Source organism: Ranitomeya imitator, chromosome 6 (assembly GCF_032444005.1).
Source record: "Ranitomeya imitator isolate aRanImi1 chromosome 6, aRanImi1.pri, whole genome shotgun sequence".
Taxonomy (NCBI): Eukaryota; Metazoa; Chordata; class Amphibia; order Anura; family Dendrobatidae; genus Ranitomeya; species Ranitomeya imitator.
This window is the reverse complement of record NC_091287.1, coordinates 400,497,803-400,641,981: the sequence shown is the minus strand read 5'-3', so window position 1 is coordinate 400,641,981 and position 144,179 is coordinate 400,497,803. Positions and strand designations below refer to the sequence as shown.

General features: G+C 46.7%; 1 protein-coding gene across 1 annotated transcript; it reads left to right on the top strand.

Moving 5' to 3' along the window:
* The first annotated feature begins 35,399 nt into the window (after nucleotides 1-35,399).
* Nucleotides 35,400-94,098, top strand: IMPACT (impact RWD domain protein). The gene is made up of 11 exons (XM_069731207.1): nucleotides 35,400-35,480; nucleotides 43,112-43,240; nucleotides 43,389-43,441; nucleotides 51,518-51,580; nucleotides 56,047-56,132; nucleotides 59,277-59,402; nucleotides 59,719-59,816; nucleotides 60,825-60,898; nucleotides 77,686-77,776; nucleotides 90,084-90,218; nucleotides 93,699-94,098. Exons 1-11 carry the CDS (start codon nucleotides 35,445-35,447, stop codon nucleotides 93,768-93,770), a joined length of 963 nt encoding a protein of 320 aa, XP_069587308.1. The 5' UTR covers nucleotides 35,400-35,444; the 3' UTR covers nucleotides 93,771-94,098.
* Nucleotides 94,099-144,179: the final 50,081 nt, after the last annotated feature.

Genomic DNA, 144,179 nt, shown 5'->3' with positions numbered 1-144,179 from the left:
GAGCCACTGATTCCTGATTTTGTGGCAGAATCAGGAATCAAGTTTGACACCGCCGGCCTCACAGAAACAGACCTTTTCAAAGTCTTTTTCTCTGAGGATTTTATTAACCTCATGGTGGAGCAAACTAATTTGTATGCTCGTCAATTTTTGGAGCAAAACCCCGGTACATCATTTTCCAACTGGTCTCCTGTAGATGCAGTTGAAATGATGCAGTTTTGGGGCCTGGTCCTCCACATGGGGATCATGAAGAAGCCAGAAATTCGGCAATATTGGAGTGTAGATATTTTATATAACACTCCAGTGTTCCGAATGGTCATGGTTCTGAAGCGTTTTGAGGCCATCCATAAGTTCCTGCATTATTCCGATAATGCACAGTGTCCCGCACGAGATGACCCCAACTTTGACCGTCTGTTCAAAGTTCGGCCGGTCATCGAACACTTCAACAAAAAGTTTTCTGAAGTCTACGTGCCCAAAAGGGACATCTGCGTGGATGAGTCCTTGGTCCATTTTAAGGGGCGGCTCGGATTCCGTCAATGCCTGCCTAACAAAAGGGCCAGGTACGGAATCCTTCTCTTGACCACCATACACGGTGATGGCAGAGCCCTCAGCACTGTACGGGGTACCTCTACACAGGTCAGCAAACTGAACTGTGTACTGGGCTACAACAAAAGCATGGGGGGGGGGGGTTAATCTCTCTGATCAACTCCTCCAACCGTACAGTGCTTTGAGAAAGGCCAAGGTGTGGTACAAAAAGCTGGCCGTGCACATTGTACAAATGGCAATGCTCAACGCTTTCCTGCTGTTACGATGTGCACGCCACACCGATACGTCGTACCTTCAGTTCCAGGAGGTAGTGGTTAAGGCCCTGATATTTGGCACTCCGGAAGGAGAGGGCCCCAGTACTTCCGGAACTGAAGGTGCTCGTATCGTACCAGGCCAGCATTATAGTTTCCAAAATGGGGTCACTTGTGTTTTTTTTTTTACTTTTTAGGCACATCAGGGGATCTGCAAACGGAACATGACGACCGCAGACCATTTAATCTGCATTCCAAAACGTCACTACTTCCCTTTCGAGCCCCAACGTGTGCCTAAACAGTTTTTTCCCACATATGGCGTACCAGCGTAATCAAGACAATTTGGACAACAACTTTTGATGTCCAATTTCTCCTGTTACCTTTGGGAAAATTAAAAATTGGGGACTAAAAGATCTTTTTTGTGGGAAAAAATAGGATTTTTTATTTTCACGCCTGGGCATTACAAACTTTAGTGAAGCACATGGGGGTTCAAAATTCTCACCACACACCTAGATAAGTTCCTTAGGGGGTACAGTTTCCAAAATGGGGTCACTTGTGGGGGGGTTTCTACTGTTTAGGCACATCAGGGGCTCTGCAAACGGAACATGATGCCCACAGAACATTCCATCAAAGTCTGCATTCCAAAACGTCACTACTTCCCTTTTGAGCCCCAACGTGTGCCCAGACAGTAGTTCCTCCCCACATATGGGGTATCAGCGTACTCAGGACAAATTGGACAACAACTTTTGGGGTCCAATTTCTCCTGGTACCCTTGGGAAAATTAAAAATTGGGGACTAAAATATCATTTTTGTGGGAAAAAATAGGATTTTTTATTTTCACGCCTGGGCATTATAAACTTTAGTGAAGCACGTGGGGGTTCAAAATTCTCACCACACACCTAGAGAAGTTCCTTAGAGGGTCTAGTTTCGAAAATGGGGTCACTTGTGGGGGGTTTCCACTGTTTAGGCACATCATGGGCTCGTCAAACGCGACATGGCGTCCAATCTCAATTCCAGCCAAATTTAGCTTGAAAAAGTCAAACGGCGCTCCTTTCCTTCTGAGCCCTGCCATGCGCCCAAAAAGTGGTTCCCCCTCACATGTGGGGTATCATCGTACTCATGATAAATTGGACAACAACTTTTGAGGTCCATTTTCTCTTTTTACCCTTGGGAAATTAAAAAGATTATTGCTGAAAGATCATTTTTGGGACTAAAAAGTAAAATGTTAATTTTTTCCTTCCATGTTGCTTCTGCTGCTGTGAATCACCTGAAGGGTTAATAAACTTCTTGAATGTGGTTTTGAGCACCTTGAGGGGTGCAGTTTTTAGAATGGTGTCACTTTTGGGTATTTTCTGCCATATAGACCCCTCAAAATGACTTCAAATGTGAGGTGGTCCCTAAAAAAAAAATGGTTTTGTAAATTTCGTTGTAAAAATGAGAAATTGCTGGTCAAATTTTAACCCTTATAACTTCCTTGAAAAAAAAAGTTTATTTCCAAAATTGTGCTGATGTAAAGTATACATGTTGGAAATGTTATTTATTAACTATATTGTGTCACATAACTCTCTGGTTTAACAGAATAAAAATTAAAAGTTGGATAATTGTGAAATTTTCAAAATTTTCACCAAATTTCCTTTTTTTTCACAAATAAACGCAAGTTATATTGAAGAAAACAGTCTCAGAATCGCTTAGATCCGTTGAAGCGTTTCGGAGTTATAACCTCATAAAGAGACAGTGGTCAGAAATGTAAAAATTGGCCTGGTCATTAACGTGCAAACCACCCTTGGGGTAAAGGGGTTAATGAGCAGTACCACGTGACTGCTGAACACAGGAAGAGCTGCCAGCGCCTGGAGACCATCGCATAGGAGAAGCTGCCAGGGACTGCGCTGGGAGGGCGAGTATGATGTGACATCTGCCGCTCTCCCTCCCCGCCGACCCCCTCGGACAACGTCTCAAGTATAAGCCAAGAGGGCACTTTCAGGCTGAAAAAAATGGGCTGAAAATCTCGGCTTCTACTCGAGTATATACTGTATGTGTATTCTTTTTTTTTGAGGGGGGGGGTTATTTTGAATGGGGTGATTTGAACATTTATATATTTAAAAAAAAAAACATTTTTACTTTTTGCATTTTTCAATAGTCTCCATGGGAGACTAGAAGCTGCAGTTGCCCAATTGCCTCTGCTACACACAGGTGATGATCAGATCGCCTGCGTGTAGCAGAAATGCTCACTTGCTATGAGCACCGACTGCTTTGTGGCACTCAGCAGTCATGCCACCGATTGGCGACCTGCGGTCATGTGACATGGCCGCTGATGGGCAGTATTAGTGTGGTGCTTCCGGCGTGATCACATTAAATGCCACTGTCAGAGAAGATTGACAGCAGTATTTAGCTGATTAAAAGCCGCGGGTGGATCGCGATTCCACCCTCAGCTGTTAGGGGCACATGTCAGCTGTTCAAAACAGCTGCCAGGTGCTGGGAATGATGTGGGCTCACCGCCGGAGCCCACATCAAAGGAGGGACACGACATGTTCAGTACATGTGCAGCACCACGCCAGGGGCCATGGGGTACTCGGCTCCAGGCCCTTCTTCTGAACTCAGTGGGGATGTCACGGTGGCTGACCCGGTCCGTGGCCATCGGGGGACGTCCGCTGTAAATTGTGGGGGAAAGGTCTTTAAAGGATAATGTTTGTGACGCCACCTGTTGTGAATTCAGCTTTTGGGCTCCCTCCGGTGGTTGTAGAGGGTAATGCAGTTGTGTCTGGATTGCAGGAGTGGACGTGTATCTACTAATTGCAGGACGGACTGGGGTATATAGCTTTGCTGGATCCTTTAGTCAGTGCCAGTTGTCCATTGTTCTTGAAGGATTCACTTCCCTGCTGGTCTCTCCAGTTTGCTGTGTTTTTCTACAAAGATAAGTCCTGGCTTTGTTTGTGCTGTCCACCTGCAGTGGACCTTATAGTTCTCTGCATTTTCATGTTTTTGTCTTGTCCAGCTTGGTCTGTGAAGGATTTTTTGCAGCCTAGCTATTTCTCTGGAGATGCAGATATACCCCCCATGTCTTTAGTCAGATGTGGTGATCCGTATTTTCTGCGGTGGATATTTTCTAGTGTTTTAATACTGACCGCATAGTACTCTGTTCTATTCTTTCTTTTTAGCTAGTATAGCCTCCTATGCTAAATTCTGATTTCATTTCTACGCATGTAATTTCCCTCTCCTCTCACAGTCAATATTTGTGGGGGGCTATCTATCCTTTGGGGATTTTCTCTGAGGCAAGATAGGTTTCATGTTTCTGTCTTTAGGGGTAGTTAGATCTTAGGCTGTGCCGAGGGGTCTAGGGAGAGTTAGGTACCCCCACGGCTGCTTTTAGTTGCGCTGCTAGGTTCAGGGTTTGCGGTCAGTACAGGGACCACCTTCTCCAGAGTACGTCTTATGCTGCTCCAAGGCCACCAAATCATAACAGCCACCTGTGGTATTCGGTCAGGGTGACCGACGCTGCTTAGGGGTCCGCTGGGGTGATGTTATGGCAGCTAGATGGTATACCTTCCCACAGGTGAAGTATGTCCCCAGGGCTTCCAAGAGTGTAGATGGTGGATGGTGTAAGACGTATTGAATAACGAGGACACAAGGTTGCAGTCTTTTTACCTTTACTGAAGGCTTCAGCATCCACAGTCCATGGTAGGGACCACGGGGTAGGCATAGTCCGGCCGGTCTGAAAGCAAATCCAGAGTCCCCTTATCCAGGTGGAATTCAATAGCCTTCATCTAGCGCCTGGGCATTGTGGTACCTCCCTGCTGAGCCACTCGGTAAGGTCCTCACAACTATTATAGATGTTAAGTCTCTTCTCTCTGTCCCCCTGATGGATAGGACAAACCCGTATGAATGGTGACCTGAGGCTTTTTATAGGGACCCTAGAGACGCCCTGGCCCCCACAAGTTGCCAACCTGCCTCCTGGGTATATGGTCGGGCAGCCGATGTGGAATCAACTGTCCTGCCAATCTCTGAAGTAATGGCATAGAGATCCTTACTCCCTCGGTGTTCTGGCTACCGGTAGTGCGCTTCAGAAGGAGGCAGCCTGCTTCTAGCTGGTCTCCCTCTGATGTTCATCTCCTGTTCCTATGACTTTGTTGCTCACTCACTGCAACACAATTCCTTTCGTGTCCTTTCTTAGGCCGGTTTCACACGTCCAGATAATTCCGGTACCGGAATTGTCCGTGTGCCCCTACGTTTCTGTGGCACATCAGTGTGGCACACGTGTGCCGCCCGTGTGCCCACTGGGTACCACACGCACCGTGCTGGGTACCACACGTACCAGCATCTGGTGATGAAGCCGCGATTCATATCTTCCCTGCAGCAGCGTTTGCTGCAGAGAAGATATGAATAATAGTGTTTAAAATAAAGATCTATGTGCCCCCCACCCTCCCACCCCCTGTGTGCCCCCCCCCCCCGCTGTTCTGAAAATGCTCACCAAGCTCCCTCGTTGGCTGTCGCTGCTTCCTGTTCTGGCCGCATCTTCTCCTGTATGCGGTTACATGGGGCCGCCGATTACTAATGAATACGTGGCTCCACCCCTATGGGAGGTGGAGCCGCATATTCATTACTGTAAATGAGCGACCCCACGTGACTGCATACAGGAGAAGATGCGGCCAGAACAGGAAGCAGCGACAGCCAATGAGGGAGCTTGGTGAGTATTTTCAGAACAGCAGGGGGGCACACAGGGAGGGCGGGGGGCACATAGATCTTTATTTTAAACACTTATTCATATCTTCTCTACAGCAAACGCTGCTGCAGGGAAGATATGAATCGCGGCTTCAGCACCAGTGCGGGGGACAGCGCTTAATGTAGCGCTGTCTCCTGCACGGCACACGGACTGCACACGGACAACATCCATGTGCGGTACGTGTTTTACACGGACCCATTGAGTTTAATGGGTCCGTGTAATACGTGCGCTCCCACGAACACTGACATGTCTCCGTGTTTGGCACACGGAGACACGGTCCGCAAAAAATCAATGACATCTGCACAGATGCATTGATTTTTATGTGTCTACATGTGTCAGTGTCTCCGGTACGTGAGGAAACTGTCACCTCACGTACCGGAGACACTGACGTGTGAAACCGGCCTTAGGATACTGCCGCATGGGATGCAGGTGCAGCTCCGTGTACCCTTGTATTCCACAGGCCTCAGTCTGGAGCTGGCTGGAACCCACTCTATCCAGCCTCTGCTGGACTCGGTCGGGACTCACTGATTATCTCCTTCTCCCTCCAGTCAGCTTCTGTCTGACTTCCTAACCAACCCACCAGTTTTACCTAAGTGTGAGGAGTGCCCTAATAGATAGAAGCATGGCTCCCCCTGGCGGACTGGAGTGTGAAGTGTGTTTTGTGGTTGTGATACCTGGACAGAAGATCTCCTTCATTGCCTTCAGACGTAACATCACTCCCCCTGGTGGAAGAATAACATTACTGCAACGAACAGGGACTCTGGGGCGCTGCACATGTTGTGAAGGGGTTAAAACACTTTATATCATTAGAGGATCCCTTCACATGACTCTTCTTTCAGTCATAGAGATGGTGATTTTATCTTTTCAGTCACGGTCAGTCAGTGTGGTTTTGAAATTATGCACACTCACAGGTTTGCGATTGATTGCCGTGACTGGCCTTACGCCACAGCAAAGACACAGCAAATCGCATTTGTGCGCCCTGCCTATCCACTCCCCGAATGCGCACTGACTCTGGATGTACAAACCCACTTAAAGGGACACTGTCACCTGAATTTGGAGGGAACAATCTTCAGCCATGGAGGCGGGGTTTTTGGGTGTTTGATTCACCCTTTCCTTACCCGCTGGCTGCATGCTGGCTGCAATATTGGATTGAAGTTCATTCTCTGTCCTCCATAATACACGCCTGCGCAAGGCAAGATTGCCTTGTGCAGGCATGTACTACAAACGTATGTGCTAAAAACGCATGCGTTTACATAGACAGCAATACGTTTTTTTGCGGCAAAAAAAGCCTCTAGAAATTACTACATGTTGCATTTCTGCATCAAAACGCAAGCAGAGAAACGACGCATGCGTCGTCAACGCGGCAAAACGCATACAAAAAAAGCATGCGTTTTTAATGTTAAATATAGGGGAAAAAACGCATGCTTTTTTTGCGCTAAAACGCAGTGCCAAAAAACGCAAATGTGAAACCAGCCTTAGTGATGCACATTTCTTCACTAACAGCACACTGGCCCAGTTTAATAGCTTAAGACGAGGCGACGGGTTCTCTTTAAATTAGATAACTGCATTACTGAGTTTCAGAGAAATCATAGGCCCTGCTTCATCAAACTTCATGAAGATTAGAATTCCATTTTATTCAAAACTTTCTTTATAAAAACATGAATAAAACATTCAAAATTCAGATGAGAAATGAAAGAGCATACATGATAACCTGACGCGTTGTGGACTGCAGCGAGTCCTTAGCTATAGGTATACTTGGCATTTCCCAACTTGTACCCTTTTTCTCTCCCAGAAATAATTTCTCATCATCTGAGCACATATATTGAGGAGTGTTTCCCAAAATCTTAGAGTATGTACACGCAACGTCGTTTTCAGGCAGGTCCTCTCCGTATCCACTGTAATAAAAAAAAAACAACAGGCTTTTCAGAAGGTCAGTCTTTTGAGCTTCTTTAACCCCTTCATGACCCAGCCTATTTTGACCTTAACCCCTTCATGACCGGGGGATTTTTCGTTTTTCCGTGTTCGTTTTTCGCTCCCCTCCTTCCCAGAGCCATAACTTTTTTATTTTTCCGTCAATTTGGCCATGTGAGGGCTTATTTTTTGCGGGACGAGTTGTACTTTTGAACGACATCATTGGTTTTAGCATGTCGTGTACTAGAAAACGGGAAAAAAATTCCAAGTGCGGTGAAATTGCAAAAAAAGTGCAATCCCACATTGGTTTTTTGTTTGGCTTTTTTGCTAGGTTCACTAAATGCTAAAAATGACCTGCCATTATGATTCTCCAGGTCATTACGAGTTCATAGACACCAAACATGACTAGGTTATTTTTGATCTAAGTGGTGAAAAAAAATTCCAAACTTTGCTAAAAAAAAAAAAAAAAATTGCGCCATTTTCCGATACTCGTAGCGTCTCCATTTTTCATCATCTGGGGTCGGTTGAGGGCTTATTTTTTGCGTGCCGAGATGACGTTTTTAATGATAACATTTTGGTGCAGATACGTTCTTTTGATCGCCCGTTATTGCATTTTAATGCAATGTCGCGGCAACCAAAAAACGTAATTCTGGCGTTTCGAATTTATTTCCCGCTACGCTGTTTAGCGATCAGGTTAATACTTTTTTTTAATTGATAGATCGGGCGATTCTGAGCGCGGCGATACCAAATATGCGTAGATTTGATATTTTTTTTTATTGATTTATTTTGATTGGGGCGAAAGGGGGGCGATTTAAACTTTTATGTTTTTTTATTTTTTTCACATTTTTTTAAACTTTTTTTTTTAACTTTTGCCATGCTTCAATAGCCTCCATGAGAGGCTAGAAGCAGGCATAGCACGATCGGCTCTGCTACATAGCAGCGATCTGCTGATCGCTGCTATGTAGCAGAATTGCACGTGTGCTGTGAGAGCCGACCACAGGGTGGCGCTCACAGCGACGGGCAATCAGTAACCATAGAGGTCTCAAGGACCTCTATGGTTACCATTCACAAGCATCGCCGACCCCCGATCATGTGACGGGGGTCGGCGATGACGTCATTTCCGGCCGCCCGGCCGGAAGCGGTAGTTAAATGCCGCTGTCTGCGTTTGACAGCGGCATTTAACTAGTTAATAGGTGCGGGCAGATCGCGATTCTGCCCGCACCTATTACGAGCACATGTCAGCTGTTCAAAACAGCTGACATGTCCCGGCTTTGGTGCGGGCTCACCGCGGAGCCCTGCATCAAAGCAGGGGAGCCGGCATCGGACGGTATAGTACGTCCGATGCCGGTAAGGGGTTAAAGACCTTGCCGTTTTTTGCAATTCTGACCAGTGTCCCTTTATGAGGTAATAACTCAGGAACGCTTCAATGGATCCTAGCGGTTCTGAGATTGTTTTTTCGTGACATATTGGGCTTCATGTTAGTGGTAAATTTAGGTCAATAAATTCTGTGTTTATTTGTGATAAAAACGGAAATTTGGCGAAAATTTTGAAAATTTCGCAATTTTCACATTTTGAATTTTTATTCTGTTAAACCAGAGAGTTATGTGACACAAAATAGTTAATAAATAACATTTCCCACACGTCTACTTTACATCAGCACCATTTTGGAAACAAAATTTTTTTTTTGCTAGGAAGTTATAAGGGTTAAAATTTGACCAGCGATTTCTCATTTTTACAACGAAATTTACAAAACCATTTTTTTAGGAACCACCTCACATTTGAAGTCAGTTTGAGGGGTCTATATGGCTGAAAATACCCAAAAGTGACACCATTCTAAAAACTGCACCCCTCAAGGTGCACAAAACCACATTCAAGAAGTTTATTAACCCTTCAGGTGCTTCACAGCAGCAGAAGCAACATGGAAGGAAAACACGGGTATTACATACCTGGTAATGTGTTTTTTCATGAGACATGACGGCACCACGAGAGAGGGGATCCGCCCATCAAGGACATGAAACCTTCAAGATAAAAGGGCGGCTCCTCTCTCCACATCAGTTGTTTTACAGAGTACGAGAGGAACTCCGCTGGTTAGTGTACACATAAATAATACATCCTATACGGTTCTATTCACCGATACCCCAGGGAGTGTATAATACAAATAATGCTAATAATGCACCCAACTAATGACGTGATCAAAAGGGTGGGAATATTAGGGTGCCGTCATGTCTCATGAAAAAACACATTACCAGGTATGTAATACCCGTGTTTTTCCATCATACATGACGGCACCACGAGAGAGTTACAGAGGTTTGTATTCTCTTCTAGGGAGGGATCACTGCTTGTAACACTCTTCTCCCAAAAGTGAGATCAGAGGTAGCAGATAGGTCTAGTCTATAATGTTTAAAAAAATGTAGACGGAGAGGACCAAGTGGCCGCCTTACAGATTTGGTCGATGGTAGCATCTGCTCTCTCTGTCCACGACGTCGCCATGGCCCTCGTGGAGTGGGCTTTCAGACCCTGTGGAACAACCCTGCCTGCACTACTATATGCAAGAATAATGGCCTCTCTCACCCATCTAGCTATAGTCTGTTTTGAGGCTTTAAGGCCCTTCCTTGACCCCTGGTATGAAACAAACAAAGCCCTCTGTTTCCTCCAGGATTTAGTCACCTCTAGATACTGTAGGATACATCTCCTAACGTCTAGGCAATGGAGTCTCTCCTCTTTTTTGTTACTGGGATTGGGACAGAAAGAGGGTAGGGTCATATCCTGAGCTCTATGGAATCTCGATACCACTTTGGGGAGATATGCCGGATCTAATTTTAATACAACCCTATCGTCCATGACTTGTGTGTAAGGGGGGTCAGCTGACAACGCGTGTAAATCCCCCACCCTACGGGCCGACGTAAGTGCCACTGACAAAGCTGTTTTTAATGTTAGTATTTTATCAGAAGTTGTATTTAATGGCTCAAAGGGGCTTTCCGTCAGGGCAGTTAACACTAGATTTAGATCCCATGGTGGAGGAGTAGGAGATGGGACAGAGTCAGCTCTACTACAGGCTCGGATAAACCTCACCACCCACCTATTACTTGCCAGGTCACGGTTGAATAGGGCTGCTAAAGCTGAAATGTGTACTTTGAGGGTACAGCTAACCCCAGATCTAAGCCCTTCTGCAGGAACTCCAGTATTGCCACTATCGGGACCTCCCCTTCCCGTATTGGCCCTGAGCTGGACAGGAATTTCTTCCATATCCTCCCATAGATCTTGGTCGTTACTGGTTTTCTGCTGCTGAGCAAGGTGGATATTAACCCAGCTGAGAACCCTTCTTTCTCTAGTAACGACCGCTCAAATGCCAGGCTGTCAAATGAAGCCCGGAGTTCTGCGGGTGGTTGAAGGGACCCTGAGTTAGAAGGTCCTGGTCTTCCGGGAGAACCCACGGGTCCGTCACTGACATCACTCTCAGCCAGTAAAACCACGGTCTTTTCGGCCAGAAGGGTGCTATCACGATCACTCTGGCCTTGTCTTCCCTGATCTTCCTCAGAACCACTGGGATTAGACATATCGGTGGGAAGGCATACAGGAGTCCAGACGTCCATTCTATGCTGAAGGCGTCTACTGCCAACGGCCTGTCTGTAGGGTCCAGGGAGCAGAACTTTTGGACTTTCTTGTTGACTTTTGAGGCAAAGAGGTCCACCCTGGGTTTTCCCCACATGTGCACTATCCGTTGAAAAACTGACTTTTTTAAGGACCATTCCCCTTGCCTCAAGTGGTTCCTGCTTAGAAAGTCTGCCTTTGTTGTCCACACCTCGGATATGCAGGGCCGATAATGACAGGAAGTGCCTTTCGGCAAGAGACATGAGTCTTGTGGTTATGTGCATCAGTGCCCGAGAGCGGGTGCCTCCCTGGTGGTTCACGTATGCGACCGCTGTTCGGTTGTCCGATAGGACTCTCACATGATGCCCTGCCAAGTGTGGAAGTAATCTCTCTAGCGCCCTTTCTATTGCTAGGAGCTCCCACTCGTTTGAGGATAGATCTTTCTCCTCTTGAGCCCAGGGGTCTTGGACCCATAGTGTGTCTGAGTGAGCTCCCCATCCCCATGGACTGGCGTCCGTTGTGATTACCATGGAGGCTGTGAATGTCCAGGGAACTCCTCTGGGGGATGACTCTATCTGTAACCACCATCTGAGAGATTGGAGCACAGAGAGTGGGAGAGTGAGCTTCTGCTCTAACTGTCCCTGAAGTTCTCGGTCGTTCTGCAGTACACACCATTGCAGTTCTCTTGCATGGAACTGGGCCTATTTTACTGCCGGTATGCAGGAGGTTAGGGAGCCCAACACCGACATGGCCCTTCTTAAAGTCATTTCCGTTTTTTTTAATGTGGCCATAATCATCTGTTTGATTTTTTCTTCTTTTTCTACTGGGAGGCGACACTCCTGTGCCACGGAGTCTACCGTTATCCCCAGGAAATTCTGGATCATTGCCGGCTCTAGCTTGGACTTCTTGAGATTTAGTTGCCATCCCAGTGTCTGAAGAGTGTCCATCACTATCCTGACCTGCTCCTGACAGTGAGAAAAGTTCTTTCCCACTATCAGGAAGTCGTCCAAATAGGGAATTATTAGTGTGTCTTTTTCCCTGAGATGTGCTGTGACCTCTGCAATCAGCTTCGTAAATACGCGTGGGGCGGTTGCTATCCCAAAGGGCAGAGCCCTGTACTGGAAGTGACGCAGCTGGGACCCCATCTGAACTGCCACTCTGAGGAACTGACGATCTTGTTGTCTGATTGGGACGTGATAATAAGCGTCCTTGAGGTCGAGGACGGACATGTAGCATTGGGGATAGAGAAGTTTCACAGCCGATTTTATGGTTTCCATCTTGAATGATGGTACTACAAGAAATTTGTTGAGGCCTTTTAGATTTATAATTGTCCTCCAAGAGTTGTCCGGTTTTTTTATGAGAAAAAGAGGGGAATAAAATCCTTCCCTCCTTTCGTCTATAGGAACTTCTTCCAAGACGTGCTTGTCTAGGAGTGATGTTACTTCCCCCTCCAGACTGTCTTGCTTCTCTTGGGAGGACTGTACCGGGGTCTGTATATACCTTCTTGGAGGCCAGTGGTGAAACTTTAGTCTTAGGCCTGATCCTACGATCTGCCGGATCCATATGCTGGAGGAGATCCTCTCCCAGGCTGGAAGGAAGTGAGAGAGCCTCCCTCCCACCTGAGAAGGACCGTCACTGGGAGGGTTTTTTGGTGTCTCTGGGGGACTTGCCGAAATAGAAGCCCTTTCCTCCCCTGGGTCGCTTGTCCAGGTTGCTTCTGTCTCGGTCCCTGTACTGCTGTCTTCGGAATCTTTGGCCTCTCCGAAAGGAGCGACGAAAGGGCTGAAACGGCTGTCTTGGAAAGTTCTTCTTTTTATCACCGGCCTTCTCCAGTACCTCATCTAATGCCGGTCCGAACAGGAAGTTTCCCTCACAAGGCAAAGAACAAAGCTTCATTTTGGCCTGAGTGTCCCCTGGCCAGCATTTAAGCCATACGGCACGGCGTCCAGTGTTAGCTAACGCTGCTGATTTTGCTGCCAGCCTAGCAGAGTCTGCTGATGCTTCAGCCAGAAACATAGCCGCTGCCCTCATAGTTGGAAGTGACTCTAGAATAGCTTCCCTGGGAGCTTTTTGCTCCACCTGTTCCTCCAGGTTGTCTATCCAGATCTTAAGGGATCTGGCGACACAAGTGGCCGCGATAGCTGGCCTTAGTGCTCCCGCTGAGGCTTCCCAAGCTGTCTTCAGGGAACTGTCCACCTTCCTGTCCAGAGGTTCTTTTAGAGAACCTAGGTCCTCGAACGGCAGGGAGGACTTCCTGGCCACTTTTGAGACCGCCACATCGATTTTTGGGGCTCTGTCCCAAGATGAGGATGCTTCCTCTTCAAAGGGATACCTTCTTTTTAGGGAGGTAGTTATTTGGGACCTCTTTTCCGGCCTTTGCCATTCCCTTTTGATTAGTTCTTGAATTTGATCGTTAACAGGGAATGATCTCAGTTTCTTCTTTTGTAGGCCACTGAACATGAGTTCTTGGGCTGTCTTTTTGGCCTTCTCTACCAACCCCATGGTAGAGCGAACAGCTTTAATAAGTTTATCTGTAGCCTCTGCTGGAAAGGTGTCTTCCTCCTCAGAGCTACTATCAGAACAGCAGGCCATATCAGAATCCTGCTCTGACCCCGAGGAATCCCTTTGGGATGCTATAGAGGGGCTGGATCTGTCCCTAGATCTGGCATCTGTGTCAGGTGTCTGTAATGCTCTTACGGACTTAGAGACTTCGGACTGGATCAGAGATCTTAGGCTGTCCGTAAAGGAGGGTGTTTCCTCCGCCACAGTCTGGTTAATACAGTCCTGACACAGTCTTTTACCCCAAGATGATATTAAGGGCTTTTTACATAAGGGACATTCTCTATTTTTAGTCTTCGTCTTATACTATTTGGTGACCTTCTATACTCCACCCCGCAATGTATGTAAGAAAAGAGGGGAGAGACGGAGATAAGAGAAGAGAAAAGAACAGACATTAGCGTACTGGACTTTCTCGTAGTTCACTCACCACTCGGACGTTTTCAAAGTACGGGTACCGGATCTGGAGGTTGGCTGGTTTTCTCTGTGTCTCCCAATGAGACTAGGGACCCCTCCTTGGTATGCCGATCCGTCCATATACTGTCCGAGCGGCTTCTGCTGCTGCCATGGCGGGTCTGGCTCTTTTCGCTTGAGCGAGACCGCCTCTCCTGCACCTCTTGCTGTGGTATCAAATGCGCTGGCGAGAAACTCTCCATTATACACACCAGCACACAAGAGTAGTCACCTTCAACCTGCCTGGCTTTAGTGACACATGGCAGCACTTCTAGCTCGTTTAAATAGAGTCCCTTTTTTTTTTTTTTTTTTTTTTAAAGGAACCACCTGGTTGATCCTGCCTTACTGGTCGCTTCAGTGATCAGGTGTACCATCGCACCTGTCATGAATGATTACCTGGCTGATCGTGCCTACACCACTTCCGGTACTCCTATATGCAATCAATCACCTGGTTGATCCTGCCATCGCTAGCGCAACGCCTGCGCTGTAAAACCATGCCCAAGCGCGCACCTGGTAACCACATCCGGTGTGCGCTTTAATATCCACCATTTACCTGGTTGATCCTGCCTCTGTCTGAGCAGTGCGCGCGCACCCGGACCTTACTTCCGGTGCGCGCTTTCATATCCCCCATTTACCTGGTTGATCCTGCCTATCAGAGCAGCGTGCGCGCACCCGGACCTCACTACCGGTGCGCGCCGCTGTACCGTGCTCCAGGCGCGCATCCGGTCACCACTTCCGGTGCGCGCCGCCTTTTTGGGTCCCCCCGGCGCCATGCTCCTGCACGAGGGTTCCCGCTGCCGCCGGCTTTACCTCCAGGCGCGCACCCGGCTCTGCTTGCGGTGCGCGCCGAAGAATCTGTCTCCCCCTGCTGCGCCATACCTCCCCGGATACCTGGTGTCAGCTGGAGGGAGGCTTCCGGGAGTATCCACGCCACAACGTCAGGCAGCGCCTCTTCACTCACCAGACTCTACTTCAAACCTCTGCCTCAGGTACCGTCAAGGAGGAGGGGGAAGGGGGGAGACCTGCACTCGACAGGGAGGGCCACCAAACCTCCGAGGAGCTTACCTCGCCCGGGCACCGATGTGCCTCACGGGCTGCATGGCCACCTTTGGTCAACAGGGGGGGCACCATAAAGTGACCCCCGTGGACAGGCAGGATTTCCGCTCGACAGGGGGGAACGCGCCTGCGGCCCCCGTGGAGTATCTTCACCCGGGCGTTCGCCTCGCGGGCTGTGGCCATGCTTCGTTCAGGGGGGGCATGATATACATTGACCCCTGAGGCGACTACGGGTACCTGGTGACGGGTGCAGCAGACAGCGTCCGCCCAAATCCACCCGACCCAGGCCCCAGCATCCTCTTCTGTCTTCAGATGACTTCCATCTTGAGGGTTCCCCGTCAAGGACAGGAAACCAACTGATGTGGAGAGAGGAGCCGCCCCTTTTATCTTGAAGGTTTCCTGTCCTTGATGGGCGGATCCCCTCTCTCGTGGTGCCGTCATGTATGATGGAAAAAAATGAATTTATCTTTTTAGTCACAAAAATGATTTTTCAGCAACAATTTTTTTATTTTTCCAATGGTTAAAGGAGAAACTGAACAACGAAAGTTGTTGTCCAATTTGTCCTGAGTACGCTGATACCTCTTATGTGGGGGTAAACCACTGTTTGGGCGCACGGCAGAGCTTGGAAGGGAAGGAGCGCCATTTGACTTTTTGAATGAAAAATTGGCTGCACTCTTTAGCGGACACCATGTCACGTTTGGAGAGCCCCCGTGTGCCTAAAAATTGGAGCTCCCCCACAAGTGACCCCATTTTGGAAACTAGACGCCCCAAGGAACTTATCTAGATGCATAGTGAGCCCTTTAAACCCCCAGGAGCTTCACAAATTGATCCATAAAAATGAAAAAGTACTTTTTTTTCACAAAAAAATTCTTTTAGCCTCAATTTTTTCATTTTCACATGGGCAATAGGATAAAATGGATCCTAAAATTTGTTGGGCAATTTCTCCTGAGTACACCGATACCTCACATGTCGGGGTAAACCATTGTTTGGGCACATGGTAAGGCTCGGAAGGGAAGGAGCGCCATTTGACTTTTTGAATGAAAAATTATCTCCATCGTTAGCGGACACCATGTCGCGTTTGGAGAGACCCTGTGTGCCTAAACATTGGAGCTCCCCCACAAGTGACCCCATTTTGGAAACTAGACCCCCCAAGGAACTTATCTAGATGCATACTGAGCACTTTAAACCCCCAGGTGCTTCACAGAAGTTTATAATGCAGAGCCATGAAAATAAAAAATAATTTTTCTTTTCTCAAAAATGATTTTTTAGCCTGGAGTTTCCTATTTTGCCAATGGTAATAGGAGAAATTGGACCACAAATGTTGTTGTCCAGTTTGTCCTGAGTACGCAGATACCCCATATGTGGGGGTAAACCACTGTTTGGGCGCACGGCAGGGCTCAGAAGGGAAGGCACGCCATTTGGCTTTTTAAATGGAAAATTAGCTCCAATCATTTGCGGACACCATGTCGCGTTTGGAGAGCCCCTGTGTGCTTAAACATTGGAGATCCCCCACAAATGACCCCATTTTGGAAACTAGACCCCCAAAGGAACTAATCTAGATGTGTGGTGAGCACTTTGAACCCTCAAGTGCTTCACAGAAGTTTATAACGCAGAGCCATGAAAATAAAAATAAAAAAATTTCTTTTCTCAAAAATGATTTGTTAGCCCGCAATTTATTATTTTCCCAAGGGTAACAGGAGAAATTTGACCCCAAAAGTTGTTGTCCAGTTTCTCCTGAGTACGCTGATACTCCATATGTGGGGGTAAACCACTGTTTAGGCACATGCTGGGGATCGGAAGTGAAGTAGTGACGTTTTGAAATGCAGACTTTGATGGAATGCTCTGCGGGCGTCACGTTGCATTTGCAGAGCCCCTGGTGTGCCCAAACAGTAGAAACCCCCCACAAGTGACCCCATTTTGGAAACTAGACCCCCAAAGGCACTTATCTAGATATGTGGTGAGCACTTTCAACCCCCCAAGTGCTTTACAGAAGTTTATAATGCAGAGCCGTGAAAATAATAAATACGTTTTCTTTCCTCAAAAATAATTTTTTAGCCCAGAATTTTTTATTTTCCCAAGGGTTACAGGAGAAATTGGACCCCAAAAGTTGTTGTCCAGTTTCTCCTGAGTACGCTGATACCCCATGTGTGGGGGTAAACCACTGTTTGGGCACACGTCGGGGCTCAGAAGGGAAGGGACTTTTGAAATGCAGACTTTGATGGAATGGTCTGCGGACGTCACTTTGCGTTTGCAGAGCCCCTGGTGTGCCTAAACAGTAGAAACCCCCCACAAGTGACCCCATTTTGGAAACTAGACCCCAAAAGGAACTTATCTAGATATGTGGTGAGCACTTTGAACCCCCAAGTGCTTCACAGACGTTTACAACGCAGAGCCATGAAAATAAAAAATCATTTTTCTTTCCTCAAAAATGATGTTTTAGCAAGCAATTTTTTATTTTCTCAAGGGTAACAGGAGAAACTGGACCCCAGTAATTGTTGTGCAGTTTGTCCTGATTATGCTGGTGCCCCATATGTGGGGGTAAACCACTGTTTGGGCACACGTCGGGGCTCGGAAGTGAGGGAGCACCATTTGACTTTTTGAATACAAGATTGGCTGGAATCAATGGTGGCGCCATGTTGCGTTTGGAGACCCCCTGATGTGCCTAAACAGTGGAAACCCCTCAATTCTGACGCCAACACACCCCTAACCCTTATCCCAACTGTAGCCGTAACCCTAATCACAAGCCTAACCCCAACACACCCCTAACCACAACCCTAACCCCAACACACCCCTAACCACAACCCTAATTCCAACCCAACCCTAACCCTAACGCTATGTGCCAACGTTGCGGATTCGTGTGAGATATTTCCGCACCATTTTTGAAAAATCCGCGGGTAAAAGGCACTGCGTTTTACCTGCGGATTTACCGCAGATTGCCAGTGTTTTTTGTGCGGATTTCACCTGTGGATTCCTATTGAGGAAAAAAAAAAAAAAAAAAGAAAGAAAAAAAAAAGAGCATGAACCGCACATCCCAAAATCATACGTTGATCTAAAGCCGCTAGGCAAAAATTAATATAACTGAATATGAGGTTTTCAGTTTAACATTCTGATCAGACTGTATGAAGCCCACTGCCCCTTCACGGCAAACCTCGTAGTGGGTCCTAACGCCCTAACGGAGCGGAGCCGTGCGGCGCCCACCGCCACAGCGGCCATGCACCAGCAGGGCGGACGGCCTGTTGCCCCACAGCACCCATGCTGCAAGACTGAGTCCCCAAGACTCCAGACCGCGCCGCCCCACCAGCACAAAGCCACAGCAACAATGGCCGCCACACAGCACCAACACCAAAATGAAAGGAGCACTTAAACTCACCTTCCTCCAGCTCTTCAGTGAGAGCCAAAATTGGCTAGACCCCTTACTTTGCAGACTCCTGCTAATTAAAATCACCTGAGCCAAATGGGAGGAGTGCTGGTCCAAGAAGAAGATTAGAACATGCTTTGCAAAAAAGAAAAAAAAAAAGAGCATGAACCGCACATCCCAAAATCATACGTTGATCTAAAGCCTTCATACAGTCTGATCAGAATGTTAAACTGAAAACCTCATATTCAGTTATATTAATTTTTGCCTAGCGGCTTTAGATCAACGTATGATTTTGGGATGTGCGGTTCATGCTCTTTTTTTTTTTTTTTTTCTTTTTTGTAAAGCATGTTCTAGTCTACTTCTTGGACCAGCACTCCTCCCATTTGGCTCAGGTGATTTTAATTAGCAGGAGACTGCAAAGTAAGCCCATTTTGGCTCTCACTGAAGAGCTGGAGGAAGGTGAGTTTAAGTGCTCCTTTCATTTTGGTGTTGGTGCTGTGTGGCGGCCATTGTTGCTGTGGCTTTGTGCTGGTGGGGCGGCGCGGTCTGGAGTCTTGGGGACTCAGTCTTGCAGCATGGGTGCTGTGGGGCAACAGGCCGTCCGCCCTGCTGGTGCATGGCCGCAGTGGCGGTGGGCGCCGCACGGCTCCGCTCCGTTAGGGCGATAGGACCCACTACGAGGTTTGCCGTGAAGGGGTAGTGGGCTTCATACAGTCTGATCAGAATGTTAAACTGAAAACCTCATATTCAGTTATATTAATTTTTGCCTAGCGGCTTTAGATCAACGTATGATTTTGGGATGTGCGGTTCATGCTCTTTTTTTTTTTTTTTCTTTTTTGTAAAGCAGATTCCTATTGAGGAACAGGTGTAAAACGCTGCGGAATCCGCACAAAGAATTGACATGTTGCGGAAAATACAACGCAGCGTTTCCGCGTGGTAGTTTCCGCACCATGGGCACAGCGGATTTGGTTTTCCATATGTTTACATGGTACTGTAAACCTGATGGAACACTGCTGCGGATCCGCAGCCAAATCCGCACCGTGTGCACATAGCCTAATTCTAAAGGTATGTGCACACGCTGCGGAAAACGCTGCGGATCCGCAGCAGTTTCCCATGAGTTTACAGTTCAATGTAAACCTATGGGAAACAAAAATCGCTGTACACATGCTGCAGAAAAACTGCACGGAAACACAGCGGTTTACATTCCGCAGCATGTCACTTCTTTCTGCGGATTCCGCAGCGGTTTTACAACTGCTCCAATAGAAAATCGCAGTTGTAAAACCGCAGTGAAATGCGCAGAAAAACCGCGGTAAATCCACAGCGGTTTAGCACTGCGGATTTATCAAATCCTCTGCGGAAATATCCGCAGAGGACCAGAATACGTGTGCACATCCTGAACCCCAACCCTACCCCTAACCCTAGTTCTTACCCCAACCTTAGTGGGGAAAAAAAAATTCTTTATTTTTTTTATTGTCCCTACCTATGGGGGTGACAAAGGGGGGGTCATTTACTATTTTTTTTATTTTGATCACTGAGATAGGTTATATCTCAGTGATCAAAATTCACTCTGGAACGAATCTGCCGGCCGGCAGATTCGGCGGGCGCACTGCACATGCGCCCGCCATTTTGGAAGATGGCGGTGTCCAGGAAAGAAGACGGATGGACCCCGGGAGGCTCAGTAAGTATAAGGGGGGGGGAGATCAGGGTACGGGGGGCGTCGGAGTACGGGGGGGGGTGGATCGGAGCATGGGGGGGTGGATCGAAACACGGGGGGGTGGATTGGAGCATGGGGTGGGGGATCGCTGTGCGGGGGGGTGGATCGGAGCACGGGGGGATCGCTGTGCGGGGGGGGATCAGAGTGCGGGGGGGTTTGATTGGAGCACGGGGGGTGTGATTGGAGCACGGGGGGAGCGGACAGGAGGACGGGGGAGCGGAGCACAGGACGGAGGGGAGCGGAGCACAGATCGGAGGGCTAGGGGGGCGATTGGTGGGGTGGGTGCACATAAGTGTTTCCAGCCATGGCCGATGATATTGCAGCATCGGCCATGGCTGGATTGTAATATTTCACCAGTTTTTCTCCAGTCACCTTCCACGACAGCGGTACTGGAGGATGTCTCCCCGCCCTAATGGGGGACAGGAAACACAAAGAGGTTAAATACCCTCCCCTTCCTGCCATCTCCAGTGTTTTTCCTGTCCCCTATTGGGGCATGAAGAGGTCCTGTGGTAGTGCTGCCGTGGCCGGCGATCGGAGCACTCAGGTCTTACCTAGCCGGGCAGCCTGGGTCGGGATGTGTCTCCTCCCTGCGGCGCTGCTCCCGTCTCCCCACATGGTGCGGACTCGGGACCCTTTCTCCGCTCCTCCCGCGCTCCTTCGGGAGTAAAGCGGAGCGGTGTGGTGCGGCCGGGGTCCCCGCGCGGCTCCCCGGCATTTCCTCCTCTCCTCATGGCCGGAAACAGTGGACGCGCGAACCGGAAGTACCCGAACTTCCGGTTCTCGGCATGTGCGTTCCAGCGGTCCTGTCTGACTGACTGGACTACAGTGCTGACTGACCATGGAGGGTGACAGATCTATCTCTGCTTCTGCCGAGCCCTGCGTCCTCCCTCCTACTGTGAGTAGTGGGTTAAGGTCCCTTTATCCCTGTATTCCTTAGGGTGCCATATACTTAGTCCCCTTCTCTCTCTTTTTTAGGGAGACAAGGCCTCTGCCCCTAGGAAGGACAGATCTTCCAAGACAAAATCGGAAGATCGTAAATGTGGTGTTTGTGCATCAAAACTACCTTCTTCTTACAAGAAGAGACTATGCCAGCCCTGCACCGATGAAATAATTCGCTCAGAACAGCCATCCTTGTTTGAGAGCATTAAATCCCTCATTAAACAGGAAGTGCAATCCTCGGTATCGGCCCTTTCCCAGTCTCTGTTACCTCCGCCACCTCCTCCTAAAAAAAGGAAGATGGCGGCGGTTACTTCTGACTCAGATTCTGGTGAAGTTCATTCCTCTGGCTCGGAGGATTTGTGGGAGAATGAGGGCTCCACTTCCACCCCCAGAGAGGAGAGTAAAAAATATTATTTTTCCTCAGAGGACATACAGGAGTTAATCAGTATGGTCAGGGGGACAATGGGTGTTGAGGAGGAGGAGAAGCCATCGGTGCAGGATGAGATGTTCGGTGGGTTGAAACCTAAAAAATTACAAGGGTTCCCTATACATGAGAATGTACAGAGTCTCATCCTTCATGAATGGGAATCACCTGAAAAAGGTCTTTCTGTTCCCTCTGAACTTAAAAATCGTTTTTCTCTCGATGGAGATGTCTCTCTGTGGGATACCCCTAAGGTAGACGTGCAGGTCTCTAGAGTGTCAAAAAAGACAACCCTCCCTTTCGAGGATTCTTCCCAACTCAGAGACCCTATGGACCGCAAAATGGAGAGTTTACTAAGAAGATCATGGGAGACTTCTACCAATCTCCTTAAAACAAACATTGCGTCCACCTGCGTGGCTAGATCCCTATTTCGTTGGCTCCGCACGCTGGAAGACCACCTTACCCAGGGAACATCTAGGGAAATAATCTTAGATTCTCTCCCGCTTCTCCAGAAAGCTACGGGCTTCCTGGCCGATGCTTCGGCAGAGTCCGTAAGAGTGGCTGCCAAATCAGAAGTTCTCTCTAACTCAGCCAGAAGAGCTCCATGGCTCAAGTCTTGGAGTGGGGATATAACGTCCAAAACAAAACTATGTGCCATTCCCTTTCAGGGCCGCTATCTGTTCGGGCAGGCCCTGGATGATATTCTGGATAAAGCAACGGACAAAAAGAAAGCGCTTCCGGAACAGAGAAATCCGAAGAAACTTTTTTTCGTCCCTCAAAAGAGCAACCCTTCCAACGGGAATTCAAAGGGAAAGGCAAATCGGGACGCTGGAGCTATCCTAAAGGGGGGAAAGGTAGGAACATCCTGGTTGCCCAGTCCCAGCAGACCCCAGAAAAGCAGTGACTACGCCCAGGGCGTTGGGGGGCGTCTCTCGAACTTTATCAACCAGTGGAGGTCCATTTCGTCGAACCAGTGGGTACTCGACACTATTCAGAATGGACTAAAATTAGAGTTCGAGAGCCCTCCCCCTCATCACATGAGGATAACCTCATTACAGAGTCTCAGCCCTCAGGGCGCATTCCTTTCCGGCTTACAGAACTTACTCCAGGAAGGAGTAATTTCCCCAGTACCTCAGCAAGAAATTGGCAGAGGACACTATTCCCATCTGTTTCTGATCAAGAAGCCTTCGGGGAAGCACCGAATAATAATCAACTTGAAGCCCCTGAATCAGGTAATAACCTACAGGAGGTTCAAGATGGAGTCGGTCAAGGCAGCGATCCCTCTGATAGGACAGGACTGGGCGATGGCTACAGTAGATCTGAGGGACGCTTATTACCACGTCCCAATCCATCCAGAATTCCGGAAGTTCCTAAGATTTGCAATATCTCAGGATCGGGAGATAGTACACTATCAGTTCAACTCCCTTCCCTTCGGAATCGCCTCAGCACCCAGAGTCTTTACAAAAATCATGACAGAAGCCATTATATTCATCCGTCTTCAGGGGATCTGCATAGTACCCTATCTAGACGATCTTCTCATTGTCGCTCCCTCAGTCTCCCGCCTCAGTGCCGACTTAACAAGGTCTCTAGAAATCCTAAAATCATTGGGTTGGATCCCAAATCTAGAAAAATCGGACCTTCATCCCTCCAGGAGGAAGAAGTTCCTAGGAGTCCTTCTGGACTCGGAGGCGAGGAGATCCTTTCTGCCCAGAGAACGTCAACTCGATCTGGTACAGAAGATAACGGCATTCAGAACCCTGAAGGCTCCTACTCTATGACATTCCATGTCTGTGCTGGGATCTCTAACATCTTGTATCCAGATGGTACCTTGGCCACAAGCCCACACGAGAATCCTCCAAACCCATGTCCTATCATCCTGGGACGGTCAGCAGAGTTCTCTCTCCAAGAGAGTTTGCCTTCCCAATCATGTCAAGGCATCCCTGGCATGGTGGCTACGGGTTCGAAACCTCCAAAAGGGGGTCAGTTGGGATCAGATCCCACTAAAGACACTAACATCGGATGCCAGTCAAAGGGGATGGGGAGCTATAGTCGAGGGAACCCATTTCCAGGGCACCTGGGGCCCAGACATCAGAGCAAGCTCTTCAAACTTCAGAGAACTGAAAGCAGTAGAAGAAGCATTAAGAGCTGCATCCTCCCTTGTTCAAGGACACCATGTCAGAATATATTCCGACAACATGACCACGGTAGCATACCTTCGTCATCAAGGAGGCACAAGATTCAGGAAACTAAAGACCTTAGCCTCAAACATTTTTTTCTGGGCAGAGAGACACGTTCTCTCTATCTCAGCAATTCACCTGAAGGGGTCAGCCAATACCCAGGCAGATTTCTTGAGCAGAAGGGATGTGCATCCAGGAGAATGGTGTCTGGACCAGGAGGTCTTTCTCTCCCTGATTTCCAGATGGGGGATCCCAGAGGTGGACCTTTTTGCCAACAGTCAGAATGCCAAGCTGCGAACTTATTTCTCCTTAAATATGACAGACAGAGCACTGGGCATGGATGCGTTCTCTCACCCATGGAGGTTCGACCTTGTTTATGCATTTCCTCCGATCCCATTAATATCGAAAACTCTACAGAAGATCCGATCGGAACGAGTTACGGCGATTTTGATAGCGCCAACATGGCCAGGGAGGAGTTGGTACAGCGCCCTGTTAGACATGGCTCAGGAAGGTCCAGTGTGTCTACCTCAGAAGGAAAATCTTCTTCGTCAGGGTCCATTGCTGCATCCAAACCTTCACAGATTGAATCTTTCAGCATGGCTTCTGAGGCCGAGATACTAAAGGCAAGAGGTCTCTCAGATGGAGTAATTCATACTCTCCAGAACAGTAGAAAACCCATAACAAATGCCATTTATGCCAAAATCTGGAAGAGGTTTTCATCGTGGTATCTTCCAGACATTCCTGATCCATTTCATCCAAATATTGCCAAAATTCTGGACTTCTTGCAAAAGGGTCTAGAGTTGGGTCTTAAGCCTAACACCTTAAAGGTACAAATTTCAGCACTTAGCTCCTATTTCGATCAGGATCTAGCCAAACATCGGTGGATCAGGCGCTTTGTTACTTCAGCAACTAGAATCCGTCCCAGAGTTCTCAACAATTCTCCTCCTTGGGATCTTAATCTGGTCCTTAAGAGTCTAACTCGAGATCCTTTTGAGCCTTTATCTCAGATTTCATTAAAGGTTCTTACCCTAAAAACGGTCTTTTTAGTGGCTATTACCTCGGCCAGACGGATAGGAGAACTGCATGCCCTATCCATACAAGAGCCTTACTTAAGGGTAACATCTGATAGTATAATCCTGCGTCTAGATCCTACCTTCCTACCTAAAGTAACATCAGACTTTCATAGAGGTCAGGACATAGTGTTGCCCTCGTTCTACCCAGATCCTTCTAATGTAAAGGAAGAGTCCTTCCACACTCTGGATGTCCGCAGAGTGGTGTTACATTATCTTTCACAAACAGAGAGTTGGAGGATTGACCAAAATCTCTTCATTCAACTCTCCGGGAAGAACAAAGGCAGAAAGGCTACGAAAAATACTATCGCCAACTGGATTAAACAAGCCATATCTCTGGCATACTCATCCCAGAATCTACCACCTCCTCCATCACTGAAGGCCCATTCTACACGGTCGGTGTCAACATCATGGGCAGAGAGGGGTGACGCTTCTACGGAGCTGATTTGCAGAGCTGCCACCTGGTCATCAGTACATACGTTCACCAGGCACTACAGGCTTGATTTCAACCGGGATTTAACTTTCGGCAGAACAGTTCTGCAGGCGGTTGTCCCCCCCTAGAAATTATTTGTTGGTACTACTCCAGTACCGCTGTCGTGGAAGGTGACTGGAGAAAATAGAATTATTCTTACCGTTAATTCGGTTTCTAGGAACCTTCCACGACAGCACTAATTTCCCTCCCTATCTGATGATTTTATTGGATGATTCCTGCACTTAAGTGGTAACTATACATACTACTGTGTCCAGAAAAAACACTGGAGATGGCAGGAAGGGGAGGGTATTTAACCTCTTTGTGTTTCCTGTCCCCCATTAGGGCGGGGAGACATCCTCCAGTACCGCTGTCGTGGAAGGTTCCTAGAAACCGAATTAACGGTAAGAATAATTCTATTTTTAGGTGAAATATTACAAATCGCTCTGATTGGCAGTTTCACTTTCAACAGCCAATCAGAGCGATCGTAGCCACGGGGGGGTGAAGCCACCCCCCCTGGGCTAAACTACCACTCCCCCTGTCCCTGCAGATCGGGTGAAATGGGAGTTAACCCTTTCACCCGATCTGCAGGGACGCGATCATTCTGTGACACAGCATATGCGTCACAGGTCGGATTGGCACCGACTTTCATGACGCATACGCTGTGTCACAGGTCGGGAAGGGGTTAAACGACTTCAGGTTTTCAAAGCTGCCAAGTGGTTAAAGAAAGTGAGCTCATCATATGTGAGGCGGCTTCTGTTTGGAAACCAGTCACTGCTTTAAAGGGAATTTGTCAGCAGGTTTTTGCTGCCTCATCTGAGTGCTGCATGATGTAGGAAAAGCTGAATCCAGCAATGTATCTCTGAGATTACTGGATTCAGCTGTTCTCACACAATCAGAGCTTTTAGATTTAGCAATTAAGCAGAGCTGAGAAAGCTGCCCCCGCCCACACCAGACTCGGTATATATAATGTCCATAGACAGTGAGCTGCCTGTCAATGGAGGGGGCGGAGTCACACCAGGAGGCACGGTGCTGCTGGGTCACAGCAAATGTAAGCTCTTGCTGCTAATACAATCATTGCATGCAAACAAAACCTCAGAGCTTGATAAGAGATGATTCCACAGCAAAAAACACAAGTAAAGAAAGAAAAGAAAAACGCAGGCAAAGACGTCACAAAAAAAAATGCTAACATACCTTTAGTAAAGTGATTACTCTGGGGCAGATTTCAGAATGATTTGTTATAGCATTGGCAAACTGGGGTTGGTCAGCCAGTATAGTAACATCAGCGTAGTAATATCACATGCTGGCTATTTGAGTGGCCTGCCTGATTCGTTAGGCTATGTGCACATGTTCAGGATTTCTTGCAGAAATTTCCTGAGAAAATCCTGAAATTCTCTGCAAGAAATCTGCATGCGTTTTTTGCACGTTTTTGGTGCGCTTTTTTCTGACATTTCCCAATGCATTATATAGTGGGAAATCCACAAAATTAATGAACATGCTGCACTTACCACAATAAGTTTTTTTCGCGGAAAAAAACGCATCGTGCACAAAAAATGCGTAATTCATTAAAAATGATGGGATGCATAATGTATGCTTATTTTTCGCGGTTTTATAGCGTTTTTATCGCAAAAAATCATCAACGTGTGATCATAGCCTAAGGCTGCCGTCACACTAGCAGTATTTGGTCAGTATTTTACATCAGTATCTGTAAGCCAAAACCAGGAGTGGAACAATTAGAGGAAAAGTATAATAGATACATATGCACCACTTCTGCATTTATCACCCACTCCTGGTTTTGGCTTAGGCTACGTTCACATTAGCGTTGCGTCGGGCGCAGCCGCGGCGACGCATGCGTCATGCGCCTCTATATTTAACATGGGGGTGCATGGACATGCGTTGTCTTGCGTTTTGTGACGCATGCGTCATTTTTGGCGCAAGCGTCAGGGCGCAGAGGACGCAGCAAGTTGCATTTTTTTTGCATCCAAAAGCAAGCCAAAAATGAACGCATGCATCACAAAACCATGCGTTTTTGCATGCATTGTGCATTGCGTCGCCGACGCAACACACAACAACGCAAATGTGAACGTACCCTTACAAATACTGATGTAAAATGCTGACCAAATACTGCTAGTGTGATGGCAGCCTAAGAGTAAGGACCACTCAGACTGTACAGCGGGGTAGCCAACCAGAAAATTCGGACAACCTGTAAACATTTTTTTTTTTTTTTTTTACAGTGTTCTTGGCATTTGAAAAGTTCCACATGTAACCCCTTACACCACAAAATAGAAGATAAAAAATATCCCTTAAATAAATACAGACCAAGATATGACCCTTTTACAAATACATATAACTGTTAAGGCTCCCGGGTATTACTGCTGCAGGGAGAGCTGCACACAGCAGAAAGGGAGCCAAGCAAAAGGCCAGGTTACTAACCAGGTAAGAAACGACCTGAACCATGTAAGAGTGGGAGGCAGTTGGGGCCGGAGCCAGACACCATACACAGGAGAATAGTCAAGCAAGCTAAGATCAGAACCAGGGGATCACGAAGTACCAAAGGGGTGAGACGGGATTGACAGTAGAGACGCCAGAGGCCAGAAATCCAAAGAACAAATTAGCAGAGTAACGCACGTAGAGCATGGAACACAAATGCAAACCGAGCACACACTCCAGAGATCAGGCACATAAATACCCCTCCCAGATCCAAAAGGAGGCCAGCAAAATGAACCCTGAGAGAACAGGACATTAACCATGACCATAACAAGCTGGACCCCTAAATAAATACTGACTCCAAAATTCATACTCGTTTCTACTCAATCCTGTATTCTTCTTCAGTTTCGATGCTGCTACAGAAAAGGTGGAGCCGCATATTCATTACTGTAAATGAGCGGCCCAACGTGACCGCTCATACAGTAGAAGGTGTGGCCAGGACAGGAAGCAGCGCCAGCCAGCGAGGGGTGGAAGGGGGGTGGGCACATGGATCTTTATTTTAAACACGAGAAACGAAAAACAAAAAAAAAGAATATTCATATCTTCTCTACAGCAAACGCTGCTGCAAAGAAGATATGAATGGCAGCTTCAGCACCAGATGCAGGGGACAGCGCTAAACTTTAGCGCTGTCTCCTGCACGGTGCGTGTGGTACCCAGTGGGCACACGGGCGGCACACGTGTGCCACACTGATGTGCCACACTGATGTGTCACAGAAATGCACGGGCACACGGACACGGATAATTCCGGTACCGATTTTTCCGGTACCGGAATTATCTGGACGTGTGGGACTGCCCTAAGGCTGTGTGCACACGTTCCAGATTTTTCACGTTTTTTGCACGTTTTTTTCTCAACCAAAACGCTTAAAAAAACACATACATATGCATCCCATCATTTTTAATGGTTTCCCCAATTTTTGTGCACATGTTGCGTATTTTTCCGCAAAACAAAACCCATGTGGAAAAATACACAGCATGTTCATTAATTTTGCGGATTTTAAGCGGATTTCCCACTATATTATTGCATTGGGAACCTCCGGAGAAAAACGCGAAAAATCTGCACAAAATACACAATAAAACGTGGAAAACCTCAGGATTTACTCAGGAAATTTCTGCATACTTTCCGGACGTATGCACATACCCTAATAGAAAAGTGGAAAAAAAATACATTCTTTAAATTTTATTATTTTTACCTAAGGGGGTGATAAAGAGGGGGGGGGGGGGTTGATTTACTATTTTTTTTTACATTTTGATCACTGTGATAGTCTATCACAGTGATCAAAATGAACCAATAGGAAAAATCTATTGTTGCCAAGTACCGTCTGGCAGATCTCGGCAGGCGTACTCCGCTTGCGCCCGGCCATTTTCTTCTGGCAAGATGACGTGGAGTGCCAGGGGAGTCGGAGCATCCGGGGATGGCAGAGGTACCGGGAGGCATGGGGGACCCCATTTCTCTCTCCTCTGGTATGCTAGATCGTATCAGAAGAGAGAGAAATGAATGGAAAATCTGACTTTTTTTGGCAATCCCATTATTCGCTGAATAAAGGCGATCACAAGCCTGAGGATGGTAAAAACCGACCTGAATCATCTCTGCTACCCCCGGTAGCCAAGACTCAGGAGATTTTCCGACGCTGGGGTCGCTATACCCTTATTTCTTAGCGCCGTTAAAAAGCATACAGGCGGTCATTAAGAGGTTAAACATGCTGCCGCTGGAAGACCAGACTTAGAAAGGGAGTAAGTAGTATTTTTTTATTTGTTTTGTTAAACAATATTAGCATCTTTTTGTTTCCAGAAATAGACCCACCCTTTTAATGTACTCTGTTAGGCCCCCTTCACATGTCCGTGTGTGCAGTACTTGTGACATCCGTTTTTACTGATGTCACTGCTCACAGTGTGTTCCGGTGGCCGCGCTGAGCGGTCACATCACTGATGTCACCGCTCCCCACAGTCTCCCGATGTCTGAGATTGTCGTGGGGCTCTCCTTGTTATGGATTTATGGCGGTCCCCTTTGGATTATTATTATTATTTTTTTTTAATGGTATTAAATGGGTAAAAGAGGGTCAGAGAGTGCTTTTTACAATTAAATGACTTTGCTGTGTGGATGTGTTTATTTCTTTTGACTATGGGGTTAGTAATGGGGGTGTCTGACAGACACAAATCTTTATCACCACTCTGCAGGATACTGCGTGCACCATAATGTGCAGGGGAACATCATACTGTGTGGAGGAGCTGCAGGAACATCATACTGTATGGGATCATCGTACTGCATATTTGGGGTTGTGGAGGAGTCTATTATGTGGGGGCTGTGAGGCCATCATACTATGTGGAGGAGCTGTGGAACATCATACTGTGTGGGACATCACACTATTTTGGGGTTGGAAGGCGTCATATCACGTGGGGGCTGTGAGGCCATCATACTGTGTGGGTGAGCTGTGGGGGGGTCTCATACTGTATACAGGGGCTGCAAAAGGGCCAGAACGACTGATCGGTGTACATGAAAGAATGAATGGGGCCATGTATCATGAGATTTTGAGTACAAACCCCCTTCCATCAGCAAGGTCATTGAAGATGAAACGTGGATGGGTCTTTCAGCATGATAATGATCCCAAGCACACCACCAGGGCAACGAAGGAGTGGCTTCGTTAGAAGCATATGAAGGTCCTGGAGTGGCCTAGCCAGTCTCCAGATCTCAACCCCATAGAAAACCTTCGGAGGGAGTTAAAAGTCAGTGTTGCCCAGTGACAGGCCCAAAACATCACTGCTCTAGAGGAGATCTGCATGGAGGATGGGACAACATACCACCAACAGTGTGTGCCAACCTTATGAAGACTTACAGAAAACGGTACTCATGCTACTCGCCAGCTCATGGTACTTTGTCTAGGATTGATCTGGCACTGGGTAACCGTTTACTGGATACGATGGTAAGGGATGTGAGATATTTGCCTAGGGCTCTCTCAGATCATAGTCCAGTTGAAGTGGAATTTCGGCCAGTGGGGACACGGACCGGGAGCAGGAGGGAGTGGAAAATTCACCCTAATTGGCTACACAGTATAGACTTGGAGAAGATTAAGAAGGAGTTGGTGGAATTTTTTGAGATAAATGAGGGAAATGTAGACGTGCTTACTGTGTGGGAAGCCATGAAAGTGTACTTGAGGGCTGTTGTTCAGGGATATTAGTAGGTGTAAGCGGAAATCGAGAGAGGTTGGCGATTGATGGGCTGAGGGTGGCGGAGGATGAGATGGTAATAACGGGTACTCTGGAGGCTGGGAGGAAGTTAAAGGCAGCTCAAAGTCAGTTAGAGGCGGTTTTGCTGAGTAAGGCTGAAAGGAAGAGGGAATTCATGAATCTGGCCTATTACCAGGAGGGTGAATCGGTGGGTCACTTGCTATCGCTGGTGGCGTCTGCCCAGAGAAATACTTCCTTTGTTCATTCTCTGGTGTCTGGGAGCGGTATTGCTGTCTCTGAGACTTCAGAGATTTTGGAGATTTTTGCTGATTTTTATGCAGACTTATACTCCTCTCGGGTAGATGGGTCAATGGAGGACATAGTGGCGTTCCTTGAGGAGTTGGAGCTCTCAAGGCTGAGTGACATGGATAGGGAGGATTTGGAGGCTCCCATTACAGAGGAGGAATTGGGACGGGCATTGCAGTCGATGGCTAATGGGAAGGCGCCTGGCGTGGATGGATTTCCTGCCAAAATTTATAAAAACTTGGGGGAAGTGTTGATCCCTAAATTGAAGGCGGTCCTGGAGGAGGCTAGGAATGGTGGAAGGCTACCGGCATCTATGCGGGAGGCCACAATAGTGGTGATTCCTAAGGAGGGGAAAGACCCGACACAGCCGGACTCATATCGGCCAATTTCTTTGCTTACTATAGACGTTAAACTCCTGGCTAAGGTGTTGGCGATGAGGTTGACAAGTGTTATTTCCGGCCTGGTACACTCAGATCAATCTGGCTTTATGCCTGATAGACCAACTGCGATCAACTTACGAAGGCTGTATATGAACTTGCAACTCAGATCCGATAACTGTGGCCAGAGAGTTATTGCATCTTTAGACGCTCACAAGGCGTTCGATAGTGTGGAGTGGGGGTATCTCTGGCAGGTGTTGCGAAGAATGGGGTTTGGACCGCAGTTCATATCCTGGATTCAACTAATGTACTCGATGCCGATGGCCAGGGTTAGGGTGAACGGGGAGTTGTCACGGACCATACAATTGGCTAGAGGGACGAGACAGTGGTGTCCGCTCTCCCCCCTTTTGTTTGCTCTGGCTGTGGAACCACTGGCTGCTACGCTTCGACGGTCTGATGAGATGACAGGGTTTAAATATGGGATGATTGAAGAAAGGGTGGTGCTGTATGCGGATGACATTTTGTTATTTTTGGCTGATCCAGTTGCATCCTTGGAGGGAGCCATTGGGATTATTGAACGATTTGGATCAGTGTCGGGGCTTAGGATAAATTGGAGTAAGTCTATCTTGTTTAAGGTGGACGACATGGGTGGGGAACCACTGGAGGATGGGCGACTGGAGGTGACGAGTAAATTTAAGTACCTTGGAATATGGGTATCTATGCCGGTCACTGACTATATACATAAGAATCTGATTCCAATCTTAGGTGTCCTTAAGGCAAAAGCGGATGCTTGGCTTAAGCTGCATCTATCTGTGTTAGGTAGGGTGAATCTTATCAAAATGATTCTGATGCCGAAATACTGTATATTCTCCACAATGCGCCAGTTTGGATACCACGCGGGAAATTTAGACAGATCAACTCTCTGTTTAGGAATTTGATATGGGGGAGACAGCATCTGCGTATCAGACTGGAAACACTTCAGCGACCCAAGGATGATGGGGGCATGGCATTGCCTAACCCTGAATTGTATTTTCTTGCAGCCCAGAGTCAACATTTAAAGGGCTGGGTGCATGAAGGGTCATCTGGAGCGGTAAAGCGGTTGATGGAAGTGGTGACAAAAAGAAGGCCAGTGGTACAATGTTTGGAGGATGGATCCCTGGAGATTTTGGGGAAGTTACATCCGACTGTGCTGTTGATACGCAAGCTGTGGAGTAGATTGAGGCATATACGTGGGATCACGGACTTGACTAGATACTCGCCGCTATGGCATAACAACAATCTGAAGGAATTTGAGGCACTGGGGGTACTGATAGAGTGGCTGGGCAAAGGGATTCAGTATGTGTATCAAATAATTGAGCAAGGTGAACTGAAATCATTTTCCCATTTTCGGAATTTGGTCTTGGGACTGCATTGGAGTATCAGTATTTGCGGATGAGGCATGCCTTTGGAGCTCAGAGTAGGGACGGAGGTATTAGGATTCAAAGGGATATAGTACTGGAGTATGTGTGTAATGACGGGACGACTGGAGGGGTCATATCCACTCTGTATAAAGATTTGTTGCACACTTTCCTATTGGGGTTTCCAATAATGGCGAAAGCTAAATGGGAAAGGGATCTGGGTCCAATGGATAATGAGACTTGGGAGTCGGTGTTAGAATAGGTCCCAAGACTGTCGCCGAGTGAACCGTATAGACTGTCACAGCCTTATGTGATACACAAAGTTTATAAGTCTCCGATGGTGCTATATAAGGCAGGATTGCGTAATGACTCTGAATGTCCGAGGTGTAAATCTACGGATGCTGATATTTTTCATATGATGTGGACATGTCCGAGGTTGGCTGCCTTCTGGGTGGTAGTTTTGAGTCGTATGGAAGGTGCGTATGGATGTAAGGTGCCAAGGGATCCATTTGTCTGTTTGTTGGGATGTGTGGATGAGATTGGAGTAGATAAATACCTAAAGATAGCTATTGCCAGATTGTTATACATGGCTAGGAAGGTAATAGCTCGAAACTGGATTAGGGAAGAGCCGCTGTCAAGAGGAGAGTTCCTCCAGTATGTGAAACAGGACCTGACACTGGAAAAGGGGATTTATAAGAAGAGAGGGAAAATTGAAACGTTCAATAAATTATGGTCTTCATGGATTGCTATGGGATAGTAATGTAAAGTGTGGCTTATACGATCGGTTGAGGGATTGGATATTCTATTGTCTTAATGATGGAAGTAATTAGCAAGGTGCTTTGTGGGGTGGGGGTGGGGGGTCTTGGGATTGAAGGGGGTTGTTTGAAGGGGGAGGGGGGGTAAACTTTGTATTGAAAATGTGAATGTAACATGTTAATTGCCTTGTTATTCTTAATAAAAATCTATTTGAACAAAAAAAAGACTTACAGAAAACGTTTGACCTCTGTCATTGCCAACAAAGGATATATAACAAAATATTGAAATGAACGTTTGTTAATTACCAAATACTTATTTTCCACCATGATTTCCAAAATAAATCTTGCCAAATCAGAAGATCAAGGTGATTTTCTGGATTTTTTTTCTCATTCTGACTCTAAGGCTATGTGCACACGTTCAGGATTTCTTGCAGAAATTTCCTGTGCAAAACCTGACATTTTCTGCAAGAAATACGCATGTGTTTTTACCGCGATTTTACCGCGTTTTTTGTGTGCGGATTTTTCCGGAGGTTCCCAATGCAATAATATAGTGGGAAATCCGCAAAAAATCAGCAAAATTAATGAACATGCTGCGTTTTTTACCGCGATGCGTTTTTTTTTCGCGGAAAAAAACGCATCGTGTGCACAAAAATTGCGGAATGCATTCTAAATGATGGGATGCATAATGTATGCGGGGTTTTTTTTGCGTTTTTATAGCGAAAAAATGCAAAAAATCTGCAGCGTGTGCACACAGCCTCATAGTTGTGGTCTGTCTATGATGTCAATTACAGGCCTCTCTCATCTTTTTAGGTGGGAGAACTTGCACAATTGGTGGCTGACTAAATACTTTTTCCCCACTGTATGTGTTAAGGACTTGAGGTGCCTCATGTTGTTTCTGGAGGAACTGTGGGGACCTTATACTCTGTAGGCATCACTGTAGAGGCATCATAGAATGTTATGCTGCTGTTATACTGCAGAGCTATGGAAACATCATGTTGTGTGTGGTGGGTACTGTGGGGGAATTCACTGTTTGGTTTTACATAGGTAAGAGGCTTCAATTGAGACTGTATAAGTGTCTCAATTCATATCCCACTCCCTAAGGTAGGCCCTATGCGCACTGGCGGACAGTCAGAAAAGGGCCCCTGTGCAAGAACAATATATGGACCCTTTGCAGCCCGAAAACTCCTAAAAATGCAAAATTGCACCTGCTTTGGAGCGAGAAATGGGCCCCCTTACCTCTTGGGTCCCTGTGCAGCCGCACAGGTTGCACCAATGGTATGTCCGCCCCTGCCTATGCGTCTACCCCACAGGCCCATTTAGGACTTTTGCCAGGGGGCCCATGATTTCTAGGCCCTGTGGGCTCTGGCACTCGCCTGTGCTGGCACTGGGTTTAGGTAGACTTCTGAAATGTAAACTAGGGGGCAACGGTCGTAATAGCAATATCTAGGCACAGGAGACTGGGGGGTATTTTTTAATTGTTCCAGTAAGTACTGTACATGGACAGTTGAATGACTTATTAGCTATGTACAGGACCACCTGGGACATTTCCACCAGGATGCCGAGGCTGCCATTAGGCCACCATCAATCACATACAGTCAGTGACACAAGCAGCACATCGTACAGGAGCATGGTAATTACTGAGCGCACACTGAAAACCTTCATAGGCGACGAGCGCCATCTAGTGGTGAAGTCTTACACTGCCGCTGCACTTTCACAGGAAACACATCAGGCTCCATGGCTGACACGGAAGAGGAAAACTTACAAAGCCAAGTGAGTGACAGCGTGGCGGACGGTCAGTGCGGGACCAGACGTGTTATGATATAATGTGGGAGCTTGTTGTAAAAATCCACGGAGACCCTGAGCTTGTTTGGGCTGTGAGGACGTGCAGGTTATGAGGTTGTGGTCACACTGTGCATTGTTTACCTAACTAAAATCAGCGTGTTAACTATGGGGAAAAGGGAAAGAGCAGACCCAATGTCTGCAGATTAGTATAGAAGTGCTGATCCAGGACACACAGATGTCAGATCCCAGCAATATGTGCTGTCCTGCTGCCGTCACACCGGCCTTAGGGTATAATGGCACCTGTGTGATTCTCCATTGCTGCCCCCAGCCCTGGCACGCAAACCCCACCAGCCCCAATACTAGAACGCCCCCCACTCAGTGAATTTGGCTTTACTTTGTCGTGCCCCTCAAAACTCTCTTAACCCCTTCCCGATATATGCAGTATATATACATCATGGCGATTGCCTGCGCACTTCTAACTGCGGGCAATGGTCAGCGGGTGTTCAGCGAACATCACCGTTGACACCCGGCTCTTACGGCCAGGATCCCTGTTTACCCTCCTAAATGCTGCCATCATTATCCATCACATTTATATGGCAGGGAGAGCGAGGGGGTCCCTCTCCCCTCCGATCGGCGCCCACGCTACGTCATCGTGAGGGACCGAACATTGCCAGGGTGAATCCAGGTCACCAGGCGAGCAGCAGCTTCTTGGACCATGCTCAGAGCATATTTTAACAAGCTTGTGTGAGAGAAAAAATTGACAGTTTTAAGGTGTTCCATAGAGTGACTAAGTAAAAGAAAAATTGTAAAAAAAAAAAAATTTAAATCACAAAATAATAATATATTTACCCATAAATAATTATTTTTATGTAAAAAAAAAAAAAGTACACATTTGGTATTGCCATGTTCAAAACGACCCAACCTATACAGTTTTTACACTAGTGAACCCTTTCAGTGAACACCGTAAAAAAAAAAGGAAATAGACTGTAATATCGCTGAAAACTCCATCTTGTTCCGCAAAAATCAAGCCCCCACACAGCTCCATTAGTGGAAAAATAAAAAAGTTATAGCTCTCGGAATAAAGGGATGCAAAAAGAATTATTTTTTATATAAAATAGTTTTTACTGTGTAAAATCGCCAAAACATAAGAAAAGATATAAATGAGGTATCGCTGTAATCATACTGACACTATGAATAAAGCTGCCTTATCAATTTTACCACACGCAGAAAGGTATAAAAAAAAATCCTTAATTGTTGGTTTTTGTTCATTCTGCCTTCCAAAAATCGGAATAGAAAGCGATCAAAAATATCATGTGCCCGAAAATGGTATGAATAAAAACGTCAACTCGTCCCACAAAAAAAAAAATATGGAAAAATTATAGCTCTCAAAATATGGCAATGCAAAATCTTGTTTTTGCACAAAAAGCGTCTTTTAGTGTGTGACAGCAGCCAAACATAAAAACCCGATATAAATCTGGTATCACTGTAACTGCACTGACCTGAAGAATGAAGTCACCTCATCACTTATACCACACGAGAAACGTAAAAAATAAAACCAATCCTTTACCTGCTGTTGATTTTTTTCATTCTGCCTCCCAAAGATCGCAGTAAGGCTCAGCGCACATTTACCCTGCGCTGAACGCTTGGGCTAAGTGCACACGTTGCAGAATTGCAGCGGAAATTTACGCGGAAATTCTGCGCCTCCTGCCGCGGGTATATCGCATGCGGAATTGGCATGCATATTCCCGCAGAAAACTATCGTTTTGCAAGCATAATTAGCTTGCAGAATGCTAGCGTTTTCCAAGCGATCTGTAGCATCACTTGGAAAACTGACAGGTTGGTCACACTTGTCAAACAGTGTTTGACAAGTGTGACCAACTTTTTACTATTGATGTTGCCTATGCCGCATCAATAGTAAAAGATAGAATGTTAAAAATAATTTTAAAAAAATGGTTATACTCACCTACCGCAAACAGCCAATCTCCTCAGCGGCTTCCGTTCCTATAGATGGTGTGTGTGCAGGACCTTCGATGACGTCGCGGTCACGTGATCGCGACATCATCGCGGTCATGTGACAGCGACGTCATCGCAGGTCCTTCACACACCATCTACAGGAACGGAAGCGGCCGCGTGCAGCGCTGAGGGGCAGGAAGACTCCGGGTGCCATCGAAGGTGAGTATATCACGATTTTTTTATTTTAATTCTTTTTTTTAACAATTATATGGTGTCCAGTCCGTGGAGGAGAGTCTCCTCTCCTCCACCCTGGGTAACAACCGCACATGATCTGCTTACATCCCGCATGGTCGGCATAGCCCCATGCGAAAAGTAAGCAGATCAATGCATTCCTAGGTGTGTGGAATCCCTGCGATTCTGCAAATTTAATGAACATGCTGCGTTTTTTTCTGGAATGCGAATCCGCTCAGGAAAAAAATGCAGTATGTGCACAAAAAATGAAGACACAAAAGAGAATGGTAAAACCAAAAACACTCAGTTTGAAAAAATGTTTGCAGTAATCCGCAAGTGCTAGTAAAAGATGTAAATAACAGGGTATTTGGTTGATACGTTTTTTGCAAAAAATGTATACTAAGCTGCTCTACCAATCTTCACGGTATACCCATATCAGAGCAGTCCTAACTAATGTATGCAATCCCTATCTGATGTATTTAAAAACCTGATCATCTGTATATAACCTGTGTGAACAGGGTTCAGAGAGGAAAAATCCATGTGTGCATACAGGGCAGAACAGCTTTTGTGCAGCTAGCCCAAGAGGAGTGGTGGAACTCCCCAGTCTTGTAGACACAAGAGAACAATCATGGAAACAGGAACACATGGGCTACTTGCACAGTGAACAAGTCTGTAAGAACATGTTCACACACCACCAAGAAACCTGAAGACACAAAAGAGAATGGTAAAACCAAAAACACTCAGTTTGAAAAAATGTTTGCAGTAATCCGCAAGTGCTAGTAAAAGATGTAAATAACAGGGTATTTGGTTGATATGTATACTAAGCTGCTCTACCAATCTTCACGGTATACCCATATCAGAGCAGTCCTAACTAATGTATGCAATCCCTATCTGATGTATTTAAAAACCTGATCATCTGTATATAACCTGTGTGAACAGGGTTCAGAGAGGAAAAATCCATGTGTGCATACAGGGCAGAACAGCTTTTGTGCAGCTAGCCCAAGAGGAGTGGTGGAACTCCCCAGTCTTGTAGACACAAGAGAACAATCATGGAAACAGGAACACATGGGCTACTTGCACAGTGAACAAGTCTGTAAGAACATGTTCACACACCACCAAGAAACCTGAAGACACAAAAGAGAATGGTAAAACCAAAAACACTCAGTTTGAAAAAATGTTTGCAGTAATCCGCAAGTGCTAGTAAAAGATGTAAATAACAGGGTATTTGGTTGATATGTATACTAAGCTGCTCTACCAATCTTCACGGTATACCCATATCAGAGCAGTCCTAACTAATGTATGCAATCCCTATCTGATGTATTTAAAAACCTGATCATCTGTATATAACCTGTGTGAACAGGGTTCAGAGAGGAAAAATCCATGTGTGCATACAGGGCAGAACAGCTTTTGTGCAGCTAGCCCAAGAGGAGTGGTGGAACTCCCCAGTCTTGTAGACACAAGAGAACAATCATGGAAACAGGAACACATGGGCTACTTGCACAGTGAACAAGTCTGTAAGAACATGTTCACACACCACCAAGAAACCTGAAGACACAAAAGAGAATGGTAAAACCAAAAACACTCAGTTTGAAAAAATGTTTGCAGTAATCCGCAAGTGCTAGTAAAAGCTGTTATTTACATCTTTTACATTGCATCACCTGTGCAATGCAAAGGAAATCCTGAAAACATGACCTGTTGGTGGGCCTTGAGGACTGGAGTTGGGGACCCCTGGTTTAAATTGTCTGATGTAAGACTGTGTTTTTTTTCTTCTGCTACCAGTGTGAATAAAACACTGAGCTTAAAATGAAAACATGCGTGTGCCTCTTTACTGCGTCCGTGCCATTTGCCTAACAGTGCGAATCCCCACATTTGGTGGCTTGAAGTTTAGTGGGCACACACAATGAGGCTGGCACGAAGATCTGACTTTTTTTCTTCTTCCCAAATGGGGATTTCTGCAGAGATGGAGGCAGTGGTAAAAGCGCATCTGGAAGCCACGCAGCAACAGATATTTAACCAACAAAAATAGACAATCGCGCTCCTAGTACAGCACGTGAAGGCGCTACAGACAGCAGGAGCTCGATGTCAATGTCTGGAAAGGGGTCCGTGCGCAAATCCCAAGATGACGTCGAGACCTACCTGCATGTTTGAGAGAGTGGTCTAGAGGGAAGGTCTACCCCGGGATCAAGTGGTTAAAATCATCGCTTGGTTTCTGGAGTCAGGACCCCTGAAGGCCTATTATGACTTACCGGCTGACCAAGTGGTGAACTACGCAATTGTCAAGGGTGAGATCCTTGCACAACTTGGTGTAAATGGGTTGGTACGAGCCCAGAAGGTGCAACAGTTGGAATTTAACCATTTCAAACTGGTGAGGTCCCAGTGTTATGACTTACTGCACCTGATACAAAAGTGGTTTCAGCCCGTTAGTACTGTCTCCCGTTGTCATTGTGGATTGCATAGTGGCTGATACATTCTGGAGTGCCTTACCACACCCACTGCAGTGTTGGGTTGGATAGGAGTCCCCTAGTAATGTTCTCCAGATGGTGGACATTGTAGAGCGGTATGGGGGCTACCAAAAAACTCAGGGTAGGAATGCAGGAAAGTCCTGAAAATCTCCACCCCACAGGGCAGAACCAAGGGCCACCGATCAGGAGGTGTCCAGCAATAGTCTGCTGGCATTGCCACAAGCGAGACCACGTAAGGGCCGATAGCATACACCTTGCTGAGCCCATGGACACAAACATTTGGTACCGACATTCCCTGTATGCTAAAAGGGTCTGCAAATGGCAAAATGGAAGCCCCCAGTGATAAACATTCATGGCAAGTTGAAATAGAGGGCACCACGGTTGTGGCCTTCCTGGACTCAGTGAGCTGGCTGTGATCCCGGTACAGGCTGACCAAGTGAGTTCACCCGCCAGAAAATCGGAGTGTTATTTATACACAGGGACTTAAAATACTATCCCACCCCACTGGGGTTAATTAACACACCATGAGGTGTTAGTGGTTGTTAGTCTGCACTACAAACTGATAGTAGGGAGGGATTTTCCTTTATTCTGTGCCCTGTGGCCAACAGTTGTCCTATCCAGTGAACGTGAGACCACGCCAGTAGCTGATTCGTCGCATTATTCAAAAGTAGTGGAAAAACCTTGTGGCCCTGAGGAAAAGATGCCGACTGTAAGGATGATCTCCATTCCGGTGGAAAAGGGGGAGAAAACCCTCCTTGAATTTATGGCCAGTGAAATAGATGACTTGCCATCGGGGCCCTAATTGTCAGACTTAAATGTCTTTAGTGGCAATTTTGGTACCACGCATCTCCAAGATTATACTGTCACGATACCCGGGTATTACTGCTGCAGGGAAAACTGCACCAAGCAGCAACGGAGCTGGACCAGACATCGGGTAACTAACATGAACACCAACGGGACCTTCCACATGTGACAGTGATCAGGTAAAGCAAAAGGACCTATGATCATGTGACAGAGTGGAAGGTGGTCAGGGGGCCGGAGCCAGAAGCCATGGAAACAGAGAAGGGACAAGCATAAAAGAATAGTGAAACAAACACGGGTCTTAGCCAGGAGATTACAAGTTACTAACGGGGAGAGTCAAAGAATAGTCAGAAGCCAAGCCAGAAATCAGTAGTCCAGGAAAACGAATAAAGCAGGTCCCCTACCCATGAGTATATATAGTATGGCTGCGGCAGGAAATAGAGCAACATCCAGTAATAAGGACAGGACCAGTAATAACAAGTGCGCCGGTACAGTACGTCACCACCCGATCAGCTGATGTCGGAACACGTGGGGCCCCACGTGACCAGAAAGCAGATGTACTGCGAGAACAGAGACCGGCAGAATAAGAAAGAGGTGAGGGGTCCAGTTTCCAAGATAGGGTCTCTTGGGGGTTTCCTTTATTAAGGCACATCAGGGGCTCTCCAAACTCGACATGACGTCCGCTCTCGGTTCCAGCCATTTTTGCTTTCAAAAAGTCAAACCGTGCTCCTTCCCTTCATCCCATAGGCGTGGAGTGCATATTCATTACCTTAATGAGCGGGGCCATGTGATCGCTTGGCCGGAAGAGCTGCTGGCGCCAAACCGAATGAGATGCAGTGCCAACGAGGGCGCGCTGGCAGGTAAGTAGGATTTTTTTTTTACAGGAATCATGCATACAAGGATAGGGGATGATTGTCCATACACACAAGGCTAGGGGATTAGGAGCCATGCATACCAGGACAGCGACGGGGAAGCCATGCATACAGGGACGGGGAAGCCATGCATACAGGGACGGGGGAGCCATGCATACAATGACAGGGATGGGGGAACCAAGCATATGGGGATGAGGGGACAATGCATACCCGGCTTATACTTAAGTCAATAAGCTTACCCAGTATTTCGTGGCAAAATTAGATGCCCCGGCTTATACTCGGGTCGACTTATACTCGAGTATATATGGTATCTTATTTGTACACTTTTGATAGTCTTCGTGGCTGACCTGACAGTTTTGAATAGTGCAAAATAAAAGGAGGCGGTGAAGGCTAGGCCCACACTTATACAGTGGTGTCTGCCGAGCACCAAGTCAGGGTTTCTGTCAGAATCTTCCAGAAACTGTGAACCCTTACAGAGACCCAATGAAGCCATCAACTTCAATGGAGCAGACAAGGTTACTATGGACGCAGTATGGCATCCATTCTAGCAGTCTTTGTCTTTTTCTGAGTAGCACAAAAACACGGTTAACCATGTCGGAAAAAGATAAATACCACCAGGACTGTGATTGTCAGGAGTCCTCACGGGATACAGTTTTTCAGGGATTCTGATGGAAAGCCTGACGTGGTGCTCAGCGTATAGCGTTGTGTAAGTGTGAACCCAGCCTTAAAGAGTAACCGTGTTTTTTTTTATTTCATAAATCAATAGTACATGTGAAAATAAGCAACTCTGTAATATATCTTGTAAGAGAAATCTGCTTCTTACTCTGCCAGAATTGATCTTTCATTATCAAAATTTTAAATTCTCGGATAAAATATGTACTCAGTGAGAATTGAGAAATTTGGTAATGACTGTTTTGGCAGAGAAAGAAACAGATTTGCCCACTACAAAGTTGCTCATTTTAACATTTACTATTGATTTATACAATAAAAATTGCATCAACGATTATGCTTTAAAAAAATCAATCACAAATCAATGGGGGGTTTTTTCACACAAATGTTTGGGGTGTATGGATGCCTGTATGTGTCTAAGGTGAGGTGTTCTGACCATATATATTATGCCATTTGCCCAATTCTCAACCATTTTGACACAATTTGCACAATAACGACATCTTGTGCATTTTATGACTCTGCTGATCACTTTCCCCCTGTATGTACTATCTTCAAATTCGATTTAAGAATCGACTATTTTACAAGGTCGCTTTCATGTTATTAATTCTATATTATTATTTTTTTTTTTTAGATTGATGAAGTTGAAGCCCTCTCATCCATCTATGGGGATGACTGGTGCGTAATAGATGAAGCTGCAAGAATATTTTGTATCAAAATCTCTGACTCTTTGGATCATCCTGAGTGGACACTTTGTTTACAGGTAGTCGGATGAGGATTTGTTGCTATCCTACTTCCTTGGCCGAATCTGTCAGCAGAAACCGTATTGGGTGTATCGGTTCTGTGTACAGAGGTGGAATATTGTTAACCTCAGTTATATGTCCCCTGAATGTAATTTTTTTTTTGTGTAGGTGATACTACCTCCAGATTACCCATCTGCATCACCTCCCCTCTACCAACTAAAGTAAGGTTTGTTAGTTACCCTACTCTTCGCCCTTCTTGAAATTTTTAAAATGCTTAACGAGAACCTGACAGCTGATATATGCTGCCCGATCCACAGGCAATATGTATTAGGCACTGGCTATATGATTTCAGCCATATAATGCTGCGATGTTTCGGTGAAAAACATATTTTGATAACCACAGATCGAACTGCAGGAGAGACTGTTTTGACAGGCGGGTCCCCTACGGCTTTTCCCCATTCGCTGCCCTGGAGTAACAGGCCTCTCTCTATCCATCCATGCAGAGAGAGACCTTCAGTCACTCGCAGAAGGCGGGGAGAAGCCGCCTGGGACCCACCTGTCTGACTAGTTTCTCGTGCAGCCTGGTCTTTGGCAGTTATGATACTATGTTTTTCTCTAAAACTCTACAGCGTTTCAGAGTTAAGCACATATGGCTTGAATCATGGCAGAGCCTTCCACATGCTGTCCGTGGATCGGGCAGCTTCTATCAGCTGTCAGGTTCCCATTAATACCTGTATTTTTATATAGAATATGTACAATTATGATTAACAAATGTAAAAAATTACCCCCTCAACCATTCTATTTTAATTCAGTAAAAACAAGTCTTAGGGTGCCTCACACAGTGCTTTGTCCCACGTTCAGTAGTCCCATCAGGGCTTACTACTGACTGCCTCCCCGCAAACAGGATTCTTGTGTATCGTGTGTAGAGCATAATTTTTGCCATGTACGCCTACTGAAAGCGCACACCCAGATGCAGTCTATTACTGGTCAGAACTGAGCGCTCTCCCATGCTATTAACAAAGTCAGCTTTGATGCTATAGAATTGGAACAGCACAGAGTATTGAAGGTGGTCAGATCCAGCTATCTCGGCAACTTTCGAAGAGGCACTTTCAGCCTCTAAAGCATAGACTGCAAGCGGCGTGTGCTCCTTGTCTAGGTAACTGCAAGTGGCACACACTCCTTGCCTAGGTAACTGCAACTGGTGCCCCCCCTTGTCTAGGTAACTGCAAGTGGCGCACACTCCTTGACTGCAGAGGTGACCAGTAACCTACACAATGAGTAGTACACAGTGGAATTAAAGAAATCTCAGTTGAAAGAATGGTGGAAAAATATTTAGAATTGAGTCCTCAGTGGTTGATACCTTTTAACCCCTTCCCGACCTTTGACGCATCGTATGCGTCATGAAAACCTGTGCCAATCCGACCTGTGACGCAGCATATGCATCATGGCCGGATTGGGCTCCTGCAGGCCGGGTGAAAGGGTTAACTGTAATTTCACCCGGCCTGCAGGGACAGGAGGAGTTGTACTTTAGCCCAGGGGGGGTGGCTTCACCCCCACCCCCAACCCCCCCGTGGCTACGATCGCTCTGATTGGCTGTTGAAAGTGACGTTTCACTTTCAATCAGAGCGATAGTAATATTTCACCAATGAAAATTGGTGAAATATTACAATCCAGCCATGGCCGATGCTGCAATAGCTGTGCCCATAGTGCGGAAAATACCACGCGGAAACGCTGTGTTGTATTTTCCGCAGCATGTCAATTCTTTGTGCGGATTCCGCAGCGTTTTACACCTGTTCCTCAATAGGAATCCACAGGTGAAATCCGCACAAAAAACACTGGAAATCCGCGGTAAATCCACAGGTAAAATGCAGTGCCTTTTACGTGCGGATTTTTCAAAAATGGTGCGGAAAAATCTCACACGAATCCGCAACGTGGGCACATAGCCTTAGGGTTAGAGTTGGAATTAGGGCTAGGGTTGGAAATAGGGTTAAGATTAGGCTGTGGTTAGGGTTAGGGGTGTGTTGGGGTTAGGGTTGGGATTAGGGTTAGGATTAGGTTTGGGATTAGGGTTAGGGGTGTGTTGGAGTTAGGGTTGTGGTTAGGGGTGTGTCAGGGTTAGGGTTGTGATTAGGGTTATGGCTAGAGTTGGGATTAGGGTTAGGGGTGTGTTGGAGTTAGAATTGAGGGGTTTCCACTGTTACAGCACATCAGGGGTCTCCAAACGCAACATGGCGCCACCATTGATTCCAGTAAATATTGCATTCAAAAAGTCAAATGGTGCTCCCTCCCTTCCGAGCCCCGACGTGTGACCAAACAGTGGTTTACCCCCACATGTTGGGTATCAGTGTACTCAGGACAAACTCGGCAACAACTATTGGGGTCCAATTTTTCCTGTTACCCTTGTGAAAATAAAAAATTGCTTGCTAAAACATTTTTGAGGAAAGAAACATGATTTTTTATTTTCACAGCTCTGCGTTGTAAACTTCTGTGAAGCACTTGGGGGTTCAAAGTGCTCACCACATAACTAGATAAGTTCCCTGGGGGGTTTAGTTTCCAAAATGTGGTCACTTGTGGGGAATTTCTACTATTTAGGCACATCAGGGGCTCTGCAAATGCAACATGACGCCCGCAGACCATTACATCAAGTCTGCATTTCAAAAGTCACTACTTCCCTTCCGAGCCCCGACGTGTGACCAAACAGTGGTTTACCCCCACATATTGGGTATCAGTGTACTCAGGACAAACTCGGCAACAACTAATGGGCTCTGCGTTGTAAACTTCTGTGAAGCACTTGGGGGTTCAAAGTGCTCACCACATAACTAGATAAGTTCCCTGGGGGGTTTAGTTTCCAAAATGTGGTCACTTGTGGGGAATTTCTACTATTTAGGCACATCAGGGGCTCTGCAAATGCAACATGACGCCCGCAGACCATTACATCAAGTCTGCATTTCAAAAGTCACTACTTCCCTTCCGAGCCCCGACGTGTGCCCAAACAGTGGTTCCCCCCCACATATGGGGCATCAGCATACTCAGGACAAACTGGACAACAACTTTTCAGGTCCAATTTCTCCTGTTACTCTTGTGAAAATAAAAAATTGTGGGCTAAAAAATAATTTTTGAGGAAAGAAAAATGATTTTTTATTTTCACGGCTCTGCGTTATAAACTTCTGTGAAGCACCTGAGGGCTTAAAGTGGTCACCACACATCTAGATAAGTTCCTTGGGGGGTCTAGTTTCCAAAATGGGGTCACATGTGGGGAAGCGCCAATGTTTAGGCACACAGGGGCTCTACAAACGCGACATGGTGTCCGCTGATGATTGGAGCTAATTTTTCATTCAAAAGTCAAATTGCGCTCCTTCCCTTCCGAGCCTTGCCGTGTGCACAAACAGTGGTTTGTGACCACATATGAGGTATCGATGTACTCAGGAGAAATTGCCCAACACAATTTAGGATCCATTTTATCCTGTTACCCATGTAAAAATGAAAAAATAGAGGCTAAAAGAAATTTTTTGTGAAAAAAAGTACTTTTTCATTTTTACGGATCAATTTGTGAAGCACCTGGGGGTTCAACGTGCTCACTATGCATCTAGATAAGCTCCTTGGGAGGTCTAGTTTCCAAAATGGGGTCACTTGTCAGGGAGCTCCAATGTTTAGGCTCACAAGGGCTCTCCAAACGTGGCATGGTGTCCGCTAAAGATTGGAGCCAATTTTTCATTGAAAAAGTCAAATGGCGCTCCTTCCTTTCCGAGCCCTGTTGTGCGCCCAGACAGTGGTTCCCCCCCACATATGGGGTATCGGTGTACTCAGGACAAATTGTACAATAACTTTTGGTGTCCAATTTCTCTTTTTACCCTTGGGAAAATAAAAAAATTGTTGCTAAAACATCATTTTTGTGACTAAAAAGTTAAATGTTCATTTTTTCCTTCCGTGTTGCTTCTGCTGCTGTGAAGCACCTGAAGGGTTAATAAACTTCTTGAATGTGGTTTTGAGTACCTTGAGGGGTGCAGTTTTTAGAATGGTGTCACTTTTGGGTATTTTCAGCCATATAGACCCCTCAAACTGACTTCAAATGTGAGGTGGTCCCTAAAAAAATGGTTTTGTAAATTTTGCTGTAAAAATGAGAAATCGCTGGTCAAATTTTAACCCTTATAACTTCCTAGCAAAAAAGAATTTTGGTTCCAAAATTGTGCTGATGTAAAGTAGACATGTGGGTAATGTTATTTATTAACTATTTTGTGTCGCATAACTCTCTCGTTTAACAGAATAAAAATTCAAAATTTGAAAATTGCAAAATTTTCCAAATTTTAGCCAAATTTCCATTTTTTTCACAAATAAACGCAAAAATTATCGACCTAAATTTACCACTAACATGAAGCCCAATATGTCACGAAAAAACAGTCTCAGAACCGCTAGGATTCGTTGAAGCGTTCCTGAGTTATTACCTCATAAAGAGACACTGGTCAGAATTACAAAAAACGGCCAGGTCTTTAAGGTCAAAATAGGCTGGGTCATGAAGGGGTTAATGGCTATCTGAAAAGATGGTAACAAATTGAAAGCTTTCAAGACTACTCCGGTCTCTTCATCAGGCATAGACTAATAGAAATTCTGAAGACTCACATATTTATGCACAGCACAGATAAATGTCATAGATAAGACAGGTGACGTGAAGCAAAATTACCATTATGTGAGTGATAAACAGTTATGTCTATAAATATTGGAACAGTTCGTAGATAAGGAGTGTGAATGTTTTATTGTCCTCTGATTGGGGTCTGGTTCTATGTGATGATGATCCCCCATGGTCTGAGGAGCAAATTCCTTAGTTGAAGTAAAAAGATATAAATCCATGTGACACATTCATTCCTGCACTGAGAGTGTCAAAGGTCATCATCAGCTTATACTCCCAGACTTCTGTCTCTCTGAGATTTGAAGTTACCTTTTAATACAAGTAATTTCATGTCCATAATGCTATGATCGGGGAGACAAAAATGTATTGCCACAGGTAGATCCGTTCTTTTTTCTCTTATTGTATGGCGATGAGAGTTCATCCTTGTTCTCAGTTTCTGCCCTGTCACCCCACATACAGACCCCCAGTTGGACATTTAGTACAAATAATTAGGTACACCACATTAGAAGTGACGCAGCTGAAAGTACCTGGTAACTTGTAGTCCTGATGTGAATTGGGGATCTTTATCTAGTCCATTGTCATTATAAACCTATGACATTTTTTCCTATCTACATGCAAAAAGGAGAATCTAATTCCCAAAGGACTCTGGATTACAAACCCAATTCTTCATACCTACAATACCCATTATGCACAAAACCTTTGTCACAGGACTTCTGAGAGATTAAGGAATCACCTTTTGCATGTCTGCTACAGCATAAAGAGTAAAGTCCAAGGTCAATTTGAAACTCTGAGGAAAACACTTACAGAAGACACAGAGCAAAAGTTATAACAATACTACAACAAACTACGGACCTCTCTGATTCATAACAAGGAAAAGAAACTATACAGATTGCGCCTCAATTCAGGACTCTATACAGATACAAAACAAAGCCAAAACCTGACAACTTGGACAACCACTCCATTCCAGACAGAAAAGCATCTAACTGTGTCATTATTCTCTCAGATTATAAACCCAACAATGTCAAGCTGGCCGTGCTTTCTAGAGGACTCTCATTTTGTCCTACTAAGGCCCTGGATAAAACAACTCTGCAGTGATATGGAACATTTTTTCAGGAGACTGCGCCTGAGGGAATATTTCAATGATACAGAAGATTCAGAAAACACTCGGACTGAAGGAAAAGGGATCCCAACAACTAAGAAGAGGTCAGACTGGATACCTCCACCTGGATGTAACCCTCATTTGGATAAATATGTAGACTCCTTCAGACATAAGATAAAATCCACCATCATAGCTACTAACAGGAGACAAGCATCCAACATCAGTGCCCAGGAGAGAAAGGCCATACAGACTCTGAAAAGTTAAACAAACAAAGAAATCATCATCAAACCTGCTGACAAGAGAGGTGCAATAGTCATGATGAACACATCAGACTATGTGAAGGAAGCAAATAGACAACTTATGGACACACGCTACTACAAAAAACCTGAGTCGGATCCTACACAGGACTATTACAAGGAACTAAACAAGTTGGTATCTTGTCTTTCCGACGAATTCATAAGAGCCAATGACCTGATACCAGAAAGTCCAAGAACAGGGACATTCTATGTGCTTCCAAAAATCCACAAATCTGGCAAACCAGGAAGACCAATTATTTCATGTGTGGTCACTCTTACTGAGCAGGTATCTGGATGGGTAGAGGGTATTCTTAAACCACTGGTAAAGGATACACCCAGCTTCATTCAGGACCCAACTGACCTATTGAATAAACTATCAGCAATAGGTCCTCTACCAGAAGGAACCATCCTGCCCACCATGGATGGGGAATCTTTGTACTCTAATATCTCACACCAGGATGGATTACATGCCTGCAAATTCTTCCTAGAAAACACAGGGACAGATGCTGATTCTGTGGTGAAACTTATAAAATTCATCGTCACCTACAATTACAATTATCTACAGGACACTGGCCCAGCAATGGGAAGTAAAATGGCCCCACAGTATGCAAATCTTTTCATGGCCAAGCTTGAAAGCAACTTTTTATCCTCACGCCCCATCATGCCTCTGGCCTACTACTGCTACATTGATGATATTTTAATCATCTGGATGGCGTCTGAGCCACAGCTAAAGACGTTCCATGAACAGTTTAATCAATTTCATCCTACCATCAACTTGACACTCAACTACTCCTGCACTGAAATTAACTTTTTGGACATCATCATTAAGCTGCAGAACAATGAAATAGAAATATCTCTGTATCAGAAGCCAATCGACCGTCCAACATACCTTAAATGGGACAGTTTCCATCCAAAACACATAAAAACTACAGCCAAGCCATCAGATATAATCATATATGTTCCAACCCCATGTATAGAGATGAACACCTTGGTCTCCTCAGAAAGACCTTTTTGAATCAGGGCTACCATCCAAGAACAATTCAAAACCAAATTACAAGAGCCACCAGAATATCAAGGAATCACCTGCTACATTACTAAGCTAAAGAAGAAAATAACCAGGTCCCTATAGTAGTCACCTACAATCCAAATCTGGAGGTGCTAAGGGGAGCTGCACGGAAATTACAACCTTTACTACAAAAAGATGCCCGCTTACAATCCATTTTTCCAGACCCCCCCACTACTGTTTTTTAGGCAGCCCCCAAATCTAAGAAGAATCCTTGTCAAAAGCTCCCTGTCCTCTCCAACAGCTGCAGGTACCTTTCCTTGAAATCAGAAAAAATTTAAAACCTGTCCATTTATAATGACCAAGGACATAAAGATCCCCAATTCACATCATGACTACAAGATACCAGATACTTTCAGCTGTGTCACTTCTAATGTGGTGTACTTAATTATTTGTACTAAATGTCCAAAAGGGGGTCTGTATGTTGGGGAGACAGGGCAGAAACTGAAAACAAGGATAAATTCTCACCGCCATACAATAAGAGAAAAAAGAATGGATCTACCTGTGGAAATACATTTTTGTCTCCCCGATCATAGCATTATGGACATAAAATTACTTGTATTAAAAGGTAACTTCAAATCTCAGAGAGACAGAAGAGTTTGGGAATATAAGCTGATGATGACCTTTGACACTCTCAGTGCAGGAATGAATGTTTCGCATAGATTTTTATCTTTTTACATCAAGTAAGGAATTTGCTCCTCAGACCGTGTGGGGTCATCATAACATAGAACCAGACCCCAATCAGAGGACAATAAAACATTCACACTCCTTATCTATGAACTGTTCCAATATTTATGGACATAACTGTTTATCACTCACATAATGGTAATTCTGCTTCACGTCACCTGTATTATCTATGGCATTTTTCTGGGCTGTATTGTGTATAAATATGTGATTCTTCAGAATTTCTATTAATCTATGCCTGATGAAGAGACCGGAGTAGTCTCGAAAGCTTGCAATTTGTTACCATCTTTTCAGTTAGCCATTAAAAGGTATCAACCACCAAGGACTCTCAATTCTAAATATTTTTCTATCCACTGGCTAACACAGTACCAAGGTATATATCTTTCCTATAGCAAAGAATGATGAGCATTTTTAATAAGAGGTGAATTCCTAAATTACTTGTCTTTACAAGCATTACAAGGAAATATTGACCGTCGCATTCTTTATTATGTTAGAATATAATCTGTTATCCATTCTGCATGTTCTTATACAGTGCTCCATGGCTTCGGGGTGAAGATCGTTTGACAATATCAAATAATCTGGAGGAAATTTACCTGTAAGTTATGATCACTTTTTTCTAGAATTTTGAAGTTGCCCAGCTGTACATATGACATTTAATTAGCAAGGTTCCATTAGTTTAGCATCCTAATGATGTTGAACTTCTACATACAATCCACTACAGCAATCCTCGATAAAATCTAGAATTCTGCTGTCTGTTTTATAATGACCACATCCTGCCGTCTTGGCACTTCCACTTCTGTCATTACTGCTCTAGGATGGTTCTTGGATCTATGGAATGTTTTGTTACTTACGGAACAATTCTAATATATAGGTTTCGGTTTTACAGTACCTTTTATTTTCACTGACCTTGTTAAATATATCCATAAATAAGTAACTTCTAACAAAGTTTCTTTAATCTGACATTTGATAATCTAGAAAACTGTTTATGGTTCAGCACGTGCTTTAGTAACATTACTGCAAAATAATTGGAGTTTCAGAGGAAAACTAGATGCACAAGACTAAGCAGAGATTGCGTATAAGTTATACTAAATGCTGTTCAGACCATTGTAAAAGAAATGAAAATGTTTATGTATGTATGCATATATTTGTGTGTGTGTATGTATATGTATATATATGTATGTATGTATATATATATATATATATATATATATATATATATATATATATTAGCTATTGAACCCGTTCTACGCCCGGGTGGCGAGCATTTATATTGGTATATGGTCTCCATCATGTGCTGCTGCCATCCTGCGCCCGTTCTGTCATGTGCTGCTGCCATCCTGCGCCCATTCTGTCATGTGCTGCTGCCATCCTGCGCCCATTCTGTCATGTGCTGCTGCCATCCTGCGCCCGTTCTGTCATGTGCTGCTGCCATCCTGCGCCCGTTCTGTCATGCGCTGCTGCCATCCTGCGCCCGTTCTGTCATGTGCTGCTGCCATCCTGCGCCCGTACTGTCATGTGCTGCTGCCATCCTGCGCCCGTTCTGTCATGTGCTGCTGCCATCCTGCGCCCGTACTGTCATGTGCTGCTGCCATCCTGCGCCCGTTCTGTCATGTGCTGCTGCCATCCTGCGCCCGTTATGTCATGCGCTGCTGCCATCCTGCGCCCGTTCTGTCATGTGCTGCTGCCATCCTGCGCCCGTTCTGTCATGCGCTGCTGCCATCCTGCGCCCGTTCTGTCATGTGCTGCTGCCATCCTGCGCCCGTTCTGTCATGTGCTGCTGCCATCCTGCGCCCATTCTGTCATGTGCTGCTGCCATCCTGCGCCCGTTCTGTCATGCGCTGCTGCCATCCTGCGCCCGTTCTGTCATGTGCTGCTCCCATCCTGCTGCCATCCTGCGCCCGTTATGTCATGCGCTGCTGCCATCCTGCGCCCGTTCTGTCATGTGCTGCTGCCATCCTGCGCCCGTACTGTCATGTGCTGCTGCCATCCTGCGCCCGTTCTGTCATGTGCTGCTGCATCCTGCGCCCGTTCTGTCATGTGCTGCTGCCATCCTGCGCCCGTTCTGTCATGTGCTGCTCCCATCCTGCTGCCATCCTGCGCCCGTTATGTCATGCGCTGCTGCCATCCTGCGCCCGTTCTGTCATGCGCTGCTGCCATCCTGCGCCCGTTCTGTCATGCGCTGCTGCCATCCTGCGCCCGTTCTGTCATGTGCTGCTGCCATCCTGCGCCCGTTCTGTCATGTGCTGCTGCCATCCTGCGCCCGTTCTGTCATGCGCTGCTGCCATCCTGCGCCCGTTCTGTCATGCGCTGCTGCCATCCTGCGCCCGTTCTGTCATGTGCTGCTGCCATCCTGCGCCCGTTCTGTCATGTGCTGCTCCCATCCTGCGCCACTATTGTATTATATGCCCCCGTATGCTGCTGCCATATAAAAAAAAAAAAATACCATACTCACCTATCGTCCGGCTCCACTGCAGGTGTGTCTTCAAGAAAATGGCGCCGGAAAGCGCGGACTGCGCAGGCGCCGATTCCGGCAGCAGGGATCGGCGCCTGCGCAGTCCGCGCTCTCCGGCGCCATTTTCTTGAAGACACACCTGCAGTGGAGCCGGAGTGTGTGTTCAAGAAAATGGTGCCGGAAAGCGCGGACTGCGCAGGCGCCGATTCCGGCAGCAGGAATCGGCGCCTGCGCAGTCCGCGCTTTCTGGCGCCATTTTCTTGAACACACACTCCGGCTCCTCTGCCTGTGACTGGACTCTGTCACAGCAGAGGAGCCGGAAGACAGAGCCGCACGCAGCGCTGGAACGGAGGACAGGTGAATATACTTACCCTCCCTCCTGGCGCGTCCACGGTCCCTGACTCTCCGGTGGAGATCGCGGTATGCGTTCAGTGCTTACGCATACCGCGATCTCTTGGGAGCGTCACTCGGTGGGGGCCAGACTGCGCCGGCGCTTGCGCCTGCGCAGTCTATAAAGGCTTCGGACAGAGTGACGCTCTATATATATATATATATATATACACAGTACAGACCAAAAGTTTGGACACACCTTGTCATTTAAAGATTTTTCTGTATTTTCATGACTATGAAAATTGTACATTCGCACTGAAGGCATCAAAACTATGAATTAACACATGTGGAATTATATACTTAACAAAAAAGTGTGAAACAACTGAAATTATGTCTTATATTCTAGGTTCTTCAAAGTAGCCACCTTTTGCTTTGATGACTGCTTTGCACACTCTTGGCATTCTCTTGATCAGCTTCAAGAGGTATTCACCGGGAATGGTCTTCCAACAATCTTGAAAGTGTTCCCAGAGATGCTTAGCACTTGTTGGCCTTTTGCCTTCACTCTGCGGTCCAGCTCACCCCAAACCATCTCGATTGGGTTCAGGTCTGGTGACTGTGGAGGCCAGGTCATCTGGCGTAGCACCCCATCACTCTCCTTCTTATTCAAATAGCCCTTACACAGCCTGGAGGTGTGTTTGGGGTCATTGTCCTGTTGAAAAATAAATGATGGTCCAACTAAACGCAAACCGGATGGAATAGCATGCCGCTGCAAGATGCTGTGGTAGCCATGCTGGTTTAGTATGCCTTCAATTTTGAATAAATCCCCAACAGTGTCACCAGCAAAGCACCCCCACACATCACACCTCCTCCTCCATGCTTCATGGTGGGAACCAGGCATGTAGAGTCCATCCGTTCACCTTTTCTGCGTCGCACAAAGACCCGGTGATTGGAACCAAAGATCTCAAATTTGGACTCATCAGACCAAAGCACAGATTTCCACTGGTCTCATGTCCATTCCTTGTGTTCTTTAGCCCAAACAAGTCTCTTCTGCTTGTTGCCTGTCCTTAGCAGTGGTTTTCTAGCAGCTATTTTACCATGAAGGCCTGCTACACAAAGTCTCTTCTTAACAGTTGTTGTAGAGATGTGTCTGCTGCTAGAACTCTGTGTGGCATTGACCTGGTCTCTAATCTGAGCTGCTGTTAACCTTCGATTTCTGAGACTGGTGACTCGGATAAACTTATCCTCAGAAGCAGAGGTGACTCTTGGTCTTCCTTTCCTGGTGCGGTCTTCATGTGAACCAGTTTCTTTGTAGCACTTGATGGTTTTTGCCACTGCACTTGGGGACACTTTCAAAGTTTTCCCAATTTTTCGGACTGACTGACCATCATTTCTTAAAGTAATGATGGCCACTCGTTTTTCTTTACTTAGCTGCTTTTTTCTTGCAATAATACAAATTCTAACAGTCTATTCAGTAGGACTATCAGCTGTGTATCCACCAGACTTCTGCATAACACAACTGATGGTCCCAACCCCATTTATAAGACAAGAAATCCCACTTATTAAACCTGACAGGGCACACCTGTGAAGTGAAAACCATTCCCGGTGAATACCTCTTAAAGCTCCTCAAGAGAATGCCAAGAGTGTGCAAAGCAGTTATCAAAGCAAAAGGTGGCCACTTTGAAGAACCTAGAATATAAGACATATTTTCAGTTGTTTCACACTTTTTTGTTAAGTATATAATTTCACATGTGTTAATTCATAGTTTTGATGCCTTCAGTGTGAATGTACAATTTTCATAGTCATGAAAATACAGAAAAATATTTAAATGAGAAGGTGTGTCCAAACTTTTGGTCTGTACTGTATATATATACCTGGATAGCCATAACTTTCTAGGCCATGTGGTAAATGGTCAGTCAGCTGAGGGAAGCTGACCAGACTAGATTTGTGTTGGAGCTGGAAAGAGACAAGCCAGAATGTCTCTGAAAAGGCCGTGTGCACCAAACTGCAAGTATCACTGGTTGCTATGGGTGATATCTGCTTTGTGTGACCGAGCTGGGACTAGCTCAGCTGTGTCTGAATAGCCTTCGTCTGCAATGTTTAGCTAGGGGCAATGCAAGGGTTTATATGTTTATAGTTTGTTTTTGGTGCTGTTCAACCAGTGTAAATAAACACTATTCTGTATGCGATATAAAAACCCTGTGGTTTCATGTTCCAAGTAGCTACCTGAGAGCGTGTACCCCTACAGCATATATATGTTTGTTTTTTTTTTACAATTGTAGGCAGAATCTTGGAGAGAACTTTCTTTACCAATGGGTAGAAAAGATCAGAGAATTTTTGGAGGAGAAATCTAAAACATCAGTTCAAGGTCAGTAACACCGACAACTTTTCATATCCTTAAAGGGAGTCTATCAGAAGGTTTGTGCTACCTCATCTGACAGCAGTATGATGTAGGCAAAGAGACCCTGATTCCAAGGATGTATCACTTAGTTTACTGGGTGTCAATAGAAACCTACATTTGTGGACTGTGGGAGACTTTGCATGGTTGGATAGAATAAATATACTACATAAACTTCTTCCCTAGACTTTTATATTTCTTCCAGTCCATACCCATAATAATACGCTTTAATTTCTGGAAAAATATATGCAGTAGTTTTTGTAAATTCATATGGTCAAGTGGGCGTCCACATATCTGTGGTAATAATTTTAATCAGGCCTAAACATAAGGGTAGCCTTAACCTCCCACACTGTAAAAGATACTACTTGTCAACAGTTTATGGCAATGTATTAGACTTATTTCATCACCAACATGGGAAACTCTGTGTCCAAGTAGCACTTACCACTCTTCTCTGGTGCACTCATTTAACTCCTCTCTCCCTTGACCGCATGTCATATAGTACGTATTCTACCATTATAGCCCTGAGACGTAACAAAAATAAAAAATACATCTGTAAATTGAATTTATTGTAAGTCCATCTCCTGTGTATAGCGCCCTCTTCAGGTCAACCCACAGATTTTCAATTGGATTCAGGTCTGGGCTCTGGCCGGGCCAGTCCAAACTTTCACCTTCTTCTGTCAAAGCCAATCTTTTGTTGATTTGGAGATCTGGTTATGTTCATTGTCCTGCTGAAATATGAAATTCCTTTTCATCTTCAGCTTTTTAGCAGAGGCCTGAAGGCTTTGATACAAGATTGGCTGATATTTGGAACTTGATGTAGGTGTAGTAAAACCTAGCCAGTCTTGGATGTTATTCTTTTCCATCTTGCCACCCTAATAACAGGTCAGACAAACAAAGCATATGGGATATTTTTTTCACATGCAATACACAGCGAGTACTTGCAAGAAATGTCTGCAGCTCTTCTAATGTTGCTGTAGGCATCTTAGCAGCCTCCCAGACCAATTTTCTTTTCGTCTTTTCATCAACTTTTAACCCCTTAATCCCATATGACGTACTATCCCGTCAAGGTGACCTGGGACTTCATTCCCATTGACGGGATAATACGTCATATGCGTTCGCTCGCGGTCGGGTGTCAGCTGACTATCGCAGCTGACATCCGGCACTAAGTGCCAGGAGCGGTCACGGACCGCCCCGGCACATTAACCCCTGGCACACTGCGATCAAACATGATCGCAGTGATCCGGCAGTATAGGGGAGCATCGTGCAGGGAGGGGGCTCCCTGCGTGCTTCCCTGAGACCCTCGGAGCAACGCGATGTAATCGCGTTGCTCCGAGGGTCTCCTACCTTCTTCTCCCTGCAGGCCCCGGATCCAAAATGGCCACGGGGCTGCATCCGGGTCCTGCAGGGAGGTGACTTACCAAGCGCCTGCTCAGAGCAAGCACTGGTAAGCCAGGAGCCCTGCATGTCAGATCGCTGATCTGACACAGTGCTTTGCAAAGTGTCAGATCAGCGATCTGACCTTATAACATGATGCATGATGCTTTATTTTATCCAAAATAAAGAAGAAAAAAAAATATTCCCATAAATAAATTTCTTTAACTAAAAAAAACAAAACAATAAAAGCACACATATTTAGTATCGCCGCATCCATAACGACCCGACCTATAAAACTGTCCCACTAGTTAACCCCTTCAGTGAACACCGAAAAAAAAAAACAAGGCTAAAAACAACGCTTTATTATCATACTGCCGAACAAAAAGTGGAATAGCATGCAATCAAAAAGACGGATATAAATAACCATGGTACCGCTGAAACCGTCATCTTGTCCCGCAAAAAACTAGCTGCCATACAGTGTCATCAGCGAAGTTATAGTCCTCAGAATAAAGCGATGCAAAAATAATTATTTTTTCTATAAAATAGTTTTTATCGTATAAAAGCGCCAAAACATAAAGAAAGATATAAATGAGGTATCGCTGTAATCGTACTGACCCTAAGAATAAAACTGCTTTATCCATTTTACCAAATGTGGAATGATATAAACGCCCCCCCCCCCCCCAAAAAAAAAAAAAAAAAAGAAATTCATGAATAGCTGTTTTTGGTCATACTGCCTCACAAAAATCGGAATAAAAGCGATCAAAAAATGTCACGTGCCCAAAAATGTTACCAATAAAAACGTCAACTCGTCCTGCAAAAAACAAGACATTACATGGCTCTGTGGACCAAAATATGGAAAAATTATAGCTCTCAAAATGTGATAACGCAAAAAAAATATTTTTTGCAATAAAAAGCGTCTTTTAGTGTGTGAACGCTGCCAGTCATAAAAATCCGCTAAAAAATCCGCTATAAAAGTAAATCAAACCCCCCTTCATCACCCGCTTAGTTAGGGAAAAATAAAAAAATTAAAAAATGTATTTATTTCCATTTTCCCATTAGGGTTAGGGCTAGGGTTAGGGCTAGGGTTTGGATTACATTTACGGTTGGGATTAGCGGTGTGTCAGAGTTTGGGGTGTGGTTAGGGTTATGGTTGGGATTAGGGTTAGGGGTGTGTTGGAGTTGGGGTTAGGGGTGTGGTTGGGATTAGGGTTAGGGGTGTGTTTGGATTAGGGTTTCAGATAGAATTGGGGGTTTCCACTGTTTAGGCACATCATGAGCTCTCCAAACGCGACATGGCGTCCGATCTCAATTCCAGCCAATTCTGCCTTGAAAAAGTAAAACAGTGCTCCTTCCCTTCTGAGCTCTCCCGTGCACCCGAACAGCGGTTTACCCCAACATATGGGGTATCAGCGTACTCAGGGCAAATTGGACAACAACATCTGGGGTCCAATTTCTCTTGTTACCCTTTGAAAATAAAAATTTGGGGGGCTAAAAAACCATTTTTGTAGGAAAAAATTATATTTTATTTTCACCGCTCTGCGTTTTGCACATTAATTGTGTATTTAATTAGTCACAAATGGAAACAATTATTTTGGTTTTAATTTCGCATTTGTCTCCAAAAAAAAGCCCAGTTGAGATTTTTGGCCAAATGAAAAAGAATTCACTAAATGCGAGTCTAGTTGACGTTGCTCCATTGAGATAAAAAAAAACAAAAAACAAATATTGTTGATGTCTTTACAGGCCCGAGTACAAAAACCACAACAGAAGAAGCGGAGGGGGACGATGATGAAATTGCTTCCAGCTCGGAATTACTAAATGACTTGTTAACATGTTCCATTATTGATGGGGCGTTTGACATTTTGGAAGGTAATTATTATATTGTTAGAAAAGATAATAAAAGGCAGAGACTGATGGTACTGTACATATTTCTCATTCGATTAAATGGCTGTGCTAGCCTGAGCTGTTAGGAGTATAAAGTATTTAGAGGACACCAAGCATTTGGCACATATTTGTTTTTACATGAAAGGGAATGATGGTGTCATAAAGATAACTGATGAGGTGAGGTGGAATTGAGGTGATATGGTAAATGAGTGCTTTAAGCAAGGGTACAAAATGGGAAAGTAAACTTCACTTTTTTCACGAAAGGTGGAACACTTAAGTACTGGTTATTGTTTTCTTTTAGATAGTAAAGAAATACCTTCAATCTTTCATGGAGAACCAATTAGTGACAGAAGGAGTACATTTCAGGGACACCTAGCTCCTGTGAACAGTCCTGGCCAGGTGAGTATGATCAATGTGGGTCACTTAAAGGGAACCTGTCATGTAAAATGACGCTATTAACCTGCATATATGGGATTAATCTGCAGGTTAATAGCGTTCCGACACCTTGCGGCCACTGCATTGAGAGCCCCGCTGCCAGGAGGAAATTAAGTTTATTCCCCCTGACAGCCTCACTCTTTCAGTCATAGGAGTGGTGCTGACACGATTTCAGTTACCACTCTGTGTACAGAGAGCAGTGGCTGGACCTGCGCCCCCAGCACTGACTGACAGCCGGCACTAATGCTGAGCCTGCTGTCAGTCAGTGCCGGGGCGCTGTTACAAACATCGCTCTTTACACATTGAGCGGTGATTAAAACCATGTGACTGAAAGAGCGAGGGTGCCGGGGGGGAATAAAGTTAATTTCCTCCCGCTCCCGGCAGCGGGGCTCTCGTTGCTGGTGCCGTACACGGCGTCAGAACACTATAACCTGCAGATTAACCCAATATCTGCAAACTAATAGTTTTATTTTACCTTTGTTAAAGGATAGGGTTATTTTCTTACTAAAGAAAACTAATATAAATGTCCAGCCTACTTATGCTTAAAGGGGTTGTCCTTTTTAAAATGTCCTGGTTCCATAGCGTTTTAGATGTATGCATGGTAGATATGCAATGACTAATGGTTTTGTCTGAAACACATTTGTGATTTGTGTTGCTATCGGAATCTGTTTGCTTTACCAAAATAGCTTCGAAAAATGAAACAAATCGCTATGTCATAAAAGCTGGTAGATCTGCAGCAGATAAAACAGTGATTTTATCCAAACTGCATCAAGCAGCCCAGTAAGTGCATATTGCTGGAATCAGGGTCTCTGTCCCTGTATCATGCTGCTCTCATATGACAGAATGACATTAAATCTTGAAATGAGCTGTGGTCTGATATCAAAGATTTAACCAGCCTTTTCTCAAATGAGCATCTGTGTCTGTATGCTCAGTTACGTTTGATCTTTTTAAAATTGTATTATAATATTTCAGGTGAAAGAAGTACTGAGCAAATTGTATGAGAATAAGAAAATTGCAAGTGCAACTCATAACATTTATGCATACAGGTAGGTTGTCGTTCACACAACAAGGCTGGCATATAAGTGAAGGTCCACTTGTGAACTAAAACTTGATATGTAAGCCAGTACCTATAACTAGGTATAATGCATGATTAAGGTGTCCAAATAGCTTATCTTTCTTTTGGTTTTACTTACGATTAAAGCAGCCTCATGCTTCCTCCTTAAGCTGTAACAGAAGAAAGTAGTGCATCTTCCCTTTCTTATCGGTGTAAATATGACATTTCCCTGGCGTGATGAAGGCCTCAGAAATGGCAGCAATCAACATTTATGGATTGTTCTAAAATGTGAATAAAAATATGGGCAACATTTTTGGAAGAGTTTCGAAATTTATATTTTTATTGGATCTGATTTTACTTATTTAGCGATATCATATTCCACAGAACTTTACAGAAGTGATCATCACTGTCCCCGTTGGGGCTCATAATCTAAAATTCTCCCACGCCTCATTGGGGGCACAGGAACATTAGTGTTATGCTGCTGCCACTAGGAGGATACTAAGTGAATATAGAAAGATTAACTCCTTCTCTGCAGTATACACCCTCCTGCTGGCTCTAATTGAACCAGTTCTTGCTTAGTGTCTGTAGGAGGCACTTGGGTCTGGTCTTCAGACCTCAACCTTTTTATTTTCCATTTTGATTATTCTGTAAATTTTTATTTTTTACTTAACGGAGTGAAGTGGGCGACGGATTCTTTCAAGGTTCCGATCTCCCTCGAATCATCAACAGGCGAGAATGCGGAGTGTCGCCTCCCTGTACCCTCTCCTGCAACGTGGGATGCCATGCCTGAGCTCACTTTAGGGGCTGCAATTCCTTTGGGTCCCGATCTCCCCACACCAGCAACAGGCGAGCCCATAGAATGTCGCCTCTAGGTACCCTCTCCTGGAGCCAGGCCTATAGTCGGACTTCTTTCCCTGTCACATCCTATGGGAGTGAACCCACTGGATGTACAGAGGCCCTCCATTGGCGTCCGTGCAGCCCCCACTGCATCAACACCGATTCTAAGCGGATGATGGAAGGAGGCAGAAAGTCTCTCTCCACCCCCTTGTCTATGGGGATGATGGATTGAGACTGAACCCTAGGACCAGCACACTTGCAGCTCCGGCTCTGCTACAACTCCAGGAATTCCGTGGGTAAGACTGCAGCTGGTAGAAGAGGCTCCATCTGGGTGCAGAGGAGGGGGTCCTGGTCCCCGGGAGGGTGAGGTGTCCCACGGCATTTTATACACCTCTATAGCCCCTCTTGCTTTGCCCCCCTGGCGGCGCCGGGGTTTCTGGTCCCTACCCAGCTTCTGGCAGGCTTGACGGGTGCTACAGCGAATGACCGTGTCCCGCACTTTCACTCGGCTCCATAAATTTAGTCCCTGGCTTCTAGCCAGGATAGGCCACATTTACCTGGCCACCGGGGTTACATAGTTACATAGTTATTAAGGTTGAAGGAAGACTATATGTCCATCTAGTTCAACCCATAGCCTAACCTAACATGCCCTAAGATGTTGATCCAGAGGAAGGCAAAAAAAACCCATGTGGCAAAGAGTAAGGTCCACATTGGGGGAAAAAAAATTCCTTCCCGACTCCACATACGGCAATCAGACTAGTTCCCTGGATCAACGCCCTATCAAGGAATCTAGTGTATATACCCTGTAACATTATACTTTTCCAGAAAGGTATCCAGTCCCCTCTTAAATTTAAGTAATGAATCACTCATTACAACATCATACGGCAGAGAGTTCCATAGTCTCACTGCTCTTACAGTAAAGAATCCGCGTCTGTTATTATGCTTAAACCTTTTTTCCTCCAAACGCAGAGGATGCCCCCTTGTCCCTGTTTCAGGTCTATGATTAAAAAGATCATCAGAAAGGTCTTTGTACTGTCCCCTCATATATTTATACATTAAAATAAGATCACCCCTTAGTCTTCGTTTTTCCAAACTAAATAGCCCCAAGTGTAATAACCTATCTTGGTATTGCAGACCCCCCAGTCCTCTAATAACCTTGGTCGCTCTTCTCTGCACCCGCTCCAGTTCAGCTATGTCTTTCTTAAACACCGGAGACCAGAACTGTGCACAGTATTCTAAGTGTGGTCGAACTAGTGACTTGTATAGAGGTAAAATTATATTCTCCTCATGAGCATCTGTGCTTCTTTTAATGCATCCCATTATTTTATTTGCCTTTGTAGCAGCTGCCTGACACTGGCCCCTGAATATGAGTTTGCCATCCACCCATACACCCAGGTCTTTTTCATTGACGGTTTTGCCCAGAGTTTTAGAATTAAGCACATAATTATACATCTTATTACTTCTACCCAAGTGCATGACCTTACATTTATCCCCATTAAAGCTCATTTGCCATTTATCAGCCCAAGCTTCTAGTTTACATAAATCATCCTGTAATATAAAATTGTCCTTCTCTGTATTGATTACCCTGCAGAGTTTAGTGTCATCTGCAAATATTGAAATTCTACTCTGAATGCCCCCTACAAGGTCATTAATAAATATGTTAAAAAGAAGAGGGCCCAATACTGACCCCTGTGGTACCCCACTGCTAACCGCTACCCAGTCCGAGTGTGCTCCATTAATAACCACCCTTTGTTTCCTATCCCTGAGCCAGCTCTCAACCCACTTGCACATATTTTCCCCTATCCCCATTATTCTCATTTTATGTATCAACCTTTTGTGTGGCACCGTATCAAAAGCTTTTGAAAAGTCCATATACACTACATCCACTGGGTTCCCTTGGTCCAATCCGGAACTTACCTCTTCATAGAAACTGATCAAATTAGTCTGACATGAACGGTCCCTAGTAAACCCGTGCTGATACTGGGTCATGAGGTTATTCCTCTTCAGATACTCCAGTATAGCATCCCTTAGAATGCCCTCCAGGATTTTACCCACAGTAGAGGTTAAGCTTACTGGCCTATAATTTCCGAGTTCAGTTTTTGTTCCCTTTTTGAATATTGGCACCACATTTGCTATACGCCAGTCCTGTGGCACAGACCCTGTTATTATGGAGTCTTTAAAGATTAAAAATAATGGTCTATCAATGACTGTACTTAATTCCTGCAGTACTCGAGGGTGTATCCCATCCGGGCCCGGAGATTTGTCAATTTTAGTGATTTTTAGCCGCCGCCGCACTTCCTGCTGGGTTAAGCAGGTGACATTTAATTGGGAATTTTTATCACTAGACATTTTGTCTGCCATGGGATTTTCTTGTGTAAATACTGATGAAAAAAAGTCATTTAGCATATTGGCTTTTTCCTCATCCTCATCCACCATCTCACCCAGACTATTTTTAAGGGGGCCAACACTATCATTTTTTAGTTTCTTACTATTTATGTAGTTAAAGAATATTTTAGGATTATTTTTACTCTCTCTGGCAATCTTTGCTGCCTTGATTTGCTTTTTACAGAATTTATTTAATTTTCTGTATTTATTTAATGCCTCCTCACTACCTACTTCCTTTAATTCTCTAAATGCTTTCTTTTTGTCACTTATTGCGCCCCTTACAGCTCTATTTAGCCATATTGGTTTCCTCCTATTTCTAGTATGTTTATTCCCATACGGTATATACTGTGCACAGGTCCTATCCAGGATGCTAATAAACGTCTCCCATTTTCTTTGTGTATTTTTGTGTCTCAGGATATCGTCCCAGTTAATTGCACCAAGATCCTCTCTCATCCGTTGGAAATTTGCCCTCCTGAAGTTTAGTGTCCTTGTAACCCCTCTACTACACATCTTTTTAAAGGATACATGAAAACTTATTATTTTGTGATCGCTATTTCCCAAGTGACCCCCAACCCTTATATTTGATATGCGGTCTGGCCTGTTAGTTAATATTAGGTCTAGCAGTGCCCCCTTTCTTGTTGGGTCCTGAACCAGTTGTGAAAGGTAATTGTCTCTCATAGTTGTCAAAAACCGATTACCTTTGCTGGAACTGCAGGTTTCTGTTCCCCAATCTATTTCAGGGTAGTTGAAGTCCCCCATAATAATGACTTCTCCTTGAGTCGCAGCTTCATCTATTTGCTTTACGAGGATATTCTCCATTGCTTCCATTATTTTTGGAGATTTATAACAAACCCCTATCAGTAATTTATTATTTTTCCCCCCTCCCCTTATCTCCACCCACAGGGATTCTACATTTTCATTAAATTCACCTATATTATCACGCAGGATGGGTTTTAAGGACGATTTTACATATAGACACACCCCTCCCCCTCGCTTATCTGTACGGTCATTTCTGAACAGGCTATAGCCCTGCAAGTTAACAGCCCAGTCATGGCTCTCATCCAGCCACGTTTCAGATATCCCCACCATGTCATAATTATGCTCCAACAACATTAGTTCTAATTCGTCCATTTTGTTGGCGAGGCTTCTGGCATTAGTATACATGCACTTTATGTTCCTCTCTGTACTTCTATTTCTTAAATTATTAACGGTTCTGACCCCACCCCCCATGCCACCGCCACCCCCAACTTCCTTATTTGTGCCCAGGTCTCTGTCTGCACTATCTTCCCCTCCTATAAAATGAATACCCTCCCCCCCAATTCCTAGTTTAAACACTCCTCCAACCTTCTAGCCATTCTCTCCCCCAGCACAGCTGCACCCTCCCCATTGAGGTGCAACCCGTCCCTAGCGTAGAGCCTGTAGCCAACTGAGAAGTCGGCCCAGTTCTGCAGGAACCCAAACCCCTCTTTCCTACACCAATTCTTGAGCCACTTATTAACCTCCCTAATCTCCCGTTGCCTCTCTGGCGTGGCACGTGGTACCGGCAGTATTTTGGAAAATACCACGTTGGAGGTCCTTGCTTTCAGCTTGCAGCCTAATTCCCTGAAATCATCTTTAAGGACCTTCCACCTACCTCTAACTTTGTCATTAGTGCCAATGTGCACCATGACCGCTGGGTCCTCACCAGCCCCTCCCAATAATCTGTCCACCCGATCAGGGATGTGTCGGACTCGAGCGCCAGGTGGCTCCGTCCTTCTGTTCTAAACGAGAAGCGCTTTTCTTATCTCGGCGGCCATCTTCCTACACCTCCAGGAGGACAGCCTGGGAGCCTGGACACCGGCAAGCAGGGACATCAGGACAGCAGCGCTGACAGAAGCACTGCGTGAGCAGCAGACAGCGGCATCTCCCCTGGGGACTCAAGACACAGGACCTGTTTAAGCTGCAGAATCATGGCTTAACCCTTCCTCTGCACATACATTCTCCCTCTTTTCTCTCAGTGCATCAGCTTTCCAAGGGACGCCAGAGTACACTATGTCTCAATCTAAAGCATCCAAAAAGGCTAAAAAAACACATACTGTGTTCTTTGCCTCATGTACCACTTGTAAGGTTTCTTTGCCCCAAGGCCACAATACTCCGTTCTGCACGGCCTGCGACCCGTTATCTGCCCAGGAGCCACCCACCACTGTTACCGACCCTAGAGGGCCTGTTCCCCTTGAATGGGCTACTTCCCTGCCATGGTCTATGGCTTCTCTGGCCAAGGCAATAGACTCTCTCCAGGACCCCTTCTCAAGTCAGGGCGTCAGTTTGTCGGTTGCGAAAAACCCTTCCGACGGACAAGACTCATCCAGCAGGATTTGTACTTTATCAAAAAAGTGCTCATGCTTCTAGAAAAAGGTCCCATGGCACATCCCCCGAACCTCCTCATGCTTCGGCCTCTGTAAGTTCGGCTTCTCGCTCCCCCTCTCCAGGGGTTGGTAGCGAACATGATTCAGAATATGACTCTAATGCGTCCTTAGATCAGGACTCGCAGAATTATCAAGAGACAGTTGATTCCCTCATTGAGTCAGTCAACAGGAATCTGAAGGTGGACGAGAAACCCGTATCTATTCCAGATCATGCCGTGTCCTTTAAGAGGACTATATGCCCTCACAGGGTGTTTGGCAATCACCCAGAGTTTTAAGGACATCGTTGAGATACATAGGGATCAACCGGACAGGCGCTTCACAGGGCAGAAGCCCATGGAGTCAAGATATCCCTTTGCTACTGATTTAAGAAAGGATTGGTTACAGTCCCCCCAGTGGATCCTCCCGTATCGCAGCTTGCATCTAAAACTCTTCTATCCTTGTCCGATAGCTCCGCAGTCAAAAATCCTACTGACCGCCAAATTGACAATCTTGCTCAGTCAGTCTTTAAGGCCTCTGGAGCTGCGCTCTTTCCATCCTCTGCTGCAACCTGGGTGGCTAACGCTATGGTCTCTTGGGCTGAGACCTCGTCCGCAGCCATTCAGGAAACTGATCTCCCCTGAGGCGGCATTCCTCGCTAGCCAGGTATTTTGGGCCGGGGATTTCGTAGTGTCCGCTTCTTTGGATGTGGCCAACTGCAGCAGCAAACACCATCACCATTAGAAGGGCTCTATGGTTCAGAGACTGGCATGCAAATTCTGCTTCCAAAAAGTCCTTAACCTTTCTGCTCTATCAGAGCGGTCGCTTATTTGGAGAAAAACTTGATCAACTAATCTCCGACGCTACTGGGGGGAAGAGTACGGTAAGTTACTTCCCCAACAGAGACCCATTCGTCCATTTCAGAGCCAACAACAACAAGTTCGGACCCGTTTTTTTCGTAACAGCTCCAGCTGGTCCTCTACAACCATCTCTTCTGGACCAGGGCAGGCCCCACGTAGAGATAGAGGTTCCCAGGTCTCCCACAGACCCACCCATTCCTGGAAGAGCAAGCCTAGACAGTCTGGACCCAAGGGAGCCAGATCACATAGATCCTCTACACAATGATTCAGTGCAGTATCCGGGGGGCACCAACAAAGTAGGTGGTCGTCTACTTTTGTTCCGTCAAGCCTGGCTCTCGGTCATTCACGACCGGTGGGTCAGAGATCGGGTGTCCTCCGGATACAAAATAGAGTTTTCCTCTCTTCCACCAACATGTATTTTCCTGTCTTCTCCTCCCAAGGCAAAGGCAACAATGTTCTTCCGAGCCATGAATGCGCTCAGAAAGGACGGAGTCATTATCCTGGTTCCGCAAAGCAAAAGGTTCAAGGGTTTTTACGCGAACATATTTGTGGTCTAAAAAAGGATGGAACAATGCAGCCCATACTGGACCGAAAACTGTTAAACAAGTTCGTCAGAGTGCGACGGTTCAGAATGGAGTCGCTCCGTTCAGTCATCGCCTGAATGGAAAAAGCAGAGTTCCTAGCGTCCATAGACAACCAGGATGCTTACCTTCACATCCCTCACCAAATATTTCTACGCTTCACGGTTCGAGAGGAACACTTTCAATTTGCTGCCTTGCCCTTTGGTCTTACCACCACCCCCAGAGTCTTCACCAAGGTCATGGCGACTGCCATGGCCATCCTTCACGCTCGGGGGGGTGGTAGTGCTACTGTATCTAGACGATCTCCTGATCAAGGAGTGCGTGAGTATCACGATAGATACATTTTCTCGCCTGGGCTGGAAGATAAACTTCAAAAGGTCCTCGCCAGTACCAGCTCAGCGAATTCCTTTCTTGGGAATGATTCTGGACACTTCCCGAGGGTTGGTAATCCTTCCTCCGGAAAAGGTCTTAGCCTTATAACGGGGAACACAGATGCTCTCCCACTCTATTCCTCACTCTCTGCGATTCAGTATCAGAGTACTCGGCAAGATGGTAGCAGCTATAGAGGCGGTTCCATTCGCTCAGGTACACCTCCGCCCGCCCCTTGCAACATGCGCTTCTGGCGGCCTTGGCAGGAATCAGTTCTCTCTCGACCGTCAATTCCAGCTCTCTCAGCGGGTCAAGCAGACCCTCAGGTGGTGGACACTGAAGTCTTCTCTGGATCAGGGGAAGTTCTTCCTTCCAGTACATTGGCTAGTGGTGACCACAGACACCAGCCTTCCTGGCTGGGGGGCAGGGTTCCACGATCACAGGGCACAGGGAGGCTGGTCTTCTCGAGAGACGCATCTGCCGATCAACATCTTGGAGATATGGGCAATCAAGATAGCCCTTCTGCGGTTTCCTCACCTTCTGGCAGGTCATCCCATCAGGATTCAGTCTGACAGCTGTGGCATATATCAACCATCAGGGGGCACCCGCAGCAGGACAGCCATGATTGAAGTAGCTCACATTCTCCGATGGGCCGAGTGGAACCGCTCGGTGCTCTCGGCAGTCCACATCCCGGGCCTAGAGAATTGGACGGCAGACTTTCTCAGTCGCCAGAGTCTCGCCTCGGGAGAAAGGTCTCTGCATCCAGAGGTCTTTCAGCAGATCTGCCATCACTGGGGGACTCCGGATGTAGATCTAATAGCCTCAAGGCTAAACACCAAAGTCCCCGAGTTCATAGCTCGGGCCCACGACCCAGTTGCCATCGGAGCGGACGCACTGGTTCTTCCGTGGCATCAATTTCGGCTCCCGTATGTATTCCCCCTGCTCCCCTAACTTCCGAGGGTCATCAAGAAGATCATAGCGGAGGGGGTACCAGTGATCCTGGTGGCGCCGGATGGGCCACGCCGGGCGTGGTACGCGGAGCTAGTTCAACTCGTCACTGACGTTCCCTGGTGACTTGTGGATCGCCCAGATCTGTCCCAGGGCCCTATTTACCATCATAACTCTGGGGCCCTGTGTTTAGCAGTGTGGCCGTCGAATCCTGGGTTCTAGCTCAAGCAGGATTCTCTCATTAAGTGATCTCCACCATGATTAATGCTAGGAAGCCCACGTCTATGCGCATTTATCATCGCACCTGGAAGACCTTCTTCTCATGGTGTAAAGACCATGGACGCTCTCCTCTTGAGTTTTCCATCCCTTCCCTTTTGGAATTTCTGCAGACCGGATTGGAGTCAGGTCGCACGCTTAGCTCATTCAAAGGGCAGATTTCAGCTTTATCGGTTCTGTTCCAACGCAGGATTGCCAACAGATTAGGAGGTGAAGACCTTCATTCAGGGAGTCTCTTATGTGGTGCCTTCCTATAAAATGCAGTTGGAACCATGGGATCTTAATTTGGTCCTCAGAGTTTTACAAGAGGTCCCTTTCGAACCGCTGCAGGATGTATCACTAACTTTCCTTTCCTGGAAAGTAGCTTTCCTAGTCGCGGTCATGTTAATCAGATGGGTCTCGGAGTTGGTGGCCCTGTGTTGCCAAGCTCCGTTCCTGAATTTCCATCAAGACAAGGTGGTTCTGAGAACGTCCCCATCTTTCCTGCCAAAAGTTTTCTTTCCATCTCAACGAGGATATTGTTTTTCCCTCACTCTGTTCTGCACCAGTACATCGTATCGAGAAGGCTCTTCACACACTGGATCTAGTGAGAACTCTTAGGAGATATGTCTCATGGACGGCATCTTTTCGCAAGTCAGATGCCGTATTCGTGGTTCCGAAGTGGCATAGGAAGGGCCTAGCCGCTTCAAAGGCCACAATAGCCAAGTGGATCCGCTCTGCTATTCATGAGTCCTACCGTGTCAGGGTCGTTCCTGTCCCAGCAAGGATTAAGGCACACTCCACTCAGTCAGTGGGCGCCTCTTGGGCCATTCGGCACCAGGCGTCAGCAGAACAAGTCTGCAGAGCTGCCACCTGTCCAGCTTGCATACTTTCACAAAACATTACTGTATTCATTCTCAGGCCTCTGCAGATGCGGCCCTCGGCAGGCAGATTCTGCAGGCAGCAGTACCACATCTGTAACTCGTTGGTACATGGGTGTTGTGAATTCTGTGGCTGAATTCACTCCTGTGGTCACAAGTGGTACTGCAGCTTCTGAGCTTCCTCCCTCAGGTGTTCTGGTGAGCTCGTTAACTGCTTCATTACTTAACTCCGCCTGATGCTGCTATCCTTGCTCCTTGTCAATGTTTCAGTGTTGGATCTGAGCTTCTCCTGATTGTTCCTGTGACCTGCTGCTCTGTATAGCTAAGTGCCTTTTGCTTTTTTGTTGCTTTTTTTCTGTCCAGCTTGTCTTTTGTTTTGCTGGAAGCTCTGAGACGCAAAGGGTGTACCGCCGTGCTGTTAGTTCGGCACGGTGGTTTTTTTTTGCCCCCTTTGCGTGGTTTTGCTTTAGGGTTTTTTGTAGACTGCAAAGTTCGCTTTACTGTCCTCGCTCTGTCCTAGAATATCGGGCCCCACTTTGCTGAATCTATTTCATCCCTACGTTTTGTCTTTTCATCTTACTCACAGTCATTATATGTGGGGGGCTGCCTTTTCCTTTGGGGAATTTCTCTGGGGCAAGTCAGGCCTATTTTTCTATCTTCAGGCTAGCTAGTTTCTTAGGCTGTGCCGAGTTGCCTAGGTAGTTGTTAGGCGCAATCCACAGCCGCTTTTAGTTGTGTTTAAGATAGGATCAGGTGTGCAGTCTACAGAGTTTCCACGTCTCAGAGCTCGTTCTTGTATTTTTGGGTATTTGTCAGATCACTGTGTGCGCTCTGATCGCTAAGCACACTGTGTTTCTGGATTGCCTTCATAACACCTGTCATTAGCAAACATAACAGTACAAGGAGCCCCACTAATGATTCTCAATAGAGGGAAAGAAAAAGTTCTGACATCATTTTTTTTTTTTTTCTGCTCTGTGTTCACTTTTTTTTTTCCCCTAGACATTTGGGTGATTCTGGACACAGGTGTGGACATGGATATTCAGGGTCTGTGCTCTTCAATGGATAATCTCGTTATAAATGTACAAAAAATTCAAGATACTATTGATCAGAAATCTATGTTAGAACCAAGAATTCCTATTGCTGATTTGTTTTTTTGGAGATAGAACTAAGTTTCTAAGTTTCAAAAATAATTGTAAGCTATTTCTGGCCTTGAAACCTCATTCTTCTGGTAATCCTATTCAACAGGTTTTGATTATTATTTCTTTTTTGCGCGGCGACCCTCAAGACTGGGCATTTTCTCTTGCGCCAGGAGACCCTGCATTGAGTAGTGTCGATGCGTTTTTCCTGGCGCTCGGATTGCTGTACGATGAGCCTAATTCAGTGGATCAGGCTGAGAAAAATTTGCTGGCTTTGTGCCGGGGTCAGGATGATATAGAAGTATATTGTCAGAAATTTAGGAAATGGTCAGTACTCACTCAGTGGAATGAATCTGCGCTGGCAGCTTTGTTCAGAAAGGGTCTCTCTGAGGCTCTTAAGGATGTCATGGTGGGATTTCCTATGCCTGCTGGTTTGAATGAGTCTTTGTCTTTGGCCATTCAGATCGGTCGACGCTTGCGCGAGCGTAAATCTGTGCACCATTTGGCGGTACTGCCTGAGGTTAAACCTGAGCCTATGCAGTGCGATAGGACTATGACTAGAGTTGAACGGCAGGAATACAGACGTCTGAATGGTCTGTGTTTCTACTGTGGTGATTCCACTCATGCTATTTCTGATTGTCCTAAGCGCACTAAGCGGTCCGCTAGGTCTGCCGTCATTGGTACTGTACAGTCCAAATTCCTTCTGTCCATTACCTTGATATGCTCTTTGTCGTCGTTTTCTGTCATGGCGTTTGTGGATTCGGCGCTGCCCTGAATCTGATGGATTTGGACTATGCTAAACATTGTGGGTTTTTCTTGGAGCCTTTGCGGTGTCCTATTCCATTGAGAGGAATTGATGCTACACCTTTGGCCAAGAATAAACCTCAATACTGGGCCCAGCTGACCATGTGCATGGCTCCTGCACATCAGGAAGTTATTCGCTTTCTGGTGTTGCATAATCTGCATGATGTGGTCGTGTTGGGGTTGCCATGGCTACAAACCCATAATCCAGTATTGGATTGGAATTCCATGTCGGTATCCAGCTGGGGTTGTCAGGGGGTACATGGTGATGTTCCATTTTTGTCGATTTCGTCATCCACCCCTTCTGAGGTCCCAGAGTTCTTGTCTGATTATCAGGATGTATTTGAAGAGCCCAAGTCCGATGCTCTACCTCCGCATAGGGATTGTGATTGTGCTATCAATTTGATTCCTGGTAGTAAATTCCCTAAAGGTCGATTATTTAATTTATCCGTGCCCGAACACGCCGCTATGCGCAGTTATGTGAAGGAATCCCTGGAGAAGGGACATATTCGCCCATCGCCATCACCACTGGGAGCAGGGTTCTTCTTTGTAGCCAAGAAGGATGGTTCGCTGAGACCGTGTATTGATTACTGCCTTCTTAATAAGATCACTGTTAAATTTCAGTATCCCTTGCCATTGTTATCTGACTTGTTTGCTCGGATTAAGGGGGCTAGTTGGTTCACTAAGATAGATCTTCGTGGTGCGTATAATCTGGTGAGAATCAGGCAAGGAGATGAATGGAAAACTGCATTCAATACGCCCGAGGGTCATTTTGAGTATCTAGTGATGCCGTTCGGACTTGCCAATGCTCCATCTGTGTTTCAGTCTTTTATGCATGACATCTTCCGTGAGTATCTGGATAAATTCCTGATTGTTTACTTGGATGACATTTTGATCTTCTCAGATGATTGGGAGTCTCATGTGAAGCAGGTCAGAATGGTTTTTCAGGTCCTGCGTGCTAACTCTTTGTTTGTGAAGGGATCAAAGTGTCTCTTCGGTGTGCAGAAAGTTTCATTTTTGGGGTTCATCTTTACCCCTTCTACTATCGAGATGGATCCAGTTAAGGTCCAAGCCATCCAGGATTGGATTCAGCCGACATCTCTGAAAAGTCTGCAAAAGTTCCTGGGCTTTGCTAATTTTTATCGTCGCTTCATCTGTAATTTTTCTAGCATTGCCAAACCATTGACCGATTTGACCAAGAAGGGTGCTGATTTGGTTAATTGGTCTTCTGCTGCTGTGGAAGCTTTTCAGGAGTTGAAGCGTCGTTTTTGTTCTGCCCCTGTGTTGTGTCAGCCAGATGTTTCTCTTCCGTTCCAGGTCGAGGTTGATGCTTCTGAGATTGGAGCAGGGGCGATTTTGTCACAGAGAGGTTCTGATTGCTCAGTGATGAAACCATGTGCTTTCTTTTCCAGGAAGTTTTCGCCCGCTGAGCGTAATTATGATGTGGGCAATCGAGAGTTGCTGGCCATGAAGTGGGCATTCGAGGAGTGGCGTCATTGGCTTGAAGGAGCTAAGCATCGCGTGGTGGTATTGACTGATCATAAGAACTTGACTTATCTCGAGTCTGCCAAGCGCTTGAATCCTAGACAGGCCCGTTGGTCGTTATTTTTTGCCCGCTTCGACTTTGTGATTTCGTACCTTCCGGGCTCTAAAAATGTGAAGGCGGATGCTCTGTCTAGGAGTTTTGTGCCCGACTCTCCGGGTTTATCTGAGCCAGCGGGTATCCTCAAGGAAGGAGTCATTGTGTCTGCCATCTCCCCTGATTTGCGGCGGGTGCTGCAAAAATTTCAGGCGAATAAACCTGATCGTTGTCCAGCAGAGAAACTGTTCGTCCCTGATAGGTGGACTAATAAACTTATCTCTGAACTTCATTGTTCGGTGTTGGCTGGTCATCCTGGAATCTTTGGTACCAGAGAGTTAGTGGCTAGATCCTTCTGGTGGCCATCTCTGTCACGGGATGTACGTACTTTTGTGCAGTCCTGTGGGATTTGTGCTAGGGCTAAGCCCTGCTGTTCTCGTGCCAGTGGGTTGCTTTTGCCCTTGCCGGTCCCAAAGAGGCCTTGGACACATATTTCGATGGATTTCATTTCTGACCTTCCCGTTTCTCAAAAGATGTCAGTCATTTGGGTGGTCTGTGATCGCTTTTCTAAAATGGTCCATCTGGTGCCCTTGGCTAAATTGCCTTCCTCCTCTGATTTGGTACCTTTGTTCTTTCAGCATGTGGTTCGGTTGCATGGCATTCCTGAGAATATTGTTTCTGACAGAGGTTCCCAGTTTGTTTCAAGGTTTTGGCGAGCCTTTTGTGGTAGGATGGGCATTGACCTATCCTTTTCCTCGGCTTTCCATCCTCAGACTAATGGCCAGACCGAACGAACCAATCAGACCTTGGAAACATATCTGAGATATTTTGTTTCTGCAGACCAGGATGATTGGGTGTCCTTTTTGCCGTTGGCTGAGTTCGCCCTTAATAATCGGGCCAGCTCGGCTACCTTGGTTTCTCCATTTTTTTGCAATTCTGGGTTCCATCCTCGTTTCTCTTCAGGACAAGTTGAGTCTTCGGACTGTCCTGGTGTGGATTCTGTGGTGGATAGGTTGCAGCAGATCTGGACTCAGGTAGTGGACAATTTGATCTTGTCCCAGGAGAAAGCTCAACTTTTCGCTAATCGCAGACGCCGTGTGGGTCCCCGACTTCGTGTTGGGGATCTGGTTTGGTTATCTTCTCGTCATATTCCTATGAAGGTTTCCTCTCCTAAATTTAAACCTCGTTTTATTGGTCCGTATAGGATTTCTGAGGTTCTCAATCCTGTGTCTTTTCGTTTGACCCTCCCAGACTCCTTTTCCATACATAATGTATTCCATAGGTCGTTGTTGCGGAGATACGTGGCACCTATGGTTCCATCTGTTGAGCCTCCTGCCCCGGTTTTCGTGGAGGGGGAATTGGAGTATATTGTGGAGAAGATTTTGGATTCTCGTGTTTCTAGACGGAAACTCCAGTATCTGGTTAAATGGAAGGGTTATGCTCAGGAAGATAATTCCTGGGTTTTTGCCTCTGATGTTCATGCTTCCGATCTTGTTCGTGCCTTTCATGCGGCTCATTCTGGTCGGCCTGGGGGCTCTGGTGAGGGTTCGGTGACCCCTCCTCAAGGGGGGGGTACTGTTGTGAATTCTGTGGCTGAATTCACTCCTGTGGTCACAAGTGGTACTGCAGCTTCTGAGCTTCCTCCCTCAGGTGTTCTGGTGAGCTCGTTAACTGCTTCATTACTTAACTCCGCCTGATGCTGCTATCCTTGCTCCTTGTCAATGTTTCAGTGTTGGATCTGAGCTTCTCCTGATTGTTCCTGTGACCTGCTGCTCTGTATAGCTAAGTGCCTTTTGCTTTTTTGTTGCTTTTTTTCTGTCCAGCTTGTCTTTTGTTTTGCTGGAAGCTCTGAGACGCAAAGGGTGTACCGCCGTGCCGTTAGTTCGGCACGGTGGTTTTTTTTTGCCCCCTTTGCGTGGTTTTGCTTTAGGGTTTTTTGTAGACTGCAAAGTTCGCTTTACTGTCCTCGCTCTGTCCTAGAATATCGGGCCCCACTTTGCTGAATCTATTTCATCCCTACGTTTTGTCTTTTCATCTTACTCACAGTCATTATATGTGGGGGGCTGCCTTTTCCTTTGGGGAATTTCTCTGGGGCAAGTCAGGCCTATTTTTCTATCTTCAGGCTAGCTAGTTTCTTAGGCTGTGCCGAGTTGCCTAGGTAGTTGTTAGGCGCAATCCACAGCCGCTTTTAGTTGTGTTTAGGATAGGATCAGGTGTGCAGTCTACAGAGTTTCCACGTCTCAGAGCTCGTTCTTGTATTTTTGGGTATTTGTCAGATCACTGTGTGCGCTCTGATCGCTAAGCACACTGTGTTTCTGGATTGCCTTCATAACACCTGTCATTAGCAAACATAACACATGGGGTATTAGCAGTTGTGTTGTTCCCCACCCAGGGACTGCTTTAGGACATCCCATGGCCCTGTGTCCCCCCAATGAGGTGTAGGAGAAATAGGGATTTTTGGTACTCACCGTAAAATCCTTTTCTCCAAGCCAGTCATTGGGGGACACAGCACCCACCCTGTTAGTCTAATAACTTGTGGATGTTCCTTAGTTTTGACATAGTTTATTCTTGTTAATGGTTTTAAGCTCCTACTGCTTTGTTACCTGTTGTGAATTCTGTGGCTGAATTCACTCCTGTGGTCACAAGTGGTACTGCAGCTTCTGAGCTTCCTCCCTCAGGTGTTCTGGTGAGCTCGTTAACTGCTTCATTACTTAACTCCGCCTGATGCTGCTATCCTTGCTCCTTGTCAATGTTTCAGTGTTGGATCTGAGCTTCTTCTGATTGTTCCTGTGACCTGCTGCTCTGTATAGCTAAGTGCTTTTTGCTTTTTTGTTTTTTTTTCTGTCCAGCTTGTCTTTTGTTTTGCTGGAAGCTCTGAGACGCAAAGGGTGTACCGCCGTGCCGTTAGTTCGGCACGGTGGGGTTTTTTTTTGCCCCCTTTGCGTGGTTTTGCTTTAGGGTTTTTTGTAGACTGCAAAGTTCGCTTTACTGTCCTCGCTCTGTCCTAGAATATCGGGCCCCACTTTGCTGAATCTATTTCATCCCTACGTTTTGTCTTTTCATCTTACTCACAGTCATTATATGTGGGGGGCTGCCTTTTCCTTTGGGGAATTTCTCTGGGGCAAGTCAGGCCTATTTTTCTATCTTCAGGCTAGCTAGTTTCTTAGGCTGTGCCGAGTTGCCTAGGTAGTTGTTAGGCGCAATCCACAGCCGCTTTTAGTTGTGTTTAGGATAGGATCAGGTGTGCAGTCTACAGAGTTTCCACGTCTCAGAGCTCGTTCTTGTATTTTTGGGTATTTGTCAGATCACTGTGTGCGCTCTGATCGCTAAGCACACTGTGTTTCTGGATTGCCTTCATAACACCTGTCATTAGCAAACATAACAGTTACCGAACTGGTTCAATTAGAGCCAGCAGGAGGGTGTATACTGTAGAGGAGGAGTTAATCTTTCTGTATTCACTTAGTGTCCTCCTTGTGGCAGCAGCATAACACCCATGGTCCTGTGTCCTCCAATGATTGGCTCGGAGAAAAGGATTTTACGATGAGTACACAAAAATCCCTATTTCCTATCAGTATGTCTTTGGAGTGTGGGAGTAAACCGGAGTTTATACATGCAAACACAGAGAGAACAGACAAACTCCTTGCAGATGTTGTCTTGGTGGGAACCCAGGACTCCAGCACCTTAATGTGCTAACCACTGATGTGTATTGCCAATGTTATTGTCAGGTACACTGTGTGACTAACTTGTTATTCACATCTTTCAACAGAATATATTCTGTAAAGACAAACACATTTGTGCAAGACTGTGAGGATGATGGGGAAACAGCAGCTGGTAAAAGACTTCTTCATCTTATGCAGGTATTTAGAATGTGGCTGCATCATATACAAAGTCAACAAAGTCACACTCTCTGAGTGTGCGCAGTTATTACAGTCCAGGAGAGGAATTAACTTCTAACATACCAGTCAGCTTTCTGTTCAGTCATCTGCTCACCTCCTCTCAGCTCCTGACAAGCTGCTCTTATGAATCTTGCATAATCACAAGCACTCACCATCGTGCTTCCAGAGCAGGTTTCCTAATCACAGCCCTCACTCTCCGGAGCAGTGTGCTTGCTCAAATGCCCTGTTATCTCTATATATAAATACAGTGGTAACAGTGTGGACTCTGGAACAAAACACTAATGGCTGAATGTTTTATAGCAGAACTTGTGCTGAGCTTTATAGTTATACTAATAACACAGCTCTGCTACTCACCAGAACAGTCACTCAAAGAGGAGTGCTAACCTAGCCAGAAACCAAGGAGTAAAAAGACTGGAAAGCTGTGTGCTGCTCAAGAGACAAATTGAGAATAACCTTTTAAGTGAATCCCTAATTAGGTTATATAAATGAAGATGGGCTTCACATTCCTGAGCATTCTAGTCCTATGATTTATCCCCAACTGCTACCCTTATTCTGGGCTGCTTAAGTATTTGTATTTATTGGATTAATCTAGGCTTTTCTTTTGCTTTTGTTTAAATGGGAATCTGGCACCAGGTTTTCCTGTATACTTTCTTTTTACTTGGACTTGCATTCAAATTTGTCAGTGACATCAGTGACACTATGTAGGCTTTATTTTATTGTGCCCACTTTTTCTGCATCTTGATTTGGGAGGTATGTCAGCACATCCTATTGATTAGCTCTTGGGAAAAGTCCACATGACCATACTGTGGCCATATTTTCTTTTTCATTATACTTCTGCAATTCCAGTCTTGTGATCTGAACTAAGAGCATTATATTTGACTTTGATACTGTTAGTTCAGTTCGTGAAGCCCTTGGTTGGGATACAGATGAGAAATATACAAACAATACAGTCTTGTGAGCCCACTCTTAAAGGGGTTCTTTGGGAATAGAAAAAAATAAGTAAAGGAAATGTAGTCATGAATAAACTAGATTCTAACGCATCGGGTATTCTAGAATATGCATGTCCACGTAGTATATTGCCCAGCCACGTAGTATATTGCCCAGCCACGCAGTATATTGCCCAGCCACGTAGTATATTGCCCAGCCACGTAGTATATTGCCCAGCCACGTAGTATATTGCCCAGCCACGTAGTATATTGCCCAGCCACATAGTATATTGCCTAGCCACGTAGTATACTGCACAGCGACGGAGTATACAGCACAGAGCCACGTAGTATACAGACTTAAAATAAAAAATAAACATTTACTCACCCTCCGAAAGCCCGTTGAAGGCAGCTTCTGGTCCCAGGGTTGGTATGGGCGCAGGACCTGTGATGACGTCGCGATCACGTGACCGTGACGTCATGGCAGGTCCTTGTCGCATACCATCCTTGCCACCGGAACCTGCCGCTTGCATGGAGCAGTCACCGGAGCATCGCGAGGAGCTGGAAAGGCGCCGGAAGGTGAGTATATGATGATTTTTTTTTTTATTATTTTTAACATTAGATCTTTTTACTATTGAGGCTGCATAGGCAGCATCAATATTAAAAAAGTTGGTCACACAGGGTTAATTGCAGCGTTAATGGAGTGCGTTACACCGCGGCATAACGCGGTCCATTAGCTCCACCATTAACCCTGTGTGAGCGCTGACTGGGGAGGAAGGAGCGGCCATATTGACGCCGGACTGCGCCCGTCGCTAATTGGTCGTGGCAAAACGACCATTGCCACGACCAATCAGCGACTTGGATTCCATGACAGACAGAGGCCGCGACCAATGAATATCCGTGACAGAAAGACAGAAGGACTGACAGAAGGACAGACAGAAAGACAGAAGTGATCCTTAGACAATTATATAGTAGATTCCTGAATATCTTCAATAAGCAATTTTACTTTTGTATAGGGAGGTAATCACTATAGAGTTAACATGGCTGCCATCTTCTTACACTGACAGAAAACTGTCCTAGAATGAATAAGACAGGTGCCTGTGAGCATGTGCACTTCGTACCCTCTTTTTATGTATAGGAAGATGTGCTAATACTGGAAAAAAGTGGTAAAAAGTGGCTGTGACTCGAACACCAGGGCCATGGGGTACTCGGAACAAGGTTGGACAGCTCTTTGTGGAAGTCACGGGGCCATGACCCGACTCCATGGCCCTGGGCGTGCAATGAAATGAAGGGCGAGGAAAGTTTATTGGGGATTAAGTCATGACGCCACCCTTAGTGTTCGGCAATAGATGGCTGATGCTGCGATTCAGGTCCACTGGGGTGGTTGGTTATGCAGCAGAGATGTTACAGCTCTCCACAGGTAGAGCAGGCCCGAGGGCAGTTATAGGGTCAATTTGATGATGATACCTGTTGTAGTACTGGGCAGGTGATGCAGTAAATAATTCTGAGGACACAGCAGGGTGCAGTCTTCACACTTTACCCACTGTCTTTAGGTTACAATCACCAGCCGGATGCTGTGTGTTCCGGGTCGGTGGTCCAGCCAGCTCTCGGGTAGTTTGGGGGCACTTTTCCAGGACCCTCTTCTTGTATACCTTCCCAGGTCGTCTCTCTGCGCTGGCTCACGCCCTCCTGCCTTGCACCTCACACAGTGTCCCAAGCCAGCAGCCTCATGTCCTGTCTGGCAACGACCTCCTGGTCCCCTTGACCATATGTGACTGCCTTTTTAACGACTGTGTGTCGATTTGGCTGTCGCACATACAGACACTACAGCCTCCGGTTCGCTAGCGGAGTCCTACAGTTATTGCACTGGTCTGGGTCTGGTCCCCACTGCGACCATGTCCCTCCACCCGACTACGGTCGGCATGGAATCGGGCACCATGGGTGTATTCTTCACTTCAGTGGCCCCTAGGACCCCTTCTCTCTCCCTGGAGCTCCTCTCAGACCCTTCCCCGTCACTCCTCTCTTCTCTCTCCACACATCCTCCACCTCCCGTTTCCATGACAACGTACGCAGTGAATAGGCAGTGACCCACAAATTCAAACACAAAAAGTCTCTTTTAATGTGTTTCTTCACAGCATTAAAGTCCACTTCACATAAATGCATATAACTTCAGTGATCAGTTTACACCAGTTCAAAGTAATGCATATCACATGGCATTAGATTTGCGGTCCCTAGTTCTCATGGGTGTCCTGCATCGCTGTATCACAGTCTCTTACAGACTCATTACTCACACAGTCGTACACGGTTCAGGATATCCTCCGGATAGCAGCCGGGCACCATATCCACCTGTTTGCAATCGTTACACATGCTAGTCCTCTTTCGGGTACAGGACATCCACCTCCGGGCACAGGACTATCCACATCCGACTCCTACGGGCACAGGATATCCACCTCCGGGCACAGGACTGTCCACATCCGAGACCAGTACCATGGACGACTTGCATCTCTGTGTACGCTGTGGGTGCCAGGCTATCAGCTGCCCTGGGTGCTGGCTCTGCTGGCCTCCATACACTCTGCAGACCAGCACACACCAGACTGACACTGATGTGCACCTCACACACCTGGCCTGACCTGGCCAGACACCTGCCACACCCATACCCCTTACTGCAGGGCTTTTAAACACACACAAACCTGTGGCCTTCAGCCACCTGGAAAACCCGGACTAGAGATCCGTGACTCTCATGCACACCTATGGACTTCATCCATCTGCATGCACATTCTGGGGAGAACAAACAGCGCCCCCTAGCTGTATCAGAGGCCACAGCCTCACAAGTGGAAAAACGTGCCAGGACGCCTCCTGCGTCATACGTCGTTCCACAGAATGGGAATCTATGGCCGCACACTGTGAAACACAGGAATCCAGTGACGGATCCTGTTTTTACTTTTGAGCATGCCCGGAGGCATTTTCCAACCCGGGGAAAAATTCTCACACTATCACTCCCTCTCTCTCTCTCTCTCTCTCCTCTCTCTCATACATTTGTTGTTTTGCCTCTTGTCCTTTCTCCTCTTTACAGCAGATACAAGTTGTATCCTCCTTTAAATATATGGGTATCCAGATCCCAACTCAAGTAAATGACTATTTACTTATGCTTAAAAAATAGGCTGCTCACACTTCTGTAAAACCTATTTTTCTGAATGTTAAATGGCTGCTGTGATCTGGAGTTGACCTATATCATGTACTGTAAAATTGTATCTAACTCACAGCAGCCATTCGACATTCAGATAAACAGGGTGGACAGCAGTGTGAGCAGCCTCTTCTTTGCTCAGCACCCCTAGTATCTCCAGTATTAGATCAGATAGACAGGGTGGACAGCAGTGTGAGCAGCATCTTCTTACTTCAGCACCCCTGTTACCTCCAGTATTAGGTCCAGTAAACAGCAGTATGGAAAGCTCAGCAACCTTATCCTCTCCAGTATTAGATCAGATGTAAAGGGACAGCAGTCTGAGCAGCCTCTTCTTACCTGAGCACCCTTGGCATCTCCAGCACCCCAGGCATGCAGGTCATAAAATGTTGAATAAAATTATACCTTAATATTTGTGATCTGATGTCTTGCTCTAGAGAAATCCACTTTTTTATATGTAAATGAGCTGTCAAAATATATGGGCTGGACACTGATTTGAATGAGAAATCATCCTTCTGAGCGTATTTACATTAAATGGGTCACTACCAGTGTGAAATAAGTAATGGCTGAAACTTTGCTCTCATAATCACACACAACTCTACAGTGAGATCAGAGCAAACACAGTTCTGCAGAGCTAACAAAGTACAGCAGAAATGAAGTTCATCTTATTGCAAAGACATTTGAAGGTGCAGTCTTCTCATAGTGCTTAAGCTTCCATCTCACAGGCAGCCAGTGTGGGGCAGGGCAGACCTAACAGTCCTGTGAAAAGACAATCACAAATGTGCATGTTGCGTGGTATTGAGACAAGGTTCAACACTGATGTGTTGTGTCAGTTATAATCACACACAGCTCTGCAGCAGAGCTGACAGCTCTATGAGAGGACAAGTGCTGCTGCAAATGTTTGTAATGATAATAACTACAACAAGATAACCATTATGCCAATACTGAATAGTACAGCACCCAAAAGGAGCAAGAAAATTCCAAAGAGTATATGATGCCCAATAAAAACGTTTATTGTTTTAAACAAGGAATATAAATAATTATGTGGTATGACAAATAAAAACAAGGTGACTGATAATCAAAGAAAGCAGAGACTGTAACCAACAATGTACAGAGTGATAACAGTTCACATTGTAGAGAATAGATATGGAGCCTAACACTATTTGCACTTTCAGTGGGATGTATTTATCCTCTTTCTACCAGGCCAGGCAGTGATATATTAAAGATGGACACTTCCATGACTGATCACCTGTAGATAAGAAGTCTCTGCAGCCCCAACGCACGTTTGGGCAACATATACTCTTTGGACTTTACTTGCAGAGAAAATATACTTTGAAGTTCCAGCCTGGGACCATAGCTCTGCCCCTGGCCAGCTCTTCCCACTTCTGCTCCAGGTAATTGACAAGTTTCACACGTGCATACGACAGAGAGAGATCTGTCAATCATCTGCAACAGAAGTGGGAAGACCTGACCAGTCTGTGAGCATCTAAGGGTATGTTCCCATAGTAAACGCTGTGGGTTGGACGCTGCATACATCCGCAGCGTCCAACCCGCAGCGGCCAGATGTTACAGCATAGTGGATGGGATTTGAAGAAATCCCATCTCCACTATGCGTGCAGGGACGCCTCCAGCTTCCCTGCGAAGACGGACATGCGGCGCGTCTTTCGAGACCTCAGCATGTCAATTTATCTTGCGGAGATGCTCAGTCTCAGCAAGATAAATTACCCGTCCAATGTATAGGGGGCGGTGATTCCGCACGGTTCAATGAACACATGCGGAATCACCTGCGTTGAAAAGCCGGCAGCGCTTTGGACGAAGCAGATATGTGCTGCGTCTAAAGCGCTGTCGGTTCCTTACCATGGGAATATACTCTAACTGTATTGTATTTTCTCTGATTCATGTTGTCACGGTTTGGGCAGCATGAATCAGATGATAAGTTCCGTTTTAGAGTGTACTTTCTCTATCGCCTTTCATTGGGGGACACAGGAACCATGGGTGTATGCTGCTGCCACTAGGAGGCTGACACTATGCAAATAAAAAAGTCAGCTCCTCCCCTGCAGTGTACACCCTACCGACAGGAAGTAGGATATTCAGTTTAGCTTAGTGTCAGTAGGAGGTGGACACGGGTCTTTCATTAGACCCTTATCTACCTCAATGTGCGTCGTTCCTTTTCAGGTTTTTCCGGAGGGGATACAGGGTGATTAGTCACACCTGTAATCCCACAAAGCGGACTATGAGTACGGCGTGTACTGCCACCCCGTATCCTCATAGATCCCTCTCCAGGACCAAGATCCTAGCACACAAGCGTGCTCAGAAGTCCGGTCCTGGCTCCGTCCCCCACCCACTCGCCCACCAGAGCCTGTCGGTTGGAGGTGACGAGGACGTCCATCACCAGCTCCATGGACGTCTCATCCCCCTCAGGTTAGTAACGGCGTGGGATGTTTAGGTGAGTATTTTCCATGCTCCCTTTTCCCAGATCACTCGCAGTGTGGGGGAGCAGAGGTCCCTGAGGCACGATTTTTACTTTTATGTTAGGAATCCCAGAATAGCATCGCAGCGGGTCAGGCAGCAGCGCTCCCTTTTGAGCTGCGGTGATGTCAGGCTAGGTACGCTGGTTCTGTCTCTTCTTCTGCCGCCATCAGCGCGACACTCTGACAGTCTGCCGCACCGCTTCCCCCTGGGCCGCACTGTTCGTCGGCAACATTGCTTTTCTGTCCCTGCGCGGCGGCCTTGGCAGACTGCTGCGCTGCTCTTTCCCTGCGGCGTTCTGCTTCGGCGCCGCGGCTCTCTTATCCGGCGGCGCCGGCCTCTAATTTAGGCCCCGGTTCCGGCCGGGGCCTACTTCCGACGCCGCGACCCTACTCTTCGTTCCCTCGGGCGGCCCTGGCAGGCTGCCGCACTGCTCTGCGGCGCACTGTTCCGGGGCCGTGGCCTCTTCTACCGGCGCGCCGGCCTCTAATTTAGGTCCCGGCTTCTGCCGGGGCCTACTTCCGGTACCGCGCTCCTCCACTTCCGGTTTCTTCGGGCGGGCTTTCTCCCGCCCGACAATCTCTTTTCTCCCCGCCCACCGGCGCCATCTTGGTGCTCCTGGGCCCATGATTGCTACACCGCTGCTTAGCGCCACATCGCAGCAGGGCGCACGTTCCAGCGCCCTTTTCAGCGGTCTCCTTCTGCGGTTCTTCCAGACTGCAGCCAGGCCCTTTCTTTCCCCAGCACACATTTCCTCCGGCGGGGTCCCCTGCATCCTCCTTAGGTTGCCATCTCATCGCTGGTGCCCTGGATCTGTGCCATGATGCCGGTCGCAGCTACAGCCAGGAGCAGTCTGCAGGACCCTACTATTACTGTGAGTAGCTCTGCTATGCAGCCTATTACTCCCCTCTCCTGTTTCCCTAACCTTCGGACATCATTTAGTGGGTCTGCTCCCAGGCCTAACCCTATAAGGAGAGCGTCCCCGTCCTCCTGCTTCCTCTTGTCAGCTGCAGCAACTCCCTGTCCAGGAGTCCCTAACCCGGGTGAGGCCGAGACCCCTATCCCTGGGTGGGTTTTCCTTCTGTCTCAGTCTGGGGCGGACCTCACCAGGATGTCACGACCTTGGTATCCGTGCCTGTCCGCAATCGCTAGTGGGTCACAGGATTCTCCGTCCAGCCTACAAGAGATACAGAACAGGGGGATACAGGGTGAACAGTCACACCTGCAATCCCACATTATGGACTATGAGTACGGCGTGTACTGCCACCCTGTATCTTTATAGATCCGACGGCAGGACCATGATCCTAGCACACAAGCGTGCTTAGAGGTTCGGTCCCAGCTCCATTCCCCACCCACTCGCCCTCCAGAGCCTGTCGGAGGAGACCATGACGTCCACCATCAACCCCATGGACGTCTGACACCTGTCTTTCCCGCTCCATCTTGCCCTCCGGTCTGGACCGGTGAGATCCCTCTTCCTGATCCTCCTCTCTATCGAGAGAGAGACGGGCTTCCTCGGTCATGTTTGCAGAGGAAGTTTCAGACTTGGATAGCCTTATTGATGCGATCAACCAGACCCTAAGCATCATGGATACCTCTACGGAACCCGCAGAATAGGCGGTTTTCGTTTAGACGGTCAAACCACTTTCCAGGACCTTTGCCCCACACACGCTGAACAGGTGGTGGTACTTGCCAGGAGAAATGCGAGCCATACCAGATGCTTGCAGACAGGGAAGCGTCTCGGCATCCTATATCCCTTCTCTCCTGAGCTCATCGCTAACTGGACTGATTCCTCGGCAGGAAGTGGGCAATTCTGGACTCGTCAGTTCCCAGACTGTCTATCAGCTTGGCACGGGTTCCAAGGATACTTTTATAGAACCGCTGGAAAAATCAGCCTTTTGTAACGGCTGCTTCTACTTTGTGCCTCGGCCATTGCCTCTACCTGGGTCTCAGGGACCATGGATAGATGGACCAAACAGCCTTGTAAGAGCACCCCGCCTGAAGCTCCTCCGGGGGAGCTAGCCGACCTGACGGACCGGATTTCCTATGCAGGGAAATATTTGGTATCTGCCTCCCTAGATGCGCAGCTTGTGCAGCTCACGCATCCAGCATTATGGTGGCCATCCGACGGAATATTCGGCTCTACACACAGCCCTTCCGGGGGGCCTGTTTCTTTGGCTACATGAGGGAACAAATTATTAATGATGCCACGGGAGGCACGAGTTCCCTTTGTCCCTTCGCTGTTTTGCGGCGTCGGAAGATTCCTCTAGCTAACACAGACTGCGATCTCGTCTGGCTAGAGAAAAGGCTTTCCTTTAAGCCTATCTCTTCCCGGTGTGCCCGCAACTCCCATGGTTGGTCCACCAGGCCTAGACCTGGCAGATCTTCTCCGGCATAATAACTCGTGCTAACGGCCCAGCGTTTCTTCCAGTTTGGGCGGGCATCTCCTGCCTTTTTCAGGGATGTTTGGCTAGCTTCGGTGGAGGACGCCTAGATCAGGGAGGTGGTATCCTCTGGATACAAGATAGGGTTCGCTTAGCGGCCCGGAATCGCTTCTTTGAATCCCGCCCTCTAAAAATCCTCCTCTGATCTTGGGTTTCTTTGCGTCCATTACCTTCCTTCTTTGTTCGGAGGTTATTGTTTCCGTCCCACAGCAGGTACGCTTCCCAGGTTTCTATCCAAACCTGCTTGTAGTGCCGAAGAAGAGCGGCGCAGTTCGACCCTTTCTGTCTCTGAACTTGGTGAACAGAAGGTTCCGCATGCGGCATTTCAGGATGAAGTTCCTCTGTTCAGTCCTGGCTTCCATGGACCCACAGGATTTCCTGTGCTACACGGATATCCAAGAGGCCTTGCTCCATGTCCTGATTTTCCTTGATGATCAGGGGCCTTAGTGCTCATTCCATACCTTGAAGTAATCCTCATCAAGCCTCTGCCCCTCTCTCAGGCCCCGAGGGTCTGACCATCGTCCTAGACTCCCTGTCCTGTTTCTGGTGGCTGGCCAACAGAACAAAGTCTTGTCTTGTTCCGAGTCAGCGTCTCGTCCTCTTAGGCATGTTGTTCGACATCGCTAGGGGTTTTTCTTCTTGAGAAGCGGGCAATTCTCCATACAGAGTTCGCTCTCTGCAGGGCCCTCGGCTGCCTTCCTTCCGTTCAGCTACGACGGTCCTGTGAGGCATGGTGACAGCTCCGTAAGCGTTCTCTTTTGCGCGGTTCCACTTGGGACCACTTCAGCAGGCCATCCTTCCTCAGTGGGACATGTCTGTGCTGTCTCTGGACCCTCCAATCCGACTTTCCATCAGATTCTAATAGCCTCTCAACTGGTGGCTGTCATCCCCTCTCATTCCTCATGTCCGGTCCTCCCCAAGGCAGGTGGTGACGACGGTCACCAGCCTTCCCGGCTGGGGTGCGTTTTCTCGCCATCCGTCATTGAAGGGGGCGTTGGTTGGAGCAAGGGTCCTCTCCGCCGATCAACACCATTGAGAGAGGGGCCTTTCTTCTATCCCTGAGTCACTGGGAAAGGCTTCTCAGACGTCTGCCAGTCAGAATCCAGACGTCCAATGCCTCGGCTGTGGCTTATGTCAATCGCCAGGGAGGGAATCAGTCTCTTGGCTATGGCGGAGGTATCCAGGATCCTCTGGGCAGAGGCGACGGTTTCAGCACTATCCACAGTGTATATCCCCGACGTGGACAACTAGGCCGCAGTGTTTTCTCTGCCGTGAGGGCCTTGCGGCAGGACAGGGGTCCCGACTCAGGAGGTCTTCCTTCAAATTTTCCTTGGATGAGGAATTCCAGACACCGATCTCCTGGCGGCCCGACTGCTTAGGAAGAGTCCACCGTTTTGTTTCCAACTCCGCAATCCTCTTGTGGTGGATACCGATACCTTGACCATTCCTGGGTCGCCATTTGTACTTACCTTTCTGTTCCTCCCTCCCCTTTCTTCCCAGACTGTTGAAGATCTATGCGGAGGGGGTGCCGGTCATTCTGACCGCACCAGATTGGCCCAGAAGGTCTGGTTCGCTGAGATCGTTTATCTCCTCGCGGACTCTCACTGGAGGCCCCAGTCAGGTCAGATCTTCTGTACTAGGGACCCATCTGCCGCAGAATTCTTGGTGTCTCAGGTTAACAGCTTTGCTGTTGAAACCTTCCTTTTTGGCCGTTCTCTCTAGGTGGGACTTGATGCTGGCCTTGCCCTTAGTTTTCTGAAGGGTCAGATAGCAACCCTTTCCATCCTTTTTCTGAAGTCCCTTTTCAGAGGTCCTTTGCTACTGGCTATCACGGTACGAAGATTTATATCCGTCCCGTTCTCAGATCAGGACCTTTCTTCAGTAGCGCATGCGGCTCCCTCGTACCACACTTCCGTGGATCCCTGGGACCTCAGTCTTGTTCTGGAGGCTCGGTGGACTTTCTCCCTTGAGCCTCTCCATGAGCCTCACTGTCTGCTCTGTCCTGCAAGGTGGCTTTGCTGGTGGCCATCTCCACGCATCTCGGAGTTGGTGGCTCTCTCCTATCGCCCCTTTCTTGGTTTTTCACCAGGATAGGGTAGTTTTACGGCCTTCGTCGCCTTTTCTTCCCAGGGTGGTGTCCTCCTTTTACTTGAATAAGATCGTCCTTCCCACCTTTGTCCTGCTCCGATCGATTCTCTGGGGCATTCTCTGAACAGGCTAGACCTGGTCAGGGCGGTGAGGATCTATTTGTGTAGGGCCGCCTTCTTTAGGAAGAAGGTCTGTCCTTTGTCATTCCAGACGGTACGCCAAGAGGCCTGCCGGCTTCCAAGATTACGATTGTTCTCTGGATCAGACCTGCCATTCTGGAGGCTCACCGGATCAAGAACAGAGTGACTCCTCACTCTGCTCCGGGCAGTGGGCGCCTCCTGGGCGGTACACCATGGGGCATCCGCCCTACATCTTTGCTAGGTGGAAACCTAGTGTTCCGGTCACTCCTTTGCCAAGGGGTTATAAGCTCCATACCTACGCTTCGGCAGTTGCCAGCCTAGGCGGAAGGATCTTGCAGGCGGCAGTGGTGATTCCTCCGACCTGAATGGAGTTTTTCTGCTGTTCCCACCCCAGGGACTGCTTTGGGACGTCCCATGGTTCCTGTGTCCCCCAATGAAAGGCGATAGAGAAAACAGGATTTTTGGTTGCTTACCGTAAAATCTGTTTCTCGGAGCCTTCATTGGGGGACACAGCACCCTCCCAAGTTGAACAGCTCTGTTTACTGTATACGTTTGAGTTCTTTGAACACTCTTTGAGTGTTTGAAACTGTTGATCTGTGAAGCGCCGTGGAGTTTGTTGGCGCTATATAGATAAAGTTTATTATTATTATATTATTATTCTTTCTCTTTTACACGTTGCTTCTCCTACTGCTTTCTCACTAACTGAATATCCTACTTCCTGTCGGTAGGGTGTACACTGCAGGGGAGGAGCTGACTTTTTTATTTGCATAGTGTCAGCCTCCTAGTGGCAGCAGCATACACCCATGGTTCCTGTGTCCCCCAATGAAGGCTCCGAGAAACAGATTTTACGGTAAGCAACCAAAAATCCTGTTTTTGGCATGGTAAATGGGATCTTTTCTGGCGCATACAAGAAAAAGAATACGCCATAAAATATAATAGTTGCTACATGTCTGAAATTTCCACTACATAATATATAAAGTGTTTTTTTCCTGATTTTTAACAGCATTTTTTATTATATATTTTTAGATTTTGGATGCCAGAAATGTGTTAGTAGTTGTGTCACGATGGTATGGAGGAATCCTTCTAGGACCTGATCGCTTCAAACATATTAACAACTGTGCACGAAACATACTCATAGAACATCACTACACAAACTCTGCAGTAAGTGTTTAAATAATTTAATGAAAAAAATTGACGTGACATAAATTTCTTAATGATGTCTTTTTTTTTTTACTTTCTGACTAGGCAGTTTTCCATTTTTGTAGTTTCGCTTTCTCCTCTCTTTCTTCCAAGAGCCATAATTTTTTTTTATTTTTCCACATATCCTTATTAGGACTTTTGTGCAGGATGAGTTTTAATTTTGAGTAATGCCATTAATTTTACCATTCAATGTACTGAAAAATGGGAAAAATTGCACTGAAATTGTAAAAAAAAAAAAAAAAAACACAATTCCACAATTGTTTTTTTGGATTTAGTTTCTACAACTCTCATTGTGTGGTTAAAATGACCTGGTTATTCCATTTACAGGGATACCAGACTTAGTACCACATGCTGATTTTCGTAGGAGCACTGTAATAGTAGACACTGGAGTCTTCAGCAGACCTCTGACTGTTATCACTGCCCATAGGCACCCTGCGATTGTGTTGCAGGCTGGATGCGTGACATAAAGTCAAACCACCATAATAGTTTTATTGTACCCTATATCTACTTTTTGATATGCTCCTAATGGCTCTTTGCAAATCCTGCTCCTCCCTGGGAATGCACAGTGAAGCCATGTTTATGCACCCCAGTTGACTTGGCCCCCATTGCATGCCTAGAGAGTCAGCAGTGATGCAGGGGAGGAGCCACTTACAGGAGAGCTTCACAGTCACTGACAAAAATATTGTAAAACTGATATTACAGCCCCCAAATACCACCGCCAATGATATTCAGTGGGGAAAATAAGTATTTGATACACTGCCGATTTTGCAAGTTTTCCCTCCTACAAAGAATGGAGACGTCTGTAATTTTTATTGTAGGTACACTTCAACTGTGAGACAGAATCTAAAAAAATCCAGAAAATTACATTGTATGATTGTTACATAATTAATTTGCATTTTATTGCATGAAATAAGTATTTGATACAATAGAAAAACAGAACTTAATATTTGGTACAGAAAACTTTGTTTGCAATTACGGAGGTCATACGTTTCCAGTAGTTCTTGACCAGGTTTGCACACACTGCAGAAGAGATTTTGGCCCACTTTTCCATACAGGTCTTCTTCAGATCTTTCAGGTTTTGGGGCTGTTGCTGGGCAACATAGAGTTTCACTTCCCGCCAAAGATTTTCTATTGGGTTCAGGTCTGGAGACTGGCTAGGCCACTCCAGGACCTTGAAATGATTCTTATGGAGACATTCCTTAGCCCTTCTTGTGTGTTTCTAGTCATTGTCATGCCAGAAGACCCAGTCACAACCCTTCTTCAATGCTCTCTTGCGATACATGACCCCATCCATCCTCCATTCAATGCGGTGCAGTTGTCCTGTGCCCTTTGCAGAAAAGCACCCCCAAATTATGATGTTTCTCTACCATGCTTCAAAGTTGGGACGGTGTTCTTGGGGTTGTACTCATCCTTCTTCTTCTTCCAAACACAGCGAATGGAGTTGGTACCAGAAACTTCTATTTTGGTCGCATCTTAACGCATATATATACACCACTAGATGGTGGCCCGATTCTAACGCATCGGGTATTCTAGAATGCACAGTCACATAGTATATAACACAGCCCACGTAGTATATAGCATAGCCACGTAGTATAGTAGTATATAACAGCCCACGTAGTATATAGCATAGTCACGTAGTATATTGCACAGCCCACGCAGTATATAACACAGCCCATGCAGAATATAACACAGCCCACGCAGTATATAACACAGCCACGTAGTATATAACACAGCCCACGTAGTATATTGCACAGCCCACGTAATATATTGCACAGCCCACGTAGTATATAACACAGCTCCGTAGTATATAGCACGGCCATGTAGTATATTGCACAGCCCACGTAGTATATAGCAGAGCCACGTAGTATATAGCACAGCCACATAGTATATAGCACAGCCACGTAGTATATAACACAGCCCATGTAGTATATACCACAGCCACGTACTATATTGCACAGGCACGTAGTATATAGCACAGCCCAGGTAGTAGATTGCACAGCCCGCGTAGTATATAGCACAGCCCATGCAGTATATAACAGCCACGTACTGTATTGCACAGGCACGTAGTATATAGCACAGCCCATGTAGTATATAACACAGCCACGTACTATATTGCACAGGCACTTAGTATATAGCACAACCCATGCAGTATATAACACAGCCACGTACTATATTGCACAGGCACGTAGTATATAGCACAGCCCATGTACTATATAACACAGCCCACGTACTATATAACACAGCCCACATAGTATATAGCAATGTGGGCACCATATCCGTTAAAAAAAGCAATTAAAATAAAAAATAGTTATATACTCACCTTCCGTCAGCCGAGGCCTTTACCGATGCTCTTCGCGACGCTCCGTTCTCAGTAATGCCTTTTGGCAATAACCCGTGATCATGTAGCGGTCTCGCGTGACCGCTACGTCATCATCTCGCAAGACCGCTACGTGATCTCGAGTCATTGCCGCAATGCATTCTTGGGACCGGAGCGCGAGGAGCGGGAAAGGCTGCGGCCGTCTTCGGAAAATGAGAATATAATGTTTTTTGTTTTTTTATTATTTCTAACATTCTATGTTTTTACTATTGATGCTGCATAGGCAGCATCAATAGTAAAAAGTGAAGCGGTGTTTAACTCCCACCCCTATCTCGCTGATTGGTCACGGCAGCCAGCCGCGATCAATCAGCTACCCAGGATTTCCGTTACGGAAGTTACAGACAGACAGACGGAAGTGGGGCAGCACGGTGGCTCAGTGGATAGCACTGTAGCCTTGCAGCGCTGGGGTCCTGGGCTCTAATCCCTCCTTGGACAACATCTGCAAAGAGTTTGTATGTTCTCTCCCATCGGGGACAGTGATGATAATGTGTGCAAACTGTAAAGCGCTGCGGAATATGTTAGCGCTATATAAAAATAAAGATTATTATTAAGTACCCCTTAGGCAATTATATATATATATAGATATATAACAGGATAGGGGATATTAAGTACATAATATACCACATTTTTTGCTTCAATTTTTTTCCCTAATTTACTCCTCTAAAACCTAGGTGTGTCTTATAGTCCTAAAAATGCAGTACTTATTTCATGTAATAAAATGCAATTTAATTATGTAAAAATCAAACAAAGGGATTTTCTGGAAGTTTCTGTCTCTCACAGGTGAATTGTCCCTACAATTAAAGTTACAGACCTCTTCATTCTTTGTAGGTGGGAAAACTTGCAAAATCTTCAGTGTGTCAAATACTTATTTTCCTCACTATATAGACTGATTGCTTTACTGTATATGGAATATATGCAGTTTTGGAAAGGTTACTACAGAATTGATAAACTAAATCAGCTATGAAAAGTTATAAAAAAATGTGAAGACTTGTTTAATAACTGAACTCTATAACTATTATTTTATAGCTAGTGTTAATTATGGTATGTTACTCTTATTTTTTTAGGACCATTCTGGAAAGCATGCTGGAAAGAGCAAAAATCTCACTAAAGAAAATAAGAAGAGAATAGAACATTAATCTTTCATAAAGAAAAAACATTGTGCTCAAATTTGGATTATATCTTGATGAAGATCTCTGTGTTTTATGGTTCTTTGCTTAAAATATAATTCATGACATTCAAAACAGTTATTAAAGACTGTAAAGGAAAAAAAATGAAAAGCATATTATTACCCACATTTAAAAAAAAGGTTTTGGATGTGGTTGGAGAAAAGTTATAGCATTACTATATATGCATGTCTTCTGCTATCTTGTATACTCTGTTGTGAGATATTTTGTATTGGTTAACCTTAAAAACTATGTTAGGTAAATGTTTGGATTAAGCTATGCTTTAAATATTCAAACAATATATTTGTACTTATTGTTCTGTTTTAACCCCTTAACGACCAGAGATATTTCAGTTTTTGCGTTTTCATTTTTAGCTTCCCCTTCTTCCCAGAGCCATAACTTTCTTATTTTTCAAAATTGCCAAGAGAGGGCCTGTCTTTTGCGAAATAAGTTGTACTTTTGAACAACATGATTTGTTCTACCTTATCTTGTACTGGAAAGCAGGAAAAAAAATTACAATTGCGGTGAAATTGCTAAAAAGTCCATTTTTTTGTGATCTTGGGCTGGGTGAGGTCTTATTTTTTGTTCGAGCTGATGTTTTTATTGATACCATTTTGGGTTAGATACTATCTTTTGGTCGCCCATTATTGTATTTTATTGCAATGTAGCGGCGAACAAAAAAAAGTATTTTCGATGTTTTGAAATTTTTATCATTACACTGTTTAGCAATGGAGTTAATTCTTTTTTTCTATTGATTGATCGGGCGATTCTGAACGTAGCGATACCAAATATGTGTATATTTTTTTAATTGTTTTAGTTTGAATGGGGCGAAAGGGGGGTGATTTGAACTTTTATATTTTTTTTTATTTTTTTTCAATATTTTTTAAAACATTTTTTTTACTTTTAGTCTGCTTCAGTAGTCTCCATAGGAGATCGCCTCTGCTACACACAGGCGATGATCCGATCACCTGTGTGTCTCAGAAATGCTCACTTGCTATGCGCGCTCACCACAGGTCTGCTGCAGACCTCTAGTTGTCATGATGACCTATCTGTGACCCGCGATCATGTGACGGGGTCACCAATGGGCGGGATTAGCAACGCACTTCCAGTAAGCGCAAGTTAAATGCAGCTGTCAGGAATTGACAGCAGCAATGATCGCGATTCCAACTGCGGCTTTTGCAGGCACATGTCAGCTGTTTGTGCCCGGAAAAGTGCGGACTCCGACGCTGAGCAACAGGGGGAGTCCGACATCGGCGTACTATTAGGCCCAATGTCAAACGTGGATTAAAGAAGTTGTCCACTACTTGGAAAACCCTTTCTCAATCCCTAAAATAACACTTATACTCACCACCGGTGTCGGCGCCTCTCCAGTGGTATCAGCACTGGCTCTCGCAGGTATTGTTTGACGTTATGTCACGCGATTTCTGGCACCAATCAGCAGCTGCTTCACTCTCCCTGCCTTTGGACAAATCTGGAGGAAATAAGAGAGCAGCAGCTCTCAGTCCCTGAGAGAGCCAATACCAACAACACTGGAACTGCACTGAAAGTGAGTATAGATGTTATTATTTTACTGGGGAACACATAGGGATTGAGAAGGAGTTGTCTGAGATTTGGACAATGTTTTTAATGTTTCAGAGAGAGTATTAAGCAGGAACTCCAAAATTACATTGACAATTCATAGTACTGGAACAAAAACAAAATTCCTACTTCCAAACTGATCCCTCACATGATGACTGTTCGGATTGGGTTCCTTCAGACTCCTATTAATGTGACAACATCCCTCCTCGATATATTAAGTACAGTTCAAGCTTGTAAACTGCTTATTGCCTCAGTATTGCTTGCCATAATGTTGAAAGGAGAATGTTGCTTCTTCTGGAGTTAGGAAAGATCAACTGCGTAACATTATTATAATAATATTTCTCCTACGCCTCATTGTGGGACACAGGACCATGGGTGTCATGCTGCTGCCACTAGGAGGACACTGAGTGAATACAGAAAGATTAACTCCTCCTCTGCAGTTTACACCCTCCTGCTGGCTCTAAGTGAATCAGTTCTTGCTTAGTGTCTGTAGGATCCACTTGGGTCCACTTGGGTTTTTATTTTACTTTTCTGTAAATTTTTATTTTTGAAGGGGGCGACGATCCTTTCAAGGTTCCGATCTCCCCCGAATCATGAACAGGCGAGAATGCAGAGAGTTCCTCCCCGTACCCTCTCCTGCGACGTGGGAAGCCATGCCTTAGCTCACTTCAGGGGCGACGGTTCCTTCGAGTCCCGATCTCCCCATACCAGCAGCAGGCGACCACATGGAGTGTCGCCTCCATATATCCTTTCCTGGAGCCAGGCCTATAGCCGGACATTCTGCCCAATACTGAGGCCCCCACTATGGCATCTGTGCATCCCCCACTGCATCACCACTGACTTAGCGGATGATGGAAGGCGCAGAAAGACTCTCTCCTGCCCCCTTGTCTATGATGTTGGTGGTTTGAGAGTGAATACCAGCCTGCAGCACCGGCTCTGCTACATGTGAGTAGGACTGCAATTGATTGCGTAGGTTCAGAGGGGTCCTGGTCGCTGGGAGGTGTCTCAGTGTCCGGTGGCGTTCTCTCTACACCGCTCCAACTCCTTCCCTGTCCCTGACGCAGGGCTCCGACCCATTCCCCAGCTCCTGACAGGCTCGGTGGTGTAAGGCCGGGGACTCAAGACACAGGACCTGGGTAAGCTGCAGAATTTTAGCTTAACCCTTCCTCTGCACGTACATCCTCCCTCTATCTATGTCTCTGGACGCAAAGAAACAGGGTACACTATGTCTCAATCTAAGACTTCCAAAAAGACTAACAAGACACACACTGTGTTTTTTGCGTCATGTACCACTTGCAAGGCTTCTTTGCCAAGGGGCCACAATACTGCGTTTTGCACGGCCTGTGACCTGGTAACTACCCAGGAGCCACCTGTCACTGATACCAACCCCAGCCAGCCTAGTCCCCCTGAGTGGGCCACTTCTCTTTCATGGTCTATGGATTCTTTGGCCAAAGTTATAGACTCTCTCGGGACCCTTTCTGTAGTCAGGGCGTCAGTCTGTTAGTTGAGGAAAACCCTTCCAACGGACAAATCTCTTCATCTAGCAGGGGTTATACTTTATCAATGCTCTAGGAAAAGGCGCCGCAGTCAAAGATCCTACTGACCATCAAATTGGCAATCTTGCTTGTTCAGTCTTTGAGGCTTCTGGAGCGGCACTTTTTCCATCCTTTGCCGCGACCTGGGTGGCTAAAGCTATGGCCCACTGGGCTGAAGTCGTGTCCGTAGCCATTCAGGAAAATGACCTCCCCCAAGGCGGCGTGCCTCGCTAATCAGATAACTCGGGTTGGAGATTTTGTGGTGTCCGCTTCTTTAGTCGTGGCTAACTATGCTTCACAAGCAGCAGCAAACGCCATCACCATTAGGAGGGCACTATGGCTCAGAGACTGGTGCACGGATTCTGCTTCCAAAAAGTCTTTAACCTCTTTGTCCTATCAGAGCGGTCGCTTATTTGGAGAAAAACTTGATCAACTAATCTCCAATGCTACCGGAGGGAAGAGTACGTTTCTTCCCCAGCAAAGGCCCGTTTGACCCTTTCTGAACCGGCAACAACAAGCTCAGACTCGATTTTTTTGTTACAATCCCAACTGGTCCTTTACATCCACCGCTTCGGGACCAGGATGGGCCCAACGCAGGGATAGAAGTTCCCAGGTCTCATATGGACCCTCCCATTCCTGGAGAAGCAAGCCAAGACAGTCTGGACCCAAGGGACCCAGATCACGCAGATCCTCTACACAATGACTCAGTGCGGTATCCGGGGACACCAACAAAGTAGGCGGCCATCTGCTTTTGTTCCGTCAAGTCTGGCTCTTGGTCGTTCATGATGAGCGGGTCAGAGATCTAGTGTCCTCCGGATACAAAATAGAGTTTTTGTCTCTCCCACCAATGCATTTCTTCCCGTCTTCTCCCAAAGCAAAGGCAGAAGCGTTCTTCCGAGCCTTAAATGCCCTCAGAAGAGACGGGGTCATTATCCCAGTTCCACAAAACAAAAGGTTCAAGGGTTTTTACTCTAACCTTTTTGTAGTACCCAAAAAAGACCGAACAGTGCGGACCATACTGGACCTAAAACTGTTAAACAACTTTGTCAGAGTGCGACTTTTCAGAATGGAATCGATCCGTTCTGTCATCGCCTCATCAAAGATTTCTAAGATTCACAGTTCAAGACGAACATTTCTCTATCGCCTTTCATTGGGGGACACAGGAACCATGGGTGTATGCTGCTGCCACTAGGAGGCTGACACTATGCAAATAAAAAAAGTTGGCTCCTCCTCTGCAGTGTACACCCCACTGACAGGAAGAAAGATATTCAGTTTAGCTTAGTGTCAGTAGGAGGTGGACACGGGTCTTTCATTAGACCCATATCTACCTCAATGTGCGTCGTTCCTTTTCAGGTTTTCTGGAGGGATACAGGGTGAACAGTCACACCTGTAGTCCCACATTATGGACTATGAGTACGGCGTGTACTGTCACCCCGTATCCTCATAGATCCCCCACCAGGACCAAGATCCTAGCACACAAGCGTGCTTAGAAGTCCGGTCCTGCCTCCGTCCCCCACCCACTCGCCCACCAGAGCCTGTCGGTTGGAGGAGACGAGGACGTCCATCAGCTCCCTGGACGTCTGATATTTTCCCCAGAATGAGGTTAGTAAGGACGGCGTGGGATGTTTTAGGTAAGTATTCCAAAGTACCTCTGAGTCCTTCCAGGGCAGTCATTTGGGGGTCCCTTAGGATATTTTTCCAGGCTGCCTTGACCTGGTTTTCATTTTCTCATGGGGTGGGGGTCTTCGCCCCATTCGTGTGGCAGCCGCGCTACTATGGCGGCCACGCTGCCCTTTTTCCCCCGGCCGCATTGTGCTCTGGCCCGGTGCGGCGGCCCTGCGGCCGCACTGTTTCTGTCCTTATAGGTAGCCGCGCCGATTCCCTCTTACGGCCGCACTATTCTTTTCTCGCTGGCAGCCGCGCCCCTTTCTCCTACGGCTGCACCGTTTCTTCTGGCGCGGCGGCTTTGCTGGCACCGCGCCGCTTCCTGCTCCGGCCTCACTGTGCCCTTTTGGCGCGGCGGCCTTGCAGGCAACCGCGCCGCTTTTCCCGGCGTCTGCACTTTACCCGCCACAGCGGCCCTTCCTGGCCGCCACCGGCCTCAAATTTAGGCCCCGGCTTCTACCGGGGCCTACTTTCGGCTTCCTCCTCCGGCCACACTGTGCCCTTTTGCCACGGCGCGGCAGCCTTGCAGGCAACCGCGCCGCTTTTCCCGGGGTCTGCACTTTACCCGCCGCCGCAGCCCTACATGGCGGCCACTGGCCTCAAATTTAGGCCCCGGCTTCTACCGGGGCCTACTTCCGGCGCCGCGTCTCCTCCCACTTCCTTTCCCTCGGGTGGGCTTTTCTCCCGCCCGATTATCACGGCAAGCTCCGCCCACCGCCGCCATCTTGGTGCTCCTGGCCTGGAGGTTAAGCCCGCCCACCACTCCCAGGCAGCCACAGATACTTATTTCTGCGCCAGGAACGTTTTTCTTCGCCCATCTTAAGAGCGCAAATTTCTGGCGTCCTCACATCTCCCCACTGCTGTTCTTCAGGCCTGCAGCAAGCTTCGGACAAGAGAGTGCATCAGATGTGTCTGCCTGTTCTCCTAGGGGCTATTGTTCGTGAGCAGCATCTTCCAGGCCGTGCAGCCTTCCATCCGGAAACCGCAGCGTCTGCAGTGAGTACCTCTGCACCGCAGTTTGACTCAATCCCCTGCTCCCCCCCCCCTGTCCCCTACTCTCCAGACATTTACCTCAGGGGCCCGTTCGGGCTAATTTTAAAGGAGGTCTCTCCCGGCCTCCTACTTTTTTCAGTGCCTTACTGAAACACTTTCAGGGTTCGTCTTGTAACCGCAAGCTTCCCTCAGGCAGGCCCGCAGCAACCCACATTATGTTCACCGCCCAAGACCCCCCTGCTGCTCCGCGTCAGAGCGAAGTCCCCACCCCAGGCTGGGCCTCCCCTCTGTCTCTATCAGTAGCGGCTCTCACACGGGTGTCCCAGACCCTTGTGTCCGTGCTCGATCAGTTGCCCCTGCAGACTTCCGTAGTAGCCAGCGGGTCGCTAGAAGCTCCGTTTGAGTCTTCCATGCAGGCCGCGAAAGATCCAGACGGGAACGCCGGTCTGAGTTCTCTTCTCGGTCCATCTCGCCCCACGGTCCTTCTCTGTGGTCGACTTCCCCCTGATCCCCTCTCCTCCCCGGGGTCAGGCGAGGCCTCGGAGGATAATTTGGGGCCAGAGTTGAACCAAATCATAACAGGGATATGGTTCAAAGCCTCATTGGAGCGTCCAATCGGACCTGTGGCATCAAAGATTCCTCTACGGAACCTGCAGATCAGGTGGTTTCGTTTAAATGGTCTAAACTACCTCCCAAGGGATTCGCTCCTCATCCTGAATCGAGGAGCTTCTGGCCAGAGAAAGAGAGAATTCGACCAGACGTTCTCAGAGAGGCAAGCGTCTTGGAGTCTCATATTTCTTTCCTCCGGCTCTCATCGCCAACTGGAATGAGAGGCAATAGAGAACGACCTCTCCCTCTGTGGATCCGCCGACTGCTAGACTTGCCACCAACACAGTCCTCACGCTGTCCGGTGGGGCGAATCTGACAGATTCCATCGATAAGATCATGGAATCCTTCGTGAATTCGGCTTTCTAAGCTGCCGCATCATCCCTATGCCCGGCTTTAGCTTCCACTTGGGTTTCGAAGTCTGTATCCAAAGGGGCTAAACAACTCCGTTGGGGCATTCAAGCCGGAGCTCCACCAGACTGGCTGGCGAAAGTTGCCACCCAGATTACTCGCTCTGTTTGGCTCAAGGGTCATCAAGAAGTCCCTTACGAGCCTGCCTTTTTCAAGGATCACGTCTTTTCGGTTCCAAGCTGGACTAAATTATTAAGGACGCCACTGATGGCACCAGTTCTCTTCTTAGGCGGCAACTTCAGTCTTTTCGGCCCTCTTTTTCGTCGTTTTCGCGGCATCCGATTCCTTTTCGCAACAGCAGAGGCCACAGGCACGTTAAGAGAAGAAGATATTCTTTGACTCACTCCTTCCTGGCGTTCCCGCTACTCCTAAGGTGGATTCTGCAGGTTCAGGACTGGAAGTTCCACCTAGGCAGGACCCACGACTAGGCCCCAGCCCGTTTCCCAGGCTGGGCAGCCGTCTCCTGTTCCCCAGGGACGTCTTTGTCTCCTCAGTAGAGGACGCATGGGCCAGGGAACTTGTATCCTCTGGAGACAAAATAGATTAATTTCATGGTCCTGGGATCGTTTTCTTCTAATCCCAACCTCCAAGAGACCCCGTTCTAGTCCCGGGTTTCTTTACAGCCATTGTTTCCTTAAATCCAGGGTAACATTCCCGTCCCTGAACAGGAACGGTTCAACGGTTCACAGGCTTCTCTTCGAACCTATTTGTACTGAAAGAGGACGACAAGGTTCATCCCAGTCCAGATCTCAAATTGCTGAACAGGAAGTTTCGTCTGAGACACTTCAGGATGATATTCCCTCATTCAGTAATCGCTTCCATGGAGGCTCAGGAATTTCGGTTTCAGGCTCCCGAAAGTCTATCCCTCTTCCCCGACACTCTAGCCGTTGCGGTGGCTCGTCAACAGGAAGAAGTTCCGTCTTGTTGCTCCAGGGTTCTCGGCTCCCCTCCTTTCTGATGGGCCATAAAGGTCCTAAGGAGGTTGGTTGCAACATCGGAAGCAATTTTTCCCTTCGCCTGTTTCATTCAAGACTTCTTCAGCAGGCTATTCTATCACAGGGGGACAGGTCTGTCTTCTCCCTGCATCGTCCGATCCGGCTTTCTACCGGGATCAAACGATTCCTCCACTGGTGGCCGAGGTCTCTGCTCTTATCCCAGAGCAGATCCTTCACAGCATATCCTTCCTTCCAGTTCCATGGCAGGTGGTGACGACGGTCGCCTGCCTTCTTGGCGGAGGCGTGGGGCTTTGTCAACTGTTCTTTTCATGGTTGTTGGTCAGCGCAGGAGTCCTCTCTGCCGATCAATGTCCTCGAGTTCCGGATCATCTTTCTGTCTTTCCGTCACTGGGTAAGGATTCTCAGCAGCCTGCCAATTCGAATCCAGACAGACAATGACACAGCAGTGTATATGTCAACCACCAGGGGTGGACTCTGAGTTCTCTGGCCTCGGCCGAGATTCCAGGATCCTCTTTTGGACAGAGGCAACGGTCTTGGTGAGATCCGCAGTGCATGTCCCCGGCGTGGACATTTAGGCCGCCGTCTTCCTCGACCGCGAGGGCCTCGCGGCAGGGGAATGGTCCTTACTTCAGGAGGTCTCTTATCCAATTGCTCTTCGATGGGGGACTCCAGAGGTGGACCTCACGGCGTCCCGATTGAACAGAAAGGTCCCTCGGGTCGTCCCAAGGTCCCGCGATCCTCTCGCAGTGGTGTTGACATTCTGGCCATTCCTTGGTCGCAGTTCGTGCTCCCCTATCGGTTCCCACCCCTTCCCTTGCTTTCCAAGCTGTCGAAAAAGATCAAGACGGAAGGGGTGCCGGTCATTCTGATCGTCCCGGATTAGCCCAGGAGGTCTTGGTTTGCGGAGATCGTCAATCTTCTCGCGGACGCCCCTGGTGCCTTCTAGACAGACCCGATCTGCTGTCCCAGGGTCCGATCCGCCACCCGAATTATCGGCCGCTCACTTTATCGGCGTGGCCTTGGTCACCACAGTTCTAAGAGCGTCCGGCCTTTCGGCCCGGATGAGTCACACTATAATCCAGGCTAGGAGCCTTCATCTTCCAGGATCTACTATCGTACCTGGAAGGCTTACTTTCATTGGTGCAAGTCCAACCGCTTTTCAGTCCTTTTCCCTGCCTTCCATTTGGTTTTCCTTCAGGCAGGACTGGATTCGGGCTTCGCTCTTGGTTCCCTAAAGGGCCAGGTTCCTGCGCTCTTCTTCCCTTTCAGAAGATGTTATCTTCTCAGCCACAGGTTAAGACCTTCCTTCAAGGAGTAGCCCACGCTGTCCCTCCGTACAGGGCCTCTGCGGATTCATGGGATTTAAAGGTTGTGCTGGTCGTTCTTAGGGGTTCCCCCCTTTGAGCCTCTCAGGGGGTGTTCTCTGCCAGTTCTATCTCAGAAGGTGGCTTTTCTCAGGTCGATCACTTCGATCTGCCGCATTTTCGAGTTGGCGGATATTTCTTGCCGACTTCCTTTCTTGATTTTCCACCAGGACAAGGTGGTTCCAGGCCTCCGCCCGCCTTCCTTCCTTCACAAGGTGGTTTTCACCTTTCCACCTCAACGAGGACATCGTTCTACCTTCCTTTTGTCCAGCTCCGACTCATCCTCTGGAGCGATCGTTGGACAGGCTGGACCTTGTCAGGGGATTGAGGATCTCCCTGGCTAGCACGGCCGCTTTCCGAAAGATGGATTCTCTTTTCGCCATCCCTGATGGCGCGCGTAGAAGCCTGCCGGCTTCCAAGGCGACTATTGCTCGCTGGACCAGAACGGCAATTTTGGAAGCTTACCGGGTCAAGAACAGAGTGCCCCCTCCTGAGATAAACGTTCACTCTACCCGGGCTGTTGGCGCTTCCTGTGCGTTACGTCACAGGGCTTTCGCCAACGGCTTTGCAAAGCGGCAACCTGGTCTTCCATCTACAACACCAGCCTGGGCAGAAGGATCCTGCAGGCGGCAGTGGTGAGTCCTCGGACCTGATGGAAGTCTGTTTTTCCCACCCCAGGGACTGCTTTGGGACGTCCCATGGTTCCTGTGTCCCCCAATGAAAGGCGATAGAGAAAACAGGATTTTTGGTTGCTTACCGTAAAATCTGTTTCTCGGAGCCTTCATTGGGGGACACAGCACCCTCCCAAGTTGAACAGCTCTGTTTACTGTTTACGTTTGAGTTCTTTGAACACTCTGAGTGTTTGAAACTGTTAATCTGTGAAGCGCAGTGGATTTTGTTGGCGCTATATAAAGTTTATTATTATTATATTATTATTCTTTCTCTTTTACACGTTGCTTCTCCTACTCCTTTCTCACTAACTGAATATCTTTCTTCCTGTCGGTGGGATGTACACTGCAGAGGAGGAGCCAACTTTTTTTATTTGCATAGTGTCAGCCTCCTAGTGGCAGCAGCATACACCCATGGTTCCTGTGTCCCCCAATGAAGGCTCCGAGAAACAGATTTTACGGTAAGCAACCAAAATCCTGTTTTTCAATTTGTTGCCTTGCCCTTTGGCCTCGCCACCGCCCCCAGCTCGGTGATCTCGACAATCCACATCCCGGGCGTAGAGAATTGGCAGCAGACTTCCTCAGTCGCCAGGGTCTCACCTCGGGAGAGTGGTCTCTCCATCCGGAGGTTTTCCAGCAGATTTGCTGTCGCTGGGGGACTCTGAATGTGGATCTGATAGCCTTAAGGTTAAACGCCAAGGTTCCCAACTTCATAGCTCGGTCCCACGACTCAGTAGCCATCGGAGCAGACGCATTAGTCCTCCTGTGGCATCAATTTCGGCTTCCATATATATATATATATATATAAGGTTATCAAGAAGATCAGAGCGGAAGGGGTTCCAGTAATCTTAATTGCGCCAGATTGGCCGCGCCGGGTGTGGTACGCAGAATTAGTTCAACTCGTCGCAGACGTCCCCTGGCGACTGCCGGATCGCATGGATCTGCTGTCTCAGGGCCCTATTTACCATCAGAACTCCCAGGCCCTGTGTTTAACGGTGTGGCCATTGAATCATGGGTTCTAGCTCAGGCAGGTTTTTCTCATCAGGTGATCTCTACCAAGCTTAGTGCTAGGAAACCCACGTCTATGTGCATTTATCATCGCACCTGGAAGACTTTCTTCTCATAGAGCAAAGACCGTGGACGTTCTCCTCTTGACTTTTCCTGTTATGAACAGGTAATTCAGAACCACAATGAACCTTGAAGTTCAGAGCACACAAAGTGACCTGACAATTACCAAAAACATAGGACGAGCTCTGAGACGTGGGAACTCTGCTGACCGCAATCCCTAATCCTATCCAACCACACTAAAGGTAGCCGTGGAGCGCTCCTGACCAGTCCTATGCGCCTCGAGCACAGCCTGAGAAACTAGCTAGCCTGTTGTGAATTCTGTGGCCAAGCTCCCTCCTGTGGTCGTGAGTGGTACTTCGGCTGGTTCTGTCTATGAGCTTCCTTTGGTGGATGAGAGTGGTACTGCGGCTTCTGAGTTTCCTTCCTCAGGTGATGAGGTTAAGTCGTTAGGTGCTGCTCTATTTAACTCCACCTAGTGCTTTTATCCTGGCCTCCAGTCAATGTTCTAGTATTGGTCTTGCTTTCTCCTGGATCGTTCCTGTGGCCTGTCTTCCTGCATAAGCTAAGTTTTGCTTGTGTTATTTTTGTTTGCTATTTTTTCTGTCCAGCTTGCTATATTGGTTTTTCTTGCTTGCTGGAAGCTCTGGGACGCAGAGGGAGCACCTCCGTACCGTTAGTCGGTGCGGAGGGTCTTTTTGCCCCCTCTGCGTGGTTGTTTGTAGGGTTTTGTGTTGACCGCAAAGCAATCTTTCCTATCTTCGGTCTGTTCAGTAAGTTGGGCCTCACTTTGCTAAATCTATTTCATCTCTGCGTTTGTATTTTCATCTCAACTCACAGTCATTATATGTGGGGGGCTGCCTTTTCCTTTAGAGTATTTCTCTGAGGCAAGCTAGGCTTATTTTTCTTTCTTAGGGCTAGCTAGTTTCTCAGGTTGTGCTCGAGGCGCATAGGACTGGTCAGGAGCGCTCCACGGCTACCTCTAGTGTGGTTGGATAGGATTAGGGATTGTGGTCAGCAGAGTTACCACGTCTCAGAGCTCGTCCTATGTTTTTGGTAATTGTCAGGTCACTTTGTGTGCTCTGAACTTCTATCTCCATTGTGATTCTGAATTACCTGTTCATAACAGTACTGGAGGCCCTAAGTACTAATGCTTCTCAATAGAGGGAAAAGAGAAGTTCTGAGACCATTTTTTTTTCTTTGCACTGTGTTCTCTCTTTCGTTTCCCCTTTACATCAGGGTGGTTCAGAACACAGGTGTGGACATGGACATTCAGGCTCTGTTCTCTTTGATGGATAATCTCGCTATAAATGTACAGAATATTCAAGATTTAGTGGTTCAGAATCCTATGTTAGAACCTAAAATTCCTATTCCTGAGTTATTTTCTGGAGATAGAGCTAAGTTTTTGAATTTTAAAAATAATTGTAAACTATTTCTGGCTTTGAAACCCCGCTCCTCTGGTGACCCAGTTCAACAAGTTAAGATCATTATTTCTTTATTACGTGGCGACCCTCAAGACTGGGCATTTTCCCTTGCGCCAGGAGATCCTGCATTATGTAATATTGATGCGTTTTTTCTGGCGCTCGGATTGCTGTACGATGAACCTAATTCAGTGGATCAGGCAGAGAAAAATTTGCTGGCTCTGTGTCAGGGTCAGGATGAGATAGAGATTTATTGTCAGAAGTTTAGAAAGTGGTCCGTGCTCACTCAATGGAATGAATGTGCGCTGGCAGCTATTTTCAGAAAGGGTCTCTCTGAAGCCCTTAAGGATGTCATGGTGGGATTTCCTATGCCTGCTGGTCTGAATGAGTCTATGTCTTTGGCCATTCAGATCGGTCGACGCTTGCGTGAGCGTAAATCTGTGCACCATTTGGCGGTATTATCTGAGCATAAACCTGAGCCTATGCAGTGCGATAGGACTTTGACCAGAGCTGAAAGGCAAGAACACAGACGTCAGAATGGGCTGTGTTTCTACTGTGGTGATTCCACTCATGCTATCTCCGATTGTCCTAAGCGCACTAAGCGGTTCGCTAGGTCTGCCACCATTGGTACGGTACAGTCGAAATTTCCTTTGTCCGTTACTTTGATCTGCTCTTTGTCTTCCTATTCTGTCATGGCATTTGTGGATTCAGGCGCTGCCCTGAATTTGATGGACTTGGAGTTTGCTAGGCGCTGTGGGTTTGTCTTGGAGCCCTTGCAGTGTCCTATTCCATTAAGAGGAATTGATGCTACGCCTTTGGCCAAGAATAAGCCTCAGTATTGGACCCAGCTGACCATGTGCATGGCTCCTGCGCACCAGGAGGATATTCGCTTTCTGGTATTGCATAATCTGCATGATGTGTTTTCGGAGAAAAAAGAGCAATCAGGTATCACTTAAAACTCAACAAAATTTATTAATACCATTAAACTACAACATACAATAATACAAAAATGGCAAGAGGAAGCACCATACGGGAAACACAGAGCTCCACACCAGATGCCTAGCCAAAAAATGCAAAGCAGGTAACATATATAGCATAAGGTGCAAGTGCAATGTCCATGCTGCATATAGGCAGCATCCCCATACGCCCCAAGAGTAATCACAGTATAAATATATCAAAGAGAAGCCATTGGGGGTGGAATGCTTACCAAGGGCCAGAGTGTGGAGGTCCAGGACCGAGTGTGCGTGCCCCGACGCGCGTTTCGCGGGTAAAACGCCCCGCTTTATCAAGGGGATACAGTGCTTTGCCCAAACAGGACCTTATATTGAACTCTGAACCAACATGTGATATCCGTCCGGCCAATCACGAGTGAGGTAAGCGGCGCATGCGCGTCGCGGATCCCAGACTCCCGGCCAGTGAGGCAGAGCGTCAGCATCGTCTCGCGCGAGGGGGGAGGAGGAGCAATCCCCCCTCGCACAGACGAGGACAAAAACGCGCCACCGCATAGCCCGGAGACGGGACCGCGGCACGCACGCGCACCCCCACTGTGACCCCAATGGTAAATACATGCCCTAGGAACATATGCAGACAAATAAATACATAAAAAAGGGGGCAGAGGACAACAAAGATAAGACAGTAAGTAAGCGATGTGCACATAATTGATCATAGTAACACAGCGACAGCAGGTAAGTTTTAATGTGATCCAGTCCAGTGCACATCGCAGCGTCCTGAATCGTCCTCGGTCCCTTTGTTGTCATGCTCCAGGGGTGAAAATGATTCCATCATTGGCAAGTCCATAACAGATGATCATGGCCCGATTTCAAAGTCCTGCTTGGAACAGATGGTAAATCAAAAAGAAGAAAAATAAGGAGTAAAATAAGACAAATAACAATAATAAAAACAATAAATTAAAAACAAAAAACCGCACACCCAAACCCGAGGGTATAGGAGACAAGAAAGGATAACTATATATACATATAACTAATTTTGGGTGAAACCAGAAGAGAATAAATAAATTAAATTCACAGAAAAGAGGAAAAGGAAAGTGACTCGTTTAGACCCCTAGGGGTCATAGTGTCTAGAGTCACTATCCACTTTGCTTCGACCTGCGCTAGTATCTTTTTGTAATCACCCCCTCTAATCCCCAAATGAATCATGTCAATACCCCGCACCATAAATGATGAGGGGTCACATCCGTGAAACTGCCTAAAATGGCGTGGGATTGTTTTGAGGAGGGAAACATCAGTCACTGTCTTGGCCGCACGAATGTCCCGCACATGCTCACGCACCCGTATCCTAAGTTCTCTAGAAGTCAGACCGACGTAGATTTTTGCACAGCCACAAGTGGCATAGTAAATAATATTGGTGTTCCCACACGAAATACGATGTCTAATATCGAACTTTCTTTTACCGTCGGAAGAGCAGAAAGTAGTGCAGCGCAGGACATTCGTGCAGGCAAGACAGTGACCGCAAGGTATGGATCCAGCGTTAGGCCCTTTGGATCCAAACGGATTCTCTCGAGATGGAACATAATGACTCCTCGTCAGGAGATCCTTTAAGTTCTTGGACCGCCTGGCCGTCATGGACGGACCCGTCCCCAATGATACCTCTAGAGAGGATTCGACACCTAAAATGGGCCAGTGTTTTTTTAAGATGTTTCGCATCTCCTCCCATTCATGATTGTACGTAGAAATATATCTGATCGGGCCGTTGTTAGGAAACCCCTTTCTCGTCCTAGGAGGTCGTAGCAGATCACTGCGCGGAGTGGCCTTAGCTCGTTGGTAACCACGTCTAATGCATCTATTAGAATAGCCGCGTACAGAGAAGCGTGATTTTAGGTCTGCAACTTGATTTTCAAATCTAGCATCGGACGAGCAAATCCGCCTCATCCTCAGGAACTGACCGACCGGGACAGCCCTAATCGTAGATGGATTGTGAGCTGAGGAGGCGTGAATAAGTGCATTAACAGATGTTGGTTTACGATATACATCCGTCTGGATGCGACCAGTCTGGTCTACCTCAAAAGTGACATCCAGAAAATCCACCTTCTTGATATCATAGGTGTATGTTAAGCGGATGTTCAGAGTGTTTTGATTAAGCGTCTCCATAAATTCCCCGAGCTGCCGCACCGTCCCGTCCCACAAGAAAAAAACATCGTCTATATAACGATGCCAGCACAGCACATGGGAGGCGGCCCGCGGGCCCTCGTCGCCAAACAGAAATCTCTCCCATGAACCAAGGAAGAGATTTGCATACGAGGGCGCGCAGGCCGCGCCCATGGCTGTGCCACGCATCTGGAGATAGAATAAATCCTTAAAAACAAAAAAATTGTGGGTAAGGACATAGTGCAGCAGCTCGAGGATAAACTCACAAAAAGGGCCGGCCCGGTCGGACGCCCCGAGGAAGAGGCGGACGGCCTCGATACCATGCTGATGGTCAATGCAAGTGTAGAGACTTTCTACATCCGCCGTTACTAATAACGTATCATGATCCACAAGAATGCCGTCGACCCTCGTCAGAGCATCCGTAGTGTCACGTACATAAGATGGAAGGGTTTCTACGAGTGGTTTCAAATAAAAGTCTATGAACTGGCATATAGGATCACATAAACTGCCAATTCCAGACACAATAGGACGTCCAGGAGGGTCGAGGGCACTCTTGTGGATCTTAGGCAATAAGTAAAAAGTTGAGACCTTAGGGGACCTGACTGTAAGACCCTCCAAGACTTGTTTGGTAATTAAACCATTATCAAGGGCCCTAATCAGAATTTTCTGGAGATCCAGAGAGAAAGAAGATACCGGGTTAAAGGACAGTCTACAATAGGTGTCCCGATCCCTCAATTGACGAAAAGCTTCACGTTCATATTTATCTTGCGGCCAGATGACGATGTTTCCCCCCTTGTCAGCCGCCTTAAAAACGACATTAGGTAATTTTTGTAGATCTGAAATAGCCGTCCTTTCATCTTTTGTAAGATTATCAAAGCGCCGCCGAGTAGACAGCTCCTTGAAATCCTCTGTCACTAATCTCGTAAAGATGTCAATAGCAGGACTGAGTGACAAGGGGGGAAACCTAGTCGATCTGGCCACAGAAGAAGGTGGAAACCTACTTGTATTGGGACCCTCCTGCTCCTCCAGGAGGTCCTCTAGATTATGAAGGACCTCTCTCTCGATCTCAGACATCGACTCACACGAATCTCTCTTGTGGTGCAATTTTCTGAGGAGTAGTTTACGAGAAAACAAATTGAGATCCTTCATAGCTGTGAAGAAATTAAATGAGTTAGTCGGGGCGAATGAGAGTCCCCTACTCAATACCCTCAGCTGAGTCTCAGTTAGTACATGTTGGGAGAGGTTCACTACCTGTAATCCCCCCTGTGGGTTGGAGTTCCCTCCGGTCTGTTTGAATTTAGTAGTTTGCCTTGTAGTACGTTTTAGGGTAGGTGCATTTGTTATGGGACCGCCTTGTAGGGAGCCCTTCGGTACTAATTCCTCCTCCCCCGATATATTTGATCTCCTGGAGGTTGATCGAGATCTTGAGTAGGAGGAGTTTCTCGACTGCGGTCTTGACCGGCTATATACATTTCGCCATCTATATACACGTTGGAGTTTTTTGTCCTCCACATCTCTTTGAAATTTCTTAGTCTTGGTAGACTGTACCTCTTGAACCCACTTCTGAGAAAGAACATCAACCTCCTCATTGAATTTTTTTAAAGCATCACTGCTCAATTCACGATGAAGTACCGCCTGAATTTCCTCGATCTCCTTTTCTAGGGACGTTAGAGTTGCCGAGTTCATATCTCTCAGAAGTTCGAGAAATCCTCTAGAACATGTGTTCGCATAATTTTCCCATTTATTCTTAAAATCCTCGTCCTGAATGGGAAACGATGGGAACACCTGTATTCTAAGCCCTCTGGGTATCAAGTCTTTCTGAATATATTTCTCAAGAAACGCATGGTTCCACCAGACACGGATCCTTTTCCTAAATAAGTCTTTAAATTTATTAATGTCATCCTGTATATTCTTGTCAATACCCCCGGCATACCCCTCTGGGTCCTCTTGCATTGCGTCATTGATTAGCGTGCGCCACGTATGGTCACGTGCACGAAAGTCCATCTCAGATTTGAGGTCTACTGTGAGAAACACAGAAACAATTAATAAATACCACAACCTCAGTGACATAATAGCTATGCCACACCTATACGGCTCAATTGAGCCAGGCTATCATAAACAACCTTGCTCAGAATAACATATTGTGTTTTCGGAGAAAAAAGAGCAATCAGGTATCACTTAAAACTCAACAAAATTTATTAATACCATTAAACTACAACATACAATAATACAAAAATGGCAAGAGGAAGCACCATACGGGAAACACAGAGCTCCACACCAGATGCCTAGCCAAAAAATGCAAAGCAGGTAACATATATAGCATAAGGTGCAAGTGCAATGTCCATGCTGCATATAGGCAGCATCCCCATACGCCCCAAGAGTAATCACAGTATAAATATATCAAAGAGAAGCCATTGGGGGTGGAATGCTTACCAAGGGCCAGAGTGTGGAGGTCCAGGACCGAGTGTGCGTGCCCCGACGCGCGTTTCGCGGGTAAAACGCCCCGCTTTATCAAGGGGATACAGTGCTTTGCCCAAACAGGACCTTATATTGAACTCTGAACCAACATGTGATATCCGTCCGGCCAATCACGAGTGAGGTAAGCGGCGCATGCGCGTCGCGGATCCCAGACTCCCGGCCAGTGAGGCAGAGCGTCAGCATCGTCTCGCGCGAGGGGGGAGGAGGAGCAATCCCCCCTCGCACAGACGAGGACAAAAACGCGCCACCGCATAGCCCGGAGACGGGACCGCGGCACGCACGCGCACCCCCACTGTGACCCCAATGGTAAATACATGCCCTAGGAACATATGCAGACAAATAAATACATAAAAAAGGGGGCAGAGGACAACAAAGATAAGACAGTAAGTAAGCGATGTGCACATAATTGATCATAGTAACACAGCGACAGCAGGTAAGTTTTAATGTGATCCAGTCCAGTGCACATCGCAGCGTCCTGAATCGTCCTCGGTCCCTTTGTTGTCATGCTCCAGGGGTGAAAATGATTCCATCATTGGCAAGTCCATAACAGATGATCATGGCCCGATTTCAAAGTCCTGCTTGGAACAGATGGTAAATCAAAAAGAAGAAAAATAAGGAGTAAAATAAGACAAATAACAATAATAAAAACAATAAATTAAAAACAAAAAACCGCACACCCAAACCCGAGGGTATAGGAGACAAGAAAGGATAACTATATATACATATAACTAATTTTGGGTGAAACCAGAAGAGAATAAATAAATTAAATTCACAGAAAAGAGGAAAAGGAAAGTGACTCGTTTAGACCCCTAGGGGTCATAGTGTCTAGAGTCACTATCCACTTTGCTTCGACCTGCGCTAGTATCTTTTTGTAATCACCCCCTCTAATCCCCAAATGAATCATGTCAATACCCCGCACCATAAATGATGAGGGGTCACATCCGTGAAACTGCCTAAAATGGCGTGGGATTGTTTTGAGGAGGGAAACATCAGTCACTGTCTTGGCCGCACGAATGTCCCGCACATGCTCACGCACCCGTATCCTAAGTTCTCTAGAAGTCAGACCGACGTAGATTTTTGCACAGCCACAAGTGGCATAGTAAATAATATTGGTGTTCCCACACGAAATACGATGTCTAATATCGAACTTTCTTTTACCGTCGGAAGAGCAGAAAGTAGTGCAGCGCAGGACATTCGTGCAGGCAAGACAGTGACCGCAAGGTATGGATCCAGCGTTAGGCCCTTTGGATCCAAACGGATTCTCTCGAGATGGAACATAATGACTCCTCGTCAGGAGATCCTTTAAGTTCTTGGACCGCCTGGCCGTCATGGACGGACCCGTCCCCAATGATACCTCTAGAGAGGATTCGACACCTAAAATGGGCCAGTGTTTTTTTAAGATGTTTCGCATCTCCTCCCATTCATGATTGTACGTAGAAATATATCTGATCGGGCCGTTGTTAGGAAACCCCTTTCTCGTCCTAGGAGGTCGTAGCAGATCACTGCGCGGAGTGGCCTTAGCTCGTTGGTAACCACGTCTAATGCATCTATTAGAATAGCCGCGTACAGAGAAGCGTGATTTTAGGTCTGCAACTTGATTTTCAAATCTAGCATCGGACGAGCAAATCCGCCTCATCCTCAGGAACTGACCGACCGGGACAGCCCTAATCGTAGATGGATTGTGAGCTGAGGAGGCGTGAATAAGTGCATTAACAGATGTTGGTTTACGATATACATCCGTCTGGATGCGACCAGTCTGGTCTACCTCAAAAGTGACATCCAGAAAATCCACCTTCTTGATATCATAGGTGTATGTTAAGCGGATGTTCAGAGTGTTTTGATTAAGCGTCTCCATAAATTCCCCGAGCTGCCGCACCGTCCCGTCCCACAAGAAAAAAACATCGTCTATATAACGATGCCAGCACAGCACATGGGAGGCGGCCCGCGGGCCCTCGTCGCCAAACAGAAATCTCTCCCATGAACCAAGGAAGAGATTTGCATACGAGGGCGCGCAGGCCGCGCCCATGGCTGTGCCACGCATCTGGAGATAGAATAAATCCTTAAAAACAAAAAAATTGTGGGTAAGGACATAGTGCAGCAGCTCGAGGATAAACTCACAAAAAGGGCCGGCCCGGTCGGACGCCCCGAGGAAGAGGCGGACGGCCTCGATACCATGCTGATGGTCAATGCAAGTGTAGAGACTTTCTACATCCGCCGTTACTAATAACGTATCATGATCCACAAGAATGCCGTCGACCCTCGTCAGAGCATCCGTAGTGTCACGTACATAAGATGGAAGGGTTTCTACGAGTGGTTTCAAATAAAAGTCTATGAACTGGCATATAGGATCACATAAACTGCCAATTCCAGACACAATAGGACGTCCAGGAGGGTCGAGGGCACTCTTGTGGATCTTAGGCAATAAGTAAAAAGTTGAGACCTTAGGGGACCTGACTGTAAGACCCTCCAAGACTTGTTTGGTAATTAAACCATTATCAAGGGCCCTAATCAGAATTTTCTGGAGATCCAGAGAGAAAGAAGATACCGGGTTAAAGGACAGTCTACAATAGGTGTCCCGATCCCTCAATTGACGAAAAGCTTCACGTTCATATTTATCTTGCGGCCAGATGACGATGTTTCCCCCCTTGTCAGCCGCCTTAAAAACGACATTAGGTAATTTTTGTAGATCTGAAATAGCCGTCCTTTCATCTTTTGTAAGATTATCAAAGCGCCGCCGAGTAGACAGCTCCTTGAAATCCTCTGTCACTAATCTCGTAAAGATGTCAATAGCAGGACTGAGTGACAAGGGGGGAAACCTAGTCGATCTGGCCACAGAAGAAGGTGGAAACCTACTTGTATTGGGACCCTCCTGCTCCTCCAGGAGGTCCTCTAGATTATGAAGGACCTCTCTCTCGATCTCAGACATCGACTCACACGAATCTCTCTTGTGGTGCAATTTTCTGAGGAGTAGTTTACGAGAAAACAAATTGAGATCCTTCATAGCTGTGAAGAAATTAAATGAGTTAGTCGGGGCGAATGAGAGTCCCCTACTCAATACCCTCAGCTGAGTCTCAGTTAGTACATGTTGGGAGAGGTTCACTACCTGTAATCCCCCCTGTGGGTTGGAGTTCCCTCCGGTCTGTTTGAATTTAGTAGTTTGCCTAGGCATCTGGTGTGGAGCTCTGTGTTTCCCGTATGGTGCTTCCTCTTGCCATTTTTGTATTATTGTATGTTGTAGTTTAATGGTATTAATAAATTTTGTTGAGTTTTAAGTGATACCTGATTGCTCTTTTTTCTCCGAAAACACAATATGTTATTCTGAGCAAGGTTGTTTATGATAGCCTGGCTCAATTGAGCCGTATAGGTGTGGCATAGCTATTATGTCACTGAGGTTGTGGTATTTATAATCTGCATGATGTGGTCGTGTTGGGGTTGCCATGGCTACAAGTCCATAACCCAGTATTAGATTGGAAATCAATGTCTGTGTCCAGCTGGGGTTGTCAGGGGGTACATGGTGATGTTCCATTCCTGTCTATTTCATCATCCACCCCTTCTGAGGTCCCAGAGTTCTTGTCTGATTACCGGGATGTATTCGATGAGCCCAAGTCCAATGCCCTACCTCCGCATAGGGATTGTGATTGTGCTATCGATTTGATTCCTGGTGGTAAGTTTCCTAAGGGTCGACTGTTTAATTTATCTGTACCTGAGCACGCCGCTATGCGGAGTTACGTGAAGGAGTCTTTGGAGAAGGGTCATATTCGCCCGTCATCGTCGCCATTGGGAGCGGGGTTCTTTTTTGTGGCCAAGAAGGATGGTTCGCTGAGACCTTGTATTGATTACCGCCTTCTAAATAAAATTACGGTCAAATTTCAGTACCCCTTGCCGCTGCTGTCTGATTTGTTTGCTCGGATTAAGGGGGCTAGTTGGTTCACCAAGATAGATCTTCGTGGTGCATATAATCTTGTGCGTATTAAACGGGGCGATGAATGGAAAACAGCATTTAATACGCCCGAAGGCCATTTTGAGTACCTGGTTATGCCATTCGGGCTTTCTAATGCTCCATCAGTGTTTCAGTCCTTTATGCATGACATTTTCCGAGAGTACCTGGATAAATTCCTGATTGTATACTTGGATGATATTTTGGTCTTCTCGGATGATTGTGAGTCATGTGAAGCAGGTCAGAATGGTGTTCCAGGTCCTGCGTGCTAATTCTTTGTTTGTGAAGGGGTCAAAGTGTCTCTTTGGTGTTCAGAAGGTTTCATTTTTGGGGTTCATTTTTTCTCCTTCTACTATCGAGATGGACCCTGTTAAAGTTCAGGCCATTTATGATTGGACTCAGCCAACATCTCTGAAGAGTCTGCAGAAGTTCCTGGGCTTTGCTAATTTTTATCGTCGCTTCATCAATAATTTTTCTAGTATTGCTAAACCGTTGACTGATTTAACTAAGAAGGGTGCTGATGTGGTCAATTGGTCTTCTGCTGCTGTGGAAGCTTTTCAGGAGTTGAAGCGTCGTTTTTCTTCTGCCCCTGTGTCGTGCCAACCAGATGTTTCGCTTCTGTTCCAGGTCGAGGTTGATGCTTCTGAAATTGGAGCAGGGGCTGTTTTGTCGCAGAGAAGTTCTGATTGCTCGTTGATGAAACCATGCGCCTTCTTTTCCAGGAAATTTTCGCCTGCTGAGCGAAATTATGATGTTGGCAATCAAGAGTTGCTAGCCATGAAGTGGGCATTCGAGGAGTGGTGTCATTGGCTTGAAGGAGCTAAGCATCGCGTGGTGGTCTTGACTGATCACAAGAACTTGACTTATCTCGAGTCTGCCAAACGGTTGAATCCTAGACAGGCTCGTTGGTCGCTGTTTTTCTCCCGTTTTTACTTTGTGGTTTCGTACCTTCCGGGCTCTAAAAATGTGAAGGCGGATGCCCTGTCTAGGAGTTTTGTGCCCGATTCTCCGGGTTTGCCTGAGCCGGCGGGTATTCTCAAAGAGGGGGTAATTTTGTCTGCCATCTCCCATGATTTGCGGCGGGTGCTGCAAAAATTTCAGGCTAATAGACCTGACCGTTGCCCAGCGGAGAAACTGTTTGTCCCTGATAGGTGGACGAATAAAGTTATCTCTGAGGTTCATTGTTCGGTGTTGGCTGGGCATCCTGGAATCTTTGGTACCAGAGATTTGGTGGCTAGATCCTTTTGGTGGCCGTCTCTGTCGCGGGATGTGCGTTCTTTTGTGCAGTCCTGTGGGATTTGTGCTCGGGCTAAGCCCTGCTGTTCTCGTGCCAGTGGGTTGCTTTTGCCCTTGCCGGTCACGAAGAGGCCTTGGACACATATCTCTATGGATTTTATTTCGGATCTCCCCGTCTCTCAAAGAATGTCGGTCATTTGGGTGGTTTGTGATCGCTTCTCTAAGATGGTCCATTTGGTGCCCTTGTCTAAATTACCTTCCTCCTCTGATTTGGTGCCATTGTTTTTCCAGCATGTGGTTCGTTTACATGGCATTCCAGAGAACATCGTTTCTGACAGAGGTTCCCAGTTTGTTTCGAGGTTTTGGCGAGCCTTTTGTGCTAGGATGGGCATTGATTTGTCTTTTTCCTCGGCTTTCCATCCTCAGACAAATGGCCAGACTGAACGAACCAATCAGACCTTGGAAACATATCTGAGATGTTTTGTTTCTGCTGATCAGGATGATTGGGTGTCCTTTTTGCCTTTGGCTGAGTTCGCCCTTAATAATCGGGCCAGCTCGGCTACTTTGGTTTCGCCGTTTTTCTGCAATTCTGGGTTCCACCCTCGTTTCTCTTCAGGGCAGGTTGAGTCTTCGGACTGTCCTGGTGTGGATACTATGCTGGATAGGTTGCAGCAGATTAGGACTCATGTAGTGGACAATTTGACTTTGTCCCAGGAGAAGGCTCAACGTTTCGCTAACCGCAGGCACTGTGTGGGTCCCCGACTTCGTGTTGGGGATTTGGTTTGGTTGTCATCTCGTTATATTCCTATGAAGGTTTCCTCTCCTAAGTTTAAGCCTCGTTTCATTGGTCCATATAGTATTTCTGAGGTTCTTAATCCTGTGTCTTTTCGTTTGACTCTTCCAGCTTCTTTTTCCATCCATAACATGTTCCATAGGTCATTGTTGCGGAGATACGTGGCACCTGTGGTTCCATCTATTGATCCTCCTGCTCCGGTTTTGGTTGAAGGGGAGTTGGAGTATATAGTGGAGAAGATTTTGGATTCTCGTGTTTCGAGACGGAAACTCCAGTATCTGGTTAAGTGGAAAGGTTATGGTCAGGAAGATAACTCCTGGGTCTTTGCCTCTGATGTCCATGCTGCCGATCTGGTTCGTGCCTTTCATGTGGCTCATCCTGGTCGGCCTGGGGGCTCTGGTGAGGGTTCGGTGACCCCTCCTCAAGGGGGGGTACTGTTGTGAATTCTGTGGCCAAGCTCCCTCCTGTGGTCGTGAGTGGTACTTCGGCTGGTTCTGTCTATGAGCTTCCTTTGGTGGATGAGAGTGGTACTGCGGCTTCTGAGTTTCCTTCCTCAGGTGATGAGGTTAAGTCGTTAGGTGCTGCTCTATTTAACTCCACCTAGTGCTTTGATCCTGGCCTCCAGTCAATGTTCTAGTGTTGGTCTTGCTTCCTCCTGGATCGTTCCTGTGACCTGTCTATCCTGCATAAGCTAAGTTTTGCTTGTGTTATTTTTGTTTGCTATTTTTTCTGTCCAGCTTGCTATATTGGTTTTTCTTGCTTGCTGGAAGCTCTGGGACGCAGAGGGAGCACCTCCGTACCGTTAGTCGGTGCGGAGGGTCTTTTTGCCCCCTCTGCGTGGTTGTTTGTAGGGTTTTGTGTTGACCGCAAAGCAATCTTTCCTATCTTCGGTCTGTTCAGTAAGTTGGGCCTCACTTTGCTAAATCTATTTCATCTCTGCGTTTGTATTTTCATCTCAACTCACAGTCATTATATGTGGGGGGCTGCCTTTTCCTTTGGGGTATTTCTCTGAGGCAAGGTAGGCTTATTTTTCTTTCTTAGGGCTAGCTAGTTTCTCAGGCTGTGCTCGAGGCGCATAGGACTGGTCAGGAGCGCTCCACGGCTACCTTTAGTGTGGTTGGATAGGATTAGGGATTGCGGTCAGCAGAGTTCCAACGTCTCAGAGCTCGTCCTATGTTTTTGGTAATTGTCAGGTCACTTTGTGTGCTCTGAACTTCAAGGTCCATTGTGGTTCTGAATTACCTGTTCATAACACTATCCGTTGCCACTAATTTCTGAGTTGCTTGACCGTCTTAGGGGTTCTAAAATTTTCACCAAATTGGACCTTATAGGAGCCTACAACCTGATATGCATTCGTGAGGGAGAAGAGTGGAAAACCTCCTTTAACACCCGGGATGGACACTACGAATACCTGGTAATGCCGTTCAGCCTAAGCAATGCAGCGGCAGTTTTTCAGGAATTTGTTAATTATATTTTTAGAGATCTGCTTTATTCGTGTGTTGTTGTTTATCTGGACGATATTTTGATCTTCTCTCCAGATTTAGCTTCTCACCGGAGACAAGTACGCCTGGTGTTACAAAGACTGGGGGAGAACAGACTGTATGCTAAATTTGAAAAGTGTCTCTTTGAACAAGCCTCTCTGCCTTTCCTTGGATACATAGTTTCGTCCACAGGTTTAAAGATGGACCCGGAGAAGGTATCCGCTGTCCTAAAATGGCCTCGTCCATCCGGCCTGAAAGCCATACAATGCTTCCTGGGATTCGCCAACTATTACCGTTTGTTTATTCCACATTTTTCCACCCGAGTGGCTCCCATCTCGGCCTTGACCCGGAAAGGTATGAACGCCAAGGAATGGCCTCCTGAGGCAGAGGAAGCTTTTGTTTCTCTAAAACAGGCTTTTTCTTCCGCCACTGTTCTTCATCATCCGCATTCTGATCAACAATTTTTTCTTGAGGTAGACGCTTCTTATATACAGTATGTGCTGGTGCTGTTCTCACCCAGAAGTCGTCTACTGGTCAGATGGTTACTTGTGGTTTTTTCTCCAAGGTTTTTTCCACTTCAGAAAGAAATTATTCTGTAGGAGATCGTGAATTGTTGGCAATCAAGTTGGCCCTGCAGGAGTGGTGGCATCTCCTTGAGGGAGCTGTTCATCAGGTTGTCATTTTCACTGATCATAAAAACCTCGCCTGTCTTCAATCCACTCAAAGACTGAATCCTCGCCAGGCTCGCTGGGCCTTATTTTTTGCTCGATTTAACTTTGTTCTTCATTTTCATCCAGTTAATATGAACGTAAAAGCTGATGCACTCTCTAGAGCAGGGGTCCCCAACTCCAGTCCTCAAGGCCCACTAACATGTCATGTTTTCAGGATTTCCTTAGTCTTGCCCAGGTAATAATTGCATCACCTGTGCAATGCAAAGGAAATCCTGAAAACATGACCTGTTGGTGGGCCTTGAGGACTGGAGTTGGGGACCTCTGCTCTAGAGCGTTCCTGCCTCGCGACTCTGAGGAAGAACTGCAACACATCATTGAGCCATCTAAATTTGTGTCCGTGGCTGCAGTTAATCTTGCTCGTCTTCCTCTGGGTAAGACTCTTGTATCTGGTTCCGACAAGATTCGAGTTCTTCGCTGGGGTCACTCTTCTAAGTTGGCCGGTCATGCCGGTCAGAGGCAGACTTTGCAATTCATTTCTCGTTACTACTGGTGGCCCACCATGGGCAATGATATCCAGGAATATGTTGCTGCCTGTCCTTTGTGTGCCCGCTACAAGACTGCCAAGCATCTACCCTCTGGGCAATTATTACCTCTTTCTGTTCCATCTGTTCCCTGGCAGCACATTGCGATGGATTTCATTACTGATCTTCTTGTTTCTTCTGGCTGTTCTGTCATCTGGGTAGTGGTGGATCGGTTCTCGAAGATGGCTCATTTCATTCCGCTACCTGGCCTTCTGTCTGCTTCTGAGCTTGCTGACAATTTTATACAGCACATTTTCCGTCTTCATGGATTCCCTCTCCACATTGTGTCCGACAGGGGTGTCCAGTTCACCTCTAAGTTTTGGAGAGCAGTTTGTAAATCTGTGCAAGTGAAATTGGACATCTCTTCAGCGTACCATCCTCAATCCAATGGGCAAGTAGAGAGGACCAATCAAATCCTGACGGGATTCCTGCGTCACTTCGTCAATGTGCATCATGATGACTGGACTAAGTTGCTGCCTTGGGCAGAATTTTCGTACAATAATCAAGTAAGTGAATCTTCCGGAAAATCTCCTTTTCAGATTGTGTTTGGACTCCAACCCGGGATTCCTCTTCCCATCTCTGGGTCTTCTGGGGTTCCTGCAGCTGACACCTTTACTGAGGAATTCTCGAAGATATGGAGTGACACAAAAGTCGCCTTGGAGAAAGCCTCTCAACGTATGACGAAGCATGCGGACAAGAGACGTCTGGACGCTCCAATCTTTCAGCCTGGAGATAAGGTGTGGCTTACTTCCAGGTATATCCATCTGAAGATGCCTTCATACAAACTGGGTCCCCGATTCATCGGTCCATTTGAAGTTTTGAAACAAATTAACGCAGTTTCATATAAATTGAAATTGCCTCCTTCTTTACGTGTGCCTAACTCTTTTCATGTTTCCCTTCTCAAACCAGTAGTTTTGAGCTCCTTCTTTAAAGACTGGGGTCACACTCCGAATCCTGTCAGTGAGGAGGATGTTTTTGAGGTAGAGAATATCTTGGCCACTAAGAGAGAAAGGGGTAAGATCTATTGTCTGGTGGATTGGAGAGGCTTTGGTCCTGAGGAGAGGTCATGGGAGCCTAAAGAGAATATCCGAGCTCCTCTTCTTCTGAAAAGATTCTACGCAGGCTTGAAAAAGAGGGGGCGTAAAGAGGTGGATACTGTTACGCCCGGTCCGGTCTCTGTACCTTTGCGGGGTCCCCTTCGGGAATCCCGCTCTGTGCTGGTGCCAAGCTGTCAGGATGCAGCTTCCCCTCCTCCTCCCTCTCCTGCTTCCTGGCGTGCTTCCAGTAGCTTCTCAGGCAGAGTGTTTAGGGTACGCGCGCGCTCGGTCCCAGTCTCTTAAAGAGACAGCGCGCATTTTTAAAAATATGCTTCTAGCCAATGGCGTGTTATCCTTTGCTATTTCTAGCTCCTCCACCATAGGGAGGGCGCCGGAGCAACAAGTATCCATTGTTGCTTACTTCCGGTTCCTGTCTGCATGTGCTCCTGTTTCTGAAGTGCTTTCGCTTGTACTCCGCTTATACTGTCTGTTTCCACAGATCTTCTGCTACCAGTTACCCGGCGATCCTGGATGACGACTGTTCTATCTACGCAAACCCGTCTCGTCCCGCCAATCCACCATCATCATCTCCGGACAACGCCAGTACCATTGGAACCAGCTTCTACCCATACACCCAGTATCACCTGGTTTGCTCCACATCTCCCGCTAACCCTGCTTGTCCGATTGTCCCGCTGGGACAGCTGCCATGAGTTTGGGGTCTAACTGGAGGTAGCACCCGTGTCCTCCAGGCTTCCCACTCTGTCCCTGTTCGAGGGTACTTACCATGGGTGTCTGGGGCTCACGTAGTCACTCCCACTTTGGAGCCCTCCGGACCGTGGTCCCGATGTTCCACATTAAACCTAAATAAAAACGAATGTGAACTTCAACTCCTGTGCCTCCGTTTCCATTCGTTACATCCACTAACATTAGCATTCCCGCCATTGCTGTCTGCTGCCTCCATCTTGGTGACAGTACCCTGCTCGCAACGCAACTTGATGCGATGGCCGGGGGACCACCACGGTGCAGGAAGACTACTGTACACAAGATGAGGTGCAAACAACAAAGGGTAGATTTATTGGGAGGCAAGGAATGAAGGGAATGAGGAAGATGCAAACGGATATACAATGGCAAAAGACAATTTACAAGAGTAATAAACTTTATCTTTTCCGTAAAAAAGCACGGTGCTCCAACTATTACAGACTCAAAATATGTCTAACAAGCAAATGTAAACAATAAACGGGTGATGATGCTACTCTACGTATAACCTCCCTGGCCTTTACTAAGCAGGCCATACAGCTTCCGTGTACTGACTATTGAAGCCTACAATAGGCCCTAACAGGTGCACCAAACAGGAACAAACTCACGGTGATGTTGGAGAATCAGGTCCAGTCCCAGGGGGGTGGGGGGAGCAGTCCAATACGGTGGTGCGCACGGCTTTCTGTCAGCTCTGTGAAACGTGGCCTTCTCCTTGCTTCTGGATCCTTGGGATGCTCTTGGAAACTGTAAATCCCTTTCTCTGTTGTTTTTTTGTGGCTCTTTTGCAACTATATCAGGACACATTTCTTCTCTCTTTCAGCTATCAGCACAAAAAGTCCTTTCTGCAGCAGCCTCAGCTTACACACGCTGCTCCAGCTCCACACCTGCATTCTGCGCAGACTAGTTCATTGCAAGGATTATTGCAGGGGAGAAGTAGAACATTCCATCACGCCAGACAAGGGGGTGCAGCCTCTTAAAGTGACAGCGCGTTCCTTACTGTCCATAACAGCACCACCCTCTTACATGGACTGCCATCGGTGTGAAGGATGAATGGCTGTGAAAAATCGGCATAAGCAAGTATGGGGGCATCAGTGAGGGCCATTTTCAAGGCTCAAAAGGATTCTTCTTGCCAGTCTCCCCACTGGATGGTCCGGTTCTTTGAGCTGGATAACAGTCCCTTCAGCACTTCCAGCAAGGGGTTCGCTATACGGATGAAGTTTTTCACAAATAGCCGGTAATAGCCAGTAAGCACTCGCAAAGCCTGTACACCTTTCACCATCTTAGGAGTGGGCCAGTCTTGCACCACCCACCACTTTCTCTCATGCAGGTCTTACTCCTTCACTTGACACAATATGTGCCCCAAATACTCAATTTGGTTACGGAAAAGATGACGTTTCTGTGGCTTCACCTTCAGGCCGTGATTCTGTAACTGGCTCAACACTTGTTCTAGCCACTGTAGTTGCTCCTCAAAGGTGGGCGTGTAGACGATGATGTCATCAAGGTAGTCTCAAAATTTAAATTTCTCAAACATCGCTCCATTAAGCACTGGAATGTCCCTGGCGCGTTAGTCAGACCAAAGGGCATGTGATTGAACTCAAACAGTCCCATGGGCAGTACAAATGCTGTTTTTGGCCAGTCATGTTCTGCCATTGGCACCTGCCAGTACCCGCTGGCCAGAATGAGAGTGGAAAAATACTTTGCCCATCCCAGGGCAGAGAGGAACTCCTCAATTTGGGGTAATGGATAAGAGTCCCGCACAGTGCAGGCGTTCAGCAGTCTATAATCGATATAGAACAGCAGAGTCCCAACTTTTTTCCAAACTAGCACAATGGGAGCTGCCCATGGACGCTGCCTTTCTCGTATTACTCCACTTTGCAGCATATGAGCCAGCATCTCCTTTACCTCCCTGTACATCTGGGGAGGTATTTGGCGATAGCTCTCTCTGATTGGTGCAGCACTCCTGTTAGGAATTTCATGAGTGACGGACTGAGTGCAACAGATGTCATCTTCATGGCGGGCAAAAACTTCCTGATAGCGCTCCAGTATGTCTTCTACTTGCTGCACTTGTTGAGATGACAGTCCCATCAATTCTGCCTGCATCTTCTCTAAGATTTTGCAACCTTCTTTCTGGCTGCCAGGCAGAGACTCCGTTGTGGCTGTAACTGCTAGAGTCCAGAAATCCCCTTGCACAACGGCCAGATGTACTACTTTGGGTGGCATTTGCTTCTCACTGTCATGCCCAGAATCTGGGCCATCTCACTCTTGCGTAAAAGAGTGATACTGTCGGTCCCCAGGTTGATACACCACACTACAGCGTTGCCGTCTTCAACTGTGGCAAATGTTCAAGCGACAAGCAAGCCAGGGGGTATTTGGTCCATCGCTGCTGGCTCGATCTGATCTTCCTCTCCCTCCAGAGGAGTATAAACTTGCACTGCAATGTGAGCACTGTTTGGCTGGGCGGTAAAGTAATCTTTGCAGCTGCCGGCACCATCACCTTTACCAAGACTCTTCCATCTTCCGATGTTTCCTGGGCTTGAGCTGCTCGGATTAGCTTCTGAAATACCCTCCGTTGGGGGGTTCGTGGGCTCCATTGGTTCAAGAAAGGTCCCTGCAGCTCACTAATCAGTAGTTGTCCCATCTCCTTCAGCACATTCATCCCCAGAGTTATTGTCGGTCCACAACCGGCATTTCCTGTGACCAACACGACCCCCTTGCGGCCTACATCCTTCCCGCATACTTTAATCTCCATCCAGACCACTCCTGCGACCGGAATGGGCAACTGTTTGGCTGCTGTTATTCTTATTACTGGTCCCCACTCTGGTCGCGAGGCCTCCGGAAAGTGTCGTCTGAAGTAGGCTTCCAGCTGAGTAGTCACTTGTGATCCGGTGTCAATCAAGCAGTAAACAGCTCGCCCATTCACTTCAGCCCAAACTGAAGGGATTGCAGAAACTATATTTTCGGGACTTCCCCCTTCTTCCATCTTCCTGGCTCCAGGCTGCGTCCCTCAGCCGCAGAGCCTACTAGTTTAACGGCTGCCTCGGTGGGGGTCGTCTCCGGCTCACACAGCCTCGAGGATAATGTCCAGTCTTCCCACAATTGAAACACGTCAGTCCCCCTTCAACACCAAAAGGTATCATTGCCTGATGAGGCCTGGTAAAAAGGCAAGATCCTGTAACATTTCTTTCTCAGATTAAGGAATCTTCCCTCGGTGGCTCTTGAGCCGGAACAGAGTCTCTCCTTAGACTGATCCATTCTCTCCGCATCTCTTGTATCTCTTCCATATCTCTTGGACCCACTCCGGCTCTGCTGCAGGTGGAGTAGGTGCTTCTGCGGACCATCCCTGCCAGGGCCATCACCCCCTGCTCCTGCTTTCTTACGCGCGCCTGTGCCCCCCACCTCTAAGAATCTCATGCCTTTTTCAACGGTGCATCTCTAAGACCCTACACAAATTGATCCCTCAAAATCCTATCAGGAGGCCCCACTCCCATGATTCCCACATCTTCCCTTTTTGTAATGTGCGCATGTACCTCCTACAACACGTTGATATATCGCGTCACCGTCTCCCCTTCTCGCTGGACACGACCAAACAAAAGCATGCTCAACTCTCCATCGTTAGTGGGGTCCCCGTGCATCTCCTCCAAAACCTGGACCACTTTTTCAAAAGTACCCTGCTCACGTGAATGGCGGAACATCACAGAACACTGGAACATCACAGAACACCGGGCCTCACCGTCTAGTGCCATTAACGCTATCACTGCCTCTAACGCAGGGGCCATAGGGTGCATTCGCAGCATGCTCCTGACCCATTCAGTCCAGTCCCACAACATCATGTTATCTCCCGTCAACTTCGGGAGATTACTAAGCATTGCCAGCAATGGCAAACTGGACCTGGGGGCACCCATAGTGGACTGGTCTTCAGCATCTGTATCCCCGGACTGCATTCTGCTGACTACGCCAAATGTAATAAGCAGGCACTGGGATGCAGTAACACAGATGCTGCAGAGCAGGGATAAACTATATTAATTATTTAACAGTGGAAAAACTCCTCACAGGGAGATAGTAGGGTAAACAAAGAGTACAAAGGTAAAAACTGAATAAACATTGTTTAACTAAACAGTCTCTTGTGAGCGGTTCCACTTATCATGACGCTGTAGCCTGTCACTCTCTGAAGGCCCCGTGGATCGCAGAATGTCGGCGGTGTTCAGTGTAATGTCTGCTGTTGTCCGCGCCTAGCACATGGTCCTTCTTCTGGTGACAGCGGGTGGTCTTTGGTTCTACCCGCTCAGCCCCTAGTACATATATTTGTGGAGTAAGAGAGTAGAGCTCCCCACAAGATTCCTCTCGGCACGGGTCTCCTTAAGCAGCTGCTGTGACCTGAAGGGCTGCGCTTCAATGTTTTACCCGGCGTGCGCCTCTCTGGATATCGGCCAACACCCTGACATCTGTACTGCGATGCTCTGTCGATTGCACGCTCCCGGCCGGTTTCGGTGAGTCCCTCACTATGTCACCCTTTCTCTTCACGCTGTGGCCTGTCGTGTTTGCGGTCTGTACCTCATCAGCGTACTGGCGGGAAGCCCGCTTCCATTGCCACACAACCCATTTTACTTCACACTGACTGGCCATGCCCCTTTCACTCTGGTTACTGGCTTGCTCCGGCTGCAATCTCGTTCCTCCCCAGGAACCGGAAGTTTGACCCCAGCGGTTGTGGACTCAGCGCTTCAGCATCTCTGGCAGCCCGGTCTTCCCTTCTACATCTGTAACTCCTGAACCCACTATAGTTACATCCCTGATTGCATCTCTTAATTTAATATCTACACTATATCTTTAAATGTATAAATTGATTGTAATCTCATTGTCACTATTTTGTTTAGGTTGTATATCGCTCTCAACAGAGGAACCATAGTCAGACTGCAGTTAAGATGGCTGCCGTTTGGGTACTCTCCTTCCTTCTATACAGTCCTGCTATTATTTTATGGGACTATGTAAATGGTGACCTTTGTTTCCAGTATCTGGTGAGATCCCCTTGAGCAGCAGTAGCTGTAGATAAACGTTTTCAGTAGTTGCTTATTAGTCCTGCACATTGGCTTAGGCTACTTTCACACTAGCGTTTTTCTGCGGACGTCAAAATGCGTCATTTTATGGAAAAAACGGATGCGTCAAAAATAGTGAAAAACGGATGCAACGCATACAGCATTTCGACGGATCCATCGCAAATCTGCTAAATGGTTCCATCGAAATACTGTATGCGTTGCATCCGTTTTTACCATGCGTTTCATCCGTTTTTATGACGGATCCGTTTTTAAAATGGGAGTCTCCCAAATGTGATTGGCTACTGGAAAATAGGGAAAACTATATACTGACTGTTTTTACAGCCCATCTTTGAAAGGGTTTAGAGAAAGTGGCAGAGATGGAAGGAGTGCTTGGGAGGATTGCGAGCAGTGAACATGCTGCAGAAAATACTGTGCTGAAACATTGCGTTGCATTTTCTGCAGCATGTAATTTTTTTATGGTTTGTGGCCATTCCACTGTTTTACAGCTGTTCCATGAAGTTTTTATTGTGCATCCCGTCAGAACAAAAATTTCCACAGTGCCATTTATTGAAACTTTACCATAACATTTTTTTTTTTTAATGTTGTTGGTCTGTGCAATTTTTTCTAACATTTTTATTTGTTTTTCACAGCTTCCTTGCTACGGGTGAATCCCTGACTTCACTCCATTATCAGTTCCGCCTTGAAATTTCTACAATTTCCAGAATAGTGAAAGAGACCTGTCGGGCTATCTGGGATACTTTGCAGCAGGAGTACATTCCCCTTTTCCAATGTTTTTATTTTCATTTCAGCAACATAACAGGATTCAAGTTTGAAGGCATTGTTTGTCATTAGGTAACATATAACATATAATATTCCATATTATAATAGACATTTGACATATAATGGGTGTCTATAAGACTTTGTATTGTTTCATTAACAATTTTAAGCGTATCAAACGCTTCATATCGTTTTAAACAGAGGCGTAGCTTGGGGTTCAGCTCAGGGGGGGCGAGATATCTGAGTGGGCCCCTAACCCCTGACTACAACTACGGTGTGGCACTGTAATTGCGTGTATAAGAACCTCAGCCGATGATCCCCCTGTAACTAAAAAAAACTCCACAAAGACCATCACTACCAGTCCTACGGAATATAGATCACTGCACAGTTACAGATGGTGACTTACCACTGACTTTCTTTCTGATGGAGTCGTCACTTTTCCCGTCTTTTCCAACTGACCCAGACCGACATGACAACTTCTTCCAGCAACGACTCGGCTACAGAGAATACAACAAAGACACATTTCACTTCTCATATTCCAGGCCCATCACCATCTACTGAGCCACTGCTGCCGTATGTGTCCCTATTACTGCACCCGATACCCCAATACTGAGCCGCTGCTGCCGTATGTGTCCTTATTACTGCCCCTGATACCCCAATACTGAGCCGCTGCTGCCGTATGTGTCCTTATTACTGCACCCGATACCCCAATACTGAGCCGCTGCTGCCGTATGTGTCCTTATTACTGCCCCTGATACCCCAATACTGAGCCACTGCTGCCGTATGTGTCCCTATTACTGCACCTGATACCCCAATACTGAGCCTCTGCCGTATGTGTCCCTATTACTGCACCTGATACCCCAATACTGAGCCTCTGCTGCCGTATGTATCCCTATTACTGCCCCTGATACCCCAATACTAAGCGGCTGCTCCATATAGGTTCCTATTACTGCACCTGATACCCCAATACTGAGCCGCTGCTGCCGTATGTGTCCCTATTACTGCACCTGATACCCCAATACTGAGCCGCTGCTGCCGTATGTGTCCCTATTACTGCACCTGATACCCCAATACTGAGCCGCTGCTGCCGTATGTGTCCCTATTACTGCACCTGATACCCCAATACTGAGCCGCTGCTGCCATATGTGTCTCTATTACTGCACCTGATACCCCAATACTGAGCCTCTGCTGCCGTATGTGTCCCTATTACTGCACCTGATACCCCAATACTGAGCGGCTGCTCCATATAGGTCCCTATTACTGCACCTTCTGTGTGGTACAAAAGCATTGTTCCTCATACTGCTTCACATAGTAATGCCACCATTGTGCTCTTACATACTAAAATGTCTGTGCCTTCACAGTAGCCCCAAACCCTTTACAGCCCCCACAGTGGTCCCAACACTGTATATACGCCCCTACACTGTATGATGGCCCGACAGCAGCTTCCAAACTGTATAACGGCCCTTGCATTATCTCTCACACTGTATAATGACCCCCGCAGTAGCTCCCATGCTGTATAATGGAACTTGCAATAGCTCCCACTCTTTAGAATCTGGTCACTGTCTGTCCCTGTCTGTGGGCTGCTACTTTTACAGGCCTGATATACTTAACAAAGAGCTAAATAGAAGAAAATAGAAACAGCCAGTGGGTGCGTATAGAGGCCAGTGTATTGGTATAGCTTCCAGAATTTATCCAGGTAAGGCTACTTTCACACTTGCATCGGTACGGGGCCATCGCCATGCGTCAACCCGATGTACCGCTGGACAGTGTGTTAAATGTAGCACAACGTGGGCAGCGGATGCAGTTTTACAACGCATCCGCTGCCCATTGCGATTAGCGGGAAGGAGGGGGCAGAGTTTCGGCCATGCATGCGCGGTCGAAAATGGCGGTCACGACACACAAAAAAAGTTACATTGAACTTTTTTTGTGCGTCGCGTCCGCCAAAAACACTACGCATCCGTTGCACGACGGATGCGATGTGTGGCCATACGTCGCAATGCATTGCTAATGCAAGTCAATAGAGAAAAAACGCATCCTGCGGGCAACTTTGCAGGATGTGTTTTTTCTCCAAAACGACGCATTGCGATGTACGCCTAATAACGCAAGTGTGAAAGTAGCCTAACCCTAAAAAAATACTGTTGTCTGGACAAGATCCCAAAGAGGGAAAAGGAAAGGAGCCAACCAGAAGAAAAAGGGGGAGTTAGAATATTACTTCTAAAGAAGAAAGTACACCCCCTGGCTCGTCTACTCCCCTCTTTTTCCCTTCTCCCCCTTTGGGGTCTTGTTGTCTAGACTGAGTATATGTTCAGGGGCCCGCACCCATATGTGATTTTCTATACTCACTTACTTATGATGCTTTTTTCTTCTGTCTGGCTATTTATCACACTGTATAAACTCACTGAAACTTTTATTTTAATAAAAGGTTTTATAATGGGGGTTTTGTGTTTACAACCTTGGATTTACTGATATGAGATCATACAGACACTGGACCGATAGATACTGACCCCGGCTATAGGACTGCATTATATATATATATATATATATATATATATATATATATATATCTACTATATAAAGCTGAATGTGTGTATGTGTGTGTATGTCCGGGATTGGCATCTGCACCGTCGCAGCTACAGCCACAAAATTTTGCACAGTCACACGTCTGGACCCCGAGAGCGTCATAGGCTATATTGTGAGGCGAAATTTTAACCTATCTACATAATGGGGAAAAAAGTGAAAGGAAAAGTGTTGGAGGCGTCGCAGCTACAGCAACAAAATTTTGCACAGTCAAATGTTTGGACCCTGAGAACGTCATAGGCTACGTTGTGAGGTGAAATTTTAACCCCGCGCTTTCCAATTCACCAAACAATTTTGCCCCTATCTACATAATGGGGAAAAAAGTGAAAGGAAAAGTGTTGGAGGCGTCGCAGCTACAGAAACAAAATTTTGCACAGTCACACGTCTACGACCCTGAGAGCATCATAGGCTACGTTGTGAGGTGAAATTTTAACCCCACGCTTTCCAATTCACCAAACAATTTTGCCCCTATCTACATAATGGGGAAAAAGTGAAATGAAAAGTGTTGGAGGCGTCGCAGCTACAGCCACAAAATTTTGCACAGTCACACGCCTGGACCCTGAGAGCGTCATAGGCTATGTTGTGAGGTGAAATTTTAACTCCGCGCTTTCCAATACACCAAACTATTTTTCCCCTATCTACATAATGGGGAAAAGTGAAAGGAAAAGTGTTGGAGGCAAATTGACAGCTGCCAGATGTGAACAAGGGGGACTTAAAGAATGAGAGCGATGGCGCCAAAGAGTATATACCGTACAGTTGCTAAGGTGGGGCCCCGACATGAGATACTCACCACACACGGGGATATGAACACACACACAAAATGCGCCACACACTACCACGTGCTTGAACACATATACCACCCTCAGCACACATGTCACCACACATACACCAACCTCGCCACATAAAAGTCGAAACACAAAAGTCGCCGCTCAAAACTCACCACGCGCAAAACTCGCCACATGCAAAAAATAGGCTCACGCAAAACTCGCCACAAGTGCAAAACTCACCTCATGGAAAACTCGCCACACGCAAAACTTGCACATGCGGAAAAATTGCCACATGCACAAAATTTGCAACACATGCTAAAGTTGCCTCACACAAAACTTGCACATACTCAAAAGGCACCAGACATAAAACTCACCACGCGCAAAACTCACCATGCGCAAAACTTGCTGCACACAACTTGCTACACTAACCTGCCACATGCAACTCGACACCCAAAAAGTTGCTACACGCATGTTGCCACACAAAACTCATCTCACAAAAGTCGCTACATGCATGTCACCACACACAACTCAACACACACAACTTGACAAACGAAACTCGCCCTAAAACACACACAAGTCTGGTATTAGCCTTCAAAAATAAAAATCTGATTAATAAGCAGAGAAACTACAAGAGCAACAAATGTACCATATAGGAAACACGGCAGCTGTCAGTCACATGACCTGTCTATTATGTGTATATGTGAGCTAATATATACTGCCAGGGGGAGGGCTTCCTGTTGGCTGGGGATTTATCAGGCTGCCAATTTATCTTACAAATACTGAGGTAAAAATACTGAGCAAATAATGTGTTAACGAGGTCTAATACAGGAGATCACACAGGTATATACTATATACAGGGGAGATGACACACAGATATATACTATATACAGGAGAGATGACACACAGGTATATGCTATATAAAGGAGGAGATGACATACAGGTACATACTATATACAGGAGATGACATACAGGTATATACTATATACAGGAGGAGATGACACACAGGTATATACTATATACAGGAGCAGATTACCTACAGGTATATACTATATACTGGAGGAGATGACATACAGGTATATGCTATATATAGAAGATGACATACAGGTATATACTATATACAGGAGGAGATGACACACAGATCTATACTATATACAGGGGAGATGACACACAGATATATACTATATACAGGAGGAGATGACATACAGGTATATACTATATATAGAAGGAGATGACATACAGGTATCTACTATATATAGGAGGAGATGACATACAGGTATCTACTATATATAGGAGGAGATGACATACAGGTATATACTATATTTAGGAGGAGATGACATACAGGTATATACTGTATACAGGGGAGATGACATACAGGTATATACTATATACAGGAGGAGATGACATACAGGTATATACTATATATAGAAGGAGATGACATACAGGTATATACTACATATAGGAGGAGATGACATACAGGTATATACTATATACAGGGGAGATGACACACAGCAGGTATGTACTATATACAGGGGAGATGACATACAGGTATATACTATATACAGGAGATGACATACAGGTGTGTACTATATATAAGGGAGATGACAAACATGTATATACTGAGGTGAAAATGAGAGGTGTGAGGTGAAAATGAAAAGGTGTGAGTGCAAAATGAGAGGAGTGAGGGAAAATAGTGTAGTGATGACAGATGTGAGGTCGAAATGACAAGTGTTAGGCGGTAATGAGAGGAGTGAGGGAGAAAATGAGAGGTGTGAGGGAGAAAATGAGAGATGTGAGGGGGGAAATTAAAGATGTGATTGGGAAAATGAGAGAAGTGACGTGCTATAACTAACCACAGATATTTACTATGCCCAGGCAACGCCGGGCTCTTCAGCTAGTATATATATATATATATATGTATATATATAAATATATATATATACCTATGCCTATCTCCTATAGCCGGGGTCAGGATCTATCAGTCCAGTGTCTGTATGATCTCATATCAGTAAATCCAAGGTTTATATACTGACAAGACTGGTCAGTGATGTGCACTGATAGACGTGACCCCGACTGCAGGACCCCACAGATGAGGATATGTTTCTTTCCTATATATAAAAAGGAGATGTGTATCCTCATCTGTGGGGGTCCTGCAGCCGGGGTCACGTCTATCAGTGCACATTACTGACCAGTCTTCTCTGAGGAACCATTAGATTCAGCTGCTCTCCAGTGTCTCAGAGAGTGCAGATACAGCATGTGGCTGGGTCTTCTGGAGAGAAGCAGCGTCCTGTCACCTCCTCCCTGCACAGTGCAGACACCTCCGGCCACTACGGACAGAAGTGTGAGCTGTTACTTACAGCACTGTGTCCCCTGTCCTGCTCCTCTCTGGAGGGAAGCCCCAGCACCATGGTCCTGACTGCTCTGCCACAGACATGTTCACTTCACTGAGCGTGCAATGTGGGCGTGTCTGCTGGACACAGGTACAGTGTCAGCACTGGGGGAGGGGGCAAAGCTTCACTGCCTGTCTCCAGCCCCTGCCTGAGGTAAAGCAGGGAGATCGTATCTCCCTGCTCTATCACCAAGCTAATTAAGTGTAGCTCCAGGTGGGCCCCTGTGAGCTGTGGGCCCGGGGGCGGCCGCACCCCCTGCCCCCCTGGTAGCTACGCTACTGGTTTTAAAGATATAGAAAAAGTACATTCCAATATTTTCGTTTTCGTAACAAAACATGACTCATTTTTATAGGCATTTTTGCCGATATGTAACATAACATACCATATAATATTTTTATATTTAATCATTCTCTATAAAGCTTTATTTTGCTTCAATATCAATTTTGGGTATTATAAACGCTTTATATCACTTTATAGATATACAGTAAAAATAAACTGAAATGTACAAAAATAAAGTAAACTTTATACAACAATTTTTAAGGTACGTATATTAGATATATATCTATGAGAATAGATGTTATGGATATATATTGTCCCAGTGAGACCACTTATTTGTATATTTCACCAGTTGGTTATTCGCTAGGGCGAAGGATAATTCATATGTCCTATGGAGAGATAGTTGTTCTATTATGTCTGAAAATGAAGGGAGATGATGTTTCCAGTTAAAAGCTATGCTGTTTTTTTACTACCAGTAGTATTTGTATAATCATATTCCTTTTATCTAGACTAAGGTCCTCGAGGCCCAGGGAAAGCATATCTATATGGGGAGTTAAATTTAGTGGTTTGCCATAAATTTTGTCAATAAGGGTAGATATTTGTGTCCAGAGAGGTTTTAGTTTTGGGCAATGCCAAAACATGTGAAGGAGGCAGGGGCGGGCTGGGCTGGGTGGCAGAAATGCATATGCCCCCCGGGCCGGTGTCTAAGCAGCTGCACAGGGCCGCTGGAGGACTGGCAGTGACTAATACATAGCGCACTTGTAGTGCGCGGTGGTGCCATCCCGCCAGCAGCCCTGACATGCAGGCTGCAGGGGTATGTGATGAGCAAGCTCCTATGCGCCACTGCCACTCTGAGGGAGAGAGCCAGCAGCCAAGATGAAAGGTCAGCATACCGGCCTGTGTGTGCACGGAGCTCTGGCTTCTCCTGCTCTTATCTGCTATCCCGGCAGAGAAGGAGAGACGGGGGAGGTGCCGGGGCCCGGGACAGTGCAGAGCTGTGAGCAGGAGAAACTGAAGAGCTGCACATGGACATCAGCTGAGCCACCCCTGCACCACAGAGGAGAGTGTATGATGTGTGTATGAGGTAACTGGTGTGTGTGATGTGTGTATGAGGTAACTGGTGTGTGTGATGTGTGTGTGAGCTGCGTGCGTGTGTGTATGAGGTAACTGGTGTGTCTGTGAGCTGCATGCATGTGTGTGTGAGCTGCGTGCTTGTGTGTGTGAGCTGCGTGCATGCGTGCGTGTGTGAGAGCTGCGTGCGTGTGTGTGAGAGCTGCGTGCGTGTGTGTGTGAGAGCTGCGTGCGTGTGTGTGTGAGAGCTGCGTGCGTGTATGTGTGTGAGAGCTGCGTGCGTGTGTGTGTGAGCTGCATGTGTGTGTCATTATACAGTGGGCTTGTGCGTGTGCCTTTCATTATACAGTGGGGCTGTGTGGGTATGTCATTATACAGTGGGGTTGTGCGTGTGCCTGTCATTATACAGTGGGGCTGTGCGTGTGTGTGTGCTGCGTGCGTGTGTGTGTGAGCTGCGTGCGTGTGTGTGAGAGCTGCGTGCGTGTGTGTGTGAGCTGCATGTGTGTGTCATTATACAGTGGGGCTGTGTGGGTATGTCATTATACAGTGGGGCTGTGCATGTGTGTGTGTGTGTGGGCTGTGCATGTGTGTGTGAGCTGTGTGCATGTGTGTGAGCTGCGTGCATGTGTGTGAGCTGCGTGCGTGTGTGTGCGAGCTGCGTGTGTGTGTGTGAGCTGTGTGCATGTGTGTGTGAGGTGCGTGTGTGAGCTGTGTGCGTGTGTGTGAGCTGCGTGCGTGTGTGTGCGAGCTGCGTGTGTGTGTGTGTGAGCTGTGTGCATGTGTGTGTGAGGTGCGTGTGTGAGCTGCGTGCATGTGTGTGTGAGCTGCGTGCGTGTGTGTGTGAGCTGCATGCGTGTGTGTGTGAGCTGCATGTGTGTGTCATTATACAGTGGGGTTGTGCGTGTGCCTGTCATACAGTGGGGCTGTGCGTGTGTGTGTGTGTGAGCTGCGTGAGTTTGTGTCTGAGAGCTGCGTGTGTGTGAGAGCTGCGTGCGTGTGTGTGAGAGCTGCGTGCGTGTGTGTGAGAGCTGTGTGCATGTGTGTGTGAGAGCTGCGTGCGTGTGTGTGTGAGAGCTGCGTGCGTGTGTGTGAGAGCTGCGTGCGTGTGTGTGTGAGAGCTGCGTGCGTGTGTGTGTGAGAGCTGCGTGCGTGTGTCATTATACAGTGAGCTTGGGCGTGTGCCTGTCATACAGTGGGGCTGTGTGGGTATGTCATTATACAGTGGGGCTGTGCATGTGTGTGTGTGAGCTGCGTGCGTGTGAGCTGCGTGTGTGTGTGAGCTGCGTGCGTGTGTGTGAGCTGCGTGCGTGTGTGTGTGAGCTGCGTGCGTGTGTGTGTGAGCTGCGTGCGTGTGTGTGTGAGCTGCGTGCATGTGTGTGTGAGCTGCGTGCGTGTCATTATACAGTGGGGTTGTGTGTGTGCCTGTCATTATACAGTGGGGCTGTGCGTGTGTGTGTGTGTGCTGCGTGCGTGTGTGTGTGCTGCGTGCGTGTGTGTGAGCTGCGTGCGTGTGTGTGAGCTGCGTGCGTGCGCGTGTGAGAGCTGCGTGCGTGTGTGTGAGAGCTGCGTGCGTGTGAGAGCTGCGTGCGTGTGTGTGTGAGAGCTGCATGCGTGTGTGAGAGCTGCGTGCGTGTGTGTGTGTGAGAGCTGCGTGCGTGTGTGTGTGAGCTGCGTGCGTGTGTCATTATACAGTGGGCTTGTGCGTGTGCCTGTCATTATACAGTGGGGCTGTGTGGGTATGTCATTATACAGTGGGGCTGTGCATGTGTGTGTGTGAGCTGCGTGCGTGTGTGTGTGAGGTGCGTGCGTGAGCTGCGTGCGTGTGTGTGTGAGAGCTGCGTGCGTGTGTGTGAGAGCTGCGTGCGTGTGTGAGAGCTGCGTGCGTGCGTGTGTGAGAGCTGCGTGCGTGTGTGTGTGAGAGCTGCGTGCGTGTGTCATTATACAGTGAGCTTGGGCGTGTGCCTGTCATACAGTGGGGCTGTGTGGGTATGTCATTATACAGTGGGGCTGTGCATGTGTGTGTGTGAGCTGCGTGCGTGTGAGCTGCGTGTGTGTGTGAGCTGCGTGCGTGTGTGAGCTGCGTGCGTGTGTGTGAGCTGCGTGCGTGTGTGTGTGAGCTGCGTGCGTGTGTGTGTGAGCTGCGTGCATGTGTGTGTGAGCTGCATGCGTGTGTGTGAGCTGCATGTGTGTGTCATTATACAGTGGGGTTGTGCGTGTGCCTGTCATTATACAGTGGGGCTGTGCGTGTGTGTGTGTGCTGCGTGCGTGTGTGTGAGCTGCGTGCGTGTGTGTGAGCTGCGTGCGTGCGTGTGTGAGAGCTGCGTGCGTGTGTGTGAGAGCTGCGTGCGTGTGAGAGCTGCGTGCGTGTGTGTGTGTGAGAGCTGCATGCGTGTGTGTGAGAGCTGCGTGCGTGTGTGTGTGTGAGAGCTGCGTGCGTTTGTGTGTGAGCTGCGTGCGTGTGTCATTATACAGTGGGCTTGTGCGTGTGCCTGTCATTATACAGTGGGGCTGTGTGGGTATGTCATTATACAGTGGGGCTGTGCATGTGTGTGTGTGAGCTGCGTTCGTGTGTGTGTGAGGTGCGTGCGTGAGCTGCGTGCGTGTGTGTGTGAGAGCTGCGTGCGTGTGTGTGAGAGCTGCGTGCGTGTGTGTGAGAGCTGCGTGCGTGTGTGTGAGAGCTGCGTGCGTGTGTGTGAGAGCTGCGTGCGTGTGTGTGAGAGCTGCGTGTGTGTGTGAGAGCTGCGTGCGTGTGTGTGTGAGAGCTGCGTGCGTGTGTGTGTGAGAGCTGCGTGCGTGTGTCATTATACAGTGGTATTGTGCGTGTGCCTGTCATTATACAGTGGGGCTGTGTGGGTATGTCATTATACAGTGGGGCTGTGCATGTGTGTGTGTGTGTGTGAGCTGCGTGCGTGTGTGAGCTGCGTGCGTGCGTGTGTGAGCTGTGTGCGTGTGAGGTGTGCTGCGTGTGTGTGTGTGTGTGAGCTGTGTGCGTGTGTGTGGGAGCTGCGTGCGTGTGTGTGAGCTGCGTGCGTGTGTGAGCTGCATGTGTGTGTCATTATACAGTGGGGCTGTGCGTGTGTGTGAGCTGCGTGCGTGCGTGTGTGTGAGCTGCGTGCGTGTATTGTGTGTGTGAGCTGCGTGCGTGTCGTCTGTGTGGGAGCTGCGTGCGTGTGTGTGAGCTGCGTGCGTGTGTGAGCTGCATGTGTGTGTCATACAGTGGGGTTGTGTGTGTGAGCTGCGTGCGTGTGTGAGCTGCGTGCGTGTGTGTGTGTGTGTGTGAGCTGCGTGCGTGTGTGTGTGAGGTGCGTGCGTGAGCTGCGTGCGGTGCGTGCGTGAGCTGCGTGCGTGTGTGTGTGAGCTGCGTGCGTGTGTGTGTGAGCTGCGTGCGTGTGTGAGCTGCATGTGTGTGTCATTATACAGTGGGGCTGTGCGTGTGTGAGCTGCGTGCGTGTGTGTGAGAGCTGCGTGCGTGTGTGTGAGAGAGCTGCGTGCGTGTGTGTGAGAGAGCTGCGTGCGTGTGTGTGAGAGAGCTGCGTGCGTGTGTGTGAGAGTTGTGTACATGTGTGAGCTGCATGTGTGTGTCATACGTGGGTTTGTGCGTTTGCCTGTCATTATACAGTGGGGATGTGTGGGTATGTCATTATACAGTGGGGCTGTGCATGTGTGTGTGTGTGAGCTGCGTGCGTGTGTGTGTGAGGTGCGTGTGTGTGTGAGCTGCATGCATGTGTGTGAGCTGCATGTGTGTGTCATTATACAGTGGGGCTGTGTGGGTATGTCATTATACAGTGGGGCTGTGTGTGTGTGTGTGAGCTGCGTGCGTGTGTGAGCTGCGTGCGTGTGTGAGCTGCGTGTGTGTGTGTGTGAGAGCTGCGTGCGTGTGTGTGTGTGTGAGCTGCATGTGTGTCATTATACAGTGGGCTTGTGCGTGTGCCTGTCATTATACAGTGGGGCTGTGCGTGCGCGTGTCATTATACAGTGGGGCTGTGTGTGTCATTATACAGTGGTGCTGTGTGTGTTATTATACAGTGGGGCTGTGCATGTCTGTCATTATACAGTGGTGCTGTGCATGTGTCATTATACAGTGGGGCTGTGCGTGTGTCTGTCATTATACAGTGGGGCTGTGTGTGTCATTATACAGTGGTGCTGTGTGTGTTATTATACAGTGGGGCTGTGCATGTCTGTCATTATACAGTGGTGCTGTGCATGTGTCATTATACAGTGGGGCTGTGCGTGTGCCTGTCATTATACAGTGGGGCTGTGCGTGCGCGTGTCATTATACAGTGGGGCTGTGTGTGTCATTATACAGTGGTGCTGTGTGTGTTATTATACAGTGGGGCTGTGCATGTCTGTCATTATACAGTGGTGCTGTGCATGTGTCATTATACAGTGGGGCTGTGCGTGTGTCTGTCATTATACAGTGGGGCTGTGTGTGTGTCATTATACAGTGGGGCTGTGCATGTGTGTGTGTCATACAGTGGGGCTGTGCGTGTGTCTGTCATTATACAGTGGGGCTGTGTGTGTGTCATTATACAGTGGGGCTGTGCGTGTGTGTGTGTCATTGGTGCATTCACTCTGTCATTCTTTTGACTGCAGACTTGTGCTTCTCACATTGCTGGCAGTGCTGTGGTCATTTGGCGGGTGTGTGGCTGTAAGTTTGTGATTTGCATACATGCGGTCACATGCCGACTAGACTTGCATGGCCTAATGCAACTGTATTGAACAAGGCCCAAAACAGTCTAGTTGAAATGTGGCTGGGAATATATATATATATCGCATGCTTGCAGTCACAAGACCACCTGTTGCCGGCACCAGAGAATCTTCACAGCGCACGATATGAGGATTCCCACATAGTGTCTGTAGACATGTAGCATAAGATCCGACAACCCCTTTAAGGATGAGCCGCTACTCATGGGCCACTGCTGTGTGCTTGTCCCCCAGGCCAAAATTTGCCAGTCAGCCCCTGGAAGGAGGTCCCCTTTAATGCCACATTTTCTCCAACAGGAGGCAGATCCATCTTGGTTAATATGAGCTAATCTTTCTGGAGTATAGTACCAGCGGGTATTTACTTTGAAATGACATTCTTGAAGAGACATAGATAACGTGGAATCATATGTGGAAGACAGAGTGTCCTCCCAATCTTCTCTGGTAAAGGTAGACTGCAGTTCCCTTTCCCACTTGTGTATATAGGGGTGTTTAGGCATTTCCCAATCATGATTAAACCAGTCATAAATATATTTGTGACTCCAAAAGACTCCGTGTTCCGTGTTACTTACTAAGTTTAAGGATGCTTCGGAGAATTTAGGACCCTTCTGGAGAAACTTCATGACTTGTTCTTTTAACATTACAAATTGTAAAAACGTCGATGACGGGAGTCTAAACTTCTCTTTTAGGTTGCTAAATTTTATGAAAGAGCTACCGTCATAGACGTCTCCCAATCTCGTAATTCCCCTTTCTTCCCATAGAGTTGGAAGTGTAATATTGTTACATGTAGAAATAGTGGAGAGAGGAATTTTAACCAAGATAGATTTTTTGGATGTTCCCTTTCTTGATCTGGACAATTTTTCCCAAGCATGTATGGTGGCCTGGAATATTGGGTGAGTCACTGAGTTGAGTTGATGACCAGTTAGTGTTTTTATAATTAAATCTTTGGGGTGGATGTTTTTATTTAGAAGGGTTTCCATATCTAACCACGCTGGGGGTTTTGATACTGTTAGCCAGAATCTGCTTTGTTTTATCAAGGATGTATAATAATGGGCAGCTATATTGGGAATCCCCAAGACCCCATATGCTCTTTTTTTGTAAGTGATACTTGAGGGTGTCCTGGGTTTTTTATTATTCCAAATAAATTTATCAATGATGGTTTGGAGAGATGTAAGGTATGATACCGAAATGGGAAGAGGAATGGCGCTCAGAATGTATAGAATCTTAGGTAGCGTAAAGATTTTTATTGTAAGGACTTTGCCCCACCAGGAGAGGAATTTATGCCCAAAGGTGGTAGTGTCATTATTAATAGTTGTAATTAAGTAATTAATATTATTTGTTACTATGTTGTTTAGATTTTTAGTGATCTTAATCCCTAAATAGGTAAGTTCTTTATTAGCCCAGGTAATGGGGGAAGAAGCTTTAATTTTTTTTAATTTGCTCTTCATCTACATTTAAGGGTAGGATTTTTTATTTTGTTGCGTTAATTTTGAAATGGGAGACATTTGAAAAAGAATCCAATATCTTGTGAAGTTCTGACATGGAGTTGATAGGGTCTGTTAGGGTGAGAATGATGTCATCAGCAAACATACTTAGTTTGTATTGGCGAGAGGGGGTTTCCAATCCCTTTATGTTATTATTTTCTCTGACCATTTGTGCAAGGGGCTCCATGGCTAAGATAAAAAGGAGTGGGGATAAGGGACATCCCTGCCTTGTACCATTTATTATAGCAAAGGAGGGAGATACATGATTGTTAGCAACGATTTTTGCTCATAATTGTAGTAATAAAGGAATTATCAAACCCAAATTTGATCAGGTTTTGTCGTAGGAAGCCCCACTCCAGACGGTCAAAAGCTTTTTCTGCGTCTAGAGAGACAATCAGGGTGCTTTGTTTTGTTTGATTAGCTATTTTGATGGCGTTGATGATTCTCCTGGTACCGTCCGAAGCGTGGCGACCCACGACAAACCCGATCTGGTCATTATTTATTAAGGTGGGAAGTATCAGATTAAGCCTATTAGCTAGAATTTTGGCATATATTTTGATGTCGCAATTGATTAAGGAAATGGGTCTAAAATTGGCAATGTCTTCAGGGTTGTCTTTGAGCTTGGAAATTAAAACAATAGAAGCTTCGAGCATTTCAGTAGGGAAGGTACCCAAGGATGAGGCCATGTTAAATGATTGCAAGAAATGGGGGGAGAGAGTTTTGTAGAAAGTTCTATAATAATCGTTGCCAAAGCCATCGGGACCTGGGGATTTTGATGGCTTTAGTTGCTTAATACAATCCTCTATCTCCTCTAAATCAAAGGGAGCTGATAGGATTGACTTGTCTTCGGTTGTTATTTTTGGGAGGTTGATTGAAGAAAGGAATGAGGTTATGGCATCTTGGTGGAGTTGGGAGGGTTTTTTTGGGGGGTCGATGTTATATAGCTTCTCGTAGAATTTTGCAAATTCATTTACTATGTCTTGGGGGTGGGATAGTGTTGTTCCTTTTAAATTTTTTATTTTGTCAATTCTGTTATGGAGCCTTCTTTTTTTAATGCGATTGCACATAAATTTAGTGGGCTTGTTTAAAGATGTATACAATTTATATTTAGAGTTTTTGACTGCTGCTTCATAAGGGGAGAATAATAGTAATTTTAGGTCTTGTGTCAGTTTCGATATTTCAGACTGTAACGTAGAAGAAGGGGAGGGGAGTGCAATTTGTTCATTAATTTTATTTTTTAGAAGAGTTTGGATTCTTTCTGTTTCCGCCCTTTTTTCTTTCTTTTTTCTGGAAGAAATCTGGATCAGCAAACCTCTAATCACTGCCTTGTGGGCACACCATCTAATGATGGGGTTAGTGGAGTCAGAACAATTTTCTTTAAAGTACAGTTTAATCGTGGATTCTATTGAGGATTTATGTATGGTGTTGTTGATTATATTAGAGTTACATTTCCACAGAGTTTTGTTGTTTATTGGGGGTCCCAGAATGAGCTCTCCAACCACCGGGGAATGATCTGAAATTGTTCTGTCTTTTATATAAATTTTTGTAAACCTCGCCAAAGTAAAGACGTTGGCGATAATTAGGTCTATTCTGGATGCTGATTGATGAGTCTCTGAGAAGAAGGAGTATTCAATGGAAGAGGCGTTGATACATCGAAATGTATCGTAGAGCTCATTCTGGAACAGCCAAGGGATGAGATCTCCTGTTTGTGGTCTCTTTTTGGAAGAAGAGTCAAGGAGGTGGTCTGGGGTGGAGTTAAAGTCTCCCAGTATAATGGGTATACCTTTTTTGTTTTGGTCGAATTTTTTAATGAATTTATTTAGGCTGGTTTCACATTTGCGTTTTTTTGGGTGCGTTTTTGCGGTAAAAAACGCAAAAAAAGCATGGTGAAAAAACGCATGTAAACGCGTGCAAATGCTGTGTTTTTTTGACGCATGCGTTTTTGCATGTGGTGAAAAAAACGCGGCGTTTTGACGCATTTACATGCGTTTTTCATGCGTTTGTGTTTTTTAAACGCATGCTGAGAAATGTGTGACAGCTGCCAATCATCAAAATAAAGTAAAAAACCCACTATAAACAGAAATAGTTAGGGGTAGGGTTAGGGGTAGGGTTAGGGGTAGGGATCATAACCCTAACCCTAAAGGGATCCTAACCCTAACCCTACCGCTAACCCTAACCCTAAGGGATCCTAACCCTAACCCTACCCCTAACCCTAACCCTACCTCTAACCCTAAGGGATCTTAACACTAACCCTACCCCTAACCCTACCCCTAACCCTAACCCTAAGGGATCCTAACCCTAACCCTACCTCTAACCCTAAGGGATCCTAACCCTAACCCTACCCCTACCCTAGGAGTAGGGTTAGGGTTAGGGGTAGGGTTATGGTTAGGATCCCTTGGGGTTAGGGGTAGGGGTAGGGTTAGGGGTAGGGTTATGGCTAGGGTTAGGGTTAGGGGTAGGGTTAGGGTTAGGGGTAGGGTTAGGGGTAGGGTTAAAGGTAGGGTTAGGGTTAGGATCCCTTAGGGTTAGGGTTAGGGTTAGGATCCTGTTATGAACAGGTAATTCAGAACCACAATGGACCTTGAAGTTCAGAGCACACAAAGTGACCTGATAATTACCAAAAACATAGGACGAGCTCTGAGACGTGGGAACTCTGCTGACCGCAATCTCTAATCCTATCCAACCACACTAAAGGTAGCCATGGAGCGCTCCTGACCAGTCCTATGCGCCTCGAGCACAGCCTGAGAAACTAGCTAGCCCTAAGAAAGAAAAATAAGCCTACCTTGCCTCAGAGAAATACCCCAAAGGAAAAGGCAGCCCCCCACATATAATGACTGTGAGATGAGATGAAAATACAAACGCAGAGATGAAATAGATTTAGCAAAGTGAGGCCCAACTTTCTGAACAGACCGAAGATAGGAAAGATTGCTTTGCAGTCAACACAAAACCCTACAAACAACCACGCAGAGGGGCAAA

Bases quoted from the DNA above. Each gene is read 5' to 3' on its own strand.
- IMPACT (XM_069731207.1), top strand. From the start codon at position 35,445: ATGGCTGACACGGAAGAGGAAAACTTACAAAGCCAA. The intron at 56,133-59,276 runs GTCAGTAACACC...ATGTCTTTACAG, and splicing joins ATCTAAAACATCAGTTCAAG to GCCCGAGTACAAAAACCACA. The intron at 59,403-59,718 runs GTAATTATTATA...GTTTTCTTTTAG, and splicing joins GGCGTTTGACATTTTGGAAG to ATAGTAAAGAAATACCTTCA.